The sequence below is a fragment of the Perognathus longimembris genome, chromosome 3 (assembly GCF_023159225.1).
Source record: "Perognathus longimembris pacificus isolate PPM17 chromosome 3, ASM2315922v1, whole genome shotgun sequence".
Taxonomy (NCBI): Eukaryota; Metazoa; Chordata; class Mammalia; order Rodentia; family Heteromyidae; genus Perognathus; species Perognathus longimembris.
The window spans coordinates 67,578,372-67,715,084 of NC_063163.1; the positions used below are offsets into that span (position 1 = coordinate 67,578,372).

At 55.6% G+C, this 136,713-nt stretch overlaps 7 protein-coding genes, 2 long non-coding RNA genes and 1 other non-coding gene across 10 annotated transcripts in view; 7 read left to right on the top strand and 3 right to left on the bottom strand.

Annotated features, from left to right (window-relative positions):
- Window positions 1-359: 359 nt before the first annotated feature.
- Window positions 360-18,328, top strand: Map2k2 (mitogen-activated protein kinase kinase 2). Its single transcript, XM_048341973.1, has 11 exons — window positions 360-695; window positions 3,962-4,172; window positions 9,189-9,335; window positions 12,285-12,362; window positions 13,023-13,074; window positions 13,175-13,299; window positions 13,430-13,643; window positions 14,832-14,896; window positions 16,492-16,553; window positions 17,353-17,398; window positions 18,083-18,328. Exons 1-11 carry the CDS (start codon window positions 604-606, stop codon window positions 18,191-18,193), a joined length of 1,203 nt encoding a protein of 400 aa, XP_048197930.1. The 5' UTR covers window positions 360-603; the 3' UTR covers window positions 18,194-18,328.
- Window positions 18,329-30,504: 12,176 nt separating this feature from the next.
- On the top strand, window positions 30,505-57,132 carry LOC125348621. The gene is made up of 3 exons (XR_007210393.1): window positions 30,505-30,543; window positions 40,957-40,962; window positions 57,014-57,132. It is a non-coding gene; the product is annotated as an uncharacterized LOC125348621 (long non-coding RNA).
- Window positions 35,934-50,364, top strand: Zbtb7a (zinc finger and BTB domain containing 7A). The gene is made up of 3 exons (XM_048341953.1): window positions 35,934-36,081; window positions 43,077-44,350; window positions 47,006-50,364. The coding sequence occupies exons 2-3, from the start codon at window positions 43,092-43,094 to the stop codon at window positions 47,478-47,480; spliced, it is 1,734 nt and encodes a 577-aa protein (XP_048197910.1). The 5' UTR covers window positions 35,934-36,081; window positions 43,077-43,091; the 3' UTR covers window positions 47,481-50,364.
- Pias4 (protein inhibitor of activated STAT 4) lies at window positions 52,960-74,275 on the bottom strand. Its single transcript, XM_048341959.1, has 11 exons — window positions 74,170-74,275; window positions 70,404-70,830; window positions 61,386-61,470; window positions 60,510-60,551; window positions 60,279-60,369; window positions 60,050-60,178; window positions 59,854-59,959; window positions 56,797-56,870; window positions 56,503-56,663; window positions 54,526-54,656; window positions 52,960-54,430 (listed from the first exon to the last, which is right to left on the bottom strand). Exons 1-11 carry the CDS (start codon window positions 74,194-74,196, stop codon window positions 54,168-54,170), a joined length of 1,536 nt encoding a protein of 511 aa, XP_048197916.1. The 5' UTR covers window positions 74,197-74,275; the 3' UTR covers window positions 52,960-54,167.
- A 21,108-nt stretch (window positions 74,276-95,383) lies between these two features.
- Eef2 (eukaryotic translation elongation factor 2) lies at window positions 95,384-102,419 on the top strand. Its single transcript, XM_048341943.1, has 15 exons — window positions 95,384-95,489; window positions 96,334-96,548; window positions 97,350-97,531; window positions 97,608-97,819; window positions 98,047-98,225; window positions 98,340-98,445; window positions 98,631-98,744; window positions 98,917-99,055; window positions 99,150-99,345; window positions 99,607-99,865; window positions 100,090-100,197; window positions 100,448-100,801; window positions 100,910-101,092; window positions 101,174-101,306; window positions 101,736-102,419. Exons 1-15 carry the CDS (start codon window positions 95,487-95,489, stop codon window positions 101,927-101,929), a joined length of 2,577 nt encoding a protein of 858 aa, XP_048197900.1. The 5' UTR covers window positions 95,384-95,486; the 3' UTR covers window positions 101,930-102,419.
- On the top strand, window positions 97,906-97,971 carry LOC125349792. Its single transcript, XR_007210598.1, has one exon. It is a non-coding gene; the product is annotated as a small nucleolar RNA SNORD37 (small nucleolar RNA).
- Window positions 102,420-103,675: 1,256 nt separating the features above from the next.
- On the top strand, window positions 103,676-111,899 carry Dapk3 (death associated protein kinase 3). The gene is made up of 9 exons (XM_048341955.1): window positions 103,676-103,827; window positions 104,059-104,228; window positions 108,197-108,557; window positions 108,652-108,781; window positions 109,011-109,059; window positions 109,411-109,437; window positions 110,093-110,245; window positions 110,966-111,011; window positions 111,293-111,899. Exons 2-9 carry the CDS (start codon window positions 104,167-104,169, stop codon window positions 111,827-111,829), a joined length of 1,365 nt encoding a protein of 454 aa, XP_048197912.1. The 5' UTR covers window positions 103,676-103,827; window positions 104,059-104,166; the 3' UTR covers window positions 111,830-111,899.
- A 9,284-nt stretch (window positions 111,900-121,183) lies between these two features.
- On the bottom strand, window positions 121,184-125,720 carry Nmrk2 (nicotinamide riboside kinase 2). The gene is made up of 7 exons (XM_048341986.1): window positions 125,606-125,720; window positions 123,485-123,575; window positions 122,811-122,859; window positions 122,567-122,723; window positions 122,272-122,343; window positions 121,703-121,809; window positions 121,184-121,466 (listed from the first exon to the last, which is right to left on the bottom strand). Exons 1-7 carry the CDS (start codon window positions 125,632-125,634, stop codon window positions 121,381-121,383), a joined length of 591 nt encoding a protein of 196 aa, XP_048197943.1. The 5' UTR covers window positions 125,635-125,720; the 3' UTR covers window positions 121,184-121,380.
- On the top strand, window positions 124,785-127,269 carry LOC125348620. Its single transcript, XR_007210392.1, has 3 exons — window positions 124,785-125,308; window positions 126,315-126,427; window positions 127,152-127,269. It is a non-coding gene; the product is annotated as an uncharacterized LOC125348620 (long non-coding RNA).
- A 4,329-nt stretch (window positions 127,270-131,598) lies between these two features.
- The window catches only part of Atcay (ATCAY kinesin light chain interacting caytaxin), a 20,436-nt gene continuing 15,321 nt past the window's right edge, over window positions 131,599-136,713 (bottom strand). Inside the window, exons 8-12 of the mRNA XM_048341977.1 lie at window positions 135,620-135,718; window positions 135,477-135,512; window positions 134,507-134,578; window positions 133,992-134,024; window positions 131,599-132,079 (exon numbers count right to left, since the gene is read on the bottom strand). Of these exons, the coding sequence (XP_048197934.1) occupies window positions 132,070-132,079; window positions 133,992-134,024; window positions 134,507-134,578; window positions 135,477-135,512; window positions 135,620-135,718 (250 nt within the window). The 3' untranslated portion in view covers window positions 131,599-132,069. The remainder of the gene's footprint in view (window positions 132,080-133,991; window positions 134,025-134,506; window positions 134,579-135,476; window positions 135,513-135,619; window positions 135,719-136,713) is intronic.

Consider the following 136,713-nt stretch of genomic DNA (forward strand, 5'->3'; position numbering starts at 1 on the left):
CGACTGAGTTTTCGAGGTGGTAGTCTCAGTAGGCAAAACGAATAAATGGAACCCACGGTGTCTCCCACGCGCCCAAGCCTCTTCCGGGCTCCCTCGGTCCGGGTCCGGGTTCTCCCCGCCCACTTTTTCCGCGCTTGGCCAATCCCCTGCTTGCTCAGGCCTTAGGCGCATGCGCAGCCGCTCGGGCAGCCGGAGACGAGTGAATGCGCATGCTCTGGACACCGCCTGGCCTCGGTCTCCGCCACTTCCCAGCTCGAGAAGCCGGCAGGAACTACTGCGCCGACGTCTGAGGGGTCGAGAGGCGTGGTCTCGTGCTGTACGCTTTCTCTCGCGAGACGCCGGCGCGTGATTTCGTAGCCGCTCCCTCCCTTCTGTCGGTCTCCCCGGTGCGGCTGCAGCGTCAGCCCCGATCCGTCCGGGCCTCGGTGGTGGCGGCGGCTGTGGCTCTTTCGCTTCAGCCCCTGCGCCCCTCGGCGCCCCTGACCGCCCGGTCCCAGGCCGCGGCCACAGCCCCGGGCTCGCGTCGGCGCCGCCCGCCCGCGGCCCGCCCCCTATGGGCCCCGGCTAGAGGCGCCGCCGCCGCCTCCGGCCCGCGGAGCCCCGATGCTAGCCCGGAGGAAGCCGGTGCTGCCGGCGCTCACCATCAACCCCACCATCGCCGAGGGCCCGTCCCCCACCAGCGAGGGCGCCTCCGAGTGAGTGCGCGGGGGCCCGGGGGGCACGACGCTGAGGTTCCAGACCTGCGTCCAGGCGTCGGGGGTGGGGGGGAACTCTGAGTGACGAGGGGGGACCGGGAGGATCCTTGAGAGCACTCGAGGGGTGGACTCGTCCCCAGTAGTGAACTAGGCCGCGAGGTTCTCCAGTTGCAAAGTCAGGGTGCCAGGAACGCCAACTACCCCCCGCCCCCCAAGCATGAGATGGGGGTGAAGGGAGAGCCCTGCAGGCGAAAGATGGAGTGAGGGTCGGTCCCCAGTCATGAAGTCAGCAAAGGAGTGGTCAGGATGGGGGTCCGAAGGGAGGTGCCTGAGAGACTATGGACATAAGAGGAGATGATGCTACTTGGGAGCGGGGTGCAGAGTCCAGAAGTTGGGGTGAGCGGCGAGCATCCCCCACAGAGAGGTTGGGAAACTGAGGAGTGGTAGGGTAAGGTCCTGAAGTGGGAACTTCTGAAGCATATTCTCAAGCATATTCTAAAGTAAATGGATTGGAATAGCCTGGAGGGAGGGGCGAGTGGGGAAAAAATAGGTCATTGAGGATGGCAGGAGGTCTTTGAGGGGGTTCTAGGAAGCTGAGGGACAGGGACAGACCTGGTAGCATCCCAGCGAAGTCTGAGGTGGTTCGCTGAGTGGTAGAATTTCCAGGGGATCGTTGTTGGGGCACACCACCGTGAGATCATGCTATGACCTCTCCACCTACGTGAGGAGGCTGAGGGCATCCTCCTGAATGGAGGGGGCAGGCTGCAGGTTTATTCATTGATAAAATCTACTCCCATCCTTCCTGTAAGAGAGCTCTTCCCAGAGTCTCTTCTTTTCCTGGTTTATGATGTGCATCCTTCATGAATGCCTAGGGCCCGCGTCTGTCTGCACACGTCTGCACACATAGCTTATTGAGTTTCTATTATATTTAAGGCAGGTTGACAGGGTGCACTGGAGATGTCACAGGGAAGTTCCCAGAGATGCCTCTGCAGCCCCACAGTGCCCTCCTTTCATTCACTCGTGCCTTTGTGCATGCTCACTTGTGCTTTCTCTCCTTCCTGTGATTGTCTTGCCATCATTTCATCTTGCTTTTTCTTCATCAGGTACACAGTAAGCACCTGCTTAGGGCTCTGGACCTGGCTGGGGGTGGGGGGGGGCTTCCTGTGTCTTGTTACCTGCAGTAAGTTACCGCCTCCCCCCGCCCCCAAGTGCCTGCTTTTCCTGCTTAGGCTGAGACTTTCTGAGTCCTCAGGTGATAATGCAGCCTAGAAAAGGGTGCCCAGCACGCCTCCAGCCCAGGTGATGTCAGTTTTGACCTGTGTGCCCTTTGGCTAGAGGGGTTTTGGGGGGGGGCGGGGCGGGGCAGGTCTGGGGCTTGGGACTCAGGGCCTGAGCACTGTCCCTGGTATCTTTTTACTCAAGGCTAGCACTACCTCCTGAGCCACAGCGGCGCTTCTGCCTTTTTCTGTTTATGTGGTGCTGAGGAATCAAACCCAGGGCTTCATGCATGCTAGGCAACCACTCTACCACTAAGCCACCTTCCCAGCCCTGGCTACAGTATTTTTTTTTTTTGGCCAGTCCTGGGGCTTGGACTCAGGACCTGAGCACTGTCCCTGGCTTCTTCCCGCTCAAGGCTAGCACCCTGCCACTTGAGCCACAGCGCCGCTTCTGGCCGTTTTCTGTATATGTGGTGCTGGGGAATCGAACCTAGGGCCTCGTGTATCCGAGGCAGGCACTCTTGCCACTAGGCTATATCCCCAGCCCTGGCTACAGTATTTTTAAGGCAAGTAATGATCATCTCAGGATTGGACTGTTCCTGATGAGACATGAAGTTACCCCCTTCGTCCCCAGGTGAATTCATCTGGAGAACCATCAACTTCGGCGTAGACCCTCAGGAACTGGGGACCCAAGGTTGCCTGAGGACTGCTGGAGGGCTTCCACTGATTGCTGTCTGTCCAGGGCAATTGTCCCTGGCTGCAGCCAGGCCCTAAAATGTGACATGTCCAGTGTCCCAGGGTCAACACCCTAATAGGAGAAAACACATATTTATTATATACTTTAAAAGTGATCATCTAGCTGGGAGCCAGTAGTTCACACCTGTCATCCTACTCAAGAGGCTGAGATCTTATGATCTATATTGGGGTTATTTGGTTTTTGAGAAAGGGTTTTGATTTGTAGCCTAGGCTGGCCTTGAACTTCCTACCTCAACCTTCCCCATGCTGGGATTTCAGGTGGCCACTACACCTGGCTAAAATACAGTATTAAAATTAATGTCTCTGTCCTCCCTGTTTTTTTCCCCTAAACATAATCCTACATATTTTTTTTTTTGCCAGTCCTGCTTGAACTCAGGTCCTGAGCACTGTCCCTGGCTTCTTTTTGCTCAAGGCTAGCACTCTACCCCTTGAGCCACAGTGCCACTCCTGGCCTTTTCTATATATGTGGTGCTGAGGAATCAAACCCAGGCCTTCATGGATGGATACGAGGCAAGCACTTTACCACTAGGCCATATTCACAGCGCCACATTTTAAAATTTTATGTCTGTGGTCCTGGAGGTAGGAAGGAGATGGAATCCAGGGCCTCATCTCTTCCATTTATCTTGGGCAGCATTGTGGTGAAACTGATCTTCCTGCTAGTAGGGGTAGCTCTTTTTCCTCACAGTGGGCTTCAAAGTCAAGGCATTGATAAAAGCAGCTCATTGTTAAGTTTTCCTTTGCAGAGTCCTTGGATCACTCAGTAAACTGATGTAGACATCTTTGGTCCTGAAGTACCCAAGTTTAGGGCCCATGTAAACCTGAAGTTTGACAGAAGCTGGCGGGGACCCAATAGCAGGTGTGCGGTGCATGGAGTGCCCTGCAGCTGTCTACGGCTTAGGTTCTGTACTCCTCCACTGCCAATCTTTAATTGACATCAGTCAAGTGCTCGTAAGATGTAACCTCTGCTCTGAAATTTAGATCTGCTGCCCTTGGCAGAGATGGGCATCCTGGCCCCAGGCCTCCGCTCACCTGGCCCCTAGCTCCTTCATCACTATCTGATGTGTTCCTAGCATCTCCTGGGTCCTTTGAGCTGGTGCTTGTCCTCATGTTCTCCTAATTACTGTGAGCAATGATCCAGGCCAGACCCTCTAGCGGGGTTCTTTCCTCTTAGACAGGACACCTGGAAAGGCAGGCAGGCATTATCTCTGTCTCCTCTGTGTGTCCTTGCAACCATTGTAGCTGATGGCCACTCCTGTCTTCCCTTGCTGACCCTTGCCCCTGGGGTCTCCACAGGGCAAACCTAGTAGACCTGCAGAAGAAGCTAGAGGAACTGGAACTGGATGAGCAGCAGAAGAAGCGTCTGGAAGCTTTCCTTACCCAGAAGGCCAAGGTTGGCGAGCTTAAGGATGATGACTTCGAAAGAATCTCAGAACTGGGAGCTGGCAATGGTGGGGTGGTCACCAAGGTCCAACACAGACCATCAGGTCTCATCATGGCCAGGAAGGTGAGTCAAAGTCCCGGGTGGGGTGGGTGAGGACAGACTGCTGTGTTCTTATTGGCTGCCTCTGTGCTAACACAGGCCATCTTCAGGGCCTCTGTGCTCCCATTGGCTGGACTGTAGGTCCCAGGAAGTTACTTCTAGTTAGTGTATCAGTCTTGTTTTTGTATACTTTTCCCCCTTCATGCCCAACCTCTGCCTTGAGGGTTGTTTTGTGTTTTTGTTCTTTACCAGTCCTGGAGCTTGAACTCAGAGCCTGAGCTGCTTTTGCTCAAGGGTGGTGCTCTACCACTTTGAGCCACAGCTTCTATCTGTTTTTCTGGTGGTTACTTGGAGATTCAAGTCTTACAGACTTTCTAGCATGGGCAGGCTTTGAACCACAATCTTCATATCTCAGCTTCCTGAGTAGCTAGGATTATAGACATGAGCCACCAGCACCCAAGGAGGCCCTGGATCTGTCCCCAGCACCATGAAAAGGAAAAAATGAAAAGAAAGATTCCCAGGATGCCCATCCAGCTGGCTGAGTGCTCTACTCCTGAGCTGCATCCCAGTCCTAGGGAGTTCTTGTTTTTTTTGAGACAAGGTTTCATTACAGAGTCCAGACTGACCTCAAGCACACTGTGTAATTCAGGCTTGTCTAGAACTCAGGGTCCTCTTGCCTCAGCCTTCCTAGTGCTATGGCCTTTCCTGGTCACAGACATGGCCACCACACCCAACTTGGAGTGAGCTTTATTTGAAGGACTTGGCTCACATGACTATGGAGCCTGGTGACTGATTCTGAGGTTTTCTGGGCAAGCTGGAGCCTCAGGAAACAGTGGTATTTCTACTCAAGTCCAAAGGCCATCTCAAGACTGAATGCTCACTTCCTAGGCAAACACAGATTGCCTTCAACTGATTGAATGTGGCCCACCCACACTACAAGGTGGCCTGCTCTACTAAGAATCTGGTGTAAATGCTCAGCACAGCTAAAAGCTACCTTCCCTGCTGCACTTAACCTGGAGTGTGAGCAAATCTGGGAGACACGTGAAGTTCTCTGTCACCTCTCAGTGGGACTACCCACTGCGTGCCAGTCCTGGAACCCTGTGGCACAACGTAGCCCCCACTGGGTGTTGGAGAAGTGGCCTTGGGAGGTGTAAGGAGTTGAGACCGGCAGAGAGAGGAGTTGAGACATCTTGGGATAATGATCCTAAACCTGAACACAGAATCCAGCGGTTTTGTAGATGACCCCTGAGCTTGCATGTTGGGGTGAGGCGGACAGTGACTTCATCCGAAGCCCACCATCCTGAGCCCTGCACATGGGTCTCCCCATCCTGTGGTCCCTGCCTTCCCATTTCTGAGTTTCTGTTCTGTCTTCACTCTGAGCTATTTCATCTCACATTTGGAGCATTTCCCCTCCAAATCTGCAGTCCAGAGCCTTCTGTCTCTGCCCCTTCCTGTAGGCATTGTTTTCTAAGTCAGGACCTCCCGTGGGAATCTCCAGCCTTCCTCACCCAAGGTACTGGCCAGGTAGAGGACAGGGTGCCGGTCAAGAGTGCAGATATCCCAGGAGCAGGCCCCTGAGCCCAGGCACCTGTGCAGAGCACCAGCAGGTGTGGGCAGCTGTTGGGCTCCTGCTGCAGGCCTGTGCACAGAGCCACCCAGGTCTTTTGGGTCTTCCTGGCATGGGTCATGCCAGCAAAGCTGTGCCCAGAAAACCACTCCCTCCATTTATGTGGCTTTGCTTGTTTGTAGATGTTTTCTTTTCTTGCCACCACCCTTGCAACCCCTGAGCTAGTCGGGATCAGCAGGCACCAGAGTGTCTGTAATGCACAGCAGTCGCCTCGGGGAGAGCTGCTTTTCTGGCCTTGAGCTGGGATTCCTCCACTCCAGGCTCAACCTGTGGCAGATATGCCCCTGGCACCTCACAAGAAGGTTAGGCAGGTACTCACTCTGCCACTTGAGCCAAGACCCCAGCCCTTCTTTGCATTTGTTATTTTTTGGATAGGGTCTTGTGCTTTTGCCGCAAAGCATGCTATCCCCACCTAAGTTTCCTTCCTAGCTGGGGTAACAGGTATGAGCCACTGGTGCACTCTTTTCTTTTCTTTTCTCTTTCTTTCTTTGTTTTTTGTTTGTTTGTTTGTTTTGCTAGTCGCGGGGCTTGAACTCAGGGCCTGGGCGCTCTACCACTTGAACCATATTGCCACTTCAGCTTTTTCTGTTTATTTAATGCTGAGGAATCGAGCCTAGGACTTCATGCATATAGGCAATCATGCTACCTTGGAGCCAGCTAAAGTCCTCTCGTTTCAACCAAGCAATAGCTCTATGGTGGATGTGGAGAAGTCAGAGCTGGACAGGTGTGAGCCCTTTTGGCTGCCCCTTCACTGGGAGCCCTGACCTGTAGCCCCATCCATCTGCCTGGATTCTTGCTTTGGGCCAGAGAGGGTTTGGGGAGGCTCAGTCCCATCACTGTGCCCCCTCAGGCTTGCAGCACTCTGGGTAAGGAGCACTGAGCTCTATCCATAGGTGGCTGGTTAGCTGGGCACATAGGCAAGTTATAGCCTCCTAAGAGGACCTGTGGGAAGAACAGAGGGCATGGCAGAGGCGTTTCTAGACCTGGCCAGTGAGTCTGCTCCCTCTGTGTGTCAGCACGGCTTCGAAGTCCTTTCCCCCGTCTTCTAGCTTGCACCCCCTATACTGTTGGCTCAGCTGTCTCATTCTGCAAACTGCCCTCTGCTCACCCCAGGGCCTGGTGTCTCTGTGTTGCCTCCCTTGTCAGCCTTACAGCCTGGATGCTCCGTAGGTTGCACCCCTGGTGCTCTACAGGCTCTGGCACCCTGAGAGGCCAGCCTGATCCTGACTGTTTCCCCATGGATCACTTTATGTTGGATACAGAGTTAAGTAAAATCCAAAATGGAAAGTTCCAGGCCACCTTGGGCTTCCTACCTTATTTCAAAAACAGATAGGGGGCTAGGAATGTGGCTTAGCAATAGAGTGCTTGTCTAGCATGCATGAGGCCCTGGGTTCGATTCCTCAGTACTACATACACAGAAAAAGCCAGAAGTGGTGCTGTGGCTCAAAGATACAGGTGGAAAAATCCCTATAGGTAACGTGAGGGTCAGAAATGTTTCCCATTATGGATTTTTTTTCCAGATTTGGAATATTTGCATTCCTTACTCTAAAAAGCCAGAATCTGAAATGCTCCAAAAGCTTGACAAGTCTGGATGTCTTATTGGGGCTCAGAAAACACCTGCTGGGGCGAGGGGCATGGCTCGGCCTGCAGGCTACAGCCCCAGTGGCAAAGATGACACTGCTGGTCTTGGGAGGATTGGGGGTTTTGTATGGTTGGATTGGGGATGCTTGGTCCGCACGTGAGAAAGTGGGTTTGCTGCTTCTGTTAACAGCTTTGTGCAGCAGGGCTGGGATGGCAGACAGTTAAGCTGGAGCTCGTCTTATATTCCCTTGCATGGAGCCACCTGGATCTTTACTTTCTCTCTTCTCCCAGGCAGGTGTCCAGGCCTTGTGGACTGTGAATGAGTGCTGTCCCCCTAGGAATGAAGCAGCCTCTTAGGGTTCTGGGGTTCTATGTGCAGACCCCAGGGCCAGCACAGGCCAGGTGGATTGCAGAATGGAGGGGCTGAAGGGCAGGCCTGGCTGAGGCCAGGCCGGGAGGTTCTCAAAGTCCCAGGCTCCCTGAGGTCTGCCTTGCTACCCCTGCACGCTCCCGGCAGGCCCCAGTGCCTTTCTTTGTTCCAGCTGGAGCACCCTGCCCCTGTGCCTCCCTCCAGGCCCAGCCCAGTGTCACCTTTGGTCCCCTTATCACCTTGCTTCCATTTCCTGAGCCCCTGGGAGCCAAGCCTCCACATGAGATTTACCTCTCCTCTGCCCCGGCCAAGAGGCGACCTTCTTAGTTCCCCTCCTCTCCCCTCCTCCTACCCTCCCCTGTCCCACCCTGGGCTTTACCTGGCCCACTGGCTGTGGGTGCGTGTGGGGCTCTGCTGAATAGGTCCTGAGCTCAGTGGGGTTTGTGGTTATGGGCTGGCCAAGGCATCTCACCACATCTTTTCTGCATGTCTCAGAAGTATCATTTGGAAAGGGGTCCACGGGTGTCCAGCTGCCCCCCCTTAAGTGTGACTCCACAACGTGATCCAGGCTGGACTTGGTGGGCCAGGACTTACTTTGAACACAGCTCCTGCCACCCCCACATGAGAAATATTTGATCAGTTAGGTCTGTCATTTATTCCATTTTGTTAAGACAGAGTCAATTGTGGCCCCAGCTGGCTTTTGAACTTACACTCCTATCTCTGTCTCCCAGGTGATACAATTATAGGTGTGTCCTGCTATATGGTGATTTAGTTGGCCTTTTTGTGTGTTTTGGGTACTGGGATTTGAACTCAGCTTTGCGCTTTTTTGCCTGGTATAAAACTACTGAGCCTTGCCTCCAGCTCTGTTTTTTACTGGTTATTTTTGAAATTTGAGTCATGTACCTGAGCTGTGGTTTGCCTGTTTTCAGTAAACTTCCCATTGTTGCTGGGGTGACAGGTGCTTGCCCCCACATCCAGCTTCCTTCTGGAGATTCTCTGGGACTTTGCTGCTGAGGTTGTCCCCAAACCCTGGTCCTCTCATCTTTTAAACAGTGAAGGTCTTAATGCATCTGTTATGGCTGTCAATTTTAGACCATTTCATCACCTAAAGTAGACATCCATCCCCATTACCAGTCACCCAGCCCTTACCCCAGCCCCTTCTACCCCCCCCCCCCCCATATACTTCCTATCCCTGGGTCCACATGTTCTAGACTTTTCCTATCAATGGAGCTGCCCATGGTGGTGCCTTGTGTCTGTTTCTCTCACTGAGCACAGTGGCCACAAGGTCCCTCCATGCCGGGCGTGGGTCAGAGCCTTGTCCTGTCCCTGGCTGTGTGTGCTCAGATGTTGGCACCCCCTTTGGGCTGTGGAGGACAATGTCATGGAGGAGGTGGGTGGATGGCTTCTCTTGTGGGCACACCCAGCCTGGGATGGTCCTGACAGTTTTCTGGCCCCATTGTAGCTGATCCACCTGGAGATCAAGCCGGCTATCCGGAACCAGATCATCCGAGAGCTGCAGGTGCTGCATGAATGCAACTCCCCATACATCGTGGGCTTTTATGGCGCCTTCTACAGTGATGGGGAGATCAGCATCTGCATGGAGCACATGGTGAGGGCCAAGGGGGGCGGGGCCTGCTGGGACCTTGGGGTACACAGATGGGGTGTGGAAGTACCTTTACTCTTGAGTTCCACTGTTGGTGTGACAAGCACTGTCTCCCATCTACCCCCGCGGTAGCCCACATGCACAAGTCACGGGGTGTGATCCAGTGGCGGTGCTTGGAGCAGCAGTGCACCAGAAGCAGCTCATGCCCCTTTCCAGACAGCAGTTGGTGGCGCAGCTCTCTGCACATAGCTGCCAATAGAGAGCTGCACAGGCTCACACCCCACCCCACCTGGGCCCAGTCTCAGGTAGAGCCAGGTGCTTGCTCTCTTTACACACGCCATGGTTGTGGCCTGCCCAGCGTGAGCTGCCCATGGACCAGATGCTCTGGTTTCCAAGCTCAGAGGTGGGTGGGAAGGGGCTCACAAAAGGAGAAGTGGTCTGAGCTGTAGATCGTGGGAGGAAGTGACCCTCAGCCACTGCTTCAGGTACCAGCTGCCCACAGCAGGCCCCTTGCAAAACCAGGCTGCATGGCACGAGGACTCGCTGATGCCCTGTGCACACATTTTGACTATCAGCATTGTGCAACAGGACAGGAAGTGAAATAGAGCAAGAGCCCTGGTGGTGTCCAAGCAAGCCTGAGCTGCCAGGAGCCCCTTCCCCACCTTCCCTACTTCATGTAGTACAGGCAGGGGTCAAAGGTGGGAGACAGAGCACCCACCCAGGAGCACTGAGCACCAAGGTGCTGCTTCCAGAGCCTCTGGCTTCCCCTGCAAGAAGGGCCCTAATCCTGCCCCCACTCTGGGCGTTGGTGGATGGAACCCGGGGGTTCCCAGAGCAGCCCTGAGCCTGTGGGCACATCAGGACAGATCAGGTGTAGGAATGTACTTCTGGGGTGTGGCTGCACCACATGCCATGCCCCACTATCAAACAACAGTGTGGAGGCCACTGAATGTGAAGTGTGGGATTCCTTGACAAGAGCCGAGGGCCCAGGGACCAGCAGAACAGGGAGCAGCGGTCACCCTGGTGCACAGAACATTCTCCATCCACTGCCTCCCTGGGAAGATGTCTCAGCTGAGGTGGGGCTCCAATCAGGAGCCAGGCCTGGGGTCAGGTCTTAGCCCACTGAGCTAGGGTGTCAAAAGACAGGAGCCAGCTGGGGATATAGCCTAGTGGCAAGAGTGCCTGCCTCGGATACACGAGGCCCTAGGTTCAATTCCCCAGCACCACATATACAGAAAACGGCCAGAAGCTGCGCTGTGGCTCAAGTGGCAGAGTGCTAGCCTTGAGTGGGAAGAAGCCAGGGACAGTGCTCAGGCCCTGAGTCCAAGGCCCAGGACTGGCCAAAAAAAAAAAAAAAAAAAAAAAAAGACAGGATCCAAGCCTTGGGTTGGGGTTTGGCCCACCACATGCTTGAGCTGGGCCCTGTGTGGAACAGAGGGATGTAGGCTGCTGGGTGAGGACCAGAGCTGAATCTGGGGTACCTTGCACCTGCCAGGTGTTGACGGTGGCTGTAGCCTGACCTCTCTAGCCTTTCTGTGGGGACCTGCCAGGTCAGTCCTGGTTTTAGAGGCAGAGGCTTGTCATGCAAGAGTGCATGACGGTGGTGCTGCTGGCTGGGGCAGGGCAGGGGAGGGGCTGGTGAGCAGGCACAGAGCATGGGGCCACTTGCTTTGGATCCAGCCCTTGCAGGAGCCACATCACTCTATCACAGAGGCCACCAGGTCTTAACACTTCACCCCTCGTACTCCCTGCTGCCTGGAGACTCAGCCCACTCCCAGGCCCTAGCCACGCCCTGGGTTGAGGATACTGTATGGTCATGTGCCATGGATATGCTAGCGTAATTGGTCACAGGCTGTCCATATAACTTGGGGTCGGCATTACACGTATATGCATTTCTGTTGTATGCCGGGCTGCTCTGTGAAGAGGGCAGGTTGACTGTGGTTCTGTGTTGGGGTTCCCAGTCATGAGCTGATGGCCTCATTGCTTTAAAGCCTAGGGCCACCAGAGCAGGGCTGGGGCTCCTGGGAAGCAACACCACTCACCAGCGGCCAAGAGGTAAAAGCAAGAAAGAAGACTGCACTCACCACGGTCCCCTTTGAGAACTTGCCCCCCAGTGACATAAAGACCTCCCTTGAGGACCTGCCTCTTAAAGGCTCCACTACCACACCTAGCATCAAGTTGGGAAACAGGCCTCCAACAGACCCCTGGGCCTTTGGGGCCCCTGCATGTGTGACTGGCATAATGAGCAGCACAGGTTTGCCGCCCAGAGGGCTGAAGCTGGAGCAGTCCGGAAGTTCCTCAGTCCCAGGACCCCTGCCTGTTAGTGTGCAGCCCTTGAAGTGTAGGATTCTAGTGACAGAGACACCGAAGAGGTGTTTTGGTCCTGCACCCCATCCAGCTGCCCAGGCAAGGTCCCTACCTGATTCAAGCTGGCCTGGCTGCTCCCCAGGGATCTCACTGGAGCCCTGTGACCTTTAGGAAATGAATGGCAGGTGTTCCTGGTGACTCCAGGACTCTGTGCCCGCATCCTTCACAGGAGTCCTTGTTACAGGGCACAATCCCAGCCTCCTACCGCTTGGAAGAATGCTGGGGCTGGCAGGGGACAGGTGCCCAGAGATGAGGCAGCCCAGTTCTTTCCTCCTCCCCTGAGCACCCCTTTGTTCCTATCCCTGCCTCAGCGTCTGCTCAGGTTCCAGGCCTGGTGGCCTCCCTCACTACCCAGGTAGGGCCATGTGGGGCACTTGGTGCAAGAACCTGGATGGGGATACCCTGCATTCCGGGCCTTCACATCTGCTGCTGGGGTGCACCGCCTGGAGCCCTAAAGGCCAACGGGGACAGAGGAGTCCCTACCCTTTGCCAGGGTTGGAGTGGGGATCTGTCAGGGAGATAAGACCATGGGTTCCCGGGGGCCACTGCCCACCCTTCCCAACCACGCGCTTCCCTCTTGGCCTACAGGATGGCGGCTCCCTGGACCAGGTGCTGAAAGAAGCCAAGCGGATTCCTGAGGAGATCCTAGGGAAGGTCAGCATCGCGGTGAGTGTCGCCTTTCCTCCTGCCAGCCCCATGGGCCAGAACTCCTTCCCAAGGTGCCTGTCCCCTAGGCCCACTTCAGGCTTTTAGGATCCCCTCCCCTCCCCTGCTGGCTGGGACACCCACCATCTTGTAGTGGGCACCGCTGGCCCCAGGCACTCAGATTCTGGGGATCTGAAGCCAAGGTGCAGGGGAGCACTGGGTAGGAGTGCTAGCGCAGACCTTCACTTTGCTGAGTGGGACACGGTGCACCTGCCCCAGAGGTGTGGTAACTGAGCAACACTGGCAGCTTCGAACACCATTATTACTCTACCACCTTGTGCCCTTCCATTTCCTGGCCTCTGCTGTCCTGGGTAGCTTGGCCAGACAGTGTCAACCTGGTCACATGCTCTGTGGACAGTGCCCCTCTAGGGCTGGCACAACCCAGGGTGGCTGCCACCAGGGGCACACACCTTCCCTGCAGGGCCTGCCTGTCTCTACGCCATGGTCCTCGGCTGCTTGCGCTTCTTAACAAGGCACCTCACTCTGTTGTCACGCTTGCTGTAGCCCTGGCCAGCTGGGTGCGGCCTAGAATGGCGTTCCCGCAGACTCAGTGGCCAGCTGGGTGTCCCTGGGGCTGGGGCCCTCCTGTTTCCATCCTTCTCACTGCCCCGTGGTCTGTAGGTGCTCCGAGGCCTGGCCTACCTGCGGGAGAAGCACCAGATCATGCACCGAGGTGAGGGCCAGGGCCTTCCAGATGGGCAGGCGGGCAGCCGCGCTGGGTGCCAGCGGGCCTCACCTCCGTCCCTCACCCCTGTCCACCTCCTACTCCCCAGATGTGAAACCTTCCAACATCCTTGTCAACTCCCGAGGGGAAATCAAGCTGTGTGACTTTGGGGTGAGCGGGCAGCTCATCGACTCCATGGCCAACTCGTTTGTTGGCACCCGGTCCTACATGTCCGTAAGTTCCCTCCCACCACCCTGGCTGCTCAGTACCCAAGCCAGCCAGCTGGACGGAGGGTGGGCAGGAGCAGAGTAGGGCAGTCCTCTGCCCACCGCCCCCCCAGCCGTGCCCTCCCATCTCCCGACAGCCAGAGCGGCTGCAGGGCACCCACTACTCGGTGCAGTCGGACATCTGGAGCATGGGCCTGTCCCTGGTGGAGCTGTCCATCGGGAGGTACCCCATCCCCCCGCCGGACGCCAAGGAGCTGGAGGCCATCTTTGGCCGGCCCGTGATGGACGGGGAAGAAGGAGAGCCTCACAGCATCTCACCTCGGCCCAGACCCCCCGGACGCCCTGTCAGCGGTATGCCCCACAGCTGCGGCTTGGGATGGGGCGGGGGAGACCCCGCGGGCCTGCTGTGCTGGCAGCTGCCTCCCCGCTGGCCCTCGCCATGCCAGCTGTCCTCAGACGGAGCGAGCTGCGGTCAGCCGTCCTCAGATGGTCCTGGGGTTTCTGGGGACAGAGCTGCGAGCAGTGTGCACCGCAGACCTCTTCTGCCCAGGGCAGCTGCACCTGTCGCCATCAGCAGACGGGATCCAGACGCTGCCCTCCGCCAGGCCCCACTGGCTGCCTGGGCTTCACAGCATTGTGCAGTGGATGCCTGAGTGGGGGCTGGGCCGTGGCCCAGTGGCATAGGCTCGATGCACAAAAGGCCCTGGGCTCCGTCCCCAGCACCACAGGGAAAGAAGGAAAGCATGCCAGGGGCTAGGCGAGCAGCAGTGGGTGCCCTCTGCTTCCACACAAGGCTGACACAAAGCTGTGCAACCTCCACCATCCACTTCCAGAACATTCCATCACACCAAAGGGAAGCCGGGTTCCCATGAGCACCACCCCAGCCCCTGGCCTCACAAGTCCTCTTCCTGTCTTAGGATCTGCCTCTTCAGGATGTTTCCTATCAGTGAAACCAAGCTGGGACCTTCTGTGTGTCTTCTCACTATAGTGCGGGTCACAGCCTCACCCTGTCCCTGCCATGTACTCCAGTGTGGGGGTGGGCCTCCCTCTCCAGGTGTCCTGGGGGCTCTTCCCAGGCCTCTGTCCTCAGGATGGTCCTCCCTCCCAGATGGGATCTAGGCTGCACCCTGGGGGGAAGAACATGGGGGTGTGCCAGCACCTTGCCATGTGCCAGCTCAGCCTGGCCAACTGGGCCTTGGACAGGGGTCAGCCACCCCTCCAGTTTCCTGCTCCAGGTGGCATCTGCACAAGGTCATGCTGCCCCTCAGTGGTGGCCAGCCCCCTTCCCTGCCTGGCCCGATTGTCTTTGGCACTACAGGGAAGCAGCGTGGCGCCAAGTGTGTGACTCCTGAGAGGATGCCCACGTCCGTTCTGGCACTTGCTCTGGTGTCTGACTCACTGGTGGCCCCGGACAGAAGCTGCCTCCCCCAGGGAGGGCAGTGCTGCCCGCATCCCCCTCGCACCTGCTGACGGGGGAGGACATGCAAGGCCTTGGCCTCAGACCTGCGGAGACTCACTCGCACTCTCACTGCCGTGTAGGTCACGGGATGGACAGCCGGCCCACCATGGCCATCTTCGAGCTGCTGGACTACATCGTGAATGAGGTGGGTGCCTAGGCCCTCCCTGTGCTTTTCAGTAGCTGGAGTCAGGCCACAGCCGTTCCTCCCTCTCTCTCAGAGCCCTCTGCCTTGCTCAGCATTAACATGGTCTAAACTCAGAGTCTGGCCTTTTCTAGGTAGGCGCTCTACCACTTGAGTCACACACACCTTTTTTGGTTGTGGTTATTTTTTGAGTAGCATCTGGAGTTTTGCCTGGGCCAGCCTCACATTGTGATCCTCCTACTTAGGCCTCACATGTAGCCCGGTGGACAGGCATGAACCGCCACCCCCAGTTCACTTGTTGACATGGAGTTCTGTGGACTTTTTGCTCAAATTCAGTTCCTATCCATGTCCTTCTCACATGCAGCTAGAATTACTAGCATGAGCCATTGTACCCAGCCATGAGGTTTTTTGGGTTTGGTTTTGGCTTTTGTCAGTTGTGGGGCTTGAACTTTGGGCCTGGGCACTGTCCCTGGGTTCCTCAGCTCAAGGCTAGTGCTTTACCACTTGACAGTGCCACTTCCAGTTTTTTGGTGGTTCATTGGAGATAAGAGTCTCATGGACTTCCTGCCTCGGCTGGCTTTGAACCATGATCCTCATATCTCAGCAAAAATTCTGGAAGTGCCACTGTGGTTCTAGTGGTAGAACATTCGCCTTGAGCAAGAGACACTCAAGGACAGTGCCCAGGCCCAGAGTTTAAGCACCAGGACCAGGAAAAAAAAAATTGCTCAGGGACAGTTCCCAAGCCCTGAGTTCATGCCACCACCCCCACACACATATACCCCAAGCCCTTATTTCAAGCCCAAAAACCTAAACACACACACACACACACATACACACACACACACATACACACACACACACACACACACACACACACACACACACACCCCACACACATACCCCCATCTCCCAGGAAGCAGGTCCCTGGGCTCCAGCAGATGCCAGGCCCTACTCTGCCTTAGGCTCCCAGGTCACTGACAAGGGTCGGATCCCATGAGCAGTGGCTTTTTTGTGGTCCCTTCTGGTGACACTTAGTGACTGTCCATGATTGGGGGCGGGGGGGGGGGTTGCCAAAATACACAGGTGCAGAAACCATGGATAAGAAGCCTTGGCCTGTGCAGAGACCGATGCTACCCTTGGTGGCATCCTTGGTCCTTGGAGCCAGGCCGAGCCGGGTGGCAAGCTGCCTGCCTCCCTGGGCTCGGCCTGGGGTGGGGCAGCAGGGTAGGGTGGCCTGGTGACACAGCCGTTCTCTGCCCTGGCGGCGCTACCCAGCCTCAGCAAGCATGTTCTCCCTGGAATGCTACTGGCCTCTTCCCTGACCTGCCACCTGCAGGGCAGCCATGCTGCCCCTCGGTCCACCTGATGCCCACCAGGGAAGGTGGCAGCCCAAGGCCCAGAGACTGTCCCCTCGTGTCTTCTGTCTGCTCATCCACACCTAGAATAAGCATGGCCCATGGGGGTCTGGCAAGTGGGGAGCCAGGTCTCTGCCTCCAACAGGACAGTGCCTCCCTGGAGGAAGAGAGCAGCAGGAACCCAGAGGACAGGTAAGGCCTCCCAGCCCCACAGGCTGACCTTCCCCTTTGCTTCCTCCACAGCCACCTCCGAAGCTGCCCAGCGGGGTGTTCAGCCCAGACTTCCAGGAGTTTGTAAATAAATGGTAAGGGGAGTGGGGTGCGGGGTGGTGGGCACACCTGAGCCATTCCAGGTGTGCTCCCTGGCCCTGAGCCCGGCTGCTGCTGAGCTGACCATTGAGCTTCCCCGTGGTCAGGTGGCCTGGAGGGACAGAGTTCACCCAGGAAGTGGAAGCTGAAGCTGTTTCCTGGCCCAGCCTCGCCCCCAAGCCCAGGGCAGTTGTCACACAGGTTCCATCTTCACTATCTGCCAGCAGAAAAGGGGAGCTCAGTGCAGTCCTGGCCACTCCTTACTTGCTTAATGCCCTGCAAGTTTCTGGGTGGTGTCATCCTGGCTTGATTCCCTGGCCCCTGGAAGCCATCATACCTTTGATGGTCCTGCTGGCACTCAGAGTGCCCAGCTTCCCAGGGGGCCCCTTGTGTCTCAGTGGATGCCACTCACCAGATGTGCTGGGCAGCAAAAGGCACCACAGGCCCCTTGCACCACCTCTGCAGGCCATGTGAACGTCCTGGTGTGTGCGGTCCTGGTGTGTGCGTGTGCCCTTGGAGAGCCATTTCAGTTTGAGCTGCACTGAGCAGCTGCCCTCGGGTGCTTGTGTTTTTTGGAGGATAAAGGCCCATTTTGACACCAAGACCCCCGAGTTTTGGGTTTGGGTATAAAGTGAGCCAACTGTCCTCTCTTCCTTGGAGACATCTTGCCTGAGGTTAGCAGTGGAGCCCCTTGTCCATTCTGGCAGGGCCCTGCCCAGCCTGGCACAAGTGGCCCAGCCATGTCTCTCCTGGTGCCCCAAGCCAGGGACTAACAGTCCTCTTGTCCCTGTCCAGCCTCATTAAGAACCCAGCAGAGCGAGCGGATCTGAAGATGCTCATGGTGAGTGACAGTAAGGACTGGGGGTGTGGCAGGGGCGTGGCTGAGAAGTAAAGGGCGTGGCCTGATGCTACATACTGAGGCCTTTGCAGGGATCCCTGCAGAGCCTTCAGCCCCAGCTTAGCCAGGGCCCAGGGGCATGGCCGGACCCCCTGGTTCTCCAGAACTCTGCACTTATCCACGTGTGCACACACTCACGTGTGTGTGACGCACACTGACACTGTCAATGTGCAGACCACCTGTCACCCCAGCACTGAGGCTGAGGCAGAAGGATGGCCAGCCTGGGGTACAGTGACACCCTGTCTCAAAGGACAGAGAAGGGAACACAGTGTTCCCCTCTGTCCTACCTTTCCTCTCCAGAGTCCCAGTCCGCACTTGCTTTTCCGCCTCAGCCTGGGGCCATGGCAGGGCCTGGGGTCTCCTCCCTCCCCACACAGCCCCTCAAGCAGGGTTTGAGGGCTCTGTGGGACAGAGGCCCTCACAGGCTATCTGATCCCAGGACACCCTGCTGATGATGGTGTGTGGCTGGCACAACTAGGGTGTGCCTAGAGTGTGGAGGCCAGGGGCTCCTCAGGGCATGCTCAGCCCTCCCTGCCATGAGCACCTGGGTGGGGCTCCCCCCCACCCCCACCCCTGCCTCTCCCTCCCTTCCCACCCTCAGCTCCCTCTGGCTGCCTTCCCTTCCAGAACCACGCGTTCATCAAGCGAGCCGAGGTGGAAGAAGTGGACTTCGCCGGCTGGCTGTGCCGAACCCTGCGGCTGAAGCAGCCCAGCACGCCCACACGCACGGCTGTGTGACGCTGTGTGGTGTGTGTGCCCTTGTCCCCATGTCACGCGCTGGCCTCTGGGGAAGGTGCCGCTGCCCACCCCTGTTGTCATTGGGAGCCTGCTTCTTTAGGTTTAAACAACAACACGAAATGGAGACAAAAAGCAGCCGTGGCCGTGGTCCTTGTCACGCTTGGCTGTGGGCAGTGGCCTTTTCTCCCTGGGAAACTGCACAACATCTGCTGGGGGAAAGCCTAGCTTGGGCCCTGGGGCCCTGGCCTCCAGCTCCCTCCTGTCCACATCCACACAGCCTGGATGGGGCCCTGCCGTCCCCTCGGGCTCCCAAGCTGACGCAGCCCTGCACACAGGAAGTCTTGGGTTTCCACGCTTGCTGGTAGATCTGCAGATAAAGCCACCACCCTGCCTTCAGCAAGTCCCACAGAGATGGTGACGCTGTGGCCCCCCCCCCCCCCGAGCACCTCACTCTTGGGGTTCCTTGAACTAGTTACTGGCACCTATGGGTCTCAGCAGCCCCTCAGTCCCATGCTGATTTGATGCAGTCTTTGCTTTGGAGGCCACGTGGCCGCCGGGCCTGGCCCCTCCGCCCAGCAGGTCCTGAGGGTGGAAACGTGGAGTCAGGTGCCCTGCCCCTCAGGAGGCAGGGGCTGGGGTCCTGGAACCTTCCACCCTGCAGCCTTTTCTCTGTACACACTAGAGAGAAGCTGGCCCCACCTCCAGCCCTGAAGGTTTCTGTCTTCAGAAGCTGAAGGTGCTGCCCTGTGGGTGCACCCTCTGCAGACCTCAGGAGTGAGCTAGGTGCTGCTGGAGAGCATGTACCTCACCTTGCTCGCCCCACCTGGGTCCACAGTAGCTGGGGGCGGGGCGGGGGGGGGGCTCCCTGTGCCAGGAGCTGGAGCGCAGAGTCATAATGGGCAGTGGGAGAACTGGGCCTTCACTACCATCCCAAGATATTGGAAAAGGTGAGCAAAAGGCTCTCCTCTCTTCCCACCCACCACTCTTAAGGTCCCCCAGGTCTCCCCAGCCTCCCTAGTGACCTCTAGACTGCAGTCTGCCCCCCCTACCCCCGCTGTTGCCCTTTTTATCCTCCCTGATTGCTTGCATACTCTTTAGTATTCAGCATTTCCTTTCTAAGTCAACAGCACTCAGCCTGGGCACTGGGGACCGGCCCTGGGCAACAGCCAGAGCACACATCCACCATCTCCTTGTCAGTGGCCACCCACATCACCAGCACCCCAGCCCAGCTGGCTACCAGTGCAGGGCTTGCATGAACATTCCACTTAGTAATGTTTTTCTTTGTACTGGTCCTGCAGCTTGAACTCAGGGCCTGGGCGCTATCCCTGAGCTTTTTCACTCAAGGCTAGTGCTCTGCTACTTGAGCCACAGCTCCACTTCTGGCTTTTTGCTGATTAATTGGAAGTAAGAGTCTCACAGACTGTGCCTGAGCTTTGAACCTGATCTCCACCTTCTGAGTAGCTAGGGTTACAGGCAGAAGCCACTAGCAGAAGGCTTGATTATTTTTTTGTACCATCGGGGATGAACCTGGGGCCTTCGCACATGTCTAGGAAAGCACTCGCCACTTTGAACCCCAGGCTCTCTACCTGATTGCTCAGCCCTCCATGCCCGGTGCAAGTCTCCCTATGTGGGCCCAGCCTACCCCTCGTCCAAAACGTGCCCCAGACTGGAGCACATGAGAAACAAATAGGACTGGGTTGCAGCTCGGTGGTGAGAGCTTGCCTAGATTCCTGAGGTCCTGGACTCAATCGTGTGCAAGCCACCAGATTCCACAGGAGACACCATGCCAGCCAGGCCCGTGCAGGCTCACATGCCCCCTTCAGAGCCCCCAGCACCCTATGTGAACAGGGGAAGGGACTGGCCTTGATGGGGTACCACATTCTAGGTAACCTGTAAAGGCAAGCCGCAGTGACCAGGAGCACTCAAGTGTGACGTTCTCATTTTTATGCAAGTCAGGAATGAGGGCAGCTGACACTGATGGCTCACACCTGTCATCCTGCTACTCAGGAGGTTGAGATCTGAGGATCCCAGTTCAAAAGCAGCCTGGGCAGGAAAATCCATGAAAATCTTCTCCAATTAACCACCAGAAAACCAGAGTAGGTCTGTGACTCGTGGTAGAGCACCAACCTCGAACAAAACAGCCCAGGAACAGTGCCGAAGCCCTGAGTTCAAGCCCCAAGACTGGCGTAGAAATAAAGGTGAAAAGCTGCTGGGTGAACCACACAGGCAAGGTGTGAGTCCTTCCGGTGTCAGCCCTCAGTGTGGTCTCCAGGCAATTCTAGCCCCACCCTGCTGGAGACCCAGGCCAGGTCTGTGTGAGGAGTCAAAACCAGGGAACTCCATCATTAAGCGGTGCAGGCATAGGATACCCCAAAGAAAGACCAGGCCATGGAGGGTGGATTGCCCAAGGCTGGAGGTAGGCCCTGGCTGGAGCTCCCTAATTAGCCAGGAAGCAGCAGAGCTCCCCAGAAAGCAGGGTCGATGCGGGGGCCGGGGAGCAGGGCCTTCCTTCTCCCTGGCCCCTTCCTGTGCCTCCCAGCAGATCAGGTGTGCTGGCCTGGCCCCACCTAAAGCAGTGGGCCAGGTGGGGAATGCCCATAGGCCCTCCCTGTGGCATTGGAAGGGGGAAGGGCAGGAGAGGCCTGCTTCTGGGGCCCAGGCCCCAGCCTCCAGTACCAGGAGCCAAGGGCAGAGCTGCCCCTGGGGAATGGCCTCTCCCATCGGCCCAGGTGATCATGGGAGGTCTGAGCTGATCCCCCCAGACACACATCTTCAGCCTAAACCCCTCCTCCATGACTCAGCCACCCACAAGGCCCAGGGGCCTCCCGGTGGAGCAGCAGGTCACAGACCCCACAGTCTGGAAATTGGGGACCTGGGGAAGGCCCACCCCCTCCTGCCAGCCTCAGTTTCCCTGTCTGCTCCAACTAAAGGACATGCCTCTGAGGATGTGGTAGGCAGCTTTCCACCTGTGCCTCAGCATTCCCCAGCCCCCCATGTGGGGCCCCCGTGTGTCACAGCAGAGCAGAGGACTTGCCCAAAGTGCCCTCTGCCCTGCAGGGTGGGCCTTAGTCATCACACAGCAGTCTGTGGTGCAACACAAATATTTGGGGCTCCCATGCAGAGGCCTGTGGAGCCTAACAGTTAAAGCCAGGCGCTGGTGGCTCACACCTGTCATCTATCTACTGAGGCTGAGAGCTGAGGATCATGGTTCAAAGCCATCCCACAAGGTGAAGTTTGTGAGATTCATCTCCATTGAGCCACCAAAAAACTAGAAATAGGGCTGTGACTCCAGTGGTAGAGCACCAGCCTTGAGCAGCAAAGCTCAGGGACAGTGCCCGGGCCTGAGTTCAAGCCCCTGGAGTGGCAGAATAAAATTAAAAATCAATCATAAAACCTCCCTCCGTGAGAGGCACCCTGTGAAAAACGGCCATCCCATGTCCCCCATTTCTCCCAGAACACCAGCTCCCAGGGTGGCCTCCATGTCTGCCCTCTGCCCTTTTAGGCCCACTTGTGCCCAGAGCCCATGGGACTCCGTCTCTGGTTAGCTCTGAGCTTGACAGCCCTTCTCCCTCCACCTCCTCTGAGCCCCCACTGCACCTCCAGGGCTTAGGCAGAATCCGACCATTGGAGGGCCTCCTTCCATGAGGGTCTGCAGAGGGCTGGAGTCTCCACACACACTCGGAGGGGTCGGGTCGGGAGGAGGGAGGCTGGGGGCAGGGGCAGCCTCCCATGGGCTGGAACAAAGGGGTAACTGTGAACCCCGAGTAGGTGTGCTATCTCTGGGTTCTTCCCCACATGAAAGAGCTGGAAGTACAAGAGGAAGCCCCAGAACACCACGCACACCCAGTCCTCCCCCTCCTCCCCTCTCCTTCCCCTCGCCACCTCTTCCCTATCTCCCTCTGTCCCTGTTCCCCACCTGCCTGGCCTGTGGGGCCCCACCCACAAAGCCCAAAGTCACCCCAAGGCTCAGGGGGCTCCCTGCAGAGAGGTTTGGGGAAGAGGAAGGAAGGCCTGGGGCTCACCACAGGGCCAGCCTGAGCTGGATGGAGGCCTAAACTTTCCAGTGTAACTCCCAGGAGTGTCCACGCAGCAGAGGCTGGATGGTAAGGGACCAAGGGATGGGCTGGGAATGTGGCTTAGTGGTAGAGTGCTTGCCTTGAATGCATGAAGCCTTGGGTTGGATTCCGTAGTAGCACATGAACAGAAAAGGCCGGAAGTGACACTATGGCTCAAATAAGTGGTGGAGTGTTAACCTTGAGCAAAAGAAGCGCAGGGACAGTGCTCAGGCCCTGAACTCAAGGCCCAGGACTGGCAAAAAATAAAAAAGGAGGGCCAGGAGTAACCTTGGGGGTGGGGGGGGGGGTCCTTCTGTCCACACACTGGAGGAACAGGACAAGGCTCTGACCCATGCCACAACATGGAGGGACCGCAAGGCCACCATGCTCAATGAGAGAAGCAGACCAAAATGGGCAGATCCGGAGAAAGGAAGTAACCTTCTGGAGGCCCTGGTCTGGGAAGGGAAAGAGACAGAGTGAACAGGAGGGTGCATTGTGGGGTAATGGAATGTTCTGGAACTAAACAGAGGAGATGGTTGCACATTGTGATAAATACACACTGAAGCCCAGTGAACGATATGTAAATGAGTGGTCCTGGCTGCAGTGCTCATGCCCGGGTGTTGAGGAAGCAAGAGGGTCAGGAGTTCTAGGTCAGCCTGAGCTCCCTGGAGACCCTGAGTCAACAAGCCAAATGGCTGCCTTGTAAACTTGGTGAATTATATCTTAAAGCCCCACCCCTCCATTTTCACACACCTGGGTGAGCTCTTCCCCCTCCCCCCACGCCCCCTCACCCCAGGGTGTTACCCACACCCAAGGGAGGGTCCCCTGTCCTGTCCAACGGGTCCCTATGCACCTGGGCAGGCTTTTTGTGGGGGTGCTGGGGACTCCAGGTGAGCCTACACAGCCCCTGCCTTGGCCAGGACCTGTGTATCCCCAGGCAGGCTGGGCCTGACCCCACCTGCAGGAAGGGCCTTGGGGTGGGGGCGGGGCGGGTGGGGCAGGCCACGCCCACTGGACGCAGGACAACTCCAGGTTCTGGAAGCCTGGGGCAGGTGCTCTGGAGGCAGAGCTTCCGGCCTCAGCAGTGAGCCGGGAATCAGCCGGGTGTCCCCCGGGAAAGAGCGGGGTCACCTCTGCTCTCACACTAGGGCAGTGTGGAGCCTCTATCTGGTGGATTCTGGGCCAAGGGTCCTTCTCTGGAGGTGGCTCCTGCAGGCCGGCCAGATATCCGGTTCTGCCAGGGACCTTGCCCCGGCCCCTCCCCTGCGGACCTTGGGGAACAGGCCCGGCTGCCACTCCACCCTGGGGGGGTGGTCTTTTAATCTTCTGATCTCCCGGGGAAGGGGGGTACTTGATGGGAATACCAAGCTTGGCCCAGTTTGGGGGAGGAGAGAGGAAAGGAAACTGAATGGCAAGATTGCTGCTTTCCCAACCAAGGTCACCCAAGGAGAGGGTCACCCTCACCTTCTGCCCTTGACCTCCCCTCTCCCCTCCCAGGGAGATCAGGGAGGGGAAATGGAGTCAGCAGACAGTTCAGAGCATCTGGCTGGGATGGGGAACTGTGCCATCACCCTCAGCCCTGCACCTGCCCAAGTTCTGTCCCCTCTGTGTCCCTGGCGGTGTCCCTCTCTGTCTCCCCCCTCCTCTCTGTCTCGCTCTCCTCAGCCTGAAACTGAAACCTCATTACCAAAGTGAAACTGGAGCCAGGGCCCAGCAGCCGGGGCAGCCGGGCGGGGAGGCTGCACTGACGCTGGGGGGGGGGGGGGCCGGGGGAGGGAGGGAAGCCCACGTGGCAGGCCACTCACTCGGAGGAGGAGGGGGGAGGAGCAGCTCTAAATTGCGGTGATTTTCAAAAAAAAAAAAAAAACCAGGATGGCAAGTGAGGCCAGAAACCCTGCCACGTTCCCCATTCCACCCCGACTGACTATCCCCAAGGCTGGGTCCCACCCAGCCCTGGTTGGGTCGGTGGGGGCCGCCCATGACATCAGCACAGTGGGAAGGGTGGCAGCAGCCTCACTGACGTCCCCCGCCCGCGGGACTTGGATGAATGGTAGAGAGAAGGAAGACAGGCAGGAGGGCCCAGGGCCAAGGCTGTGAGAGATCCCTGGGCAAAGCAGAGAGGAGGAAGGTGCAAGGTGCGGGCCACAGGCGCGCTACAGCATGCGGGACAGAAAGTAGGACCCAGGCTCACTCACACCAAGCCAGGATCTTGCCCATGGTGACAGCCATGCAAGTCCCCAGATTTGGGGGGGGGTGGTGGCTGAGGGAGGGCAGAGGGGCCCTACAGATGACCTCTACTGCAACCAGGTGACTGTGGCCAGGGGAAAGCAGAGCTCTGCGCCCAAAGGCAGATTCTCTGTCTCTGTCTCTCACTCTCTCTCTCACATACACCTAGCACATGTGACAGTTCTGACTGTTGGCAGGAGCCCATAGCACACAGACAATGACTGATCTCCCTCTTTCTTCTCACACTGGGGCCACCTACAACTACCCAACACTTCCCTCTTTCTTTCTTTGTGCCACTCGGGGTTGGAACTCAGGGCCTGGGCACTGTCCCTGAGCTCTTCAGCTCAAGGCTAACGCTCTACCACCTGAGCAACATTGCACTTCCGGTGTGTGTGTGTGTGCTTCACTGGAGATAAGACTCTCACAGACTTATGCCCAGGCTGCCTTTGAACTGCAATTCATGGATCTCAGCCTGCTGGATAGCTTGGATTACAGGTGTGAGCCACTGGCAACCCAGGCTCCAACAGTTGTCTTTATCCCATGATGCACAGGGGTGCCAAGGGCACCTGCCAATCATCCTGGAAGGACTGCACTGCTGGTGCCCTGGGTGTGGCCATTCCGAGTGAGCTGGCTCAGTGTTAGCCACACCCATAAGACGACGTGTTTGACAGAGACCCTGGGATGTGGGATGGACAGGAAGGAACCCTCACCACTGGGGATTCTACCCACAACATGGGATGGGACTCCCAGCAGCCTACCTGGCCGCCTCCTAACTCTTGGTGAGTAGTGGATGTATTAGGCACCTTTGATTTGCAAAGCTCTGACACTAAGAATTTGCCTCGAAGCCAAGCACCAGTGGCTCACTCCTGTCATCCTAGCTGCTCAGGAGGCTGAGACCTGAAGATCAATGTTTGAAGCCAGCCTGGGCAGGAAAGCCCATAAGACTCTTATCTCCAATTAACCAATGAAAAGCCAGAGTAGAGCTGTGGAGCAAGTGGTAGCATGAAAGAAGCTCAGAGACAGTGCCCAAGCTTTGAGTTCAAGCCTTCCACAGCAAAAAGAAAAAAGAATGCTCCTAGAAACAATAGCAAGAGTCAGTCCAGTGTTCAAGTCAAATACCAGGAGACCCTTTGGGCAGGGTAATTATAACGATGTTTTGTTTTATGACAAATTTTACTATATTATCCAGGCTGGCCTTGAATTCTCAGTCCTCCTTCCTCAGTGTCTCCAATGAGAATTCTAGAATTACAGGCATGTGCCTCCTTGCCTGACCTTTTTTTTAAAAATCAATTGGAGGGCTTGAGCTCGGGCACTGAACACTGTTCCTAAGCCTCTTTGTGCTCAAGGCTGGTGCTTTACCACTTGAGCCACACCACTACTCCAATTTGGGGGTGCTTTATCAGGGAGATAAAAGTCTCACGAGGAGGACCTGCTAGGATTACAGTCATGAGCCACTGGCGGCACCTGGGTTAGAAAACAAAGTAAAACAATAATAATAATAATAATATTTGTTGTATAGGGGATGGAACCCAGGGCCTTACATGTTCTAGATAAGTCCTCTCATTAAGCCAGGCACTGGTGGCTCACGCCTGTAATCCTAGCTACTCAGAAGGCTGAGATCTGAGAATCACAGTTCACAGCCAGCCAGGGCAGGAAAGTCCATGAGACGCTTGTCTCCAGTGAACCACCAGAAAACAGAAAATGGAGCTGTGACTCAAAGGGGTAGAGCGCTCACCTTAAGCGCAAAAGCTCAGGGAGAGTCCCAGGCCCTGAGTTCAAGCTCCACGACCAACAACAACAACAAAAAGTCCTCTCACTAGGTTGCACCCTAACTCCTAAAGAGTATGAGGGCAAGTGTAGAGCAGACACAAATAGTGTATCATTTTGTATGAGGAAGGTGAGAACCTGTGGGTTTTGTCAGAGGCAGGGGTCCTAGGATTAAATCCTCCTTCTTGGATATCAAGACAACCCACTGTTTCTCTAAGACGTTATATAAGTTTTGGGTTTTTGTTTTTGCCAGTCCTGGGGCTTGGACTGAGGGCCTGAGCACTGTCCCTGGCTTCTTTTTTGCTCAAGGCTAGCACTCTACCATTTGAGCCACAGCGTCTCTTCTGGCTTTTCCTGTTTTTGTGGTGCAGAGGAATCAAACCCAGGGCTTCATGCATGCAAGTCGAGCACTCTACCACTAAGCCATATTCGCAGCCCTATAAGTATTTTTTAATAGTGAGGACTTTTAAATGTGCTGGTCTTTAACACACTTCTCCACTTTTTCCACTGTAAACATGTCATTACGATACATAGAAGTTTTTTTGTTTGGAGGGGAGGGGTTCATACCAGTGTTGAAACTCAGGACCTTGAGCTTGCTCAGCTTTTTTGCTCTAGGCTGGCACACCGCCACTTGAGCCACAACTCCAGCTTGGCTTTTGCTGGCTAATTGGAGATGGAGTCTCAAAGACTTTTCTGCTCTTTGGTTGGCTTTAGAACCTTGATCCACTGGATTTCAGCTTCCTGAGTAGCATGGATTACAGGCATGAGCTACCACACTTGGTTTACTTCTGAGCTGAATTACCAGTCTATACTGTCAGCTTTGGATGTGGCTGGTTCCACAGGAATCTTTAATTCACTTTTCATTCCAAATTCTTGGTGCCCAGGTAGCTAAATATGTTGGAGATTAACCCTGGATATTTGTTTATGTAAACTCCTATGAGAACATTTAGATCATTTTTCAGTGTTTTGTGTTTATAAATAATACCATGTCAAACATCTTCACTGCTAAATCCGTGTGTGTGTGTGTGTGTGTGTGTGTGTGTGTGTGTGTGTGTAGGGTCCCAGTCTGAGGCTTGAACTCTGGGCCTGGGTACTGTCTCGGAGCCTCTTTGTACTCGAGGTTGGTGCTCTACCACTTGAGCCACAGCACCACATCTGGCCTTTTCTGATTAGCTTATTAGAGGTAAGAGTGTCATGGACTTTCCTGCCTCCGCTGGCTTTGAGCCGTGGTCCTCAGATTTCAGCATCCTCAATAGCTAGGATGACAGGTGTGAGTTACTAGTGCCTGGCACATCTACCATCTTCACCACAGCTAAGTGCACAACTCAGCATCATGGAGCATAGTCACATGGCTGGGTACCCGTCCCCATCATTCACTTCTAGAGCCTTCCATCTCCCACACTAACTTCCCCGCCCTGCCAAGTGCCTAGTACTTCCACCATCCTACTTCCTGTGTCCATGGATTTAAGGCCTCTGAGGACCTCCTGTAAGTGGGTCCTGCAGTGTGGGTCCTTCTGTGTCTGTCCTCAAGTCCCTCCATATTGGAGCAGGTGACATGATTCCTTTCCTTTACATGGCTGCGTAGTATTCCAGGTTGTGGATGGCCTGTATCATGTGTTGTACGTCCATCAGTCCTGAAACACTGGGTTGTTGTCACCTTTTGGCTACCTGCTTTATAAAACAAATGATAGCTCAGCACTGGTGGCTCATGCCCATAATCCTAGCTACTTAGGAGGCTGAGATCTAAGGATCACAGTTCAAAGCCAGCTTAGACAAGAAAGTCTGTGAGACTCTGATCTCCATTTAACTCTCAGAAAAGCCAAACGTGGAGCTGTGGCTCAAGTGGTAGAGTGCTAGCCTTGAGCAAAAAAGCTCAGGGACAGTGTGACCAGATATTGAGTTCAAGCCCCAGGACTGGCGTATGTGCACACACACATACACATACACACACACACACACACAAATAAAACAACAACAATGAATGATAGCTTGCTGTTGTGCTGCATGCCTGGAACCCCTGTGCTAAGGTGGGACAACCACAAGGTCAAGGCCACCCTGAGGTGAATAGAGCTTGATTCAAAAAGCCATTGGTAGCCAGGCACTCAGGGCCCAGTCTGTAATCCTAGCTACTCAAGAGGCTAAAATTGGAGTGAGGATTGTGTGGTTCAAAGCCAGCCTGAGCAGGAAAATCTGTGAAACTCTTATCTCCAATGAACCACCAGAAAACTGGAAGTGGAGCCGTGAAGTGGTAGAGCGCTAGCCTTGAGCAAAAGAGCTCAGGAACAGCACCCAGGCTCAGAGTTCAAGCCCCACACTGGCAAACACACAAACAAAAAGAAAGAAACTAGGGCTGGGAAGGTGGCTTAGTGGTAGAGTGCTTGCTTAGCATGCATGAAGCCCTGGGTTCGATTCCTCAGCACCACATACACAGAAAAAGCTGGAAGTGGCGCAGTGACTCAGAGTGCTAGCCTTGAGCAAAAGACAGGGACAGTGCTCAGGCCCTGAGTTCAAGCCCCAGGACTGGCAAAAAAACAAACAAACAAAAAAAGATATTGAGGAGTTGAGGGTGCAGGTCAATGGTAGAGCACTTGGCCTAACATGTGCATGGCAGAAGGAAGGGAGAGAGGGAGGGAGGGGGGAAGGAGCTGGTCACCAATGGTGGATGCCTGTAATCCTAACTACTCAGGAGGCTGAGATCATGGTTCAAAGCCAGCATGGGCAGGAAAGTATATATATATTGCCAGTAGTAGGGCTTGAATTCAGGGCTTAAAGGCTGTTCCTGATCAATTTTGCTCAAGGCTAATGCTCTACAACTGTAACCCACAGTTCTACTTCCAATTTTCCAGTGGTTCACCTGAGATAAGGGTCTTAGGAACTTTCCTGTCCAGGCTGACTTTGAACTACAAGCCTCCTGAGTAGTTAGAATAACAGGCCAGAGCCACTCAGTGCCAGGCCTACCATGAGACTCTTATCTCCAATTAACCATCAAAAAGCCAGAAGTGGAGCCATGGCTCAAGTTAGTAGGGCTAGTCTGGAGCAAAAGAGCCCAAGAACAGCACCCAGGCCCTGTGTCCAAGCCCCAGGATGGCCAATTAAAAAGGAAGGAAGGGAAAAAGAAGAAAAAGGGGGACACAGAGCAAGAGTGAGAGAGCGTCTAAGGTGAGAGAGCATCTAAGACACTTCCCATGGATTCCCAGCTGGCGCTGGGCACTGTCTCTCCAGCTGAGACCTTGCTGTTCTTGCAGCTTGGGCTCCAGTAGGAAGTGGAGACCTCCCCTCGGGTCAGGAAGCCGAGACCCCCCTCAGGGCCCCCCGCCGGTTGGTCTGGGTCATCTTCTGACCTGGATAGGTATCCCCAGCCTTCACCTGGCCATGTTCTCATTCAGGTCCGGGCTTCACCTCCCTCCTGGAAACCACCTCCCTGGTAACCATTGAAAAACAAAAGCCACCCCAAGGGCAGCCAGACTGTATGATATCGACATCGCCACTGCCTGTTTCCTAACTCCTTACGTTGGAGCAAACTGGTAACAATGGTCAGGATTTTTGTGCAAGAATAGAAAAACTTATGTTCACACTTTGTCGTCCCCCCACCCCCATGGGTCTTGAACTTGGGCCCTGGGCCCTGTCTCTGAGCTATTTTGCTCAAGGCTAGTATTCTACCACTTTGAGCTTCATTTCTGGTTTTCTGGTGGGTCATTGGAGATAAGAGTCTCTTGGACTTTCCTGCCCAGGCTGGCATTGAACCATGATACTCAGATCTCAGCTTCCTGAGTAGCTGGGGTGACAGGTGTGAGCTTCCAGTGCCCCCTCCTCTTTCCTTTTTATTCACAGATTCATTCCAGCCCTACCTACTTGCCTGTCTGTGTATGGTTCTTCAATGTTCCCTTTTATCTTCATGGTGCTGGGATTTGAACTGAATTCCTTGCATTTATTAGGAAAGTGCCAATTGAGCCAGAACACCAGCCCTCTTTTTGCTGTCTTTATTTTTTTTTAAAAAAAGGTCTTATTTATTTGTTTATTTTGTTAGTCCTAGGGTTTGAACTCTGGGTCTGGGAAATGTTTCAGAGCCTCTTTGTGTTCAAGGCTTAGTGCTCTACCACTTGAACCACAGCACCACTTCCAGCTTTTTTTTTTTTTTTTTTGGCCATTCCTGGGGCTTGGACTCAAGGCCTGAGCACTGTCCCTGGCTTCCTTTTGCTCAAGGCTAGCACTCTACCACTTGAGCCACAGCGCCACTTCTGGCCATTTTCTTTATATGTGCTGCTGGGGAATTGAACCCAGGGCTTCATGTATAAGAGGCAAGTGCTCTTGCCACTAGGCCATATCCCCAGCCCCACTTCCAGCTTTTTCTAAGTAGTTTATTGGAGATAAGAATATCACAGACTTTGCTGCCTGGGTTAGCTTCAAACCGAGATCCTCAGATCTCAGCCTACTGAGTAGCTGGGATTAGAGGCAGGAGCCATTGGCGCCCAGCAAAAACTGTCATCTTTAGGCCCATTGTGCACTATGATGCTATTTATGTTCCCCTAGTACTTGTAATGAGAGGCACACACCATCATGCCCAGTTCATGATTGAGATGACTTTTTGCTCTGGCTGGCCTCAAACCACAATCCTTCAGCTCTCTGCCTTCTGAATAGCTGGGTTTACAGGCCACTGCTCATTTCTTTTCCTTCAGTTTATTATCCTACCATTTCCCTCATCACTTAATGACTTGAATAAAGACCTCAACACATCTTTAATGAATATTTATTTGGAAGAACTGTACATTCAAATTGTTTACTCAGGGCTGCAAGCATGTCTCAAGTGGCAGAGTGGCTTGCACTAGGCCCTGAGTTCAAATCACAATACTGCCCCCCTGAAAACCTTTTACCCACATTTATACTTTTACTGTTACTTTTTTTTTTTTTTTTACTGTTGAACTCAAGTGTTCTTTGTATAGTTTAGATGCTAAACCCTTGTCAGGTATGGAGATTGCAAATATGTTCTCCTATTCTATGGGCTCTCCTCTCCCATGTTCTGTTTTTTGTTTCCTTTAAGGTAATTTTTTAAATTTAATTTTATTGTCAAGGTGATGTACAGAGGGGTTATAGTTACATATCTAAAGTTCTTTTCAAACTTGTTACCCCTGGCCTCATTTTCCTCCCACCTTCTCCCCTCCATTTCCTTGAGGGTCTCATTGGAGACACAGAAGCAATGCTACTTTAAGCATATTTTATTTGTAGTGATACATGTGTGATACAAAATTTAAAAGAACCAAAGAAGCTGGGTACTGATAGTTCATGCCTGTAATCCTAGCTACTCAGGAGGCTGAGATCTGAAGACCGGGTTTGAGTCCAGCCCAGGCAGGGAAAGTCCATGAGATTCTTAAATTAGCCACCGAAATGTCAGAAATAGGGCTATGGCTCATTTGGTAGAATACCAGCCTTGAACCACAAGGCATAGCAAGAGCATAAGGCCCTAGGCTCAAGCTCCAGTATTGGCACAGTAATGCCCAAAGCCAATATTGGGGGTAGCATCCTGATAATAGCAATAATTTTAATAATCACAATGTATCATTTAGTGGGTATTTTCCTGTGTAGTTTCAGAGTATGTCATGAAAGGTCTTGGTTTCATCTTTGTCACTAACCCTAAAAAATCACTTCAACTTATATTCACGTCAATGGATTCTAGGACTAGAATGGTTAAGTTACCTGCCCAGTGTCACACAGTAAGAAATAAATAAATCTTTCCAACTGTGTGTGTGTGTGGGGGGGTGTGCCTCTCAGTACCTTGAACTCAGGGCCTGGGCACTGTGGCTGAACTTTTTCAAGGCTGGCACTCTACCACTTAAGCCAATGTTCCACCTGCAGCTTTTTTGGTGGTTAATGGATAGTAAGAGTCTCAAGGAATTTCCTGCCCAGGCTGGCTTTGAACCTCTGCCTCCTAAGTAGCTAGGATTACAAGCATAAGCCACTCAAGAGGCTCTTACTTTATTTTAAATTACCATCCACCTAGATTTAAAAAACAAACAAACATCATTATTGTTGTTCATTTGTCTGCTTGTTGGAGAAAAGTTCTCTGTGAATTGAGCCTCCAACCCTACTCTCTCCCAGGATTTCTTTGTGGTGAGAGGAGGATGTTGGCAGTAAGTAGGGAGAGAATCAAGCCGGTCTGTGTCCAGTACACTGATGCAGGCAGCCAGGCAGCGTGCTCGGGTGCACCATCCCAAAGGGGGGACCCTTAGCCAGTGCGGGAGCTCTGTTTCCCCTGACATTCAATAGAAGTCATGTTCCTTTGATCTTCTCTGAAATGAGGATTGGATGGCCCACCCCCACCCCCACCACTTTTCTCTAGAATTTACCTGGACCTTCTAGATTGAGGTTATTGAGTGGAGAAGTTGCTCTAAGGGAAACTGAGTCCCAGAGCTCTGGTGGGACGGGCAGGGCCCCACTGGAGGAAGCAAGGGACCGGCACCACGCACAGCCCGGGACCCAGCAGCCCAAGCCCGCGTGCTCTAGGCCTGCTGGTTGGCTGAAGGAGAGAGGGGCTTCCAACCTGGGTGCTGGATGCTTAGAGCCAAGTTCCCGAGGGGGGGAGCCCTCACCTGGGACCCATGTGGCCCCTCCCTGACCCCTTCCCAACTACTTGGTTCGTTTCTCTGGGCAAGTCCGGGGTTGTCTCTCCCCCTCTGGGGGCTTCCCGGGTTTCCCCCGATCAATCCGTTTGGGGTTTGGGTGCCGAGAGGCACGGGGGAGAAAAAAGGGCAAGGAAGTGTGTGCTTGAGGTTGGGTGGGGAGGGGGACGCTTTGAAGTCAGGGAAAAGACCAAGTGCTTGGCTTGCGCGCACCGGAGAGTTTTTCTGCCTGTCAGGAGGGGATGTCGGCCGGTCTCCAACGATCACGACAAACAATTCTGTGAGAAGGCGATCGCACCTTAGCTTGGAGCCAGACAGACCCCGGGGAAACGCGGGGCACCGGGTCAAAGCAAAGACACTGGGGAGCCTGACTTGTCCATCCGATCGGATACGAAAGGGGAAACCGAGGCCCAGAGCACCGTCTCTCCCCCAACCCCTCCACACTCGCCCCCCTCCATTCTCCGGGCCAGCCAGCCAGTCGATCCTACCCAAGCCTGGCCTTTCCCCGGAGCCTACTAAGTGCAGGCCTGGCTTGGGTCACGTCGTTCTCTCCCGCTTGTCCCTTCCTCCCCCTCCCTCTCCCCCGCCAGACCTCTCCCACGACCAGGGAGGAAGTAGGAGAGAAGTGGACAGGGGAGAGAGAGGGGGGAAAAAGGAATAAAAAAAAAAAAAGTTAGGCTTAACCAACGCCTTCCCACTCCTCACTCCCAGCGTCTCGCCGGAGCCACGCAGATTTGTGCGGAGGGGAAGAGTGGCAGCTTGTTAAGACCCCAGGACATCTGGGTGCCGGGTCCCTCCGGCCTCGCCTGCAAGCCCCCACCCACACCACACCATCCCCCCCCCCCAGCAGCTGGATGGGTGTGGGGGGGGAACTTGGGAAGCCTGGGAAAACAACTGCCCTCCCCACCCGTCCGCCCTCCCGTCGCCAACCCCTTCCCCGCGCTACGCCCCTGGCAGCGGCGGGTGGAGGCGACTCCTTTATATAATCGCGGGAGGGCAGGTTGGCTCTCCGCGGAGGGGACCGGGCGCCCGGCGCACCCGCGCCGGCCCTGCGAAGCCGGGGGCCCCCCACACCCTTCCTCCCCGGGGTCTGTCCTCGCACCGTGCGGCGGGGCAGCGCGGAGGCCCCCACGGAGCCCAGGCGCCCGGACTCCCCCACTCCGCCCCCGGGTGCGTGTGTGTGAAGGGAAGAGGGAGGGGGGGTTCCCATGCGATCACCCCCGCCCCGTCCCAGCCCACCCCCGGCCGCCCGGGCGGCACGACCCAAGCCCGCGTCGGTTCTCGCAGTGCGCACGGCGCGCTCCCCACCCCCGCTGCCATCCTGCCACGCCCCGGGCGTCGGGGGCACGGCCCGCGAACCCCCCCGCACCCCGCCCTGCGCAGAGGCTTGGGGGCCTGTTTATCTGGAGGCCCCCACCCCCCTGCGCCCGGGGGGCCCGCTCCCCCCCGCGCCCCGGAGAGCTCTGGGGCCAGATAAGCTGGCAAGCTGGCACGGCGCCGCGCGGCGGGGCGGAGAGGTCAGAGGCGGGGGGCCGGGGTGGAGGGGGCGCCGGGGCGGGCTGGACCCCCCCCTCCGCTCGCCCCCAAACCTAATAACAGCCCGGTCTCCCCGGCGCAGCGGGCGCAGCCCCACGGGAGGGCAGGGACGTGGCAAGAGCGGACCTGCCGAGCCTGTTCTGGCCGCGGAGGCCGGGTGGGGGGGCGGGCCGGCGGGGGGGCCGGGGCTGCGGCACCTTTAAGACAAGGGAGGACCCCTCTTGCCCTCGGAGAAACCAGGAAGGGAGTCGCGAGCATCATACGGGGCCTTGGCGGTACTGTACGGTGACTGTAGGGGCCGTGACGCCGCCGCCGCCCGAGCCAGGCGCGACGCGGGCACCGCCAGCCCGGGCAGCGCGAGCGCCGCCGACCCCGCGGGCGGACGAGCGGCCGACGGCGCCCAGCCCCGACTCCGGGCCCCGGCCCCGCGCGCCCCGGCCCGGCCCGGCCCCGGCCCCAGCCCCGCGAGGTAAGTCAAGCGCCTGGTGCGGTTCTCCCCCTCCTCCCCTCGGGGGTACCGGGGTTGCAGGGTGGGGACGGGGCCCCCCGGGGACGCTGCGCCCACCCTGCGCAAGTTTCCGAGGACGGGGTGCTTGGCAGCTCAACCCGGAGGCTGGAAGCGACCTCTCCCCGGCCCCGAGCGCACGAAGGAGGGGGGCACCGCCCGGGAAGAGGGGATTGGGGGCGAAGTGCACGGGCCCGCGCGCCAGCACCCCCGCCACCCCCACCACCCCACCACCCGGGCTCTTGGGCTTTTCGGGGCTCCCGGGCGCGCGAGGAGCGGGGGAGGGGAAGCGGGGCTGCTTCGAGGGTGGGGGAGACCCGGCGTGGGGACTTAGGGGGGCGCGTCGCGTGCTAAGTTTGCAGCCGGGTGCGGGGGGCGCCCTCGACCCCCGGGGGGCCTATTCGGTGCTGCGTGCATACGTTGGAGTTGGCCAGTATGGAGCTCCATGGGGGAAGGGGGGGAGGGGGCTGAAAAAACAGGGAGGGGGGCTTTGCAAAGGAGGGGGAAGGGGTGGGGTGTCCGGGTGGGCGGTCGTGGCCGCGCGGCACTCTGGGCGCTGTAGTTTTTTTGTCGCCTCGGCCGGCGGGTGGCCTCGGAAGCGCACTACAAGCCCCATGATGCTCCGCGCCCGCCGCCCGCCGCGGCACGAGAGGAGGGGCGGGCAGGCTCGCCAATGGGCGCTCGCGACGGCGCGGCGCGGTGCGGCGCGGGGGCGGGGCCTGCACGGCTCCCTCGTCGGGGGCCGGTGTCGGTCCCGGCTTCCGGCTGCGCGGCCGCGGGCCTCCCCCTCCCCGCCCGGGCCCCTCCCGCCTGTTGTGTAACTGTCCCCGACCCCCCGCCCCCGGCCCCCCGCCCCGGGGGAGGGGGTCCCCCCTCCGAGAGGGCGCTCCCCGGGGAGGGCGGCGACCCCGCGGCCGCGCGGCGCAGGCGAGCCCGAGGATGCGCGGCCTGGCGCGGGTCGGGCCGGGCGCGGGGGAGGCGGCGGCGGCGGGCGGGCGGGCGGACCCAGATCCGGGGTAATTTGCATCGCCCTCCCCCCAGCCCGGGTGGGGATTGGCCGCCGGCGGCGGGGGGTGGCGCGGGGCCGGGCTCACTGCCGCCTCCCGGCCTCGGAGCCGCCAGCCAGCCGCAGCCGCCGCCGCCGCCGCCGCCGGGGCCGAGCCCCTCGCGCTGCCCGGGAAGGAGGTAGGACCCGCGCGGCGGCCGGGGCTCGGGGAGGGGCGCGGGCCGTGCGGACGGCCGCTTCCTGTCCCCGGTCTGGCCCCGTCGTCTAGTCTGCGCGGCCCCGGCCCGAGGGAGGCCCGCGGGGCGGCTCGCGCCCCCGAGCGCGTGACCCCGTCTCCTCGGGCCGGACCCCCCTTCCCCTGACGCGGCCACCACGTGCGAGCCGGACGGCCGGGTCGCAGGGGCGCGCGGGTGGGGGGCGCCCGCCCTCCCCTTCCCCGCCCCGGGGTGGGACCTGGCCGGGGGCTGAGCCGCGCGCCCGGCCAGTGTCCGTCCCCCCTCCCCCAAGCCCCAGGCCTCTGCGGGGCTGGGAGGCGCAGCCCGGCCGTCGGCGAGCGGTGGAGTCGCTGCCGGACCGCAACACCCAGGGGCTCCCACTTAGCGCCGGCTGAAGGCAGCCTGGAGTTGCTGGAGTGGCACCCGCAGGCGGGCAGGCGGGCGGGCGGCACCTTGGTCCCCCGGCCCGCGGGCGGAAGTGAGAGAGGCGTGGATGCCCCTTCCCCACCCAGCCGGTCCACCTGGCTCACCTATGGGTGGCTGGCCCGCACCCCTCACTACCCCCGCCTCGCTCCCTGCCAACTGCCTCACAGAGAGGGCGTCCGGGACTCCATGTCGGTCCCTCCACCAGGGCCAGGGCGTAACCCGGAGTGGCCGCTCCCACCCTGGGGGGGCCTCCCTGCCACCAGCCCCTTACTTCCTATTGGCAGGCCGAGGCCCAGACCAGACCTTGTCGCTGCTGCCTGGGCTCAGGGCTCCAGGCTGGGGACGTTTTCCCCCAGAGCTGCCCCCCCATGGGGCCTTGCAGCACACGGGGCCTGGCCGGGCCTGGCACCTCTCTGCTGGGCTCGGGGCTCTGTTTACCGCCAGGCATCGCTGTGGCGACGCGGCGCCTGGGGGAGGGGGGAAACAGCCGCCGCTGGAAAAGCCAGGCCTCATGCAGGAAAGAGGAGCCAACGAGGACACTGAAATTTTAATTCGTGGGTCACTTTGGGGGGGTATTCATTATTCAGTTCTGATTGGCTGCAGGGTGACCAGTCAGCACCTGGCCCAGCCCGCTGGGCGCCCCCCCCCCCCTCACCTCTTAGCCTAGCTAGCATCTGGCAATACAGGAGCTCGTTGCTCCATGGGGGAGACTGAGGCCAGGGCAGTCCAGAGGAGGGGAGGGTGGTAGTTAGTATCTTGAGACAGTCCTGCGTCCTTGGTGGCTTTGGGGCTCGTTCTGTTCTTTTCCTGAGGCTGTCTGACCCATAGCTGGGTCCGCCTGGTGGCAGGCCTTGTCAACTGGAGGATGAGGCCTGAGGGGAGTTCCCACGTGAGCCCAGTAAACCTCCAAGCTGGGTCTGGGTTGGGCCATGGAGGCAGGGGGAGCAGAGAGCAGTCCAAGGTCACCTAGCTGCAGCCTGGGGGTCCTGCCTCCCTGGTGTAGGGCCACTCCAAAGTCCCCTGGTGTCTTGGCCCCCCCGGGTGTCTGCCCACCTGTGTATTCCAGGAAGGAGAGTCAGAAGTGTGTGGTAGAGACTTCTCTTTTGTTGTAGGCACCTAAACGGTGCCTCCTTGTGACTGTCCAAAGATGACATTGAGCTCAGAGAGGGCCAGCAAGGCTCCAAGGTCACACAGCATGGGCTCCAGTTCTCCTGCCTCCCAGCTTGACTTGGTGGGTACTTGGTGTGCATATGAAGCCCTGTCCTACCCGTGCCAAACCATACCCTACCACCCTGCCCTGCTCCTCCCTCCTCCGGGCAGGCAGGGACAGAGGTCACCTCCCCAGAGCCAAGACTCAGGGTTACTCTCTGGAGCAGCATTGGCCTGAGGGAGGGGATGGGTCCTGTTTGGAATGTAGTTCTCTCCCTGTGGCCTTGGATAAGCCCCAGGCCCTGGTCTTTTCTTGACCATTGAAGTCCTCCTGCGAGCTGCCCTTGCCTCCCTTGTGGAGGACACCCCAGGATCTGCTGGGTGTTGGTGTGATTCTCCAGCCACCTGAGACCACCCCATGGCCTTAACTCCTGATAGAACTCAGACACCAGGGTCCTTTTGTCTGCCTCAGCTCCCCATGAAGATTGCCTTCAACCTCAGTGGCATTCAAGGCCCTGGAACCTGAGTTGGGTGGCTACTAGGCTGGGTCAGAGCCTGGCATGAGGCCCTTTTGCACACCCGACCTAGGGATCCAAGGGCCAGGGCCTGCACCGTGGACTCCAGCCCTGCCCCAGGCCCCCGGGTGACCTCCCTGTCCCTTCTCTAGGGCAGCTCTGAGGATCCATGAGAAGTCCTGCTCAGCCCCATGGCCTCGGGTGGGGGACTCCATCTACTGCTGCTCCCTGGGGCTGCATTGGGGGAAGGGGGAAGACATTCTGGGAAGACTAGTTAGGCTGGACTAGTCAGTCAGATGGCCTGTGTTCAAATTCCAGTTTGGCTTTGTGGCTCTGGGCAGGTTGCTTCCCCTCTCTGAGCCTGTTTTCTGTCTGCAGAATGGGTCATGATTCCAGGCCCTGTTTTAATGAGCTGGGGTGTGTGTGTGTGGGGGGCGGGGGGGCCCTGTGTGAAGGAGACCAGGCTTGGGGAGCAGCCCCATCTCTGAAGGTCCAGGCTCAGAGTTTTGCAGTGCAGGTTCCCTGTTCAGAACCTGGCATGGGTGAGGAGTGTGGCCAGAAGACTGGCCCTTCCATCTGTCCCCCCAGCAGGCTGGGGATGGCCATTCCGTGGAGGCGTCCCCACCTACGCCTTTCTGGTTTGACTGGAAAGCAGGCTGAGTCCCTGCCGCCAGGGTTTCTGCAAGGGATCTGGCTCGATCCTACAGGCTCAGGCTGCCCTGCTGCTGTCCAGGGGTACTTCATCGAGGGGGCTTTCAGGTTGAGCCCTCCACCTGCTAAGGCCAGGATGGGGGCATAGCAGATGGCTCCAGGTGACTAGCAGACCCCCTGAGGTCACGTGGTGGCACCGTGGATGGCAGGTGCAGCAGGGCTGGATGGTGCGGAGTTAGGTCTTGCTTTCCCCCAAGAACAGGAAGCTCACTCCTTGCCCTCCTGGAGGGCTCCAGCTTCCTCTTGGAGCCCAGCCTGGGTCTCCAGTCTGGGCTTCCTGGCCCTGACTATGCAGAGCGTGGGAACAGGGTGGGCCTTGGCCCCACCCTGGACTTGAGGGTAAGATGGAATCCCCAGGCCGCCTTCTCCCCACCCCCACACATGCACACTTCCCATTGGGCCAGCTGCCTTCCTGCCTCTGGCCCTTTAAGGCCTGGGCAGGAAGCCCCTCCCCATTTAGAGCAATAAATGGACATGTAAAATGGCCGAGGGCTTGTGTGCTTCTGCCTGGCCTGAGGGAGGCCTGCCACCTAGGAGGGAGGTGGGCAGGGGGCAGACTGGCAGGGCCACTGGTGGCCTTGGAGTGGGACACTGCATTCCTGTCCCATTAAACCCGGGCCGGGGACTGGGCCAGGCAGGATTGGCACCAGGTCAGGGCGGGGTAACCAGTCAGGACCAATCTTGCAACACAGGCAGCCAGGCTGGGAGGGGGCAGGTCCAGCTAGGCAGGGGCCTGGGAGCTGCACCTGTGAACCAGGCTTTGCTGTGTGACCTTGGCGAGCCACCCACCCTCTCTGGGGCGGCCTTTACCACCTTGTTGCTTCTGATAGCTGTGTCACCTAGTACTTGGCATGTAGGTGCCAAGGGTAGTGGGTCTGGTTCCTTGATGAACATTCCAAAGCAGGGTTCAAAAGCTTCTCCATTTGCGACCGGGCCGGGTACACAGTAGCAGTAGGTGCTCAGGGAAGCCTGCTAGGGAGCAGGACTCCCCTGGACCTGGAGCAGGCCCTCTTTCCAGGTAACTAAGACCCCAGAGGTATGACTCCTGCTCAGGTTGACTCAGGAAGCACAGCTCTGGGACTGTGCCAGCCGGTCCTCAAGGCAGCCAGTGGCCAAGGCCCCTTCTCTGCAGAGGGTGGGAGGTAGGCCAGTGGGGATGGTGGGGCAAGTGACTGTGAGGAGGCCGGTCACCCACCCCCAGCTGGGGAGCACACCTGTTGGGTGGGAGTCACCAGCCACCTTCCTGCATGACATGCCTCTCCTGACCTTACAGCAGGTCCCTAGCCGCTGGGAAAGGTGGGGGGTGGGGAGCAGCCCAAGTGGGAGGGCCTGAGTCCGCCGCACCTGGCTGCCTGTGTTCAGTGTGACCTTGGCTGGGTGTTGCTACCTCTCTGAGTCAGTGCAGTGAGGAGGGTAAAAGCAACTAGCAATTTCTGAAAGTTGTGGAGTGCAAGGGAGAGCTGAAGTGCAGACCAGGTCCTCTCGCCTTTGAAAGAATCTATAGCAAGTGACCTTAGGTTACGTGAAGGTTCAGAGCACACAGCCCTCTGAGTTCTGTGTGTGCCTACCAGCCAGGTGCCTAGATCTGATGGGTGTGAGCTGGGGACCTGGTTCATCTGGCTGGTTCTTGCAGCCCTACTGAATATAGCTGGGGCTGAGGGAGCAGGTCTCCATCTGTAGCCCCGGGTGGGCTCCCAGAGTTTGCTTCTCACCCAAACTCGTCAGCAACCATGGAAATGGAGAGCACACTGGAATAGGAAAGCTGGGACTGGGGCCTGCTCCAAGGGGCCTTCCAAGAGCAAGAAGACAAGGCCACCACTTAGGTCCATTTATGGGGACTTCATAGGCCATGTGCTAGCCAGGGCCCTTAGGAGCCAGAGGCTCCCTAGTGAGAAGCAGCCTGATGCACAGTGGGTCTGCAGCATGTAGGTACTTTTTCTTCCTGGCACTCCGGCACCCCAGGGGGCTCTGACCAGCCTGGCTTCCTTGCCCCACTGGGAGCACATTATTGGTTATTGGGCATTTCTCCTGGGGAGAGGCCCAGGTGCGGCCTGCAGTGCAGGGCGGGCCAGGCAGGTGGCTTTCTTGTTCCTGGAGAGAGGGCGGGTCAAGCGTCTGCAGCCCAGTTCAGTCTCCAGGGCCAGGGAGGGCAGGGACTCTGGGCAGGTGGGGGCCTCCCTTGTGTTCCACCCAGCCTTGCTGGGTGTCCTTGGCAGAGGTGCTGGCCCTCTCTGGGTCTTGGTTTGCTCATCTGTGGGGGCTGTGATCCTCATGGGACTTTCCTGGCCAGTGTCTCCCCAGGCCTGGCTGTTCGGCAAGAGGCTCTTGTGATGTTTGGGGGAGTCAGTGTCCTGGAAAAGGAGAGGGGAGTCGTGGCCTCCAGGCTCAGGCAGGCCCCAGCAGCCCCAGGCCGGGGCAGGGCTGGTGCCTGGTGGGGATCCAGGGCTGCCCTGGTGGAGGAGGCGGAGCTGCCACAGTGAGGGCTGAGTCACTTGGACAATTTTGGGTCTCAATCTCTAGGTCCCTGGAGACCAAAGGACCCTGGGTCACCTGAAAGAGGACAGCCCAGAAAGGGGGGGGGGGGGACGGGGGCATAGGGGCTAGGGCCTGTCTGATCCCAAGCCCCATCTGCCCACACGCTCCCTGGGGCTGGGGCCAGACGGCAGATGGTGGTAGGGGGTGGGAGCTCCCACTGGGGCAAAGAACCCCCCCCCCTCCTCTCAGCCACATCTGAGCCTCCCTTTCCCACTGAGGCGGAGCCGCAAGAGGCAAGCAGCTGGCGAGAGGGTGGGCGGCCACAAGAGGAGAGAGGCCTGGGCTACACAAAGGCCTCTGTGTCAGCCATGGGACCCCACTCCAAGGGCCACTGGCTGGGGAGATGGGCTGTGGCTTTGGGTCCAGCTGGGCCAGCCCCAGGCTCCCTGGCTGGCTTGAGTGAGGCTCAGGAATGGGAGAGCCAGGCAGCCGGGCTTTGTGTCTGTGTGTTGGTCATGGGACTTGAACTCTGCACCTGGTCGCCGTTCCTGAGATGTTTTGCTCAAGGCTAGTGCTCTACCACTTGAGCTACATACAGCGGCACTTCTGGCTTTCTGGTGGTTCATTGGAGATAAGAGTCTCAGATTTTCCTGCCTGGGCTGGCTTTGAACTGTGATCCTCAGATCTCAGCCTCCTGAGTAGCTAGGATTACAGGCGTGAGCCATCGGTGCCTGGCCAGTCAAGCTTCCTAGTGGGGACAGGAGGGTCCCATGGTGTTCTAGGAGGCCAAGGGATCGCCAGCCCAGGCCCTGTCCTGAGGGATGATTGTGCCCCGTCAGAGGAACGGAGCGAGGGGAATTGGGGTTGTGTTGGGTGGTAAGGGGCGGTTGGCTCCCTGAAGAGGGTGGAGGGTGGGGACCACAGCCAGAGGGTTGCACAAGCTGGAGTGGGCGGGTGAGTCAGCCCCGGAGACTGCGGAAAGGACGGATGGGGGGAGAGCAGGTTCCCACTTTTGTAGGTAGAGACCCCTGCCCTTCTAACAGATGGAGAGGTAGATGCAGGGTGCCAGGCTTTGACCTGGGTGAGTGGCCCCTCGAGCAGCTGAGGTGCCGGATGCCAAGCAGGTTGTGGACTTGGGGGACTCTGCCTGGGCCATGGCCTGCTTTTCCCTATTACTCACTGTGAGGGCAAGGCCTGGCCTGGGGGCTCACAGGCAGGACATGGCCTCCAGCCTGCTCCAGTGGGCCACACCCACACGCCCTTGACCCCAGCAGGTCACAACCCCAGTCTCTGTGGCTCAGCCTCACCCCTTCCTGCCAAGACTCAGACCTCCCTCTCCAAAGGCTGCTTCCAGGTCAGAGGGCCCTGGGTGTGTCCCCAGGCTCTCAGTCCTCAGTGGGGAGCAGTGGCAGGTGGCCTTCCTTCCCCAGCCTGTCTCCCCAGGTCTGAGGGGCCACCAGCAACCACATGGGCATGTCCCCTGTGTTCCTACTGTGTGCTGGCACTCCACGCGCACCTGTGCTGCTCCTTGGCCGCTCCCCAGGAGGGGAATAGGCAGGGCTTCAGCATTGTCTCCTGTGGGTCACGTGGACTCTGTCGCGGGATGGCTCTGGCCCAGCCGGGGAAGCAGTGGGGTGATGTGCACAGCCCTCCCTCACGAGAGCCCCTTTCTCTCGGCTACAGGTCTCGGCGCGGAAGATGGCCGGCGGCGTGGACGGCCCCATCGGGATCCCGTTTCCCGACCACAGCAGCGACATCCTGAGTGGGCTGAATGAGCAGCGGACGCAGGGCCTGCTGTGCGACGTGGTGATCCTGGTGGAGGGCCGTGAGTTCCCCACACACCGCTCCGTGCTGGCGGCCTGCAGCCAGTACTTCAAGAAGCTATTCACATCGGGCGCCGTGGTGGACCAGCAGAACGTGTACGAGATAGACTTTGTCAGCGCGGACGCGCTCACGGCCCTCATGGACTTCGCCTACACCGCCACGCTCACTGTCAGCACAGCCAACGTGGGTGACATCCTCAGTGCGGCACGCCTGCTGGAGATCCCCGCCGTGAGCCATGTGTGCGCAGACCTGCTGGACCGCCAGATCCTGGCCGCCGATGGGGGCAGCGACACCGGGCAGCTGGATCTGGTGGAGCAGATCGACCAGCGCAACCTCCTGCGCGCCAAGGAATACCTGGAGTTCTTCCAGAGCAACCCCATGAACAGCCTGCCCCCCGCTGCCGCCGGCACCTTCCCGTGGTCCGCCTTCAGCGCCCCTGACGATGACCTGGACGCCACCAAGGAGGCCGTGGCGGCTGCTGTGGCTGCTGTGGCTGCTGGTGATTGCAACGGCCTGGACTTCTATGGGCCAGGGCCCCCAGCCGAGCGGCCCCCGCCGGGGGACGGGGACGAGGGGGACAGCAACCCAGGCCTGTGGCCGGAGCGGGACGAGGATGCCCCCGCTGCTGGAGGCCTCTTTCCACCCCCAGTGGCCCCACCAGCTGCCACGCAGAATGGCCACTATGGCCGGGCTGGGGAGGAGGAGGTGACCTCACTGTCAGAGGCGGCTCCTGAGCCGGGAGACTCGCCGGGCTTCCTGTCGGGCACTGCCGAGGGCGAGGATGGGGATGCGGCGGACGTGGACGGGCTGGCAGCCAGCACCCTGCTGCAGCAGATGATGTCTTCCGTGGGCCGGGCAGGGGCTCTGGCAGCTGGGGACAGTGACGAGGAGTCACGGGCCGATGACAAGGGCGTCATGGACTACTACCTGAAGTACTTCAGTGGGGCCCACGAAGGTGACGTGTACCCGGCGTGGTCACAGAAGGGGGAGAAGAAGATCCGCGCCAAGGCCTTCCAGAAGTGCCCCATCTGTGAGAAGGTGATCCAGGGTGCCGGCAAGCTCCCGCGGCACATCCGCACACACACGGGCGAGAAGCCCTATGAGTGCAACATCTGCAAGGTCCGCTTCACCAGGTGAGCTGGGAGCTGGGCTGGGGGGCATGCCCCGACACTCCTGAGTGTCTGTCAGGGCCAATATGGCTTCCTGCCCTTGAGGGCAGACAGCCTAGCAAGGGACAGTTGAGGCCTGAGGCCAGGTGGCCCCAGCAGACAGCGTGAACCCCCAGAGGCAAGAGTCGCTCTTCCTTTTGCTTGGGGCTCTGTGTAGAAGGTTCTCTGTCTTGCTGTGGGAGAACTGACAGGCTTGCAGAGTGAGAACTGTGGCGTTGGAAACTGGTAGTCATTATTATGCACCTGCATTGTGCCCAGCCCTGGTGGACGCCCCAGGAATGGGTCAGAAGCAGGCCAGGACTTGGGGCTGTGGCTGAGGCCTCTGCCACTACAGTGGAGACCAGGAGATATCTGGAGGAGCCAGGAAAGGTGCAGTAGGCTGACCAGAAGCTGAGCAAAGGCCCTGAGGGAGGATAACTTTGGGGGGGGGGGAGGGGTTGTAGGGCCAATGGGAATGAAGAGGCCTGGGTGGGAGCCTGAAGTGAGAAGGGTTCGAGGCCAGGTTGTGAGTGATAGTTTATGATGGAGTCTTAGGAGTCCAGAGGTGGCTGGCTTGGCTGTGTAGACCCAGGGCGGGACAGGCCAATGTGTGTGGGGGTGGGCACTGGCAGACAAGGACCCTGCCAGGCTGGGTGACTCAGCGTCACCCCCTACCCCCCTGCCTGCCTGCCCTCCCTGGGGTTCCCCTGGCCACGCCTACCAAGGCTGAAGAAAGAAGTCATTGTCCCAGCTTCCCGGTCCCCACCCTGCAGAGCAGGAACCTGAGGCTGACCCCTCCCCAGCATGCCAGACCCCTCCCCAGCAGGCAGGCGCGGAAGGCGCGGCCTGAACTCCAGTGCCTGGGAGTGCCAGGCCAGGGCAAAGGGCACTGGCTGGGGGCGGAGTCTGCTGTGAGATGAGGGGCTGAAAGGCCCAACTCTCTAGGCCAGGGCCCAGGTGCTGCCATCTGCAGGGGGGGGTGGGGGGGCAGCCTGGTGGTGGTCCCGAGCCAGGTGGCCCACCTGACCTGGGGCCACAACTGTGGGCCCAGCTTGGTTTCACTATGAGTTGGTGTGTGCTTTACCACCCCCACTGGTCCTTGTCCAGTCTGTGTCCCAGTCAGGGAAACTGAGGCATAGGGAAATTTCATTCAGAGAAGCCCTTGCTCTCCACCCACTCACTTCCTGTTTGCGCCCCCAGCCCAGGGCCCCAGTCCCTCCTCCCCCGCCCCTCTAGGCCTCCAGCCCAGGGGCCCCTCTGAGTCATGGCGGTGTGTTGAGTAAGTGGGGCCTGAGCAGCCCGGGCTATAATTACCCAGGCCTGGGCTCGGGGTGATGAAACTAGGGCTGCCTCCCACCCCCATCCCGCCTGTGTGCCCAGCCCCTGGTCTGCTGTGTAACACTAGGCAAGTCACTTCCCCTCTCTGAGCCTCCAGTCCCAGCCAGGGAAATGTGTACAGCATGAGAATGCGTTAGTGCAAGCTGTGCCCTCTAGGCTGGGGATCTGCGACACTAAGCCGGTTTGACTTGGAGGCAAGCAGGAGCAGCTGTGTGCCCAAGGGTGGGTCTCAGACCTGGTCAGCCTGGGGTGGAACAGTCATTGAAGCCCAGTGGGACAACAGAACTGGGCAGAGTGGAGATCCGGCCATCCAAGTGCCAGGCATGGAAGGAGTTAAGGAAGTAGGGCCATCGGCTCTGGACAGTGCCTTGCGGAAAGGCCTGGGGCTATAGGTGCCAGGCCTTCAGGGACTGGGAAAGGCAGTCAAGGTGGGCTCTTGATGCATAAGTAGGAGTTTGTAAGCAAGTCAGAGACACAGGATCTGCTCCAGCCCTGTAGATTTCTGAAAGGACTTGCCCCCATCTTTAGTGATGGGCTAGTGAGGATGTCAGGGACCTCATGGGTGCCAGTCAGCCTGTGGCATTGCACATTAGGTGTTCTGGTACCAAATTTATGAAGTACAGCCTCTTGTGCCTTCCCTAGCGCATGTCTCAGTGGGCTTAGGAGCTGCCATAGGGGTTCAAGTAACACCTGGCCCTAAGGTGGCAGGCTGAGCTGGTTGCACGCTGTTCCCCACTGGTACCCTGGGCAGGGAGAGGCCTTGGGGCTCGTAGGAGAGATTGTGAGAAATGACAGCACGGGGGTTGCGTGGCTCACATGGTAAAGAAATGAAAAGTGTCAAATACTAAGGAATTCTGGCTTAAACACAAAAAGCAATGAGCAGCACAGTGACAGGTGGGGGCACCGAGGCCTACTAGAGGTAGGGGCCTTCACTGGAGGTGTGGGGCATTCGAGCCTCTGTTGGGCGATGGGGCTCTGGGAGGAAGTGTGTGCATCTGTCAGCCAGCGTAGCACATGCAGAGGTCTTGGGGCGACCTGTGCCAGCAGGCAGGGGCGATGGATGGCATGCTGTGACCAGAGGGGAGGAGGGACATGGTGGGGCCATGCCCCGAGGGGCTGTAGTGAGCAGGGCCCCCCCATGACTGGCATGGGGGCAGGCTCTCTGCCTGCCCTAGGCCTGGCATCTGGCACCCGAGCCCCTGGCCCTGCGGCAGGGAGGTCCTGCGGCAGAGGAGCCTCGTGTGGTGGAGGGGTGTCGGGTGGGCAGGCCCCTGCTGACCAGCCCCACGTGCCCACCTGCAGGCAGGACAAGCTGAAGGTGCACATGAGGAAGCACACGGGCGAGAAGCCGTACCTGTGCCAGCAGTGCGGGGCGGCCTTCGCCCACAACTACGACCTGAAGAACCATATGCGTGTGCACACGGGCCTGCGGCCCTACCAGTGCGATAGCTGCTGCAAGACCTTCGTGCGCTCCGACCACCTGCACAGACACCTCAAGAAGGACGGCTGCAACGGGGTGCCCTCACGCCGGGGCCGCAAGCCCCGTGTCCGTGCCCCACCCGACGCCACTGCAGGGGCTGCTGCGCCCCCTGGGGCCCCCGATGCCCCACGCAACGGCCAGGAGAAGCACTTTAAGGACGACGATGAGGAGGACGATGAGGCCACCAGCCCCGATGGCTCGGGCCGCCTGAATGTAGCGGGAGCTGGCGGAGACGATAATGCAGGGGGTCCTGGGGTGGCCGCCGCCCAGGGCCCCTTCACAGCCGGACTCGCCTGAAACCAAAAAGAACAGAAACCCGAGACAGAGAGGAACCACCCCCACCCCAGACACAAAGAAAATCTATCTACGTACAGATATCTATCTATCTTATCTATCTATCTATCTATCTATATATATATATACAGATATATATATATGACGTCACAGAACTAGGATACTGCTTCTCAGATTTGTCGCCTTCATGAAGCCCCCCTCCACAGGGCCCCCTTCCCGCTCCCATGTCCCCTGCCCGTCCGCTGGGGGGTCCGGGCTTGGCATGGGGTCTTGTGGGATGCCCACTGTGGGCAGCAGGCCTGGTCTGAGCCTGGTTCCAGCCCTGGACCCCAGGCTGGATTGGGGTGACTTGAGGGGCCGGGGACAGGGCCAGCTGTCATGTCTCTCCCCTCTGGGTTTCTGTGAGTCTTCAGACAAGACCTTAAATGATCTCTGTCTGCTCTGAGCGGACGCTAAATGGTCCCTGGCCCCCCACCCTCCTTCCTCAGGGCACTTACTAAGGGGGGGGTCTTCCCCTCAGTCCTCCCCACTGGCCTCCCGCCCCCCACCCCTGCCTGTGACCTCGCACCTCTGCACCCCTCGGCCGCCGAGACACAAACCTATTTATTCCCAGGCCTGGGGACGGGGGCAGGCTCAGGGTCTGCAGGGGTTCCGGGGTGGTCCAGGCTCCCGCCGCCTTCCTCCACGGCACTTAAACCTGGCGGGACCCTGGGACCACCACTCAGGGCTCCCCCAAACCTAGCCACCCTAGACCCCACATTTGGAGATTGCAAATGTTTGTTTTGACCCTCTCCCCCCAAACCCCTCCCAACTTTTTAAAGCACTTTTTAGATTATTTTTTCCTCCTGAAAAACAAAATTTATATATAAATATAATATATATGTACACACATCTATATGGGTATCTATATATCCACATACATGTGTATATATATATACATATATATATATAAAATATACTTAGAGAAGTGGGTGGCAGGATGGGGTGAAGACAGCCAAGATTGGGGGGACCAGGGTCTCAGAGGCAGGGATGGGAGCCAGCGAGTAAGCGAGCGAGCGAGCGGGTGAGTGAGTGAGCAAGCGAGCGAGCTAGAGGGTCCGAAGTTCAATGTCACAAAAGCAATAAAAACCAAGATTTTACAAAATGGAAAGGAAGAATGAGAAAACAAACAACAGGCAAGCAACCACGTTAGAAGTCTTGGCACTTTGTAACAGAACGGGTACTTTATCTTAATTCTTAATTTAAAAACATGTTTACAAGTTGTATCCAACTTCTATGAAAAATTGAAAAGACAAAAAAAAAAGCGAGAGAAAGAGAGAGAAAGCAAAAGAAAATTCCTAAAAGTCAATTTATTTTTGTACAAAACAATAAAAAAAAAAACCCCACCGCAAACATAGAATCCAGTTTTGTTCCCCAAGGCTGATGGGGGTGGCGAGGTGGCCAGGTAGCCATTGAGGGGCCTGAGGGCCATCCCAGGGGTCTGCACCGAGGGCAGCCGTGGGGTTCCCCAGTCTGTGCCAGCCTTCCCTCCGCCCTGTCCTGCATTTGGTCTTGGCTTGGTGGTGGCCACCCACGGGGCTCCCTCCCCTTGCCCCCCAGCTCAGGGATGGGCCAGAGAGAAGGCTGGCTTTCCAACCAGCCGGACCACCCAGCCTTGCCCCCAAGTCCCCACCTTGCTGTCCCCCGCCCCACAACCTGCCCTCCAACATGGCTGTCCTGCTTGGTCACCAAGGAGCTGCCATCTTGGATGTGCTCCCCTATCCCTGTTCAGGGTCCCCACCTCCAGGGCCTTATACCTTCCCAGCCCCTGTTTTTACTCAAAGGCACTGACTGTAACCGGCTGGCACCTGGCTCCCCAGCCTCTGGCTCCCACAAGGCCCGGTGTTGACCGAGCCGCAGGCCACGGATAGGGGCCAGAGGTAGAGGACCGTGCCACTGGCCTCCAGGCCGCTCCCTCCTGGCTGCGGATGCAGAGCCTCCTGCGGGACCCTTCCTGCTGGTGCCTGGCTGGGGGGGTTCCCTTGCAGCCCCCACTTTTGTCTTTTGTTTTAAAGGGAAACTTTTGAAGAAGGTGATTTTTTTTTCTTTCAGTTTCTACTGGATCTTGTCCTTTCCCCAGCCTTTCAGCACCCCCAAATGTCTCAGGTTTCCCCCTGCGGGCCAGCAGAAGGGGCAGGCCCCAGGACCCCCAGTGTCACTGTCACCGGACTAGCTGTTTTGGAGAACAAGCTATTGAGGCTGAGCTGGGAACTGGAGCACCCAGGCCAGGGGTCACCCCGTACTCCCCAAGAGGTCCCCCAGGGGAGCGAGAGCTCTTCCCCACTCCCCGCAATAAAACCAACTCTCAAGTCACATGTCCTACTAGTGGGGGCCTCTAGACTTGGGGGACTTGGCCTGCAGGGACCCTGGTAGGAATGGGTCCACAGCCCGCCAGTGGCAGTTTTGAACACAGACCTCCTCCGGAATTGCACTAGACCCTTTCCCCCAGCTCCGCGCTCAGCTTCTGCCAGCCCTGCCCCCAACTCTGCCTTAACCGCTAGCCCGTCCTGGGGGCCGCAGCGTCTGCATGGGCCCAGAGCCGGGACCCCCACCCCCACCCCAAACCCAGCCCGGCCCTGCCCCAATGCGCAATCACATACTGTATATAGATGTGGATCGATTTATTTTTATTCTTTAAATTAAGGTCGTGATAAAGGTATTGCCAAAGATACTGCTGAATTTACATGTTTCAGGAAACAGATATGAGGAGGGGCTATGTGTCTGGGAGGATGCTGCAGAGAGGTTTTTGTTTGGTTGTTTGGGTTTTTTTTTTGTGTTTTCTTTTTTTGTGTTTTTTTTTTTTAACTGCCTGGTACAAACAAAAAAAAAGGAAAAAAAAAAAGAAAAACAAGTGAAATTGTTCTTTCCATCATCACATGGTGAAGAGTGGGTGCTGTGTGCGGGGTGTGTGCAGCAGAGAGTGAGGGCCAGGTCTGGGGGTGCTCCCAGAAGGAGCACCGCCTGCCGCTGTCCCCACATCTGCGGGGCCCGAGAGAGGAATGGGCCTGTCTAGCAACTGCTCCTCGCCTTGCCTCCCCTTCCGCCTTTTGAGATTAAGGGGGAAATAAAAAAGACAAAAAAACAAAAACTACAAACCAGTGAATGTAAAGTGCAGGGCCTGGTCCATTCTGGCACAGGCGAGAGCCTGGCTCAGCAGGTAATACCAAAGTCCACCCAGCCAGAGACACCCCACAATGTAGCCACTACCCCAGTGTACACAGCTTTCCCTTGGCTTCTTTTCTGAGGGATCTCCAGGCCATTCTCCCTGGGATGGTATCCTCCGGGCATGTCAGACACAGTCAAGCTGGCATGTGGGAAACTGAGGCAGGGATCAGCTCCGTTCCCCAGGATGGAGAACAGTCCAGGTAGCCCAGACTTGTAGGTGACACAGGCTGAAAGGAAAACCAGAAGGAAAAAAAGAAAAGCCAACAACAAAAAAAGAACAAAAATCCTATTTTTTGAGAAAGAAAGATATTTATATTTGCAATTTTATTTTAAAAAGTTATTTAAGCTGAGGAAGCAGCCTTCCCAGAGGAAGGGGCCTGGCTGGCACAGGACGGGTCAGGGCCTTGGGGGTTCAGCCCCCAGGGGTTGGAATCTCAGAGGTCAGATGAGCTCGCACTAAATGTATAGATTTACATGGGGTGGGGGTGGGGGGCCAGGAAATGGAGACGCCAGGGGAACCCAGCCTGTGGCTAGGGCTGTGTAGAGCTATGTATGGATGGGTGGTCACCTGCCACCCTAGGCCTGGATATGAGGTGCCTTGGATTTGGGGGGCCAGGCCTGGCAAGTGGGGGGCAAGAGGTGGTGCCCAGGGGTTACAGAGCACAGACAAGACATTCCATGGACTGTATTCGAGAGTCTTTATAAAGTGGGGAGATTTAACAAAAAAAAAAAAAATCAATTGATAAAAATGCACTTTTTGGGGGTGGGAGGGAGATGCTTTAAAAATAAAAAAAAAAACAAAAGATGATGAAAAAACAAAAAAATTCATTTTTCTTGTACATAAAAGAAAAAAACCACTAAATGCAGCCTGTTACGACCGCGGCCGCCTCCTTGCCTGATTTCTATGTTGTGTGTCTTGCTGTGGGGGGTGTGGGCAGGGAGGGCAGGATGTGGGGCCCCCAGACCCTCCTTCCCAGCTTGGGTGGTGTTCCATGTGGGTGCTGGGTGTCAGGATGTAATGCAACCTGGGAATACAGTGACCACTGCTCTGGGTGGCTGGCCGGGTGGGGGGGGCGCTGCTCATTGGTGCTGGGAAGGGGCCTAGGGCAGCAAGGTCGCTGGCGGTGGAGTGGGTGCTGATCACGATTCAGCCCTGGCAGCCTCTGGCACCTTCAGCTCCAGGGTCTTTGAGATCCTGGGTGTGGCCTAAGGTCATCGAGGACCTGTCCACAGCCATCCCCAATGAAAGCATCATGGATCTTCAGTCTGAAACCCCAGCCAGCCCCAGACAACTTCCTGTCCCCAAGAAGTGGTTTGTGGGGCCTCCTCACCGGCAGAGTGGCAGAGACCCTGAGAGGAGCCATGGTTCTGCCAGCAGAGCTGGTAGGGTGGGGGGCAGCACCTGGTTACGCAGACCTTCTGGGGATTGGGCACAGGGGACTGGCAAGGCCTGGCCTTGCTCCTGTCAGGTCACCTGGTGAGCTGGCTGCCAACTGGCTGATGTACAACATGGGCTGGGGTCCCTGGGCTAGTCAGGGAGTCGTGAGCCGCCATGGCCGACTGAAGCCCAGGCTGTAGCCATGTGTCAGAAGATGGGAAGGAGACTGATCCTGACCAGTTTCATCGATGTATAATCACACCAAACAGCTGACCTCACTAGTTTTTAATACACTTGGTCTAGTTCCAGAACATTCCATCACATCAAGCATGAGCAGTTACTGTCCCCTCCCCAGTCCCCCAAAATAAACTTCACATCCCAGAACTCGCCTGTTGTGGACATTTCCTACCATTGGGGTCGTGTGTGTGTGTGTGTGTGTGCATGCGAGTGCGCACGCGCCAGTCCCAGAGATTGAACTCAGAGCCTAAGCAATGTCCCTGAGCTTTTTTTGCTCCAGGCTGGTACTGTAGCACTTGAGCCACAGCTCTTCTTTCTGGTGGTTGCTTGGAGACAAATGTTTCAGACTCCTGCCTGGGCTGGCTTTGAACTTCAATGCTCAGATCTCAGCCTCTGAAGTCACTGGGATTATAGGTGTGAGCCACCAGTGACCAGCGGTGTGGGGCCCCTTCGTGTGTCAGCCTTGTCCTGTTCCTGGCAGTGTGACATTCTGGCATACAGGTAGGAGCGCATCCCACAGCTGCCTATGACTCCACCTTTTGGACCCAGTGTTGTAACTTCTAAAGCAACTGTCTCCATCCACACTTGGTGGGGGGACGTTTGAAGCCAGCACTGGCCTTTTCCCACTGCCCAGTGACGTGGGCCGGGAGTGGGGCCTCCCTGCAGGGACCCAGGCACACATCACATCAGGACTCCTCCGTGGCTTCACCATGACCTTTTTATTTGCATTTTTTAAAAACAATTAAATTAGAATACAAATATTAGAAAACAGCGCCCTGGGCTGCCAGTGGGCGTGGCCGCAGAGTTCCTCGTGGCCCGGGCCGGTGTCCTCTAGACCTGAAGGTATTGCTTCCTGACTCGGAGAGTTCTGTGGAGAATCGGTGGCTGCCCGGCTGCAGGGCACGGAGGTCTGGAGGCTCCCCTCCCCTCCTCCTCCCTGAGACCCCCACCAGGGGGTCCCAGACTGGTGTGGCGCTGGCCGGGCCCTGTTGGAAGAGAGGCTCCCAGGGAGGGGCCGGGAAACCCAAGAGCAAGACGAAAACAAGGAGCCAGCGGGTGCCCCCCCCCCCCGCCCACCCGCCGGGCGGTGGCATCTGTGCTGCTCCATAGGGAAGTTAACCTGAATTGGAGTTACCGAGGTAGCTGGCTAGAAAACTGAGACCCCCCCCACCCCACGCCACACGGTGCCGTGCCTGGGGCCCGCCTCCCCGGGGAGGCCTGGCCCGGAGCCCAGCCTTCTGAACACCAAGTTATTGCACTTTCAAAAAATACAACACATCTGTGGCGCCCCCTCCCTGCCCCACCCACCCCACCCCCCTCCCGCCCCCCCTCCATGGCTTCTTAGCTAAGATGCTCAGCACAGCAAGGCTGCCAGGGGCTCCAGCCTGTGCATTTGCGGAGAAAGCAAAGGGACAGACACAGCCAAGGTCGAGGGTCGCCAGCCGGGCCTGGCCCATGCCCCTCCCATGGGTCCCCTGCACCAGCTGGGAGGGGCCGGGACATTGCAGGCAATGGCAGGGGGAGTGGAAGTTCGCAGGGCGTCCTGGGTCCCAGCTGCCCAGCACTCCTGGGTCCAGCTAGGGCTTGGGCCTGGACTCCAGCTGGGGAGGTGGCTGTGTGGTGACTTGCCTTATTCTTCAAAGTCGGGTTTTTTTTTTTCTTTTTTTGTTTTTGTACTTTTTTTTTTTTTGTCATTTTACTTTTTTTAATCCCCCCAGAGGAGAGTCCAGAGGTACAGGTGCTGGGAGCCAGGGGCGGAGTGGAGAAAACAAAGTGAAACATGAAAGGAAAGCAAAGGCCTCCTCCCTGTGCACCCCGCGCCCACCTGCCCCTCCGATGGCGAGCACCAGTGAGTGTCCAGCGGCCCGTGGTCAGCAGGCTGGCACCAGGCCCTTCTGGAAGGGGCATCGGCGCTTGGGCCGAGGGCCCTCCTCATCCTCCTCCTCCTCCTCGTCCTCCTCCTCTTCATCCTCCGAGGAAGATGAGCTGTCCAGCGTAAGGTCCACCACATCGGCTCCTGGCTTCCCGTTCTCCACACTGGGGGCGCCCAGCCCACCGCCCGTGCCCAGTGGGCCACCGCCACCGCCACTGTTCACACTTGGGGGCGGCAGGAGACCATTGGTATCGGAGGCACCTGTGGGTGACAGGGATGGGGTACAGGCACTCGGGTTACTGCGTCCCACAGACTGCAGAGTGCAGCATCCAAGAGTCAGGGCGGCAAGGACTCACCAAGCACCAGGATGGGGCCCTGGGGGCTGCAGCTCCGCTCCTTCTCTGCACGGATTGGGCACCATGAACCATCCACCAGGTACTCGATCTCATCTGCATCCTCACACTCGCTTAGGATCTTGGATAAGAGCCTGGGGCGGGCAGGCAGGTGAGGGTGGTGGCCAGGCAGCCCTTGGCCCGCTCCCTGCCAGTGGCTGCCCACTGCCAGCACTGGCAAGAGGCACCAGGGTCTGATGCCCCATCTCCTGCCCCAGTGCTGTGAAGCCCCAGGCTAGGGGCCAGAGCTACGGAGGCCACAGAGTCCAGGAGCCCCAGAGAGGGGGGTTCTGGAGGCAGCTCCCTCCCAGCTCCAGCCCAATACCCCATATTTACAGAAGGCAATGGAGACCTAAAAGGTGGTGCTCAATGCCATAGGCAGGGAAACCCCATATAGCCAGTGGGGGACAGGCCCAAAGCAGGGGTGCTGGCGGGTGCACAGAACCATGGGGAGTCACCACGGGCTGCTAAGTGGCATCCGGGCCAATCACGGGGACAGAGGCCTGATGGGGAGGGAGGCTGCCTGTGTTCAGGGGGCTGGTGGCCCGGGGCCCAGGTCCCCACGGCCAGCCCAGCTGTAATGCTCACTGGCCCAGGTCTGTAGTACAGGCTCCCACCAAAGCTGTACCTACTTCCAGGTGGCCTGGACCACGCAGCTCAGAGCTACTTTTGTCTCCCCATAGGCAGACACACCTGATTCGGCTGGTACAGATGGCACCCTGCCTGGCACATGGTCCTGCCTATAAGCTCCCACTGTCCTGACAAGATGGGGATGGACAGGCAGTGGTATGTGGCCCCTCACAAGGCCTCCCTGCACATGGCCCAGCCACCTGCCAACCCCAGAGGCCCTGGAGTGGTCAGTGCCGCTGGGGGAAGGTGCCAGGCCACAGCTGCCAGCCTGGAACAGGGCAGCCATTCAAGCCTAGCCCTCTGAGGTCCCAGGGGCCAGCTCACTGCACCCAGGCAGGAACAGCACCCTGGCCCTTCCAGGGAGGATCCCACCTGGAGCTGGTGGACCCTAGTGCAAGTCACTGGCCTGGCCATCTGCGAGCTGGGGGAGCCTCCTCTGCGTCTACCTCCTTATTTGAAAACTGGGATGTCTGGACAGTCACCCAGAGGAGGGACAGACACTGAATAAGGGGTCTGCTGGGGAAGACGGCAGAGGCCGCTCCCTCCACAGGGTCAGGCTCCACACAGGCCGAGGACCTGGGCCCTGCCCCCCCAGTGACTTGGAGACCAGAGAGTGTAGCTGGAGGCGGCCTGAGCATCGAGCCAGACAACGGGCTCAGGTTCTAGAAACTCAAGACCTGAGCTGAAGGGTGCATGCCTGGTTGCCTTGTGTTGCAAGGCCAGTGTGGGTCAATGCCAGCCAGGCTGGTGCCACTTAGGAGTGGGTGTGGCCCGCACTTGGGGGAGGAGCCAATGGAGGTCACCGTATGGGGGAACCCCTCAGCAGTCCAGAGCTCGGCTTGTGTGAGGAAGACCAGAGTCCACCAAATAAAAGTCACAATAAGCTGGGACCAGTGGCTCATACCTGTCATCCTAGCTCCTCAGGCAGCTGAGATATGAAGAACTCAGTTCAAAGCCAGCCCGGACAGGAAAGTCTGTGAGACTCTTATCTCCAGTGAACCATCAGAAAACCAGAAGTGGTGCTATGGTTCCAAGTGGTAGAGCGCTAGCCTCCAGCAAAAAAGCTCAGGAGCAGTGCCCAGGCCCTGAGTTCAAGCCTCATGAAGGACAAAAAAAGCCACAGTGGCACAATGGCCAAGAGGTGGCATGATGGCGAGACCACTGTGATGCCTATGCTGCCCTGCAGCTTCCCACTTCATGAGGGATCTGCCTTTTGCTGACCCAGGGTCTACCAAGTCCCGGGGTTCTGTTCCACTCTTTCAGGCACACAAGGGCCCCAGCGGAGGACTCTCTGTGAGCTCCAAAGCTTACCCGTCAATGATGAGCTGGTCATAGGGGGCGGGCTTGTCGCACACTGGGCACATCCACGTGGGCTTCTTTTCATTCATTTGCAGGTAGAAGACAGCGTCGAAGCACTGCAGGTGGGCGCAGGTCTCTGCCCGGCAGGGCACCGATAGCCGCATCTTTACCAGCTGTGGGGGAGGGGGGACAGGGTGAGTGGGCTGTGCCACCCTGAGCCTCTCGTGGGCCCATGTGACTGGGGGCAGCACTGGCCAGGGGAGAGGGTGTGGGGGACCCCAATACCCATACCAGCAACAGACTCACCGGGCAGATGAGGGAGACCCGCACGCCCGTGGTGGCGATCTCGCTGTCGGGGTCCAGGCGCAGCTTCTCCTTCACTGTGTTGGTCAGAGGGCAGTGTCAGGAGGGCAGGAGGCTGCCCAGGGCCCCCAGGAGATGCCACAGCAGCCACAGTCATTTGTCTCCAACCACAACTAGATGAAGGTGCATATGCCCAGGTGCTCTGGCAGCCCTCCTGCAGACTGCGAGACTTTTCTAGAAAGATCTGGATGGCACAGATCTACCCACAGACATGTGCTGTGACCCCAACTCCACCACAGAAGCCTCCCAAGGCTGCTCAGGGAGGGTGGCAGAGCCGCCCCAATGGCCTCATCCCCGAGGCCAGGGAGCCTGGAAGGCACAGCCATGATGGATGAGCTTCAGGACAGATGGACAGCTGGTTCCTACCACAGGTCACCGCAAGAGGCACACAATGGGGGTGGCCTCGCCCCACTGGGGGTGATGCTCCACAAGGTCAGCCCTGGGAGCATCCCATCTGGCCCTGGCCCTGCTGGGTGCCCAGTCCTCCAGACAAAGGGAAGATGCCCCCCCCCCCCCCCCCACTGCCAGGCTGCTGCGCCTCTGCCTGGCTCCTGTCCTCAGGAATCAGGACAGCCACCTCCTGCTTCCCATCCGTCACCTGCTTGCCCTCCACCTGCCTGCCCTCCACCTGCCTGGGACCCGTGTCCTCCCCCTGGCAGGGAGCCAGGTGGGGACCTGGCTGCAGCTAGGGTGGAGCCTGGCCTTGACCCTTGTTACGCATTGCCACAGCCATCACTCCCACTCCAGTATGACTTTCTACCCTACACTCCCACTCTAGCACAGCCCCAGGCCAGTCAGGGCCAGGCACACAACTGCCCCCCTCATGTCAGACAGTGGGTGTAACAGGCGGGGCCTGAGGCACCAGAGAGGCTCCTAGCCCATGGCCAGGCCTGCTCAGCACACACCAGCCACATACTCGGGTAATAAGCAATATGGCCACTTCCCCTCCGTGCAAGTCCTGAGGAATGTGGGAGGGAAAGGAGCAGGCTTCACCAGCCTGGGGTACCCCTTTGCCTCAGTGCCTCCCTAGTCATGGGGCTACCCACATCACTCCTGCAGGTGGCAAGAGGGGTCCTGGCTGCCACCTCATCCCCCTGATGCCCTGGAGGGCCCGGGCAGCAGGAGGCTTCAACACCATGGGCCTGGAGCAGCCACAGGCTGGGAGGCCCACTTGGCAGCCCCAACTCAGGCCTTTGTCTCAGGTCAAATGAGATCCTCCCCACTGCTGAGTCCTGCTGGAGATCAGAGCGCCTGAAGCCCACCCTGCAGGCCCCTCACACAAGGCAGCCAGCACTCAGCTCTGAGGACACAGCTGGGCACAACTGCACTGCGCCTATGTTGGATATGAGCCAACTGGCCAAACCCCAGCTCGGTGGAGGCCAAGCAGTCAGCAATGCCCCCCAAACAGCACAGATTGGTTTTTGTTGGGAAAGTGACCACCGATAGCTTGCCATGGCCACACAGCTGCCTGGTGTGCTTGGCAATGACCTTGCCACCTTCTCTGCCAGTCTAGGTGGAGCTGTCTTTCTCAAACACTCTAGGTATTAGGCATGTGTGTGTGCGCACACGCATGTGTACTGGTCCTGGGGCTTGAACTCAGGGTCTGGATGCTGTCCCTGATCTTCTAGTGCTTGAGCCACAGCTCATGAGCTGACTTTCACCTGTAATCCTAGCTATTCAGGAGGCTGAGATCTGAGAATCACAGTTCAAAGCCAGCCTGGGTAGGAAAGGCAATGAGACTCTTGTCTCCAATTAACCACCTAAAAACCAGGAGAGGCGCCGTGACTCAAGTGGTAGAGTGCTAGCCTTGAGCAAAAAAGGTCAGGGACAGTGCCAAAGCCCTAAGTTTAAGCCCAGACCAATTTTAAAAAGTCCCACAGACCTTCCTGACCAGGTTGGCTTCAAATCACGATCCTCAGATCTCAGCCTTGTGACTAGTTACAATTATGAGCATAAGTACAAGTGCCTGGCTCTAGGCATTATTTGTTAAAGCTTCTTGGGGAATCTGGTAACACTGGCTCAGGCTTGTAATGCTAGTCAGGAAGCTGAGATCTGAGGATCAAAGTTTGAAGCCAACTTGGGCAAGAAAGTACATGGTACTATTATCTATTAATCACCAAAATGCTAGATGTGGAGCTGTGGCTCAAGTGGTAGAGTGCTAAGTCTTAAGCAAAACAAGTTCAGCGACAGGATTCAGGACCTGAGTTCAAGCTCAAGAACTGGCACATGCATGTGTGCAAACATATACACACAAAGCAGAGATTAGAGGATTATAGTTTGAGGCTACCCCAAGCAAGTCAGCAAAACACCATTTCAACCAAACAAGCCATTTGTGATGCTACAAGTGTTTCATTTCAGCTATGGGAGAGGTTCTAAAGTATGAGGATGGTAGTCTGAGGCTGGAATTCAGGCAAACACTCTGAGACTATGAAAGAAAATAATTAGGGGCTGGATATATGGCCTACTGGTAGAATGCTTGCCTACCATGCATGAAGCCCTGGGTTCCATTCCTCAGCACCACAGATATAGAAAAAGCCCGAAGTAGCGCTGTGGCTCAAGTGGTAGATAGCTAGCTTTGAGCAAAAAGAAGCCAGGGACAGAGACAGGGACAGTGCCTAGGCCCCGAGTCCAAGCCCCAGGACCGGCAAAAAAAAAAAAAAAAAAAATCCCAAAGGGCTGGTGCAGTGGCTCAGCAATAGAGGACCTGCTGAGCAAGGGTAAGGCACTGAGGTCAAACTAAGTTCAAACTCCAGTACTACCAAAAATAAAAACAAAATAACCCTTTTGTTACAAGCTCAGCTCACCTGCTGCTCTTCAGGAGCCTGGGCAGCAGAATACTGGGAGAGGCTTGGGTGCCCTCCAGCTGCAGGCCCCCCTTCCTGTTCCCACCCCACCCCCAGACCTGCACGGCCTCCCTGGCCACACTGGCGCTTCACAGCAGGGAGGGTGGGCAGGCAGGGAGACTCAGGACCCAGTCGCTGGTTCTGCCGGTGTGCTCACCCAGTGCCTTGCACAGCTCAGGGTGCTTCACCCCGATCGTCTTCAACCTCTGTAGCAGCTCCGATGACGTCAGCTGCCGCACCAGGTAGAGTGCCACAGAATAACTCTGCAAGGGGCACAGGTTTGGGGGGCATCAGGGCCACGAGATGGTGGCAGGGGAGGGATGGCGGAGTGGGGGGAGGGGGGGAGGACTCACCTTGCCATAGTTGCCCCAGGTGACAGTGATACGGTTGGTGGCAGAGGACAGGTACATGAGGTGGGTAAGGTTGATGGGCCGGCAGGGCCGCTTGGGCTCCACTCCAGGTTTGTTGGAAGGGTAGTAGCCCTGGGAGGACATGGCTGCTCAGGCCACTGCAGGGGCCCCCCCTCTCCCACCTAATCCCAGGCTCCCCAGGTCACCCTGCTGCCCCGGTGGGGGCACTCACTGGAACGGAGCAGTAGCTGTGGTTGACCTTGACGGCAATGTTGGGGGGGTACTGGTCCTCCTGAGGGCAGCTGGTGTCTGAGTAGCAAATCCTGTAACATGGGTTGGGGGGAACCCAGAGGCTGTAGGGGCTGTGCTGGGTCCAGCGAGGGTGATGGGGGTTGCGAGTTTTGGGGCTTCAAAGGGAGCCCTGACAGAGCACTGGAGAAGGGGGACGGGGCACGGCATGTACCTGAGGACCACTTGCACGGCTTTCACTCCAGGCTGCAGCTCTCTGTGGATGCGAGGTAGAATAGGGGGTCAGGGAGGCCGCATCTGCATGCCACACAATGCCACGCCATGCTCACTAGCACCCCAGGCAGCCAGAGGCTAGCAGGTGGCACCAGCAACAGCCTGCCTCATGCTGCACACATCCCATCCTGGCTCCCCTGGGGGAAAGGAATAGCCTCTGGCCCCCCTGGGGGAGTGGGCACCGTGCAGGGCCCCAGGGACTAAGCTGGGTCATGCAGGGACACCCAAGGACATGGTGTGTCTGCCAAATGGCCAGCATGGGTTTCCATTGCAGCTGGAGGGAGGAGTGCCTCGGCCAGCTCCCGGCCTCACCTGGGCTGCCTCTGCCTCCGGGGGAGCCAGGGCCCTGCCTGGGGACACTCGGCTGTCATGACTGGGGAGCTCCTAGCATGGAGCCCAGGGCCCAGGACATCACCCCAGAGAATTAACAGCAGTGTCCGTGGTACCAAGAGGAAGGCTTGTTAAAACGGGAGTATGGGCTGGGAATGCGGCTTAGTGGTAGAGTGCTTGCCTCCCATACATGAAACCCTGGCTTTGATTCCTTAGCACCACATAAACAGAAAGAGCCTGAAGTGGCGCTGTGAATCAAGAGATAAGAGTGCTAGCTTTGAGCAAAAGAAGCTCAGGGGTAGTGCCTAGGCCCCGAGTTCAAGCCCCAGGACTGGCATAAAAAGGGCCAGGGGGGCCCAAGGGTCAAAGTACATACCACCCTAAGCAGGGGAGGTATGTCATAGCCATTCCTAGCACTGGCTCTGGCCAGGTGTGGGGCCTAGGACAGTCTAGGGTGACTATTGAGGCAGAGGGCAGGGCCACACACCTGGAGCTCCGGATGAGGTCCACCTGTCTGGGAGTCAGGGCGAAGATGCATGGACTTTCCTGAAGTTTCTCAGCGTTCTGTGGGACTGAAGGCAGACAGGGTCAGGGGCATGGCTATGGCCAACCCTCTTCAGACCAGGAACAGGAAACAGGAAGCTGCTGACAGCTGGGGAGTAAGGCAAAGCCACCCAGAGCAGAGTTCAAGGGGACGCTGGGAGGGAAATAGCGCTACCTGGCCCTGATTTAGGGGCCCCTGTGGAGCTCAGGCCATCCAGGTGAAAGGTGGCGCCCCTTTGTGAGCCCCAGTCTGTAAGCCCTGATTGGAAATATGCCCTTCAGCTGTAGCCATGGGTGCACCCAGGGCCGACTGAGTCACTTGGCCTGGAGGGTCGAGGCTTGGAGCCTCCTGGAGCATGGGAGCAGAAGTCACAGAACTGGCTGCCGGTGGATTCTGGAGGGGCCTTGCTCACAATCACACCACTGCTGGAGCAGAGGGCCAGGAAGGTTCTGTGAGGGAGGAGAGTTGCTGTGTAGTGGGGCTTTTCCCTCTCATAACTGACAGAGCCATGGGAGCTCGAAGAGAATGCTTTCCAGCAAGCAGTACTCCAACGTCAGAGGGACACAGGGAGGAGTGGGGGCTTTCACAGCTGTGCTCAAAAGGAACTGTTGGAGCTGGGAATGTGGCTTTGAGGTAGAGTGCTTGTCCAGCATGCATAAAGCCCTGGGTTCGATTCCTCAGCACCACATACACAGAAAAAGCACTATGGCTCAAGTGGTAGAGTGCTAGCTAGCCTTGAACAAAAAGCAGCTTAGGGGGCTGGGGATATGGCCTAGTGGTAGAGTGCTTGCCTAGCATGCATGAAGCCCTGGGTTCGATTCCTTAGCACCACATATATAGAAAAGGCCAGAAGTGGCGGTAGAGCTCAAGAGTAGAGTGCTAGCCTTGAGCAAAAAGAAGCCAGGGACAGTGCTCAGCTCTGAGTCCAAGCCCCAGGACTGGCAGGGGAAAAAAGTAGTTACTAATTTAAAACAAAAAAACATGGGATAGGGGCTGGAATATGGCTTAGTAGTAGAGTGCTTGCCTTGCATACATGAAGCCCTGGGTTTGATTCCTCAGCACCACATATATAGAAAAGGCCAGAAGTAGAGCTGTAGCTCAAGTGGTAGAGTGCTAGCCTTGAACAGAAAGAAGCCAGGGGCAGTGCTCAGGCCCCCAGTTAAGCCCCAGGACTGGCAAAAAAGACAAAAAAAAAAAAAAAAAACCCACAGGATAAGCCGGTACCAGTAGCTCATGCCTATTGTCCTAAGCTACACAAGTCTGAGATCCAGAGGCTCACGATTCAGTCAACCCAGGCAGAAAAGACCGCAAGACTCCATTTCTAAAATAATGAGCAGCAGTGCAGCACTGGTGGCTCACACCTATATATCCTAGCTACTTAGGAAGCTGAGGTCTGAGGATTGCAGTTCAAAGCCTGTGAGACTCTTATCTCCAATTAATCACAGGAAAAGCCAGATGTGGAGCTGTGGCTCAAGTGGCAGAGTGCTAGCTTTGAGCAAAAAAAGAAGCCAGGGACAGTGCTCAGGGCCTGAGTTCAAGCCCCAGGGCTGGCAATAAATAAACAAAAATCCGCTGGAAGCTCTGGCCAAGGGCTTGCATCCTTGAAGGGTGGGTACAAAGCCTGGGCCCTGCGCCTCAGACACTCGAGGGACATGGCTAGTTTCACCCTGCAAACTGCTTATAGCAGGGACAGCCAATGCTCCCAGAAAGGTCCCCCAAGCCCTGCCAGTGGCATGCACAGGCCAGTGGTCTCGGTTGTGACCTCTCCCAATGAGGGGCTGGGACAATCATGGGGCCACTTAGCAATCATAAGGTCCTGAGTTCAAATCAGTACCACCAAATGTCTTTTTTTTTTTTTTGCTAGTCCTGGGGCTTGAACTCAGGGCCTGAGCACTGTCCCTGGCTTCTATTTGCTCAAGGCTCGCACTCTACCACTTGAGCCACAGTGCAACTTCTGGCCTTTTCTGTGTATGTGGTGCTGAGGAACAGAACCCAGGGCTTCATGGATACGAGTCGAGCACTTTACCACTAGGCCATATTCCCAGCCCCCACCAAAAGTCTTTTTCCTTTTTTTTTTTCTTAAGAGGAAACTGGCCAGGCACTGGTGGCTCATGCAGGTAATCCTTGCTACTCAGGAGGCTGAAATTTGAGGATCACAGTTCGAGGCCAGAGTAGGAAAGTCCATGAGCCTCTTCAATATACTACTGAGAAAAAGCCAGAAGTAGAGCTGTGGCTTAAGTGGTAGAGCACTAGCCTTGAGCACAGAGAAACTCAGGGACAGTGCCCAGGCCCTGAGTTAAAGCCCCTGAACCAGCACTAAAAAAAGGGCCGTGGGACTGGGAATATGGCCTAGTGGTAAATTGCTCGCCTCGTATACATGAAGCCCTGGGTTCGATTCTTCAGCACCACATATATAGAAAAAGCTGGAAGTGGTGCTGTGGCTCAAGTGGTAGAGTGCTAGCCTTGAGCAGAAAGAAGCCAGGGACGGTGCTCAGGCCCTGAGTTCAAGCCCCAGGACTGGCAAAACAAAACAAAACAAAAGGCCCTGTAGACAAGGCCAGGTGCCTATGACAATCATCACTGGGACTGCCCCCTGCCCTGAGCCGGCCAAGTGCTAGAACCTTCTGAATCCCAGCCTGGAGATCAGGTGACACAGACTCTGTACCTAGGACTCTGATTAAAGCTAGCCTGGACTTAGAAGCCAGCGGGGGTTCAGACCCAGCCGTGGCAGGGCTTCCCACCACAGGCTGCTTTCTCTGGGTGCCCAGGCAGAGGCGGTTTCAGGCATGGCCACACTTGCAGCAGCTTGAGTTTGTTTGTTAAGCACTCGGATGGTCCCTGGACGATGGGAGGCTGTGGAGCAGGGCTAGGACCCAGGAGGAAGGCATCTAATTGGGGAGCAGACACGCCCAGATCTGCCCAGGTGCACGGGGAGCAATTACTTCAGGGCAGGGCGCAGGGGAGGCCTCATAGGCTGACACCTGAGCAGGCTGGGGGAGGCTGGCTAGGGAGGTCAAAATGCTAGATCTGCCCCTGGCCTGCAGGGTCAGGGGGTGGGAGCAGGGTTAGTCCCTGGCAGGAAGGCCACACCAGTTTCTCTTTGACCAAGAACCCAGAATCTCTTCCCAAAGGGCTCCTGTGTGTAGGTGAAGCTGGGCTGTGCCTTGGTTGTGCCACTGGCCCCAAACCCATGCTTCTACAAGGCTAGCCAGGGGCAAGCACAGCCCCGCCCTCACGTCCCAGGTCAATCCAATCATCCACTCCAGGGAGCCTACTGGATTCCCTCCCCCAGCGCCCACAGCCCCTGCAGGTTGTGCTTCTACTCCTCTTTGGAGGGGAGTTCAAACCCCAGACCATCACAGCCCCTCTCCTTCATCTCATCTCCCGGCTCAGGGATGATGGCTCCAGCAGGACCATTCTGTGTGGGACCGGCCCCCGCACCCCACGCCTGGACTCCACAGGGGCTGCAGCGACCTCCTCCATCCCCTACCAGCTAGACGCCCCCTCCCCAGGATGCCCAGGGCCTTGGCCCTCTCACTGAGCCACCTTCTTTTGGTGTCCCTGCAGTGCTGGAGATGGAACCAGTGTCTTTTTTCTTCTTCTTCCTCTTTGTGCCAGTGCAGAGCCTAGGTATGGCCTCTGAGATTTTTTGCTGAAGCCTGGCACTCTACCACTTGAGCCACAGCTCAGCTTCCAGTTTTTGCTGGTTAACTGGAGACCAAAAAATTTCCCATTTTCCTAGCTGAGCTGGTGTCCAATCATGACCCTCAGATCTCAGCTTCCTGAGTAGCTAGGATTACAGGCTTGAGCTACCAGCACAGGTCTTGTGCCTGCCAAGAAAATGGTTGCTACTGAAGTCACACCCCAACCCTGTCTTGCTATGTGGACCAGCTGGCCTGGAACTCACCATCCTCCTGCCTCATCCTGCCATACAGCTGGAATGACAGGCGTGACACCTATATTCCCTCTTCTGGAACACTCTTACCCATCCCTGTGGCTGAACCTGCTTAATAAACTGCAGCCTGACCTCCTTTCCTGACTTCCTGCAATACCTGCCTCCCACCCCTTTGCTCTTCTTTGGGCCAACACAGCATTAGGTCCAGGAGATGGGGTGGTTCTATGCTAAGATCACATCTGTGATCTTGTGATCCTAGCTATGGAAAGCCACAGGCAGGAGAGTTAGAGTCTGAATACAGCCCTTGGCAAAAATAAGAGATTAGCTGGAAAATAACTAAAAGGGCTAGAGGTTAACAAGGCACTGGTGGCTCATGCCTATAATCTTTAGCTACTCAGGAGGCTGAAATATGAGGATCATGGTCTAAAGCCAGCCTAGGCATGAAAGTCTGAGACTCATCCACGAAACAAACACACAAACCAGATTTGGAGCTGTGGCAGAATGCTAGCAAAGAAGCTCAGGGACAAGCCCCCAAGTTCCAGGACTGGCATCAAAAAAGAAAAGAAGAAAAAAAAGCTGGAATGGTAGATAGGCAGAGATGGGGGGTCGCAGTGTTTAAGGACAGCCTGGGCAACATTATCTAGATCCTGTCCGACAAAGCAAAAGAGAAAAGTTCACTCCAGCTGCTGTGAGCAAGCAGACCACCAGCCCATAGGGGTGGAGCTAGGAGGAGGCTGCCAGGACTGGAAGACTAGAGATAGAGTTGGCAGATGGGGAGCGGTGGCGGGGGGGTGGTGTGGGGGGGTGGAACGGGTCAAGCCCACCCCAACAGCCTGTGGGGGGATCCAGACTCCCTGACCATGGGATGAATGTGACTGCCTAGGTCCCAAGGCACAAGATGGGACCCAGACAGCTCCAAAGGTCACCACACCCCTCCCTCAGCCTCTTTGCTGACTCTAACAGTCCAGTTTTAAATATAAGACATGCCAGCAGTGCCAGGCACTAGTGGCTCACACCTGTAATCCTAACTACTCAGGAGGCTGAGATCTGAGGACTGAGGCTTGACACCAGCCTGGGCAGGAAAGTCTCTGAGATTCTTATCCCCAATTAACCACCAAAAGGCTGGAAATGGAGTTGTGGCTCAAATGGCAGAGCACCAGCTTTGAGTGAAAATGCTAAGATAGCATTCAGGCCCTGGGTTCAAGCCCCAATATTGACACACATACAAAAAAGACACACCAGCAAGCTGGAGAGAGGAGAAGCCACAATGATCCCCACAGCCCTCCGCAGGCTGCATCCCTGCCCCAGCACCCCACACTCACCCACACAATGGGCCATTCAGTGACATGAGTGAGCCCCCTCTGCCTGGCACTTTCCATCCCATGCCCCCATGCCAGGAGCACATGCCCCACCCTCCTCAGCCCTCAGCGTGGCCCTTGGCCACCTCTCTCGGGAGTCCTTCCCAGTCCACCATCCTCACAAATGTACAGCCTTGGCTTAGGAGACAGCATAAGGAGCGAGTGTATGCTGCACTCAGTGCCTCAGCCAGCATCAGTGCCACCCAACTCTGGGCACGGGAGCAGCTTCAGGCCAGATCAATGCATTTCCTCCCTTCGACTCCCAACTCCCATTCCCACTCCCATGACTGCCTCTCTTCTCACCTGCACCCCCTGGTCAGATTCCAGCCACTGACCCCCAAGCAACACAGGAGCAATGTCCTCCTGGGCCCTTGGTTCTACCGAGATCAGCAACAGCATTCCACCTTGGCCTGCCTGGCTACTGGATGGGAAGCCACCCAGAAACCCCCAACCTCCACTGTGCTAAATCGTGCAGTTTGGTCTGTGGGGAAAGGAGTCGTGTTGGGAGGACAGATCAGCTTGCTGTGGGAGCCTGGGTAAGGCTCCTGACCTCTCTGAGCATGGGCCCTCCCTTGGGAGTGGCTCCTGTGTCTCTTATGGCCAGCCATGCTCTCCTGGGCTCAGGGTCCAGCTCCTGATCTGCGGCTGCTCTGCCTCCCCTCCCCCACCCAGTGCACCACCAGGGTGATTTATGGTTCCTGTCTGCCTGGCGCAGGCTCCAGGCCAGAGCCAGAGCTAGCATGGTTCTTCCGGGAAATCGGATCAGAGCCTGTGGGCCTCCCTCTGGTCAGTGGGTCGTGGCCAGAGCAAGGAGGAAAGGGCATCCGACAGAGCTAGCCTCTGGTCAGGCCTCAGGCAATGCCAGTGCTTCATGGTGGGGAGGGCCATGCCCAGGGTGAGGTGTGCTGGATTCCGGAACACGGGGCCAACTGCCTCCAGCCTAGGGTCTGTGCTCTTTCTAAGTCCCAGGTAGCCCCTTAGAACCCCCAGAGCACGAGGGCCCACAGTAGGGGGGTGCCCTGATGGGATGGGGGGCTCTCAGGCCTCCCCCTACAGAAGGAAGGTAGGGCAGGCGGCCTCTTTGTTCTAAGTGCAGCAGAGGCTGCTGGTGCAAACAGGGGAGCAGGCTCTCCCGGAGATCAGGTGACCGGGGTCCCTGGGGGGCTCAGGGCAGTGATGCATTGTGGGGCGGAGCAGTGGAGAGCAAGCAGGAGGCCAGCCTGCCCTGCAAGAAGGAGGCCCGCCATGCCCTACAGGGAGTTCAAGTCACCTCCCACACAGGCCCACCAGCACCCAGTCTGGCCCACACTACCCTGTTACTTCATTCTCCAGACCTCTATAGAGTCCAAATCTATCTTCAGAACCAGCCCATCTTCCCCAAGGCCCACCCTCCACTTCCAGGGAGCCCAGGGGACAGAAGAACTGGAAGAGGCCTCAGGGAGGGGATGAAGCCAGGAAAAACTGGGGATGAGCCCTGATCCCGTCAACCCCAGACTATTAGGCCAACCTGCTCAAAGAGGTTCCTGTGCCAGCCTCCGCCACCATGCAAGGTCTCAGCAGAGCACAGCTCTGTCCAGTGGGTGCAGCTTTAGATCAAAGCATAGCAGCTCACACCAGAGGAAAGCCAGCATCAGGCACAAGGTGGAGGCTCTGGGGGCTGCAGGATGGAACCCATGCCAGTTCCTCTGCCCTCCACCTCCTGCAGCCCTGCCAGAAACCACAGCCTTTTTCCCAACCTCCTGCAGTCCAGAGGCAGCAGCAGGAAGGCAGATCAGCCATCAACCACTCTTCATTCTCCCCCTCCACTAGGGGAGGGGAGGGGGCTAGCTGGCTAGCCTGTGCTGAATGGTGGCGCATGCCCGAGAGGCCCCAGGGCCAAGACAGGACGCTGGGTCAGCAGTGGGGGAGGTGAAGAGGTTCTGAACCACTGGGCTCAGTGGGGGTAGAGGGGATCGGGGAGTAAAGACCCAATTTGCCACAGCAGTGAAGACCCTGTGCCAAGGGAGGCAGTGTGCCACTGCCGTTCCAAGTGGGTTGCTGCAGGCAGCCACTCGCAGGAGGGCAGAGGACTCCATTGGTCTGTCTCTGCTGCAAGCCCAGCTCCTGGCACTGCCAGGCACCTGCAGAGGCCCATAAATACTGGCTGTGAGAGCACAAGGACAGGAGGGGGAACCAAGGAGCAGGACACCATGGCCAGGTCTCCAGGTAACCATGACAGTTGAGACCTAGTAAAACCTGAGTGCTAGATATGGGACCCCAACAGTCCAGAACAGCTGGCTGGCTGAGGGCCTGGAGACCCCTGCCACCTCGAGTCTGGGCTGGTGAGGCCTTCTCCATCCTAAAGTAGGGGCAGCATCTGAGGCCAAGACCAGGCTCCCAGCCTCCCTGCAGGCTAAGTGACTGACAATGCCAGGGAGGGCCCAGCCTGTCCTACAGCCAAGTTTTAGCTTCCAGCTCCATCATCAGCACTGTGACAAAGAAACAAGAGACAGGAAGGACTGTGGAGTTCCCATCTGTCTCTTCTACCCCATGGCCCCCAACCTAGGTAGCTGCACCCTGACCTGAGCTGGCTGCCAGGTTACCTGAGGCCCCCACTGGGAATGGTCTTCCTCCAAATAGGTCAGAGGGTCACAGACCATTTTTGAGCCCCTTTCTACAGGGACTAAGTATAGGTCATGGTGTGACCTGTGGGTGGTCACAGTGAGTGGAAGGCTTCCATGTGAGTGACGGGAAAAGAAACAGAACAAGGAAAAAGGGAAGGGGCAGCCAGGTCACATGTGGTGGCCACCCCTGTGAGCCCAGCACCAGGGAGGCTGGAATTCCAGCCCCACTTGGGCTGCGTGGATAGAATGCCTCACAACACAGGACTGTGGCTTCCAGCTGGGCTGTGTGTACACCCGGGAGCTGCTCCACATCCCTCTCAGGACACTCACTCTGGGACACCAGAGCCACCAGGCTGAGGACATAAGAGACGACTTATGCATACAGCCTTCACGCTTGAGCAAGGGCTCTTCCAGCCTAGGCCGAGTCTTCAGATGAGTGGCCAGCAGACTGCCCACATCTCTACAACCTCAGAGGCATGAGCCAGATGCTCCCATTCTACTGGAAATCTGTCTACCAATCCACAGCTTCTTCTTCTTGTGTGTGTGTGTGCGCGCGCACGTGGTTATATGCGTGTGTGTGTGTGTTGGTCCTGGGGCTTGGACTCAGGGCCTGAGCACTGTCCCTGAGCTTCTTTTCACTCAAGGCTAGCACTCTACCACTTGAGACACAGCACCACTTCTGGCATTTTCTGTTTATATGGTGCCGAAGAATCGAACCCAGGGCTTCATGCATGCAAGGCAAGCACTCTACTGCTAAGCCACATTCCTGGCCCTATCCCTGAACTTTTGTGCTCAAGGCTGGGGCTCTACTATTTGAGCCACAGCTCTACTTCTGGCATTTTCAGTATTTCATTACAGATAAGAATCTCATGAATTTTCCCAAATGGCTTCGAACCACGATCCTCAGACCTCAGTCTCTTGAGTAGCTAGGATTACAGGCGTGAGTCATTGATGCCTGGCTTCCACAGCTGCTGTTATAAATGGTTGGGTTGGGAACAACTTGCTTCACAGGTACTGTAACTCACAGTAGACCCAGTGGCTTTGCTACTGGGAAGGATGAACCCTAGGCCCCCAGGAAAGGCAGCACAAGGCAGTGGCCACTCACCTAACTCAGTGGGCTTCAGCAGCTCATCCAGCATGTTGAAGAAGGGCAGCTTCACCAGGCGGACTTCTGGCTTGAGGGTCTTGGTAGGCAATCGTCCAAGTCCATTTAGGTACTTCCCGTAGAGCACAGGGTAGTCAATATTGGGGCCCGACAGCGGAGTCCTGGGTACTGTGCCAGCCCGGTCATAGGTGGAATGCACGGTGAGAGGGTCCAGGGGCCGGTGGGGCTGTGGGCCAGACTCCACATTCTTCTTGGCATAGCGTGTCTCGTAGAGTTCCTTGATCTTCTTGAACAGCTCCGGGCTGCAGTCGAACTGCACCAGCTGCAGGGCCCTGGTGACCAGCTCATGCTTCAGGCCACTCTTGCTGCGGCCCACGAATCCCAGCAACATCTGGAGGTCGGACACGCGGAAGCTCATCACCATGTTCTGAGGGAAGCAAATATACACAGCATTCAGCACTTGGGCCAGGACGCAGGAAAATGGCCAGGTGAGGGCTGTCCAGCTGACCCGGGGTGTCAGAGAGCCCCCCCTTTCTATTTTAGGTTCGTTTTGTTTCTCATCTTTGCATCTGTAAGCATCACCACGGCAGGAACTAGCAATCTTTCTCCATAAACTGGCTCTTCTGATAAATACCATTGTTGCTGCCAGCCTCCCTGACTCTCCGCCTTCTCCTCAAGTGGGAAACTGGGAGGACCCTGGCAGAGCCAGTGCTCATCTAGCTCTAGCCATATACATAGGTGATCACAGCCACACCAGACCTAACACTACTCACCTGCTGGAAAGCAAGTCTGGACCTTAAAACAATCTCCAGACTGCTAATATGCCTCATTCCCACAGGCCTCCGCTCAGATGGGCACCATCTGGCTCAGGCAGGGCCTTGCCCCTGGCCACCCTGGACATGGCTGGCTTGCCCCTGGGGGCATTCTGAGCACTTAAGGGTTCCTGGCAGGGGCCCTGGCCTCCACCTTACTCCATCCTGAGAACTTCCCCAGTGGTGACAGACATGTCCTCAGATACAGCCCAGTGTCCCCAGGGACAGCAAGGGTCATGGTTGAGAAGGGCTGATCACGCAGGCAAGTGACACTCAGCAGACACTGGTGTGTGCCCTGGACTCTCAGGTGGGAACTGCCCATTGGTGTAAGGGTAGACCCATGCCCCATCAAACAGGCAAGCAGGTGAGAACACTGAAGATGAGAGGGAGAAGAGGCAGGGCTGGGGTCTGGGCCTGTGGCCATCCACTGCATGCCTAAGAAATTTTCTTATACACACACACACACACACACACACACACACACAGCTGCATGGAGAAAAGCAGATGGGGAAAGCACTGGGTCATCACACCTGCTCCTGAGGACCTTAGCAATGTTCAGGCTTCCAGAGAGCCAGCCATGCTTTCAACACAAAGATGCTCTGCCTCCCTTGGCCTGACTTCCTACCTGTGCAGAAAGAAACAGCTTGTGGACAAGATGTTCCTTCTCGAAGTGGCTCAAGCCCCTTACAAGGGAGTGGGAATGTGGTCAGCTGGAAGCTGACCAGGATGGACCAGCCAGAGCAGAGGATTCATGGCCCTTCCATCCCCAGCCCCAGATTGCCTGCTTAGCTCAGGACCTGAGAGCCAGCCACTCCGACATCAGGCTGGGCACCGCAGAGCACAGCCCTCTTGCCCAGCCATATGTTCCCGACTCACATTTCCCCACAGCTGCCATCCCTGAGCAGCCCGTCCTGGACAATGGGATGTGAGGGGTCACAGACAGACATCCAAGAAGCCTCAAATGCAGGGAAGAGCGCTTCCTGTCCTGTCCATCCAGACCTGCCTGCCTTTGGGCTGTCTGTAAACAACGGGGACTTGCTCCTAAGTGTGGGGCAGCAGGGGCCTGACACAGTTCCTTAATCATCCGGGATGACTGCACCCTCAAACTTGCTAAAGAAGCCTTAGCATCAGTTTTGTATGCCAGTGTGCCAATCCTACATGTTCTCCCCTCCTGTGCACACCAAAAGGCAAACTCCTTAGCCAGTAGGAAGATTTACTGAAGAAAGGGGCATTTCAACTACAGTTAAAGCAGAGACCAAAGCAAGAGACTCTAGGGAACAGAAGGTCCCTATCCTTCTGGACCAACAGTCTCACAGTTCAGTAAACTTGAAAGGTCAACGTGACCTAATAGGGTGGGGGCGGCACCACAGGTCATACAGAGGACATCAGATCATATTTCAAGGCAGCCCCTACCCTCTGCAGGGAGAGGGTAGGGTCCAAAGGTGTAGCCCCACACCCTATAGGAAGTTACTTTTCAGGGCTCCAGGGGACTCAGAGCAGAGGCTGAGCCTCTGGCATGCAGAGCGCAAATGTCTGCCTCTCCATAACCCTGGGGAAGGGAAGATGTGTGTTCAGTGCAGGTTTGGGGGAGTGTTCTGGGGAAACGTGGATATACCCTATAATCGCAACCTAGAAGCTGTTTTCTAGATTGGAGGAGGAAGAAGGGCAACATAAGGAGAGAGAAAGGAGTGAGGAGAGCAGGAGGTCGAGGTCCCCCAGCTCCTAGGAACTATGGGGGGGGAGGTGCTTCTGAAGAGAGAAGAGGTCAGAGGTAAGAACACTGGACCCTCACCTGGGAGACTGACAAGCTTTCAGCAAAGCCTCAAGAGGGTTAAATGGGGCTAACTCCTGGAGAGGGAAACAGTCTTAGAACCATGGCCCAGGAACAGAATAGGGGTGCACCAGTGAAGACTTACATAGGTCCACCTTAAATGGAGCCAATTAGGGGCCCTCCAAGGATCAACATGGAAGACAAGACAGAAAAAGAAGGGACCAGAAGCTAGAAGTGGGTGCATAGGGTTCTGGGGACTGAGTGGAAAAGAAGCAGACCCAAGAGGTAGCACTCATCAGGAAGCAGTTTGGAGATTAAGAATAAGATAGAATCTTTTAAGAGTGGTATGGAGAGCCCTGGAGAGTAGAGATGGTACCCAGAAAAAGGGAGGAGGGAGAGAGATGAAAGGTAGAGGACCAACATCCAAAACTGAAGGGGGTGGGGTGGGGGTCTTTCGACCTCTGACCAACAAGGGCTGGTCAGATTTCCATACCACCGAGAATGCCAGGATGGCTACTCTGTCACTTTGAACCGTCAGGAGGGGGCGGGGCGCTGGGCCCCAGAGAACCGAAGAGTCCCAAATGATCCTGGGGCACAGACACCCTCCCCCCCCCCCGCATCTGCTGTGGGACGCTGGGCCGGGCCCCGGGCTGTCCCCCTGGGGGGTGGCAGGGGTAAAGGAACACTCCCCCCAACACCCGCCGGGCTCGGGGAACTCTCCGGAGCCGAGAGTCGTAGACCCTAGGTTGGCCTGCAGGGCAGGAAGGTAGGGCTCTAGATCTCCACCTCCCACAGCCAAAGAGCACGAGCAGCGGCTCCGGACGAGGTAGGCGGGGGCAACCGGTCCGTCCCGCCGTCGCGGAGGGCTGTGCCTGCACCAAGGAAGCCCCCGACCTGAGGAGCATCGAACCCGGTAACTACTCTGGTGGCTTGAGGGGTCCCTGCCCAAAGGCCAGGAGACAGAACCCCAGCACAAACACCGGGATGAGGTTTGGGACCCCGCCCCCGGCCTCCCCGCCCCCCCGCCAGCACCCGGAGCCCCGGGGCCTGGAGCCACCGTCCAGGAAGCAGCCATGAGCGGGACGCACTCCCCCGCCCCGGACCGAAGGTGCAGATCCCATCTGGGAGACCCGACCCCGCCCGTCGCCCGCCTGGCCCGGCAGGAGCCGCCGCGCTCACTCACTTTGGCCTCCACCAGTTCCGCCGCCATCTTGGCCACCAGCGTCCCCCGCGCCGGGAGCCCCCAGCCGTCGCGTCACGTGACCGTCCGCCACTCGTAGGCGGGGCCACCGCGCGGGCCTATTAACACCTCCTCAGACTCCTCCCCCCCCTGCGCTAGGCGGATGGTTGCCTACTGCGCAGGCGTGCACGGCCACCGCCCGACCTTCCAGCCAGTCAGAATCGTCGGGTATCTTACACCCGCCCCCTCCCTTCTAGGTTTTTGCTCGCGACGGCCACGCCCACTCGCGGCGGTGTCTGGCTTCTTAAAGGGACAGGAGCACCGCACAGGTGGGGGGCGGGTGTCGGACGTCGGCTGAGGAGGGGGTTGAGGAAGGGTGGGCTCCAGCGCGACAACAATGCCGCCAGGTGTCACTGCTCTGGGCGCGCGGCGGTCGCCAGGTGCGTTCGCGAATTGCCGTCGGCGTTGGAGGTGTAGGAGACGGTTGCTCAACCGCTGCTACTGCCGATGCTTGCGGAGTGGCGCCCGATGGGGCGCGGGGCGGCGCGGCGCACATTGGCGGGCCTGAGGCGCTCTGCGCGCCACACATCCGGGTCCTGGGGCGCACGTGGCGGCGCAGGCTGTGCACTGGCTGGGCCAGAAGAAGTGGGGGAAGGCTGACCCCGCACCACCGCCGCCACAGCCCGCCAACTCCCGGATCTGGAGAGCCTGGACGACTTTCCAGAGGAACGCACCCCGGGCAGGTCCTGAGTTCGCACCCACGGGGAACCCCGGGCGGCTTCTCGCACCTGCCCGGCTCACAAGCTTTCTGTGGCGCGGGCGCCGGTGGCTCACGCCTGCCATCCCAACTCCTCAGGAGGTTGAGTTGTGGAGGATCTCGGTTTGAAGCCAGCCCCGGACAGCAGAGTCCCTGAGACTCTTATCCCCAGTGAACGGCCAGAAAAGCGGAAGTGGAGTTGTGGCCCAAGGTGGTAGAGCGCTAGCCTGGAGCTGAGGAGCTCGGGGACAGCGCCCACGCCCTGAGTTCAAGGCCCAAGACCGGCCAAAAAGCCTTTCTTTGGTTCCCAAGCAAAGGAGCAATCAGGGGCTGGGGATTGAGCTCAACGGAAGAACACTTGCCTGGCAAGTGCAAGGCCCTGACTTCAGACCTAAGCTCTGGAAAAAAAAGAAAAGAAAAGGAGCAATCAGGCGCCAGTGGCTTACCTCTGTAATCCCAGGGTGAGGACCACCATTTGAAGCCAGCCCGAGCCGGAAAGTCTGGGAGACCCTTTTCTCCAGTTAACCACCAAAAAAGCCTGACATGGGACCCAATCAAGTGGTAGAGCACCAGCCTTGAGCACAAAAGCTCTGGGACTGCATGCAGGCAAATTTCAAACCCCAGGATGAAGAACACTCATAAGCACACAAAATTGGCTGGACACTGCGGTGTCCTTAAATTCTAGCATTTGAAAGGCAGAGAGATTAGGAAAACCTTGAGTTCAAGGACATATTGTGCGGGGCTGGGGATATGGCCTAGTGGCAAGAGTGCTTGCCTCATGTACATGAATCCCTGGGTTAGATTCCCCAGCACCACATATATAGAAAATGGCCAGAAGTGGCACTGTGGCTCAAGTGGCAGAGTGCTAGCCTTGAGCAAAAAGAAGCCAGGGACAGTGCTCAGGCCCTGAGTCCAAGGCCCAGGACTGGCAAAAAAAAGGACATATTGTGCTTACATATCACAACCCTATGTCAATTTCGTGTGTGCACGCGCACCCGCGTGCACACAGGGCCTAAGCACCTCTGAGATTGTATGTCCAAAGATGGCACTTTACCAGTTGACCCACAGCTCCACTTCTGGCTTTTTGGTGGTTAATTTGAGGTAAGAGTCAGGTTTTACTGTCTGGGTTGGCTTTGAACCAGTCCTTAGATCTCAGCGCAGAACTATATTTTAAAATTGTAAGTAAAGAGAATCATGTTATTTATGTTTTCTCAAAACTCTTATCTTCTGGGGCTGGGGATATGGCCTAGTGGAAAGAGCGCTTGCCTCGTATACATGAAGCCCTGGGTTCGATTCCCCAGCACCACATATACAGAAAACGGCCAGAAGTGGCGCTGTGGCTCAAGTGGCAGAGTGCCAGCCTTGAGCAAAAAGAAGCCAGGGACAGTGCTCAGGCCCTGAGTCCAAGCCCCAGGACTGGCCAAAAAAAAATCTATCTTCTGGTTGAGGATGATTAGGGTTAGATGTGGTCACAAGGGCGTCTTCACCATGTTGGTATTTCCGTAGTGGCTTGATAAGAACTAGAAGAGATGTCACTGGCTCACGCTTGTAATCCTAACTACTCAGGAAGCTGAGATCTGAGGATTGTAGGAAACCTGGGACAGAAAAGTACCTGTGAAACTTTTTTTTTTTTTTTTTTTTTTTTTTTTTTGCCAGTCCTGGGCCTTGGACTCAGGGCCTGAGCACTGCCCCTGGCTTCTTTTTGCTTAAGGCAAGCACTCTACCACTTGAGCTGCAGCACCACTTCTGGCCATTTTCTATATATGTGGTGCTGAGGAATCGAACCCAAGGCTTCATGTATGTGAGGCATGCACTCTTGCCACTAGGCTATATTCCAAGCCTGTTGTAAAACTCTTATCTCCAATTAACCACTCAAAAACCAGAAGTGACACTTTGGCTCAAGTGGTAGAGTGCTAACCTTGAGCACCAAGAGGCTCAGGGACAGCACCCAGGCCCTGAGTTCAAGCCCCACAAATGACAAAAAAAGAAAAGAAAGAACTGGAAGAGAGCTGGGTATAGGTCAACAGACCTGTAATCCTAGCTCTGGAGAGTCTGAGGCAGGAGGATTAAATTCCAGGCCAACCTGAGCATAATAGATCAGTCTTCTAAGCAAAACAAACCTATAGCCTGTAGCTCAAGACTAATTCTAGCTATTCAGGAGGCTGGGATCTGAGTATTGCAGTTCAAAGCTAGCCAGAGCAGGAAAGTCCCTGTGACTGTTATCTTCTATTTATCTTTTTTAGTCCAACACCAGTATTCAAACTTGGTATTTGATGCTTTCCCTCATTAGGTAGCAAACAAGTCACACCTCCACCTCCAACCCCTCTTTATCTCCAATTACCTACCAAAAAAATAAAAATAAAAAAGCTGGAAAGGGAGCTGTGACTGAAGTGGTAGAGTGCTAGTCTTTTTTTTTCTGCCAGTCCTGGGGCTTGAACTCAGGGCCTGAGCACTGTCCCTGGCTTCTTTTTGCTCAAAGCTAGCACTCTGCCACTTGAGCCACAGCGCCACTTCTGGCTTTTTCTATAAATACATGGTGCTGAGGAATCAAACCCAGGGCTTCATGTATACAGGCAAACACTCTACCACTAGGCCACATTCCCAGCCCTAGAGTGCTAGTCTTGAGCAAAAAGAGCTTGGGGCAGTGGCTGCCTGAGTTCAAGCCCTAGGACCAACCAGCATCAAAAAACAACAAAACTCAGCCCTGTAATCCTAGTTACTCAGGAGACTGAGATTTTAGGATTGCATTTCAAAGCAAGGACAAACAGGAAAGTGAGTGAGATTTTTATTGCCAGTAAAAAAGCAAAAATCTAGAAATGGAGCTGTGACTCAAGGAGTAGACCACCAGCCTTGAGCAAAAATGTTAAGGAACAATACCAGCTTCAAGGCCCAGTACTGGCAGTTACACACAAAATGAGTTTTGGGGGGAGGGTAAAGGGAGGCACAGAAATGGAGGGAGGGGTAAAGGGTAAACAAATGCAGCAGTGACTCTCACTAGACACTATATTGAAAGTCAACTATACAACTTGTGGTGGGAATGGGAGACAGTGAAGGAAGGAGTGACACTGTCCAAAAAGAAATGTAGACTTTTTTGTTGGTAATGGTTTTGGTCCATGGGGCTTGAACTTTGGGCCTGGGCGTTGTGCCTGAGCTCTTTAGCTCAAGGCTAGCACTCTACCACTTGAGCCACAACAGCACCACTTCCGGTTTTCTGGTGGTTAATTGGAGATAAGTGTCATGAACTTTCCTGCCCAGGCTGTCTTTGAACCCTGATCCTCAGATTTTAGCCTCCTGAAGTAGCTAAGATTACAGGTGTGAGTCACTGGCACTGGAATTTTATTTATTTATTTATTTTTGCCAGTCCTGGGCCTTGGACTCAGGGCCTGAGCAGTGTCCCTGGCTTCTTTTTGCTCAAGGCTAGCACTCTGCCACTTGAGCCACAGCACCACTTCTGGCCATTTTCTGTGTATGCGGTGCTGGGGAATTGAACCCAGGGCTTCATGTATTCAAGGGAAGCACTCTTGCCACTACGCCATATTCCCAGCCCTGGAATTTTTTTTAGAAAATGAAAATGAGTCTTTTGGATTTGTCTGGGCTTACTTCAAATCTTCATCCGTATATCTCAGCCTCCAGAGAAGTTAGGACATTACAAGTGTGACCCACTAGCACCCAGCAAATTTTATTTTCAATTTTCAGGAAGATTCACAATGAGGTACAAAAGTAACAGGGATTGCATGCCTTTCATGTAGCTTCCCTCAGTAATGAGACAGAAAGGGACCTAGCTCTCTGCAGGGCACTGGGGTAGGGCATCAGTGGTATTGAGGACTGCTAAATGATGATGCTAGTCTCCTTTCCTTAGTGAATGAGCAAAATCAATTGTCGCCATCACTGAAGCTTTTGAACAGCAGCACAGAGACCCCTCCATTATTGCAACTGGGGCTGGAATATGTCAGCCCAGAAGTTGCTTCTCTATGAAACAGCGGACCACCCTCATGGCAGCCTGGCTGAGCACATACACATACACACACACACACACACACACACACCACTATCGTGGGGCTGGGAATATGGCCTAGTGGTAGAGTGCTTGCCTCGTTGTATGCATGAAGCCCTGGATTGGATTCCTCAGCACTACTGTTGTGCCAAGTCGCAAGACCACCACCAAGAAGACCACGGAGACTCAGACATTCCGAAATGCAAAAGCAAGGCAAGGCTTTAAGCGAGCTGCAACTCGGGCCTCGTCCTACCCACCGACACAGCAGAGGTTAGGAGGGAGCCTCGAGCTGCGATTACACAGGGCTTATAAAGGCAAAAACAAAGTTACAACAATCAGGTGTTCAAGCAAGCAAGATTAGGATACAGGTACAAATCCGATTGGCTCAGTGTTCGATTCTAGGGGTGGTTAGAGTTAAGCATTCCCAGCGGTTAGAGTTCTAGACCGACTGGGCCCTAATGGGCTTGTCCTGGGTCTGTTCACAGGGCCTGCTTATCTCAGGTTCACGTGGTAAAGTGGGGTTCACATGGTAAAGTGGGGCCTGACTTCAAAGTCTGGCACTTCATTTCCTCCTTTTTCTTTTTGGTACCTTGGGAGCCAATCATGGCTCCATTCTGTCCATTTCAATGGCTTGCATGTCTAGGGGATGATATAGAGATAAGGCATGGGCCAGTAGGGTCCAATGTAGTAACCAAAGGGCCTGTCACCATTTCTTACAAGTACAGTCTCTGTACCTCTGTTTTGCATGCCTCTAGTTTATCCTGCCTCATCTTCCCAAAAACAACTCTGGTCCCTCGGTTTTAAAGGGGGGCAGATGGGTGAAGATCATCCATCTTCTGTAACTTCTTCAGGCTGACTCAGGGGCGTTGACCTTACCTAGCCAGGAACCTATAACCTTAATCTACTTTACCAAGGGACTGGCAGGATTACTGCAAACTGAAAATTAACTTTCAGCTATACAGACTTACCATTAGCTGTATAGTGTTTAGTATCCAAATGTAAGCAACAAAATACATAAACTTCTCAGCTGTGCTCTAAGGGTCGGGTGGCTATACCCATATTCCTGAGCAGGCCCAAAACTACCTAAAATAAGGGGGTCACCTCACTTTGGAGTGAGCTGCCAAAATAACATCAACACTAGCCAGGGTAGTAAGAAGGCAAAAAGAAAATTATAACAATATTCAGTCTAACTTTCTTTTCTTGAGGCGAAGGCGAAGCGGCTGAGTTGGGTGCTTGGAGACCTCCCATGTTCTACCATAGTAGTCGTTGTCCAGGGCAAAGAGGTCAGCTGGCCTGGCGTGGAAGCAATGAACCCAAGTGGCGATGCCATCTAGGGTTCCTTCCACCGTGGTTCTAAGGATTTCAGTCCTCTGGTCTGAATAAATGGGGGGTAGGGACAGAAGCAGAATCATATAATGCCTTAAGTTGGGGTCACATTCTTGTGCACAAGCTGCAAATAATCGAGTTTACACAAAAATTCAGCATCATCCAAATCAGCAAGCAATTCAGTCTGAAGGCTAGGGATAATGGGTGGGGGGTACCCGTACATTATTTCAAAAGGAGTAAAGCCAAGCGGATAGGGAGAATTTCTTACTCTAAGCAGAGCAAAAGGAAGGAGTGACACCCAGTCTGCGCCAGTCTCTAAGGCCAGTTTAGTTAAGGTCTCTTTTAGAGTCCGATTCATTTTCTCTACCTGCCCTGAACTCTGGGGTCTATAAGCACAATGCAATTTCCAATCCGTCCCCAGTGCAGCGGCTATTCCCTGACTTACTTTTGAGACGAAAGCCTGTCCGTTGTCTGACCCAATGGTGGATGGGAAGCCATACCTGGGTAGGATTTCTTCCAGGATCTTCTTAGCCACTACATTCGCAGTCTCATGCTTTGTTGGATAGGCTTCAACCCATCCTGAAAAGGTGTCTACAAAAACTAGCAAATATTTGTAATTTCTGTGAAATTTACTTCCCAATACATGCCTGGCCTATTCCCACAGAGGCAAGCTCCTTTAGTAATCTGTTGATTGGGAGCATTGGCAAGCTGACAGGCCTAGCAATTTTTAACAATATCTTCAATAAGTTGATCTCCTTGTCTAATTTTCACTTTGGAGTGTTGGAGAAAGTCCTGCATTTTTCGGGTTCCCATGTGAGAAACTCAGTGGATTCTCTTAAGGATCCCCTTACCCAGCCCTTGTGGCAGGATACGTTTCCCTCACAAGTTTTCCACCAGTCATTGTTTCCTTCTCTGTCCAGGGATTTGTGGGCCATGGGAATTTTCTTTATCCACTCCAAGTCTTCTTGGGAATACTGGGGCACAGGAGGCAAAGCTCGTGGCCCTGGGTCTACTAAAGTCTGTTCCCAGGAACTCTGACTTGTCTGGCTGATTTAGGCACAGGGATTTTCAGCACAGTCTACGTGCATCTGACAACCAATGCTTGCTCTCTTTTAATATGAAGCCCAGATGGGTGACTTCAGGTTTACAAATTTGTGCCTTTTAACATTCTAGTTTGTAAAAGCATTTTCCTGACTGGCTGGGGAACTGATCTCTGATGACCTAAAAAGTTACCTTTGCAGGCCTTTAACAGATCTCAATAAGGACACAATCTCAGGTCTACAAGCTTTCTTTCCTAAACAGATGTATCAGCTTAAAATTCTCACTGCCAGTCAGAACTTTGAGTAAATGCGGGGCGTTGAGATTTTAATCTATCCTCTCATTTGACAAACTTACTCTTATTAACCACTATCACAGATGACTGGCAAGTTTCTGCCCAGTAGACAGACATGGGCATTGGAAAGGCATGCTTATGAACTATTCTTCTAGGACTTCCCGGCTTTGATTAACTTTTGAAAGGCCAAACAGGAGTGACTCTAGGATCTGACACCATCTCTGCCATCCAAGCAGTGGCTTACTGCCTCTGGATGCTCCATCACTTTTGTCCCAGGAGGAGTGACTTTCCACTGGACTTGGACTCAGGGCCTGAGCGCTGTCCCCCAGCTCTCCAGGTAAAGACTAGCACCCTACCACTTTGAGCTCCACACAACTCTGTTCCCAGCACTCTGCTGGCTGCTTAGAGACAAGTCTCTCACAGGGACCTTTCTTTGCCCAGGCTGGCTTCGAACCGCAGATTCAGATCAGTGAGTCTTATAAGAGGCCACTTTACTCCAATTATAAGCAACAAGGTGGTCCACACAGAAGTAGTTTTTAAGCATGCTCTCTTACCTGGAACTTATTAAGGGTCAGTATTAGATCTCGACAAACTTGTAGGAATCACCTGTGCTTCTCTGTGGGCCTCCTGGAAACAGTTACAAAAAAACCTACAAAGAAGCTGAAATGGCAATTAAACATTTTGGTAGCCATAATTCTCCTTTTCTCACTTTGCAATAATTATTTAGGACAATTTTACTTCCAAATTTCTTATCTAGAAATGTATTCTTGATTTCCAAAGCCTTTTTAACACTAACACAACATTTTAGCTTTTATCTGCATAGGAAAAACTGAAGCTCACAGGCATTCTGAAACCAGGTGCCGCCCTTTGCCTACGGGCTGCTTGTTTCAAAAGAGCCTCTTTTTTTTTTTTTTTTTTTCTTCAGTCCCAGTTACTGCATGGCATGAAGACCTTTGAATTTTTCCTTAATGCAAGAATTACAATTAGAAATACTTATCCATTCAGCTTTCCAATATATTAGAGAAACATTGGCCCATTTTGCCATTTCTTCCTACATACATAGAATTAATGAGAGTTTACTTCTATCCCCATTAGTTTAGTATATATATATATATATATATATATCCTTTTAAATCCAAATTTCTGACACTTAGCTCTGATTTTTTTAAATTTTAATTAAAGAACCCTGAGAAATCCTTTAAAGCATTTGGTAATGCCCAAACTTGATGACCATTTGAATTTAAACTTAAACTTAGTTTTGCATCATACTGCAGTCTTGAACATGTTCACACTCACACATGCACACACACATACATATTTAAAAGATCTTAAAGCGTGCTGAATAAGCATCGGCCGTACATTTTAAGACAAAAACCTTTAACAAATGATTTTAGCATTCTCCAGCCTCATTTTCCAGGGCTTGATAGTTTTAGTAAAACATTTTTAGTCTTAGTAAAATATTTTAGCGCACCAAACAATTTTCTGCTTAAGAAGGCTGGGTGGGGTGTTCTTTTTTGCGGACACTCACTGATTGATTGTGAGCTGTCACCTGTACATCTTTCCAGTGAGCTAAAGTCAAGTCCAGGGGAGTGGAAGGAACGTTCCCCATCATCCGTTTGTCACTCAGGCACAGTGCAAGAAAGAAACACACAAAAATAATCACAGGCACAAAGACCAGACAACACTTACAGACAGACTTAGGGAGCCGTGGCTTACAGGTTCGACTGTGTCTCTCCTGCCCCTGTGAGGGGGCAGACCACACAGTCTCACTGTGTCTCTCCTGCCCCTGTGAGGGGGCAGACCACACAGTCTTGAAACTCTCTCTCTCCCGTTCCTGTGTAGGAGCGGAGACAACCCCGAATATAGAGTGGACTGGACGGGCGCCCATTAGAAGGGCCTCCCGGTCCAGTCCTTCAGGTTCACGGTGGTAGTGGGAAGCCTGAGCCCCCTGTGGAGGGCTTGAGATGTTTACCAAGTCCTCCAGGACTGCCCATACGAGCGTGTCCACTCCGGCTGGTCCTTTACTACCTACAGGTTCAGATTCAGGCGGCTGGCCAAAACAGAAAACAAAACTACAAATCACACAGACACAGACACACAGAATGAACAGTGCTATTTTCTTACCTTCGGAGTCTGGGGTCTCGGGGATCTCTGGGGCCATCCCGGACGAAACCCCAAATGTTGTGCCAAGTTGCGAAACCACCACCAAGAAGACCACCGAGACTCAAGACATTCCGAAATGCAAAAGCAAGGCAAGGCTTTATTTAAGCGAGCTGCAACTCGGGCCTCGTCCTACCCACCGACACAGCGGAGGTTAGGAGGGAGCCTCGAGCTGCGATTACACAGGGCTTATAAAGGCAAAAACAAAGTTACAACAATCAGGTGTTCAAGCAAACAAGATTAGGATACAGGTACAAATCCGATTGGCTCAGTGTTCGATTCTAGGGGTGGTTAGAGTTAAGCATTCCCAGCGGTTAGAGTTCTAGACCGACTGGGCCCTAATGGGCTTGTCCTGGGTCTGCTCACAGGGCCTGCTTATCTCAGGTTCACGTGGTAAAGTGGGGTTCACGTGGTAAAGTGGGGCCTGACTTCAAAGTCTTGCACTTCACTACATATGTGGAAAAAGCCAGAGGTGCCGCTGTGGCTTAAGTGGTAGAGTGCTAGCCTTGAACAAAAATAATCCAGGGACAGTGCTCAGGCCCTGAGTTCAAGCCCCAGTACTGGCAACCCCCCCCCAAAAAAAAAAACACCCACAACAACCTACTATCATTGATGCCATAAATGCACTTCTCCAGGTCACCTTGTTCCAGTCATGACTGCTCCAGACAATCCGTACAAAGCTGTGGAAAGCTGTATTCCAGGCCATAGAAGCCTTAGAAAACTGTTAGATAACCCTGCAGCTATTCTTACTCAAGATGGGAGGGGAAGCACCTCCTCTGTCACTCAGAAGAAGCTGGTGAGTGGTGCAAAGGCAGCACTTGTGACTGGTCCTTAATGCAAAGCCTATGACTGGTGCCTCTGTGGTACATATGACAGTTGGAACTGGAAACTGTCCTATGATTGGGACAATTACAATCCTTCATATGCATACTGTCACCCTCTCCTGACTTACTCTGTGCTGCCCCCTGGTGGGAAAACACCCCACCAGGTCTCTTCTTGCCTACTTTTGATTTTTATCATAAGTAGAACAGGTTGAACTAGTCATATGAAGAGGGTTGGCAGCAGAGACCAGGAAAAACTGGAATATACAGAAGGGGAGAGAGAAAGTAGAGGACAAAGCATGCAGAGCAGAAGGCCCAGTGGGAAGGAGAATGCATAGCTGGGTCCTGATGGGGTTCCTGGAAGACACTGCTGGTATTGCTTGGAGATGAGGATATCATAGGCTGCTGAAAACTGAGCCAGTGGCAACCAAAGTCTGGTGAGTAGAAAGCTTCAGCAACAAAGTTTGTCTCAATTCTTTTTTTTTTTTTTTTTTTTTGCCTATCCTGGGGCTTGAACTCCAGACACAGAGTGCTATCTCTGAGGTTTTCTGATCAAGGCTAGCATTCTACCACTTTGAGCCACAGCTCCACCTCCTGTTTTCTGGTGGTTCATTGGAGATAAGAGTCTCATGGACTTTCCTTCCTGCCCAAGCTGGCTTTGAACCCCAATCTTCAGATCTCGGCCTCCTGAGTAGCTAGAATTATAGGCATGTGCCAACAGTGCCCAACTTTAAGTGTTTAGATTCTGAAGTCTGGCAACCCAGCCATGTACTTTTGGCAGTCAAGGGCCCAGGACTCCCAATACTAAGCAAAGCAGATCGTAGCATCTCCATCCAAGTACAGCAAATTGACCAAGGCTAGTTCATTGATAATAAAAACATGTAAGAAGAATAGTGTCAGGCTGGGAATATGGCCTAGTGGTAGAGTGCTTGCCTCATATACATGAAACCCTGGATTCGATTCCTCAGCACTACATATATAGAAAAAATCAGAAGGAGCACCGTGTCTCAGATGGTAGAGTGCTAGCTTTGAGGAAAAAAGAATCCAGGGACAGTGCTCAGGCCCTGAGTCCAAGCCCTCCCAGGGCTGGCCAAAAAAAAAAAAAGTATAGTGTCCAAAGCTGTGTGCCTGTGTCTCATGCGTATAATTATCCTAGCTACTCAAGAGGCTGAGATCTGAGGATCATGGTTCAAGGCCAGCCTAGGCAGGAAAGTCTGAGATTCTTATCTCCAATTAACCATCAAAAGGGCTGGGGATATGGTCTAGTGGCAAGAGTGCCTGCCTCATATACATGAGGCCCTGGGTTCGATTCCCCAGCACCACATATACAGAAAATGGCCAGAAGTGGCGCTGTGGCTCAAGTGGCAGAGTGCTAGCCTTGAGCAAAAAGAAGCCAGGGACAGTGCTCAGGCCCTGAGTTCAAGCCCCAAGACTGACCAAAATAAAAGGCCCTGGGAACTACAGCCTCATACCTATCTATAATCTTAGTCAGGAGGCTGAAATCTGAGGACTGTGTTCAAATCCAGCTCAAGTAGAAAAGTCCATGAAACTTATCTTCAGTTATTCACCTATGAACTGGGAAGTAGAGCTGTGACTCAAGTGGTAGAGCACTAACCTTGAGCAAAAATGCTCAGGGACAATACCTAAGCCCTGATTTCAAGGCCCAGGACCAGCCAAAAAAAAAAGAGGAGTAAAATAAAAGACACTTATACTAGGCAAGTACTCTACCATTGAATTCCATCTTTATATCCATACAATAGTACTTTGGAAGAATTCTAGTAAATTTCAGTATAGATTTCAAACCACATACATACACACAGAAAATTTAAGTCCCTCCTCCAAGGAAAATAAAATCTAGCTACTAAATCATGCATGGTTGTAAACACTTCTAGTTTTTAGTACTTAGCACTCAGGAAACTGAAGAAAGTAAACCAAGAGTTTGAAGCTAGCCTAGACTACATAAACAAAATGAAATAATAACCAGACACAGGTGCTCATACCTGTAATCCTAGCTACTTGTAAGACTAAGATCTAAGGATCTTAGTTTGAAGCCAGCCCTAGCAGGAAAGTCCATGAGAGTCTTATCTCCAATTAACTGCCAACTGCCCCCTCCCCCACAAGGATCAGGGAGCCTGGTTCCGTCTTAGAGCACATAAGGCCTTAAGTTCATGATACAAAAATATAAAAAAAAAAGCAACCAGCAAGCAAAATAAAGGAGCTCAATTATATTCCACTGGTAGAGTGTCAACAGACGTACAGACCCCCATGGGATCTGTACAAAGCATTGCAAACACACACACACACACACACACACACACACACACAAAAAGCCCATGAGACGATTCAGGTGACAGGCTGCATTCTGTGTAACTTAATCCATGATGGTAGTGGTGACGCCTGCCATGGGCACATAGTCCACAGCTTAGGAGTCAACCATGGACACCGCCGATTCTCAGGGGAATGGATTATACCAGGGCCTCTTGACAAACTTCATGATAAAATGCCAAGCAACTGGGGCTGGGAATATGGCTTAGTGGTAAAGTGCTTGCCTCGTATATGTGAAGCCCTGGGTTTGATTCCTCAGCACCACATATATAGAAAAAGCCAGAAGTGGCGCTGTGGCTCAAGTGGTAGAGTGCTAGACTTAAGGAAAAAAGAAGCCAGGAACAGTGCTCAGTCCTTGAGTTGAAGCCCCAGGACTGGCAAAAAGCAAAATAAAACAAACAAACAAAAAGAGCCAAGCAAGTTACAAGCAGGAATATATCATCCCTACCACAGCAGGGATTTCCATAGCAGAACTTAGCATTTTAACCTGGCTGTGTGGCCTTTCCTGTGGAAAAAAGACTACATTTCCCAGAATCCTTATGAAAGAAGACTGTATTTCCCAGTTCCCCTTGAATAAAAAACCTCATCTCCCAGAATGCTTTGCCTCTCAAGCACACATTCTGTCCAGGGTGGAAGTGACACATATATGGCCTCCCCTTACACTTTGTTCCTTTTTCTCACGGGCTAGGGTGAAAATCTGATGTGTGTTCTCTCCGCCCAGGAGGATCAGGACAATGTTTTAAGAAAACAAAAGGATAAGCTAGGCACTGGTGGCTCACACCTGTAATCCTAGCTACTCAGGAATCTGAGTTCTCCGGAGCATAGTTTGAAGCCAGCCTTGGCAGGAAAGTCTTTGAGACTTTTTAAAAAAAATTTTTATTGTCAAACTGATGTACAGAGAGGTTACAGTTTCATACATTAGGCATTGGATACATTTCTTGTACTGTTTGTTACCTCCTTCCTCATTCCCCCCTCCCTCTTCCCCCTTACCCTTTCCCCCTCTTTAAGACTCTTATCCCTAATTATTCACAGGAAAAGCCAGAAGTGACACTGTGGTTGAAGTGGCAGGGCACCAATCTTGAAGAAGCTCAGGGACAGTGCCCAGACCAAGTTCAAGCCCTAGGACCAAAAAAAAAAAAAAAAAAAAGAAAAAAAGAAAAGGGGCTGGGAATATGGCTTAGTGAGAGTGCTTGCCTTGCATGCATGAAGCCTTGGGTTTGATTCCTCAGCACCACATAAACAGAGCTGCACCTGGTGCTGTGGCTCAAGAGGTAGAGTGCTAGCCTTGAGCAAAAAGAATCCAGGGACAGTGCTCAGTCCCAAACCCAAGCTGAGTCCAAGCCCCAGGACTAGCAAAAAAAAAAAAAAAAGAAAAGAAAAAAAAAAAAAAGGGTAAAGGGAGCTTGGACACTGTAAGGTCCACCCTGGGAGTGCTCCATGCAGATTCTCCCACCTGTCTAAAGTCTCTGCCCAGTACCTGTGTTACCTATGTAACTGGCATAGCTAGAGGCTGCCACCTCCCCTCACCTGGCCACACTTCCTTGCCCCTGCCCTAGATAAGGCAGGGTGGGGTGGGGCGGGGGGTGGTGGTCACCCCTTCCCTTCGGCCTTGCATCATCTTGGCCACAGGCCAGTAGTTCAGGAATAAACTTTACTCTCTTGCCTGAATACCGTGTGGCATTCTCCATTATTGGCTACTTACTTTAATAAACCTTACAGATACCATACATTTTTGTGGGGCAGGGCAGATCAGTACCTCAGCTAGGACTCATAAACATGAAACTTATAAAAGCTAAAAGCTAGGATTTATAAATTTATTTATTTAATGATTTTGCAACAAGGTCTATCTACATAGCCCAGGGTGGCTTAGAACTCAAAATCCTCCTGCCTCAGCCTCCTTGATGGTTGTGATTACAATCACGTACTACCATGCCTACTTTCATCTGGGACTTTTACCTGAGAGAGCTAGTATTCTGGTTGTTGATTGCTATTATAAGGGAACTCAGCAAGAAACAGAAGCCACATTTGAGAGGTTGAATTTAGAGCCAACATCTGCCAGTGGACTCCTGTTTCAAATACCTGCAGCCCAGAACAGGGCCTGAACCAATATTAGGAAGTAACCCAGGTAAAAGCTCAAGGGTCAGCTAAGCCTTCCATATAAGGAATATGCCCCAAACTTTCCACATTCAGAGGCAAGCAAATCAGACCATTTAGGAGAAATCCAGGGCCTGCCTTCTATCAAAGCCAAGGCTATGATATCTGAAGCTGAGCTCTTATAGCTGACCAGGAGCTAGGCCTCTGCATTTCAATGAATGGCCTCTCACTTCTAGGCTTTTCAGGGCTGGGTGGAGAGCTCCTTATACCCACCAGGTCACCAAGATGTTGGTGAAGTTACTTAGGGGCTGGGAATGTGGTTTAGTGGTAGAGTGCTTGCCTAGCATGCATGAAGCCCTGGGCTTCCTCAGTACCACACAGAAAAAGCTGCAAGTGGCGCTGTGGCTTAAGTGGTAGTGTTCAAGGCTCAGGGACAGATCTCAGGCTCTGAGTTCAAGCCCCAGGAGTAGCAAAAGAAGGAAAGGAAGAAGGGAGGGAGGGAGGAAATAAAGGAAGGGAGAGAGAGAGAGATTATTTGGACCTGGTCTCCCTACTTGCTTGTTTCCCGAGAAACAACTGGTGGAAACATGGAATGGTTTTTCTGCTCCTGGATATATACCCCAGAAAGTGAAAAAATGGATTGACCCACACTCCAATGACCCAAGCACATGTACAAAAGGTGGGCCAACTCACAGGTTTACTGACAGAGGACATAGCTTTGCCCATCCCTAGGCTGGAGTATGATGCAGTCAGGAATGGGACCAGGGCGTGACCACATTATATCTCGGAGTGACTCTGAGGCTGCCATGGTCAACGAGAGTAGACACAAAAGGTCCCATAGTGTGAGGCTACACAGGTGGGAAAATGTGTAGCACGAGGCCAACCTGAGACCAAAAGTGGACTTGTGGTTGTCTGGAGGTAGTGTGAATGGCTGTGGAGTTTCATTTTTGGGGTCCTGAAAATATATTTGGTGTAAATAGAGGCCACAGTTTTATGAGTTGTGGACTTGGGGCCTGAGCACTGTCCCTGGCTTCTTTTTGCTCAAGGCTCACACCACTTGAACCACAGCGCCACTTCCAGCTTTTTCTATTTATGTGGTGCTGGGGCTGGGAATATGGCCTAGTGGCAAGAGTGCTTGCCTCATATACATGAAGCTCTGGGTTCGATTCCTCAGCACCACATATATAGAAAAAAGCTGTAGTGGCGCTGTGGCTCAAGAGGTAGAGTGCTATCCTTGAGCACAAAGAAGCCAGGGACAGTGCTCAGGCCCTGAGTCCATGCCCCAGGACTGGCAACAAAAACAAACAATCTATTTATGTGGTGCTGAGGAATTGAACCCAGGGCTTCATGTATGCAAGGCAAGCATTCGACCACTAAGTCATATTCCCAGCCCTAGGGGTAGAGTCTTATTCGCAATTATCCACCAAAAAACTGGAAGTAGAGCTGTGGCTCACGTGGTAGAACCCCAGCCTAGAGTAAAACATGCTAAGCCCAGCCTCTGGGTTCAAGTACCAGTACCAAGGTTATATGGCACACATACACAAAAGGGAGAAAAGACAATCTGAGAGCACAGCTCACTAGTCTAGGGCCTTAATGTACAAAAGACTCTGGTCTCCATCCCCATTAATGGAGGAAAAACAGATGAAGCACCCACACACTTGATTTATCGTAACCTATACCGAGACTTTGTTTTTGTTATGAAACTGACTTTTTTCTTGCTTAGTGGGCCTTACTTCCAACCCTTTTTGCTCCAGTTTGTGTGTGTGTGTGTGTGTGTGTGTGTGTGTGTGTGTGTGTGCACCAGTATTGGAGGTTGAATTTAGTGCCTGGGCACTGCTTCTTAGCTTTATTGCTCAAGCTTGGCACTCCACCACTTGAGCCACACCTCTATTTCTGGTTTTTTGGTGGTCAGTTGGAGATAAGAGTCTCATTGGCTTTCCAGTCCAGGATGGCTTTAAACTATGATCCTCAGTTCCCAGTCTCCTTGAGTGAAAAAGCTAAGAGTTCCAGGAGTTGAGGCCTCAAGACACTCTCTCTCTCTCTCTCTCTCTCTCTCTCTCTCTCTCGTTCTCTCACTCTCTCACTCTCTCTCTCACACACACACACACTTGTGAGCATATGGATGATGTAGGAGACCCATGTGGTGAAATTTTTTTCTTTCTCTTTTTGCCAGTTCTGGGGCTTGAACTCAGGGCCTGGGCACTGTCCCTGAGCTTCTTTTGCTCAAGGCTAGCACTCTGCCACTTGAGCCACAGCACCACTTCCAGCTTTTCTGTTTATGTGGTACTAAGGAATTGAACCCAGGGCTTTGTGCATGCTAGGCAAGCAGCACACTATCACTAAGCCACATTTGCAGCCTAAGGTGATTTTTTTTTGGATGCAAGGTACTTGTGGTCATGTAAGTTAAGCATAGCATTTAGCATCCAAGACATGGAAATCTTTGGGAAACACAACTCTGTCTACCACAGCTAGAAATGGGAGTAAGACCAATCAAGGGCTGGGAATGTGGCTTATTGGTAGAGAGCTTGCCTAGGATGCATGAAGCCCTGGGTTTGAATCCTTAGTACCACATAAATAGAAAAAGCCAGAAGTGGAGCTATGGTTCAAGTGGTAGAGTGCTAGCCTTGAGCAAATGAAGCTCAGAGATAGTGCTCAGGCTGACAAAAAAAAAAAAAAAAGACAGATCAAATGGATTGGGCAAATGCCCTGGGGCTGGCTTTAGGTTTAAAGAAGAAACTAGGGGCTGGGAATATGGCCTAGTGGCAAGAGTGCTTGCCGCATAGACATGAAGCCCTGGGTTCGATTCCCCAGCACCACATATATACAAAATGGCCAGAAGTGGCACTGTGGCTCAAGTGGTGAAGTGCCAGACTTTGAAGTCAGGCCCCACTTTACCATGCGAACCCCACTTTACCACGTGAACCTGAGATAAGCAGGCACTGTGAGCAAACTCAGGACAAGCCCATTAGGGCCCAGTCGGTCTAGAACTCTACCGCTGGGAATGCTTAACTCTGACTTCCCCCAGAGTGCCTTGAACCCTGAGCCAATCAGATTTGTACCTGTGTCCTAATTTTGCTTGCTTGCACACCTGATTGTTGTAACTTTGTTTTTGCCTTTATAAGCCCTGTGTAATCACAGCTCAGGGCTCCCTCCTAACCTCCGCTGTGTCGATGGGGAAGACGAGGCCCGAGTTGCAGCTTGCTTGAATAAAACCTTGCCTTGCTTTTACATTTCGGAACGTCAGAGTCTCGGTGGCCTTCTTGGTGGTCGTCTTGCGACTTGGCACAACAGTGGCAGAGTGCTAGCCTTGAGCAAAAAGAAGCCAGGGACAGTGCTCAGGCCCTGAGTCTAAGGCCCAGGACTGGCAAAAAAAAAGAAAAAAAAAAAAAAAAAGGAGAAACTACAGGGGCTGGGAATATGGCCTAGTGGCAAAGTACTCACGGCATATACCCGAAGCCCTGGGTTTGATTCCTCAGCACCACATATATAGAAAAGGCCAGAAGTGGCGCTCAAGTGGTAGAGTGCTAGCCTTGAGCAAAAAGAAGCCAGGGACACAGTGCTCAGGCCCTGAGTTCAAGCCCCAGGACTGGCAAAAAATAAAAATAAAAAAGGAGAAACTACAACAAGAGCTAGACTACAAAAGAGAAAGCAGCCAGGCCTTACCACCAGTAAAGTTTGTTTTTCTTTTTTGTGCCAGTTAGCCATAAAGCCAGCTGCCAATATAGGACACATTCTACACTGCCTCATATAGAGGCTCATGGTGTCCTTCATATAACAAGAAGGTGTGTGTGTGTGTGTGTGTGTGTGTGTGTGTGTGTGTGTGTGTATGTGTGTACCCACCTGTGTCCTGGTCCTGGAGTTTGAACTCAGAGCTTGTATGCTGTCTCTGAGCTTTTTCCTTCCGGACTAGCAGTGTACCACTTTTGCCTCAGCCCAACTTCCGGATTTTTGGTGATTAATTGGTGATAAAAGTCTCAGGGGCTTTCCTGAGCTGGCTGGGCTTGGAACTTTGATCCTCAGGTCCCAGCCTCTCTTTTTTTTTTTTTTGCCAGTCCTGGGGCTTGGACTCAGGGCCTGAGCACTGGTCCCTGGCTTCTTTTTGCTCAAGGCTAGCACTCTGCCACTTGAGCCACAGCGCCACTTCTGGCTTTTTCTGTGTATATGGTTCTAAAGAATCCAACCCAGGGCTTTATGCATGCTAGGCAAGCACTCTACCTCTAAGCCACATCCCCAGCCCCTGGTCCCAGCCTCTTGAGTAGATAGAATTACAGGCAGGAGCCTCAGGATACAATTATACACCAAAAGCTACAAGTATACCTGTGCCTTCAGTGGCAAAGTGCTAGCCTTGAGCAAAACAGCGCCCCAGACCCTGAGTTCAAGCCCCAGGAACACGCACAAGAAAGCTTTCAGTATCGAGAGGCGTGCAATGGCGCTGATGGCCAGCAGGGGCCGCTGCTGCGTTCATCGAACCCCCTCCCGGGGGCGCTGCAATGTGCGCTTGCGCAGTCTCGGCCCCCCCCCCCCCCCCCGCCCCGCAGAGGCCTAGGGCAGGGTGGTTTTTTGTTTTTGTTTTTGTTTTTTTTCCCAAGGGTTCTCTGCCCTTCATTCCCTGCTTAAATTTTCATGTTGGTGTTGTCTTTGAGTACAGGCTCTGCTAATCCTGTGTCTGGGGACGAAGGTGGGACGAGTTAAACCTTTCTTAGGATTTACGTCTCCTCCTTTCCCATTATGTGTCTGATGTCAGAATTTTCCCTGCAATGAGGAAGGAATTCGAGTGCCCAGTTTTCATGGGAACCTTTGACACAGCCTCGCTGAAAAGACCCACTTTGGGGAAAAGAGCTGCCCAGAAGGCGAACCCAACACACAGCTAGACCCGAGCATGAGTAGAGTTGAAGCGAAATTGTTCAGACTGAAAATCCCAAAATACCCATCTGCTAAAAACGCGTGACCTCCTTCCCCTTCCACCGCGCTTGCCTTGGTGCAAGGATGTATCCCAGAAATCGGTCACGAACACGGTGTGGGTGTCCAAAGACTCTGGCAGCTGGCAGCTGTCGCCCTCCCTCTTTCTGATGTGCTGAGCGCCTTGGCCATTCCATATGTATGAACGATCTCTCGCCTGCCTCAGTTTCCCCTCTGGGTTAAACAGTGACACCCAGGGGAGTTATTGATGTCTTGCGAAGTAAGGGGCTTTACGAAGTACAGTAAGCCAAGCATTTGCGCAGGAGGGGTGTGATGCCGGTTAATTTTGGAATCCTCACAGAAAACTGCATTACGTTCTCTTTTTCTTTCTTTTTTTATTCTTGCGGATGCAACACCTCCCCCACCTCAGTCCAGGAAAAGCGCTGTGTAGAATATGCTCCCCCCACGTTCTTCCTCCTGCTCCTTCTCCCCCGCTTCTTTTAACCGAAGGAGTTTGGGGCAAGGGTCAGTCTTTGATCATTTTTCCCGCCCCCACCCCTCGATAAAGATCTGACAAGCCCGTGTTTCCTGGGGTCAGGTTAGGACACCGCGGTGTCCCCACAGTCTTCCCGCGCCTCCCCCTGGAGGTCGGGAAATGAAATGGAAATGCAGATTGCGCCTCGGGAGCCTGGGCTGGTTCGCCCCGAGCCTGAGACGTGGCAACCCAGCCAGTCTCTGAAAAGAAGTAACTGTTTCAAGAAAAGCGATGGAGTGAATTAAAATAGGCAACGTGTGGGCCGCGCTGCCCTCCAGGTGCGGCGCGAGTCCCTTTGCAGGTATTGAATTCATGTTTCACTTCTGCCGACAGCCAGGTAGTACCGGTTCCACCTCAGTGTGGGCAGCCGAGGCAGGGAGACCTCTAGAAACAGGGCAAGAACACGCAGAATGGTGAAGCCCAGAATGTTTGCGTTACTGATGCGTCAACAAAATATTTTAGTAGCTGCTCACTGCACGTTTTTTTTTTTAAAAAGAAGTCTTTTTACAAAGCTTTGAATCTTGAACAGTCTAAAGAGTGCCAAAATTAGTGCAGAGACATCCAGAGGGTCCTCCTCCCCCTTTACTCTAATGGTGTCAGGTTACATAACAATGCCCCAAACAGGAAAACTGACAGGGTTGCTAGCCCAGGATCCGAATTCACCTCGTAATACCTGTGCGTTGCATTTTGCATGCTGATTTTTTTTATTAATTTCTTGCAATGATATGATCATTCATCTCAGCTAAGACGGCGCTCTCCGTTTTGAGTTCGAGAACTCTGCAAAAGGGGAGGGCCGGGAGAGACAGACACCACACCTGAAGGGGGAGAAGCCGAGCCAGGGCGCTCGCGCAGGGGACGGGCGCCTAAAGGGTTAAGGCGAAGCGTCCGGGCGCAAGCGCACGAGCTCCGCGTAGCCACGCCTCCCGCAGCGCAGTCATGTGACCACCCCAACCGGCGTCGACGTATAAAAGAGTGAGTGTTGACGTCAGCGTTCTCTTCCGCCGCTGTCGCCGCCATCCTTGGCGCGACTCGCCTCGTTTGGTTCTACCTGGGAGAATCCACCGCCATCCGCCACCATGGTGAGCGACTCGGTGCCGCTAGGGCCTCGGCAGCTCGTTGGGGCCTCTGTGGGGTTTGGGCTGCCCGACCTGGAGCCGCTGGAGCCGGGACGGGCGGGGAGGAGAAATGGCGGTGGGGCCGGCGGGCCGCGGCTGCGGGAGCGGCGGCGCCGCCGCCATGTCTACGCAGCGCGCCGCGCGCCGGGCCGCTTTTCCGCTACGGGAGCTCCGGGCGCCCCGGGGGAGCCCGGGCAGGGCTGGAGCGGGAGCGGGGTGGGGGACAGCGATGGCGGTGGAAGCCGCGACACCGGGATGCGCCTTATGTAACTCGCGGAGTGCCAGTTAGACTTTAGGTTTTGAGCCAGGGACGGGTGGTATTTGCAAGAAGCTGTGTCTCTCCGGCCCCGGATTTTGTCCTTCCTCGATTGCCTCGACTTCTGTATCACGAGAGTAGCTTGTGGACATTAGGTCTGCCCAGACCCCAAACGTTCCACACAGTCGTCTGTAGACTCGGTAGCCAGGGATGGTTCACCGGGCGGAGGAATGGGTGACCTTGGATTTTAAAGAGGCTAAAAAGCGTTCCATCAATTCTTCCTCTCTAGGTTTCTGCCCCTCCCCCTCCTATCCTAGGCTGTCACTTGTGCATACAGTTACAGTGGGGGCTCCTGGGGCTGGCTAGTGGTCTTATCGTGGATATGAAGAGACTGCCTTGGTGGGTGGATATTGGCGAACTCCCCTCCCCACACCCACTGCCAGCCCTCCTCTACAAGGTCCTATTGATCTAGTCTTCCCTGCCAAGCTGGCTTCTGGGAATCCAGCTGGTGTGAGCCCTACTCCAACTGTCCATCCCTCCCCCTTTACCCAGGTGAACTTCACGGTAGACCAGATCCGTGCCATCATGGACAAAAAGGCCAACATCCGTAACATGTCTGTTATCGCCCACGTGGATCACGGCAAGTCCACGCTAACAGACTCCCTAGTGTGCAAAGCTGGCATCATCGCCTCCGCACGGGCTGGGGAGACCCGCTTTACTGACACCCGGAAGGACGAACAGGAGCGCTGCATCACCATCAAGTCGACGTAAGCACCCCACTGCTCTCTGGACCCTGGAGGGGTGGAGCCCTTGTTTCCTGGGAGGGAGACCAGGTACTGGGCTCCTTGGTGTGGCTGCTTTGCCTTGGAAGTGAGTTATATCAACTAGAGAGGACTCTCAGGATCTGAGAGGTTGGCTGGCAGGTGGGAGACTTGGGTTATTGTGGATATTGGGAGCTAGTACTGTCTTGCCAAGGATTAATCCAGTGGTTCCCCCTCTGGTTGCCTATGCCAGCCTAGGAGGACGATTACAGTTGCTCTTGTCACGATTTTGTTGTAAACCTTAGGAGCATGATGTCTTGGATCAAAGGATGCTGACAGGTGTCCTCTGGTGAAAGTGTTGCCTGTGATAGAGATCTGATCCCAAATATCCACAGAGTGAATAGAGAGCATGGTGGCTGCCATCTTGAGTCCACTCAGAAGCCTGTTTGTTGCTAGGTTAACTGCTGTGAGATATATCTCTACTTGGGCAGCAAGGGGCAAAGAGGGTAGGGCTGAGAGCAGTCTTGGTACCTGTCCTGGCACTGAATTGGAGTGATGGCTCTGAGGAGTGGCACAAGGAAGGTCCCCATCCTGGGACCTCCCATCCATGGCAGGGCCTTCCCAGATGGCAGTCTGCTGCCCTCTCCAGGGATGAGTAATTAGTAATGTTAGGGGGAGGGGACAGGGTGGAGTGTCCTGAGTGGCTGCCCTGTTTTCTTGTGGCCTCACCTTGAATACGCTCAGAGGTTTGTTCTTGAGGGCTGCAGTTATCAGTGTGGCCTCATCTTTGACCCTGTCTGTCCTCAGTGCTATCTCCCTCTTCTATGAGCTCTCCGAGAATGACTTAAATTTCATCAAGCAGAGCAAGGATGGCTCTGGCTTCCTCATCAACCTTATTGACTCCCCTGGGCACGTGGACTTCTCCTCTGAGGTGACGGCTGCCCTCCGGGTCACTGATGGTGCCCTGGTGGTGGTGGACTGCGTGTCTGGTAAGCCCTGAGTCCTTGGGGTCTTGGGACCTGACATTGTCTTCCTGAGATGACCCTCCATCCCTGTGGTCCCTAGGTGTGTGTGTGCAGACAGAGACTGTGCTGCGGCAGGCTATTGCGGAGCGGATCAAGCCAGTGCTGATGATGAACAAGATGGACCGTGCTCTGCTGGAGCTGCAGCTGGAGCCCGAGGAGCTCTACCAGACCTTCCAGCGCATTGTGGAAAACGTGAACGTCATCATCTCCACCTATGGCGAGGGCGAGAGCGGCCCCATGGGCAACATCATGGTACGTTAGGTAGACTAGGAAAATGGCCTGGCAGAGTAGGTGCTGGATGGCAAAGAAGGTTCTGTGGCTTCTCTCCAATGGCCACTGCAAATGATGACTTAAAATTTCTTCACTTTGACCTGATGTCTCTTGAAGAAATATATTATCTGAGCCCTTGGTGCCCAAAGACTTGGCTGGGTACTACCCACAGACTCTCCCGCTCAGTGGCTCCTATTTTTGTTTTCCAGATTGACCCAGTCCTTGGTACTGTGGGCTTTGGGTCTGGCCTGCATGGCTGGGCCTTCACCCTGAAGCAGTTTGCAGAGATGTATGTGGCCAAGTTTGCCGCCAAGGGTGAGGGCCAGCTGGGGCCTGCTGAGCGTGCCAAGAAAGTGGAGGACATGATGAAGAAGCTGTGGGGTGATCGGTGAGCCTGGGGCCTGTGTGGACATGGGGCAGGCGGGCAGTGCACCTGAGGGTTCTGCCCAAGTGCAGGCTCCGCATCCTGCTTTAATGGCATACCACTCTCTTCCCCCATCAGGTACTTCGATCCAGCCAATGGCAAGTTCAGTAAGTCAGCCACCAGCCCTGACGGGAAGAAGCTGCCCCGCACCTTCTGTCAGCTCATCCTAGACCCCATCTTCAAGGTGAGGTGTGGGGTCTGGCTAAAGTGGCATGAGCAGGGCATACCTACCTGCAGGAGCAGGGTCTTGGCGAATAGGCAGCATTTGCCTGTCAGCAAGTCCTCTTCTGTGCTTGAGGATCAGTTCACATGGTGGCAGCCAAGGCGTCTCCCCACCTTCCCACATGGCCTGCTTGTCTTGCCTCTTAGGTGTTTGATGCAATCATGAATTTCAAGAAAGAGGAGACAGCCAAGCTGATTGACAAGCTGGACATCAAGTTGGACAGTGAGGACAAAGACAAAGAGGGCAAGCCACTGCTGAAGGTGAGCCAGTGGACATGGCCAATCCTTTTTTTCACCCTGGTGTTGCCAGGCTGCTGCTGGGGGCCTTGAGCTCCGGGTGGCTGGGGCAGTCTGTCTGCCCAGGAGTTGAGACTAGGGTTATGGATACTGCTGCCACCTTTTTGAGGCCCTCATAACCCTGCCCCATGTGCAGGCTGTGATGCGCCGCTGGCTGCCGGCTGGGGATGCACTGCTCCAGATGATCACCATCCACCTGCCCTCACCGGTCACCGCGCAGAAGTACCGCTGCGAGCTTCTCTACGAGGGGCCCCCGGATGATGAGGCCGCCATGGGTACGAGGCCTGCCTCAGGTGATGGGCTCTGGAAGGCTAAGGCTGGGAGACAGTGACATAATCCTGCTCCCCTATGCTTTTCCTCTCCCCTCAGGCATTAAAAGCTGTGACCCCAAAGGCCCCCTTATGATGTACATCTCCAAAATGGTGCCAACCTCCGACAAAGGCCGCTTCTATGCCTTTGGACGCGTTTTCTCAGGGCTGGTGTCCACTGGCTTGAAGGTCAGGATCATGGGGCCCAACTACACCCCTGGGAAAAAGGAGGACCTCTACCTGAAGCCCATCCAGAGGTGAGTATAGGAAGGTGGGCATCCTCTCCCAGGGAGTCCTGTCCTGCTGGACTCCTGGCTGGAGCTCCTTTGCTGCAAGCTGCCTCAATCCCTGAAGGACAAGTAGACTAGGAAGCCAGAGGACCCCAGTAAGCTGAGGGGGGCTACTCAGTGGATGCAGATGTCCCTGGTGTGGCCACCTGCAGAAGTTATGGGGGAGACTTGTGAAGGCCATGGGTCTTGTCCTTGGTTGTATAACAAGAACCTGCTGCTTCTCTCCAGGACCATCTTGATGATGGGCCGCTATGTGGAGCCCATCGAGGATGTGCCTTGCGGTAATATCGTGGGCTTGGTAGGTGTGGATCAGTTCCTGGTGAAGACTGGCACCATCACCACATTTGAGCATGCACACAACATGCGTGTCATGAAGTTCAGTGTCAGCCCTGTTGTCAGGGTGGCTGTGGAGGCCAAGAACCCTGCTGACCTGCCCAAGCTGGTGGAGGGCCTGAAGCGGCTGGCCAAGTCAGACCCCATGGTGCAGGTGTGACTTCCACCTTCCCAGTTCCTGTTCCAGCTACCCATGGGGAGGGCTGGGTTGTGCCTTGAGCTGCAGCTGAGGCTTCTGGAGGCAGTTTTCTCTCCACCTGCCCTGGTGACTGACATCTAACCTGGCTTATATGGGGGAGTCCAGCTTTCTGGCTGGCTGGTGGAGCTGTGGGTGTCAGGGCATGGGCCAAGCCAGGCTGACCACACTTTGGCCCACAGTGCATCATTGAGGAGTCTGGGGAGCACATCATTGCGGGTGCTGGCGAGCTGCACCTGGAGATCTGCCTCAAGGACCTGGAGGAGGACCACGCCTGCATCCCCATCAAGGTGGGCACTCCTCCCCTGCCAGCCAGGGTCCCCCAAATAGAAATGGCCATTCCTTCTCTGCAGTCACAGCCATGTGGAGAGTTTCCACCTTGCCTTGTTGTGGCAACCTGCCTGGGTTAGGCAGAGCAGGCCATGTGCTGCATGGTTTGCATCTGTGCTCCTGCAGGCTGCCCCTACTTCCAGCATTGTCCACGTACTCAGCAGCCTCCCCATGAAGGCCACTCTGACTCATGACCTCATCCTTTTCCAGAAATCTGACCCAGTGGTTTCGTACCGTGAAACGGTCAGCGAGGAGTCAAACGTGCTGTGCCTGTCCAAGTCCCCTAATAAGCACAACCGGCTGTATATGAAGGCGCGTCCCTTCCCAGATGGCCTGGCTGAGGACATCGACAAGGGGGAGGTGTCTGCCCGCCAGGAGCTCAAGCAGCGTGCACGCTACCTGGCTGAGAAGTATGAGTGGGATGTGGCTGAGGCCCGCAAGATCTGGTGCTTTGGGCCTGATGGCACTGGCCCCAACATCCTCACTGATATCACCAAGGGGGTGCAGTACCTCAATGAAATCAAGGACAGCGTGGTGGCCGGCTTCCAGTGGGCCACCAAGGAGGTGAGCCGGGAGTGCAGGCAGGACCAGCGGTGGAATGGCCAAGATCTGGGTTGAGGCTGTTAGGGGTAGCCTGGTTTCTCAAGCTGTCTCCTTTCCCTCCTCCCCCAGGGAGCACTATGTGAGGAGAACATGCGAGGTGTTCGCTTTGATGTCCACGACGTGACACTGCATGCTGATGCCATCCACCGGGGTGGTGGCCAGATCATCCCCACTGCACGCCGCTGCCTCTATGCCAGTGTGCTCACTGCCCAGCCACGCCTCATGGAGCCCATCTACCTTGTAGAGATCCAGGTGAGGCAACGGCATTGTTCAGTCCCCTTGCCCTGCCCTGCCACCTTGTCATAGCCACTGATGGCGTCTTACTCACTGCAGTGTCCTGAGCAAGTAGTGGGCGGCATCTACGGTGTGCTGAACAGGAAGCGAGGCCATGTGTTTGAGGAATCCCAGGTGGCTGGCACCCCCATGTTTGTGGTCAAGGCCTACCTGCCTGTCAACGAGTCCTTTGGTAAGTGACTGGAATAGTGTTTGTGACATAATTTGGTCACCAGTTTGAGGGCTAGAATCCTTGTAAATCATGTATGTGGATTCCTAGGAAATCACTGTGGGGGGACTAGGGGAGGAGTTAAGACTGAGTTCAGGTAGTAGGTCTGACCCCATGCTGATTCCAAGGACTGAGGGTGAACCCTTGGGCTATGCTAGGCAGCTTCCACCACTAAGATTAATGTCCAGGCTGCCTCCTGCCTCCCCTACCTGAGTGCTGGGGTAGACAGGTGTGGCCACCCCATACTTTCTGTTGAGGTACAGGACTCTAGGTTCAGTGAGTTTGGTGATCAGGAAGTGCATTGTTCTCTCCTAACAAGGGGCTGGCCCACTACTGGCAGGACCTTTTGACTGCTGGGTTACCTGGTGAGACCCCCTCATCTCTTTTCTGCAGGCTTTACTGCCGACCTGAGGTCCAACACTGGTGGCCAGGCCTTCCCGCAGTGCGTGTTCGACCACTGGCAGATCCTGCCTGGAGACCCCTTTGACAACAGCAGCCGCCCCAGCCAGGTGGTGGCAGAGACCCGCAAGCGCAAAGGCCTGAAGGAGGGCATCCCAGCCCTGGACAACTTCTTGGACAAGTTGTAGGCAACCCTTCCCCCCTCCCCCAGCCTGGCGGGACTCGGCACAGCACTCACACCTGGTTTGACCACTGCACCATGCCCGCACTCTCAGATGACATCTCAAGACTGTCCCCACAGTGACGCTCTGCCCAAGGTTTCTGGGGCCCACTACGTGCCATCACCTGCGTAACACTTGATGCTGTTTCCCTCTATTTGTTTTGGGGTTCCAGAGGCAGCAGAAACAGCCTTTTCAGCAGGGACGTTCATAGCCCGATGGGGTTGGGAGGTGGGCAGGACACCCAGTGCTTTATCATTTCTTCAGAGGGAAACTCAATTCAAATATCTCAAATTTTAAAATAATTGCATTAAGATGTTTATTTGGGTAAATGGCCCAAAGTGGCCTTTCCCTAGAAGGGGAAGAAACAGGTGGGCAGGCGTTCCCCTGTGCTGTCACCATGGCCACCTCCAGCTGTACTTGTGCCATTGGAATAATAAATACGATGGTGGTGATCTTGGGCATGCTGTGGCTTCTGCATCCTTCTGCCCATACAGGAGAGGAGGGTTGGGATTGTGGGCTGGGGCCTGTCCTAGGCAGCATTGATAAGGAGCTAGAGTCCCCAGACACAGCTCTCATGGACCAACCCTGCAGTGCAGGCAGCTGCCTCCAGGAGCCCAGACCTGCTCTTTGCCACCAAGATTGCCCAGAAAGGGAATGATTGTGTAATACCCAGTTTTCAGTGTGTGTGGGTCTGCCATTGCCTGTCAGAACTTGAAATTAAGCAAGAATCCTACAAACTGAGGGGCAAGAACTGAGTTGAGCTGGGAAGGTGGCTTAGTGGTAGAGTGCTTGCCTAGCATGCATGAAGCCCTGGGTCTGATACCTTAGCACCACATAAAGAGCCGGAAGTGGCGCTGTGGCTCAAGTGGTAGAGCGCTTGGCCTTGAGCAAAAAGCCAGGGACAGTGCCCAGGCCCTGAGTTCAAGCCCCAGAACTGGCACACACACAAAAAAACTGAGCAATATATGTGGTATCCTGTAGCACTGAAATTAGAAAAGCTGCTTTTAAGCATTTTGAGTTGACCTGGTCTCACTGCTACACTTGTTAGAATAGAATGTACTGAGGAGCTGATACTGGTGGCTCAGACTTGTAGTTCTAGGAAGTCTTGGAAGCTGAGATATGAGGATTGTGGTTCAGAGCCAACCTGGGCAGAAAAGTCTTGAGACTTTGCTCCAATTAACCACCAGAAAGTTGGAAGTGGCACTGTGGCTCAAGTGGTAAAACGCTATCTTTGAGCTGAAGACCTCAGGGACAGCGCCCAGGCAGAGTTCAAGCCCTACCACCGACCTCCCCCTTCCCCCTCAAAAAAAAAAAAATGACAGCTGGGCTGTCAGCCTGTGTATGAATGAGAGGTGCCAGAGGGATAGGCATCCCAGGCACCAGGACAGCAGTGTGACTACCTGGGGTCATAAGTGAGGCCTGGAGTGTGACAAGCATCCACCCGTGTCTAGTCCTCTGAGCCTTGTGTGTCTGGATATAGCACTGCCAAGGTGCTTACTGGCAGCGGCCGGAAGTCAATGCTTCAGTCGGTTGGTCCGGGTTTGTGCCAGCCAATCAGATTAGTAAATTGTCAGCCAGTGCTGAGGTTGTATCCGGGTGCGGCTCCCGGAAAGGAGGCTGGGGGCGGGATACTGACGCAATAAAATCGGCAGGCCTACTAGCCAATGGGTGTTAAGATGTGCTTCCTCGGGGCGAGCTCTGGCCCACGTGCTGACGTCAGCGCCGGTGCGCCGCGGAGGCGTCCGGAACGGCGGGGCGGCAGGAGGAGGAGGAGGTGTTGCCTGCGGCCAGCGAGGCAGTCTCGCCTGCCGATTGAGTGGGGCCCGTGGACTGCGCGCACGGTCTCAGGCCGAGCTCGTGGACAGGTGCGGCCGCCGTGCTCCTTGGGGGCCGGGGAAGGCAGGGTCTGAGGGAGGGAGCCCGCGGGGGAGTTGGGGACCCGCGGGTGAACGGGCCGGCTGGGGGCGTGGTGGGCGCAGAGGGATGGGGGCCTTCCACCGGCGTCCACCCGGGACGGGAGCAAGGGCCCGAGTGCCGGTCGTGACCCCATCTAGAGAAGTGTGAACGAGCACCGACAAGAAATTTCCCGTCTTCAGAGCTGCGGCTGGGATACCCCCGAGCTCCCTGGGCGCCCAGTTCCCCTGCCGCCGCGACCGCGCCCCCCGCCCCCGGAGCCCAAGCGCGGCGAAGGCGGGCGCCCGGCAATGGCCACGTTCAGGCAGGAGGATGTGGAGGACCACTATGAGATGGGCGAGGAGCTGGGCAGGTGAGCCGCACTCTGCGAGGGGAAGGTATTGGGGTGACTGACCTATAAGCCCCCCCCCCCACCCTTTGTCCTGCAAAGGAGTGAGTCAGCAGAGCCTGAGCAGATGGGGGGCGGGGGCAGTTTGAGCTTCGAAATCTGACAGCCCTGGCCTTGAATAGCCTTAGCTATCTGTAATCTGCTTTTATTGGGAGGCATGTGAGTCTCCCCAACTCTTGTTCTGTTCCTATGCAGCACCTGAGAAAGCAGTGGCTGCCTTCCCTGTAAGTCTGTCTGGGCCTCCCAGGTTGCTCTCCCCGACCCCCGCCGCCCCAATTCCACTCTTCCACCCACCTCTGCTGGAAAACCAAACTTTTTTCTTTTTGGTGGAGCCTCAAACCATATTTGGTGCGTTTGCTGCTGGCCAGCCTTCCTGGAGCCCCAAGACCCGCCCTGGTGATGTCACCAGGAGGGAATGTAAATAACTAAGCTCTGTGTCAGGCCACAGAGACAGTTCTTTGGCTCTTTGGGGATCCTGAAATGCTTTGTCCGGCATTCCCTAGTTAGCCAGGCAGAGAATTACAGCCCTGGCTCCCTGAAGTGGCTGCTTGACTGTGAGGAATTTAGGATTTCCTGCTAGGGGATGCTTTGGCTGAAGTTAGGAAAATTTAATCCACATACTGAATCATGCTTTTAGTTCCACAACCCACTAAGAATCACAAAATCTTTCTTCCTTTTTATGTTATTTTTTTATTATCATTTTTCTTTTACTGGTGTTAAGGACAAAAACTAGTGCATTTACACAAGTTCTTTTCTTCCTTTTTTTCCCCCCCAGTCCTGGGGCTTGAACTCAGAGCCTGGGCACTGTCCCTAAGCTGCTTTTGCTCAAGGCTAGCAAGTCTACCACTTGAACCACACAGCCACTTCCGACTTTTTCTGTTTATGTAGTACTGAGGAATCAAACCCAGGGCTTCATGCATGGTAGGCAAGCACTCTATCACTCGTCCACATTCCCAGGAATAAAACAATGGTAATATTTGTGTCTAGCCTGGGGCTTGAACTCAGGGCCTGAGCGATGTCCCTTCCCTTCCCTTTCTTCAGTCAAGGCTGGTGCTCTCCCAATTGAGCCACAGCTCCACTTCTGGCTTTTTGGTGGCTAATTAGATACGAGTCTCAGGCTGGTTTCAAACTGAGATCCTCAGATCTCAGCCTTCCCAGTAGCTAGGATTATAGGCATGAGCACCTGAATGTGTATAATCTTTGTTTTTATATTTTTGTTTTATGCTTTTGTTTTTATTTTTTTGGGCTGAAGATGGAACCCAGGACCTTATACATGCTAGACAAGTGCTTACCACCAAGCTGCACCCCACCCCTAGCCTGTGTGTGGAATTTTAAGTGGTTAGCAAAAAAAAAAAAAAAAAGAAAGAAAGAGAATTCTATTTGGTGACCTGGAACAATGATAGGAAATTACCCTTTCAGAGTCTATAATGAAAGCTAGTAATTAAGGCCTTGGAACTTAGCTGGACTCATTCCCTGACCCCACACTGCTTGCCTGAGACAGAATAGGTGACTGTATTAACTGGCAGGGATCAAATGGTATGAAAAGCTGAAACATTCAGTGGCTGGTCTCTAAAGAGTAGGGGACCCAAAGTTGGTGGCTCACACCTGTAATCCTAATTCCTCAGGTGGCTGAGATCTGAGGTCCCCGGCTTCAAAGCCCACCCAGGCAGGAAAGTCCTTGAGACTTGTGTCTCCAGATCACCAGCAAATCACAAGAAATGGGGCTGCAGCTCAAGTGGTAGAGTGCCAGCCTTGAGGAGAAAAAGCTGAGACAGTTCCTAGGCCCTGAGTTTAAGCCCCACTACCAGCACAAGAGAAAAAAAAGCTCAAGGGCTGAGTGTACATCTTAGTAATAGAGCAGGAAACTAGCATGTGAAGAAGTTTGGTGAGCCTCTTGTTTCCTGGCACATTCCTTGGATATGTAATGTCCTCTCTGCCTTTGTCCAGTGGATTCTCTTCTTACGTCCGTTCTGCTGCTCAGATCTGAGAGACTCCTGCCAGTGTCTCTCTTTTTCCCAACCCACTGGCTCTTCTGTCCAGGCTAGTGTCTGCTGGTCTTGCATTTTGGGTAGATGGTTTGTTTTCCTACCTGCTAAATCCTTCTTGGTCCCCTCTTTTCCTACCCCCTTTCCAGGGGCTGGGAGGCTGCCTGAGGCCAGGTGGATTTGTGGGAAGATGTGCATGATGAGCCAGGATCTGGGCAGGGGGAAATAGGTACCCCCCACCTCTGTTCCAAGCCCCATCACGAAGGATGACCGGCCTTTGCCATTGGTGGTCTGTGGCCTGGGGATGGCTGCGCTCCTTTTCATGGGGGCCATGGTGTCAGGGTGGGGACGAGCAGAGGGGCCGTAGTTGTCCTCAGCTCAGGTTCACTCAGATCCCAGGAGAGCTGCCACACTGTGGCTTCAGAGGGAGGAGGGAGTTGGGTCCTGTCCCCACAGAAACTTGTTTCCTGGGGCTTAATTCTTGACAGTCTTTGGGGAGCCCACTGCAGGAGTTGCTGTGGTAATGATGGCCAGATGACTGGTTCTGTGGGGTCACGGCTGGCTGTGGCTGCTGGGTGGATGTTGTCCACTTGCTCCATGCACGAGCACACCAAGTTCTATTCTCCCAGCTCTCGGCACCGTAGCCTTGGGGAGGAAGTTAGCTAACATCTCGCATAACAGGACTTTGCCCTAGCTTCCATATCATGGTACAGACCAGCGGACCTGGCCATCTGTCAGCTCAGGCTGGAAGTGCGTGACTTCATCGGCCCTTCCTGTCTCCCAAAGCGTTCCCCTCCTGGGGTGCCGGGTGACCTTTGTTCCCTGCCACGCAGGAGACCAAGGCTGGAGCATCTCTGAGCCCTGGGATTTGGTGCCAGCCTGGGGAACACAGTGAGATCCCCTCTCAAAACAAGCAAACAAACAAAAAAAACATCTCGCTGGAAGCCGGTGGCTCACGCCTGTCCTAGCTACTCAGGAGGTCAAGATCTGAGGATTCTGAGGTTGGGAACCCTCCCGGGCAGGAACGTCTGTGAGACTCCTATCGCCACTGAACCACCAAAGAGCTGGAAGTGGGGCTGGGGCTCAAATGGTAAGAGTGCCAGCCATGAGCAAAAAGTACCCAGGCCTGAAGTTCAAGCCCCAGTACTGACACATACAAAAAAGTTATCAGTGGGCAAATTTGAACTCATGCCGGCATTTTTTTGCCTGTTGGGCGCGCTCAGCCCCAGGCCTCCTTGTTTCCTAGTTGTGCTTGGAGTGAAGCTGGGGGATGCAGAGCTCCCTCTCCCGTAAAGCTCCTGTGGCTCCTTCCCGCAGCCTGGCAGCTCAGTCCCCAGGCTCCCGTCCTCCTCGTGATGGGACTGGGGGTTGCTGTTGGGAGTAGGCAGAAAGGCAGATGGAGGTGGGAGGCCTTCACAAAAATGGGGGGCAGGAGCCCAGTGTACTCAGGACTTGGTGGGCGGGTGCAGGGGTGGGGTGGGTGGGGCCTGGCAGGCTGTGTAAGTATCACGTTAAGTTAGAGAAAAGATGTATCTAGCCCAGTGTTGGGGGTTCAGGCAGGCGATGAGGTGGCTGCGTGGGCTCGGGTGCCTGGCTGGGCGGCTCATTGCGCGTGCAGCGTGTGTCACATCACTGCCTGGAAGCAGAGAGGCTGACAGAGGGTCCCCAGGCCTCTCTGAGGGCACCCCTTCTGTGCAGGCCTCAGGTGCATGGGAGGTCCAGAGGACAGAAGGTGCCATCTGCACTCACGGGTCCCCCATATGGGTCTCATTTAGCTCCCCCTGGTCTCCTGGGAACTGAGAGATGCGGGGTGCTGGGCATGGCTTTCCTGCAAGATCACAGGGTTCCTGTCAGGCCTCGCTGCAGCACCCCAGGCTGGATAGCAAGTCGGGTGCTGGGGGCTGCCCCACTTACCCCCTCACCCCTCCTCCGGGGTCCCCCCCACAGTGGCCAGTTTGCCATCGTGCGCAAGTGCCGGCAGAAGGGCACAGGCAAGGAGTATGCTGCCAAGTTCATCAAGAAGCGCCGCCTGTCGTCCAGCCGGCGGGGCGTGAGCCGCGAGGAGATCGAGCGCGAGGTGAGCATCCTGCGGGAGATCCGGCACCCCAACATCATCACACTGCACGACGTTTTCGAGAACAAGACGGATGTGGTACTCATCCTGGAGCTTGTGTCTGGTGGGGAGCTCTTCGACTTCCTGGCTGAGAAGGAGTCGCTGACGGAGGATGAGGCCACGCAGTTCCTCAAGCAGATCCTGGATGGCGTCCACTACCTGCACTCCAAGCGCATCGCCCACTTCGACCTCAAGGTGAGCTGGGGGTGGTGAGGGGGTGTGAGGCTGAGGCTGGGAGCCACCCCTGCGCTGGTGTGAGCCTCGGCCGGCCCCTGCTCTCCGCCTGCAGCCAGAGAACATCATGCTGCTGGACAAGCATGCTCCCAGCCCACGCATCAAACTCATCGACTTCGGCATCGCCCACAAGATCGAGGCCGGCAACGAGTTCAAGAACATCTTTGGCACGCCTGAATTTGTGGGTGAGTCCTCTTGGGGCGCTGGCCAGGCTAGGGCAGCAGGGACTGATTGGTGTGGGGGGCCATGGGCATGATGGGGGCTGCAGTCAGTGCTGCCGTGGTCTAGCATTCCTGCCTGCCTGCCAGGCCCCGGTCATGAACCCCCAGGGATGGTGGGGCTGGAGAAAGCCTCCATCGTGGTAGCATTGGCTTCAGCGTCCCTGTACCTGACCCCATCTCCTTGTTCACACAGCTCCTGAGATTGTTAACTACGAGCCCCTGGGGCTGGAAGCAGACATGTGGTGAGTGGGCAGCTGTCCTGGGGCAGACATGACCTGTGCCCCCTTCCCCCCCAGGTGTGGGGGGAGCTGCAGGGCTGCGGGCTGTGACCCACCTGCAGGGAGCCCCAGCTCCCACATCTAATGAACGGTGGTGTCTGACAGTGCTGGTGCTGCAGAGCCTGTGGCACTGTGTATGTGGCCCTTTATGGGTTTCCCAGCCTCCGCCCAGACCACAGCAGGCCTGTGACACACTGTGTGGGGCTCCTTCTGCCCTGTCCCTGGCTTGCCCCGGGACCTGCGGGGCCAGGGCAGGGTGTGGCTCTCGCGGAGGGGGCAGCTCCTGGCTGTGCTGACCCCGGCCTCTCTCCACAGGAGCATCGGCGTCATCACCTACATCCTGTGAGTACCTGGCCGGCTCCACTGGTGGTTGTGGTTGTGCCACATCCTGGCATGTGTTGTGTCCTGGCATGTGGCCCTGTAGGGCGCTTGAGCCCTACAGGGAGCGTGTGGGTCTGTGCATTGTGCTGCACACAGCCAGGCAGTCGGGAGCCCTGGCAGGGGGCCTTGTGCTCGCTCCTCTTCCCTGGGCAGCCGCGGGGGGATGGGCCCCGCTTCCCTCTGCTCACCCCTGCATGTGCCAGTCAGCCCCTCCTGTCATTGTGTCCTGTGAACGCAGGCTGTGGGACCCTGCTCCAGGAGCCACTGGGCCTCTGTTTCCACTGCTGATGCCCTCAGACCACCTATAACCTGACTCCGTGGTCTGTGCCCTCTCCCTCCTGCCACCTGACCCTGTGCAGAATGCTGCACTCAGGGCTCATAATCACCCTCCCCCAGGGTCCCCCAAGATCAGACCATCAGGGCAGGCACCCCAGCAGTGACAGGGCCATGTCCCCTGGCCAATGTCATTGGCACTGGCTGGTGACCGCTGTTTCCTTAGTGAGATGTTCTGCCCAGAAGTTTGTTTGGCGGGATGTGCTCTCTCTCCTTGGTGTGGTTAGTGCGGGCTGGGGGTGGTGGGGCTCCCATGGGGACCCAGGCCTGTCCTTTGCTCCAGCCTCAGTGGCGCATCCCCATTCCTGGGCGAGACCAAGCAGGAGACCCTGACCAACATCTCAGCTGTGAACTACGACTTCGACGAGGAGTACTTTGGCAGCACCAGCGAGTTGGCCAAGGACTTCATCCGCCGGCTGCTTGTCAAAGACCCAAAGTACATAGCAGCTGGGTGGCAGGGGTTGGCGGGGGTGGGGGGTTGCAGGAGGCTGGGGGCTCGAGCTGCCCTAAAACTAGGAAATGTGTAGGCAGCGTTTCACACAAATGTTCAATTTAAGTTCTTCCCAGAAAACTATAATAGAGTTCTGGACCTGCCTGCCTGTCATTTCAGAGTCCAACAGGCTGGGAAAGGAGAATCATGAGTTCTAGGCCAGCCTGAGCTGCTCAGCCAGACTCTGGGTCACAGTACCAATGGCTGGTAGCACAGTGAAAGAGCCCAAGCAAGGCTTTGGGTGGGCTCCCAGCACTCAAAGTGTAAAAAACAGCTGGGTGCTGGTGGTTCACGCCCATAGTCCCAGCCACTCAGGAGGCTGGGATTTGAGGCGCATGGTTCAAAGGCAGCTCAGGCAGGAAAGTTGGTGAGAAGCTCACTTAATTAACCACTAGACAGCCCGAAGTGGCGCTGTGGCTCAAATGGTGGAGTGCTAGCCTTGAGTAAAAGAAGCTCAAGGACATTGCCTAGGCCCTGAGTTCAAGCCCAGAGAATGGCACCAAAAAAGAAAAAAATTTAGAGTTGTATTGGTCGGTGCCAGCCAGCCTGGGGTCCGTGGTCCTCCGTGGCGAGTGGGGGCGAGTGGGGGGGCCGCTGCTTGCCACCTGGGAGACACAGAATACGAGCATTCCTGGGGATGCGGGGGTGGACTGCGGTGTCTTTCAGGAGGAGGATGACCATCGCCCAGAGCCTGGAACATTCCTGGATCAAGGTGAGGCCTTGCCCTGGGGATGTGGAGGACCCTGGGCCATGGGTCCCTGGTGCTGGTCCCCCGCGGTCCCTGGAGGCCATCTGGCGGTGCCTGAGCTCCCGGGACCCGGTGTGGGCAAGAGGGCTCCTTCCGGAGACCCCGTGCATGCTGGCGGGCGGGGACAGGGTGCTGGGGATCCCGGGCGGGCGGGGTCGGGGTGCCCGGCCCGGACTCAGCGCCGGGAACCCCGGGCGGGTGGGCGGGCGGTCCCGGGCTCAGCGCTGCCCCTGGGCTCCCCGCAGGCCATCCGGCGGCGCGCGGTGCGCAGCGAGGAGGGCGGGCGGCGCGCGGAGCGGCGGCGCCTGCGCACCACGCGGCTGAAGGAGTATACCATCAAGTCGCACTCGAGCATGCCGCCCAACAACTCGTACGCCAACTTCGAGCGCTTCTCCAAGGTGCTGGAGGAGGTGGCGGCGGCCGAGGAGGGGCTGCGCGAGCTGGAGCGCGGCCGGCGGCTGTGCCGCGAGGACGTGGAGGCGCTGGCGGCCATCTACGAGGAGAAGGAGGCCTGGTACCGCGAGGAGAGCGCGGGCCTCGGCCAGGACGTGCGGCGGCTGCGGCAGGAGCTGCACCGCGCCGAGGCGCTGCGGCGCCAGGCGCAGGAGGAGGCCCGGGCCGCGCTGCTCGGCGCCGGCGGCCTCAAGCGCCGCTTCAGCCGCCTGGAGAACCGCTACGAGGCGCTGGCCACGCAGGTGGCGGCCGAGGTGCGCTTCGTGCAGGACCTGGTGCGCGCGCTGGAGCTGGAGCGGCTGCAGGGCGGCGAGTGCAGCCTCCGCTAGCGGGGCCTCTGCCCGCCCGGCCTCCAGTAGTCTAGGCTCCGCCAGCCTGGCCTCTACTAGTCCAGCCACCAGCTGCCCGGTCTCCACCAGCTGCCCGGCCTCCGCCAGCCCGGCCTCCGCCGGCAGAGCTGGTGGTGGATCTGCCTCACCCGCTCCGGGAGGCCGGCCCCGGGCACTGCCAGCAAACAGCTCCGTCCCCGCCAGGCCCTGGGCCTCTGGACGATAGCAGCCTCCGCCCTCTCAGCCCTGAGAGCAGCCGGGGACCCTGGCCCCGCCCTCCGCCCGCTCTGTGGCTTGTTCTAGTCCCTGGGGTCCCCAGCAGCACACCGAGGCGGGGCACTGCGCAGACACCCCCACCCCCGGGCCCCGCAGCACTTGGCGAGGCGCTTTGCTCCCCGGAGCCCCAGCCCCCCCCTCCCCACCGGCGCCGCCCCCACTGCGGGTGGGGGGCCCCCCTTCCCACCACCGCAGGCGCCCCGCCCACCGCCTCAGGGTGGGCTCTGCACATGCCCGTGGGAGCCCCTGCCGGGAGGAATAAACGGCCCTCTTGTCCCCGTGCGTCCTGTGTTCCTTCCCCGGTTTCTTTTCCTCTCTGTACTGAACCGGCAGAGGAGCGAATGGTGTGCTCCCGCCTGAGAGGGGCGGACACGAGGACAACCTGGAACATGCCTGCAATCCCGGCTACTCGGGAGGCTGAGGTCGGGGGACAACGGAGGAGCAGGACGCGGGCTCCCTCGGCTCCCTCCTCACCCGCCTCTGGTCCCCAGGAGTCAGTGCCTGCCTGGGGGTGCGGGGACCAGGGCAGAGTGCGGGGCACCCGTTAGGCTTTCCGTCTTCAACAGCACACTGTGGCCTGGGGTCTCTCCAGCTCCTCTGGCAATGAATAGAAAGACCAGCTGGGGGGCAGAGAGTGCTCGCCTAGCATGCGGGAAGCCCTGGGCTGGATTCCTCAGCACCACATACACAGAAAATGCCAGAAAGCACTGTGGCTCAAGAGGTAGAGTGAGAGCGTTGAGCAAAAAGAAGCCAGGGACAGTGCTCAGGCCCTGAGTCCAAGCCCCAGGACTGGTAAAAAAAAAAAGGGAACTGCCCTGGATTGAGCGGATAGAGTGCTGAGCAAGGTCCCTGTCTCTGGGTGGGGAACTTTTCTTGTAGATTCACATGGGCTGTTTGTTTCTGCCCTGTTCTCCCCCATCATAACAGAACTGCAGTAGTGTAATGTGCAAATAAATGTTCATGACTGAGTGCTAATAAAACTTAAGGAAACCAGGTATGGTTGTGTTGGGCCCCAGAGCAAACCCAGATCAGGACACTTGGGCTTCCCACCAAGAGTTGTCATGTAGGCACACAGCCACGAGGTGGCAGGCCCCAACTCCAGTGGAGGCTGGATGAGCCTCCGAGGCCCAGAGTGACAGCTGTGGTGGTCTAACATGGATGTGCCAGTTGTTGGAATGAGTTCTAATGACTCCAGCAGAAACTCAAATACCCACATGCACAGTAGCAAAGATCCCAGTGGGCCAAAGGCAGAGCAACCCCTGTCTATCAGAGAATGAATGGCTACCAGCCAGCCTTACAATGGAATATTACTCAGCCATTACAAGGCAAGAGACTTGCCACAACGTGGCGGGGACCCTGGGGATGGATGCTATCTCCCGTAAATTAGCACACATGGGAAATCACAGGCCAGCTACTGGTGGCGCACACCTGTAATCCTAGCTACTCAGGAGACTCAGAGTTGAGGATCATGGTTCAAAGCCAGCCAGGGCAGGAAAGTCCATGAGATTCATCTCCAATGAACCACCAGAAAGCTGGAAATGGAGCTGTGATGAGAACTGGTAGAGCTCTAGCTCTAGCTCTAGTGGCAGATTGGTATCCTTGAGTGAAAAAGCTCAGGGACAGCATCCAGGCCCTGAGTTCAAGCCTCATGACTAACAAGAAAGAAAATCACTCTCAGATCCTCCCTAGAGTAATCATATCCACAGAGATAGGGAGTAGATGGCCGGCAGGGGGTGGCCAGGGGTTAGTGATGGAGAGGAGAGGAGAGTCAGTATTGAATGGGACAGAGCTTTAGTGTAGGATACAGAAGGTTCTGGAGATGGGTTGCTATGGATTTGATTAGTCAACGGTGAAACTCTAATCCCCTGTGAGGTAATTAGATGCATGGGTGCCATAAAGACGATGTGAGGTAGAAACCGGAGTGATGTGGCCCCAAGCCAAGGGATGCTGAGGCTGGAGGCAGTGGGAAGAACCACTCTGGGGTGTGTGTGTGTGTGTGCACGCGCGTGCGTGCGTGTGCACACACGTGTGCATGTGCCAGTACTGGAGCTCAAACTCAGGGCCTGGATACTGTTCCTTAGCTTTTTCACTCAAGGATGGTGCTCTACCACTTGAGCCACAGCTCCACGTCTCCACTTGAAGCTTTTTGCTAGTTCATTGGAAATAAGAGTCTCATGGACTTTCTTGCTGGGCTGGCTTCAAACCTTGGTCCTCAGATCTCAGCCTCAGGAGACGCTGAGCTGACAGGCGTGTGTTGCTGGCTGCCTGGGCATGCGAGGCTCTGGGTGCTGCACAGAGCTCGCCTTTGGACTGGTTACCGGTAGAGCTGAGTGCGACTCGTGATATTCAAAGGCACGGGGTGGTCTGTGTCTTGGGAGCCCCGGGGCCCCAGAGCTGTGGCAACGGTGGTGCCATCTCCATGCCCCGCGAGCAACCCGGTCGGTGTGTGCCGCATGGCTCCCTGTCTTCTGTTTCCTCCGACTGGCATGATGCCGGGGAATGCCCACTGCTGGCTCCACGTTGAACCCCATAGTGCTGTCTGTGGGCCCCCTGAATCCATGGCACAACTCTGAGACATTCAGAAAGTACCTCTCCTTCTGAGCCTCAGTTCCCCCTTGGTGTGTTGCACAATATCCTGTAGATCAGGTAGCCGAACAGAAAAGAGCTCCAGGAAATCTTGCTGTGGGCCAAGAAGGAAGGAGCAAGCTTCGGGTGCGTATGGATAGATCTAGAACCAAGAGCCCCATTGTGGGAGGTGGGGGTGGGGGGAGGGCAAGGAGGGCCAGGCCTGGGTGGCAGATCAGCTCAGCGGCCCAGGATCCAGTTACTCCCAGCTGCCAGGCCAAAGGCCTGTCTAAGATGCGCGGACAGCCAGATGCATGACGGCTGACACGCACAGATGGTGGGGACGGAGATTTATTCCCTTACAAGCCCATGGCCCAGAAAAGAGGACACTGCGTGACGCACAGGCGCCCAACCCCAGGCAGCTGGGGAGAGGGGGCGGGGAGGGCCGGCGGCTCAGAGGTGACAGCCAGGGAAGGTGGCCTCTGGTATTCATGGAATAACTCCAGCCTGCCAGAGAGCAGCTTCCTGCCTGGTGACATGGTGGGGGACCCTGCATCTGCGGCTGCTCAGTTAGGGTGCCTCCCCCCAGGAGATGGAGAGAGAGAAGAGGCCCAGGCCCAGTGGCTCCCGCATATAATCTCAGCTACTCAGGAGGCTGAGATGGGAGGATCACAGTTCAGAGCCACTCTGGGCAGGAAAGTCTGGGAGACGCTTCTCTCCAGTGAACTCCTCAGAAAAAGCTGGAAGTGGCGCTGTGACTCAAAGTGGTAGAGCGCTAGCCTTGAGCACAAAGAGGCTCAGGGACAGAACGTAGGCCCCGAGTTCAATTCCTGAGAACAACTGGAAAAAATAAAGGGAGAGTAGAGGTGGACCATAATACCCGACCTTAATACCTTCTGCGTAGACCTTAAGCCACAATGGATCCACAGATGAAGTCCCACTCAAGTGCCAACAACTCCGCCTGCCTTCCAGAGTGGAGGTCAGGTGTTGGGGTTCAGTATACACCCACATATCTATAATCAGTTTTCCCACATACCTATAATCTTGTTAGATTTTTTTGGGGGGACGGGGTATCGATGTAGCAAGGGCCCAAAGTCCCAGGAGGTCAAATCAGTGACACACCATCTTGTAGGTCAGAGGCCCCCCTCCCTCCTGGAACAGGTGCAGGGGCCAGGGCCAGGGCCAACCATACCCACAGCTGCCCGGCTTTTGCCCATACTCAGGCAAGAACAAGGCTGCTGCTATTAATAACCCAGGTGTGTGCCAGGGCGCGGGGTGGCCCTGCTATAAAGCCAGGCCCGCCGGCCCCGAGCGGTTCCTTCAGCCCCTGAGAACTTTAATCCCCCTCTTGTGAGACAAAGAAAAGTAAGTACCCAAACCATTCCCCGCGCCCCCTGCCCACGCCAGGCGCCATACCGGCCCGGCCCAGCTGAAGTCAGACACAGAACAGTGCTGAAGTGACCTGTCCCCAGCCTCCGGGACCAGTGAAACACAGATTTTTGGTGGCACTTGATTGTCCCCAGACTCTCTGGTGGCCTCCCAGATGGCCCAGGCCTGCCCCAGCCTGCGGGAGGGCGGGAAGATGGCGGAGGGGAGGAGGAAGAGGAGGAAAGGGTGGCCAAAATGTCTGGAGTCCAGGCTCTCCTTTCAATCCTCGGGGAAAGAGCTGGGGACCCTGTCTCAGGACAGGAAACCCCAAGATTGCATGAGTGCATTGTTGGGGGACCAAGGTAAAGACTCTCCCTCCGGTCCCAGATCTCCTGGGGTCTCCTGACCCTTCCCCTGTCTTTATATTCCCGAGAGGGTCCTTCTGGGAGCTCTGCGTCACCTTCTGTCTACCCCTGGACCCCCCGATCTCAGAGGCACCCTCGACCTCTGTCATTCTAGTTTGTTCCAGACCTCAGCACAGGAGAAGCTACTTGGAGACACGGGGAATGAGGTTGCTCTGGAGAGCCCTCAGTCCCCCAAAGAGCATTGGGTGGAATTGAGGAGCCCTCAGCCCCCCAATGAGTACTGGGTGAGATTGAGGAGCCCTCAGCCCTTCCCCAAGGCATGCTGGAGAGCTTGGAGGGGCCCTGGTGGGCTGTGTGGGGGTGCCTGAGGGTGTTCATGCCTGGTTCTTTCGTCCAGCTCCTCCTCCTGGCCTGGGATGACCCTCGTGTCCTCCCCGAGGACCCCCTCCTTCGGGGGCCTGGTGTCTGGAAGGGTGACGAGGTGACCTGGGCAGTGGGGGTGCAGTAACTGCTGATTAAGAGGCAGCTGAGTGCTACTGACATGGGTGACAGATGCCGGGTTGGGGGGGCTCGCCCTTCACCGCCGGGAACTCCTGGAGTTTTGTCTTTTGTCTGTCCCTGGCTCTTAGGATTTATTTTTATTTTTTATTTTTTAAATTTGTTTTGCTTTTGTTGCCAGTCCTGGAGCTTGGACTCAGAGCCTGAGCACTGTCCCTGGCTTCTTTTTGCTCAAGGCTAGCACTCTGCCACTTGAGCCACAGTACCTCTTCTGGGTATTTTCTATATATGTGGTGCTGAGGAATCGAACCCAGGGCTTCATGTATACGAGGCGAGCACTTTACCACTAGTCCATATTCCCAGCCCTCTTAGGATTTCTTGGGAAGGGCAGAGAGGAGGGAGAGAGAGAGGAAGAGAGAGAGAGAGAGAGAGAGAGAGAGAGAGAGAGAGAGAGAGAGAGAGAGAGAAGAGAAAGCATGTGCATACATGCTGGGGCTTGAACTCCGTGCTTGGGCACCATCCCTGGGCTTCTTTGTGCTCAAGGCTGGCATCCTACCACTTGAGCCACAGCGCCATTTCTGGCTTTTTGCTGATATATTAGAGATAAGAGTCTTGAGTACTTTCCCGCCCAGTCTGGCTTTGAACCGCAATCCTCGGATCTCAGCCTCCTGAATAGCGGGGATTCCAGGAGTCAGCCACTGGCTAGCCAGCAAGCATGTCTGGTCCTCAGGGTATTTGGGGGAGGGAGGGTTACTGTAATGTGCATCAGGTAATTCAAGTTTCCTTGGTGAATGAACACTTTGAACTTTTCTCTCCAAGGTAATTTTGCTGAAGTCACTCAGATCAGTGTGGTGGTAAAAGAAGTCCAGTACAGGGGGTTTTGTTGGGTCTGGGGCCCCAGCTTTGTCCTGGGGGTCGGGGGGTGAGGGGCAGGAGGAAGTGAGAGCCCTGGAAAAGTCAAGCCTCAGGGCAGTGTGCATGCAGGAGAGGAAACTGAGGCAGCCCCACCCCACAGCCACCCTCTTGTGTCCCAAACTGCCTGGTAGGAGAGGCTCAGGGCACTGTAACCAGGCCATGCCAGGGTCTGGAGTCCCCCAGCTGCACTGGGGTGATGTTGGGGGCAGGGGGGTGCAGCTGGGGACTGAGGGTAGCATTTCAAGGCCCTTCTGGTTCATCCGGAATGGCTACAGGGGACAGTGGGGCTTCTGGATGTCAAGATGGAAGGCCGCCAGGCACTGCTTCCTCGGTCGGGGTAGGCCTGAGTTCAAATTTCGGCTGTGCCAGGTGATGTGGGGCAGGCAGATCCCACCAGCCTGCTCAGTAGCCCAGGATGAGGGGTCCCGGGGACCCGGGAAAAAGTTCCCAGAAGACTTTGCGGGGGTGGGGTCGGGGTTGCTCATCACCCCATTTCTACCTTCTGTTGTTCTCACTCACTTAAAAAAAAAGATGACATAAACTACACAGTGGCGCATGGAGCTGACCTGTGAGGCTGGACGCAGCTCGTGGCGAAGCCCTGGCACGTGGGCAGCGTCCTGGGTTCAATCCCCAGAGCCAAAAGAAAGAAGGAAATACAATTAAAAAGCCCATGGCTACCATACCACAGCTGGAGGTCAGCGCCCAGTGGAAGCTCTGACCTCTCCCCCTACCCTGGCCCCCCTCACCTACTCTGTCTCTGGGGCCCTGTGTAGGCGTCCTTGTGTCCTTGTCCTGTCCTCAGTGTCTGTCCTTCCACTAGTCCTCCTTGCTGGAGCAAGTGACATGGTTCCTTCCCTCCCCTTCCTTCCCCCTCCCTCCCTCCCTCCCTCCCTCCCATCTTTCCTTCCTTCCCTTCCTTCTCTTCCTTCCTTCTCTTATTAATTAGTTGACCTTTTCCGTGGCTCTGGGCTTTGAACTCAGGGCCTTGCCCTGTTTCAGCAGGCACTCTGCTGCTGGCCCACAACCTCAGCCCTTTCTTGCATTGGTTACTTATTTATTTTTGTCAGTCATGGGGCTTGAACTCAGGGCCTGCGTGCTGTCCCTGAGCTCTTCTGTGCAAGGCTAGAGCCTCTACCACTTGGAGCCACACAGCTCCACTTCTGGTATTCTGATGGGTACTTGGAGCTAAGAATCTATGGACTTCCCTTCCGGGGCCGGCTTCGAACCTTGATCCTCAGATCTCAGCCTCCCAAGTTAGCTGGGAGGGCAGGCGTGAGCCGTGCTCACCTAGCTGCCACCTTATGCTGCTGGCCTCCTCCTCTTCCTCTTCCTTCCTTTTGACCCCAATGTCTGCAGCCCCCCGGCGGCCAGGCAGTGCCTGGCTGTCCTGACGCCACCTCTCCCGTCCCCGAGCCCTATCCTGGACTATTTCGGGCCCAGTGACGAGCAGCTCACCCTGCGTGCCTGCTGCAAAGGACAAGGCTTGGCAGGCCAGCCTGTGCTCCTCGGGGCCAGCTCCTCGGTGCCCTCCAGGCCCCGGCCGGTCCCCGCGGTGTCCCCCGCAGTCCTCTGCTCTCCCCGCACCGCACCTGCACCTCCTGGCCTGGACCTCTGATGGGAAGCACTGGGCTCGGCAGCCCCCACACCTCCGCTGTGAATGCCGCACACGGCAGGGGGGGCCACATGCCAATAAAACTTCATTTATAGATGCTGCGATGAGAGCACCACGGATGGCATGTGCTGGAAATGTAGAATTGACCTTTTTGGTTTTGTTTTTTTTTCTCCTCTCTGATTATTTAAAGATGTACAGTGAGTTAGCTCATGTGTTCTGAGCAGGCAAAGGACTTGGTTTCCAGCACTAGGAAAGAAGCCATTAAATAAAAACTAAGAAGGTAAAAGCCATTCCCAAGCCAGGCACTGGGGGGCTCACACCCGTAATTCCAGCTACTCAGGAGGCTGAGACCTGAGGAGCACAGTTCAAAGTCAGCCTGGCTGGGCAGGAACGTCTGTGAGACTCTTATCTCCAATGAACCAGCGAAAAACTCTTAAGTGGCTCTGTGGCTGAAGTGGTAGAGCGCTAGCCTTGAGCTGAAGAGCTCAGGGACAGAGCCCTGGCCCTGAGTTCAAGCCCCGTGATACACACACACAGAGCAAAGAAGCCTGGCCCGGCCCCAGCCTGTCCCCTTTCAAGTCCTCTTCTTGTGTCCAGACCCCCCTATTCTGTTTCCTGTCATGGAACCACACACTGTGAGACTGTTGTTGGGGTTTTTTTTGAGGGGGGGGGTCAGTTGTGGGGCTTGAATTCAGGTCTGGGCGCTGTCCTCAAGGCAAGCACTCTACCACTTGAGCCACAGCGCCACTTCTGGTTTTCTGGTGGTTCACTGGAGATAAGAGATGGACTTTCCTGCCCTGGCTGCCTTTGAACTGGGATCCTCAGACCTCAAGTCTCCTGAGGAGCTGGAATTATAGATGTGACCCACCAGTGCCTGACGGCTTTATTTTCCCTTATTTTGGGTCTATTTGAAGGAGCATATTGCTAGGTCTTGTGGTAATTCAGCCTTCCAGCCATTTCTCTACCCATCATTTCCAAGTTCTGGCCTTGTGGCGTACGGGGAGGTGGGGCAGCAGAGGCGGTGGTGAGATTGGACTGTCTGCAATTCCATGGTTGTCCATGAGATGTCGCTGTTGGCCCAGTCCCATGTTAGTGCAAGCCTGGGGTCTCCACCTGGCCTTTTAGCCAGTGTCGGCCAAAAGGAGGGTCCAGGGTTCAAGGCTTAGCTCCACCCAACTGGGCTGGCCTCAGTTTCCCCTCCATGAATCAAGCATGACACTGAGGCTGCTGGGAGGGCTCCGGGAGGCCAGAGAGGGTCAGGTGTCAACAGCTTTCACCCCAATAGGACAAGGACAGGATGGAAGAAAGCTCAGTGCTGATGCCCTGGCTGTGGGGTGAAAGCCCACGGGAAGTTTGCCATCTGGGGAAACTGAGGCTCCAGGTCATTTCCTGTGTGTTCAGGGATCTTGATGGTGTCTCCAGAGCCTTTTCTTTCTTTCTTCCTTTCTTTTTTTTAGTGCCGGTTCTGGAGCTTGAACTTGGGGCCTGGGAGCTATCCCTGAGTTCGTTTGCTCAGGCTGGTGCTCTACCACTTGAAACACAGCGCCATGTCTGGCTTTTTTGTTAGTTAATTGGAGATTAGAGTCTCATAGGTGTTTCTGCCCAGTCTGGCTTTAAGCCACAACCCTGGGATCTCAGCTTTGCAAGTAGCTGGGATTATGGGCATGAGCACTGGCACCCAGCTTCCAGAGCCATTTTAGGGAGCTGGGAGAGGCAACAGAGGCCCCTTGAACAAAACAGGCCGGGCCACGAGGGTTATAAAAACAGGACCGAGTTTAATTAATACTGAGGTGTGGGGAGGTGTAGACGCACGCTGGGGCTGGGCTCCAGGGCCCTGCACCCCCCATTTCTATGTACAGACTTCCCCAAGGGGAAAATGGTCAGTGTGTGGCCAGGCCACCACAGGCCTGGCCATTGCATCGCTGGAATCGTGTGTGGCAGGTCAGCCACAGCTAGCAGCCATTGAGGAGCGAGTTCTGAATATCTTCCAGGACTTGGAGGAGGAGCTCTCCTTGGGATTTCATGCCATCCAAGTGGACTGGAATTAGAAAAGCCAGAGTCAGGGCTTTTCGAAGGAGGCCGACTGCTGGGTCAGGAGACCAAGGATGGAATAGTCTCTGTGACCAACAGCCAGGAGGACTGGGGGCAAGACTCAAGGAGGGACTTCCATGTTTCTCACATGGAAACAGAGAGGAGCAAGGGCAGCCACTGAGCTCAGAGCTCCGCCTTTCCCCCCTCTGGGGCGTGGCCTCAACTGGGTAGAGGACTCCATACCCACTTCCACGCCGTCCGCCTCCATCTCCTGCTTATATTTCTGGTACATGGGCCACACGTGTCCATCAAAGAGGCCGGGGGGATCGGGGACTGTATACTTGCGGGTACTGCAGAGAGAGCCGGGCAATGGGGAACAAGGTTTGGTGTTTTGTTTGCTCGGTCATGGGTCTTGACCTAGCCTGGGTGCTGTCCCTGGTATCTCTTGCTCAAGGCTAGCACTCTACCACTTGGGCCACAGTGCCACTTCTGGTTTTCTGGTGGTTAAACTGGAGATAAGAGTCTCACAGACTTTTCCTGCCCTGGCTGGCTTTGAACCGCCATCCTCTGATCTCAGCCTCCTGAGCAGCTGGGATGGCAGGTGTGAGCCGCTGGAGCCCGGCTTGGGAACGAATTTTCTTATCTGAAGATTGTGCCAGGTCCTGGGCCTCCCACTTGCCCCTGAAGAAGGAGGGGTGTCTAGGGCCCCAGGGGCCTAAGAGATACCTAGGAATTGGGGGGCCCTGGGGTGTCCAGTGCTCACATCTCCCTTTCCCACTTGGGGTCCCAGCACCCCCCCCCAGGCTCCCCACCTTCTTCTCCGCTTGGATTCCTCATAGGGGACAGTCAGGAAGTACCGGCGGGTATAAACGTCCAACAGAGGCCTGGGCCAGGAACAGGAGTGGGGGACACGGGGTGAGACAGGGCAGCTCCCCCAATTCAGATGGGCCCAGAGAGCTGTGTTGTGCCATCCCAGGTTGCACAGCAAAGTGGACCCACCCAACCAGCTGACTGCTGTGCCTAAGCAGGCTGAGGTTCTAGAAGGTTCTCTGGGCTCCCACCCTACACGCACACAGGGAGAAGGTCAGGGAGGTGTCAGGCACTCACTTGTAGCTGTAGATCAAGAATCCTTCCAGAAGCAAAATGTGGGTGTCAGAGGCGCCGGGCTGGATGGTGACCCCGTGAGCGCGGGCAAATTTCTGGGGGTTCTGCAGCCAGGCCTTCACGGTGCTCAGCATGGCCGCCATGTCCAGCGACTCCAGCACTGCGTGGGGGAAGGTGGGCATGGGGGGAGGGCATGGGGGGCCGTGGGGGGCGGGTGGGGGTGGGGTGGGGTGGCTGGCGTCCTTACCGTCCCATTGTTTGAAGCCGTCCTCCCCAACTGCTATTTGGTCCTGGGGCTGAAATAGAGCAGCCCGAGCCTGGGGCTCAGTGCTCACCCCTGTGAGGCCCTCCCGCCTCACCGCCTGGGGGGCTGCTAGGCACCAGGGGAGCCCCACGGGGAGAGGTCCCACCATCACCCACCGAGGCAGGGACCCAGAATCTATCATGCACTGGGAAGGAGTGTGAGCCACCAGCGCCCTACTGTAGTCACTGTATCTCGAGTGCTATTCAACCCAGTTCCGTGGCTCACGCCTGTCATCCCAGCTGCTCAGGAGGCTGAGAGCTGAGGAGCGTGGTTCAAAGCCAGCCTGGGGCAGGAAAGTCCATGAAACTCTTTATCTTATTACCCATGAACCAGCAAGAAGCCAGAAGTGGAGTTTGTGGCTCAAGTGGTCAAGGGCCAGTCGTGAGCAAAAAAATAAATAAATAAATAAAGCTCAGGGACAGTGTGCAGGCTCCGAGTTCAAGCCCCAGGTCCTGCGCCAGGAAAACAATAAGCAACAAAAACTAACACTGTCCCCAGTTCTCTTGGTCTCAACTCTCCCAGGGCTGGGCAGAGCCCTCTCAGGTGGGAAGTGTGTGTGTTGGGGGGGTGATCCCAGTGACCCCTGGGCCCCGCGCACCCCGGCCTTGGGCATCCACCTTGAAGAAGTCATCCTGGTGGATCACGCAGCAGTTGGGCAGCGCCGTGCTCAGCCGGTTGGTCAGGGTCGTCTTGCCGCCATTCGTTACTCTGCAGAGAGATCCCGAGTTAGGCTACGGCCAGGGAGCAGCCAGGCTCAGCGCCATGGCTCCTGCCTGTAATCTCAGCTACTCGGGAAGAGCGAGATTCCGAAGCACTCTGTTAGGGAAAAGCATTTGTGGAGACCCTCACCTTCAGTCGTAAGCCAGGCCTGGTAGTGTGCACCTATAATCCCAGCTGAGGTCTGAGGCTAGTCCCTGGCCAAACAACATAGAGACACTTCTGAAAAACAACTGAAGTGAAAAGGGTTCAGGCATGGCTCCGATGGTACAGCATGGGGCGGTGAGTTCTACCTTGGGCTTTTGCTTCATTGAAGCTAAGAAGCTGCGGGCCTTTCCTGCCCAGGGTGGCTTCCAACTGTGATCCTCAGGGCTCAGCCTCTGAGCAGCTGGGATGACAGGCGGGAGTCATGGGCACGTGTTTTTTGATTTTTGGTTTTTTTTTGGGGGGGGGGGGTGTGCCAGTCCTGAGGCTTGAACTCAGGGCCTGAGCACTGTCCCTGGCTTCTTTTTGCTCAAGGCTAGCACTCGGCCACAGCACCACTTCTGGCCTTTTCTATATATGTGGTGCTGAGGAATCGAACCCAGGGCTTCATGTATACGAGGCGAGCACTCTACCACTAGGCCACATTCCCAGCCCACAGGTGGGTTTTTCTGTCTTTCTTTCCTTTCTCTAGGCAGAGCACATGAGCGGTGTGTGGTTCACACCTTTAGTCCTGGTAGTAGTCGGAGGTAGAAAGATGGAGAAGTGCAGTTTTGAGTTTGGGTTTCCTAGTGAGAGACCCTATCTCAAAAAGACAAAAACCACGGTTCCAGCAGCTCAAGCCCGTAACCGCAGCGAGGCGGGAGGCAGCGCCCCAGCGAGCCACCTCAAGCTCGGAACCCGTTCAGGCTGAAAAGCCCTGGAGACACGATTGTCCAGCGAACTGAGTGGCAGCGCCAGCCTTGAGCAAAGAGCAAAAGCAAAAGAGAAGCTCAGGGACACGCCTGGAGTCTGCGTTCAAGCCCCAGAAACCTTAGCCTCCAAACCCCAGGTTTTTGTGTCTTTGTGCCGGTTGTGGGGCTTGAACTCATGGCGCTGTCCCTGAGCTCTTCAGCTCAAAGCTGGCGCTCTGCCACTTGAGCCACAGAGCCACTTCCGGTTTCGGGTAGTTCAATGGAGATGAGAGTCTCAGGGACTTTACTGCCCCGGCTGGCTTTGAACCTCGCACCTCAGATCTCAGCCTCCCGAGTAATTGGGATGCTGGGCAGGAGCCCTGGCTCCCGGCAAGCTCCTGGCTTTCACACCAAGTGTCCCCCCGGCCCCCAGGGAGGTTGTGGGAGAGCAGGACAGTGGGTCCTCTTGGCGCCCAGGTCTGACTGGACACCCACAGGGAATTTCTAGAAGCCAGTGAGTGACCTCTGCCCCAGTGGCAGCAGAGACTGAGGAAAGGGAACCTGCTAGAAGCTCCCCCTCCCACTGCGGAAAGGGGGTCCCCTTGTATGCTCATCCCGTGTCAGGTGAGATGCCATTTTAGGGACCCCACCCCCGCCTCACGGACTAACATTTGTATCTCCTCACTTGCCTTCCGGTTTTAGCAGGGTTTGCCTGCCGTTCTAGAGTCTTCCCTTGCTGATTTTTTAAAAATCTTATTTATTTTTGAGACAAGAGTCTAGCTGCAGAGCCCAGGCTGGCCTTGAGCTCGTGATCCTCCGACCTTTTCCCCTCCAGTGCTGGACCTACAGGTATGCACTACCACACCAGCTGTGGTTCTCTTTCCCTCTGGTTTTTGTTGTTCTTGACCCTGAGTAAAATCAGGGAATAAAATGCCTTCCATTTCGAAAAACAAAGCCTTGGATCTCACTCTCCTTTCCCCTCTGGGGACCCAAACCTCTCTCATCCTTCAGACAAAAAGTGCTATAGACAGACAGACAGACTGACTGACTATGGGCAGCAGGCAAGCAACCTCAGTTCTGGTCTTCTTAGCGTACCCTTCTCGTACCTCTCCTTTCCACCCCCACCTCCTGGCCCCCGGTGCTCACCCTCCGATGCCCACGATGACAGTCTTCATCTCCACGGAAGGCTGGGGGGACAGGGATGTGGTGGGGACGCAGTGAGGACACTGCCGCTGGTCTGCAGCCCGGCCCGGCTGGGGTGTCCTGGCTCCATTGACAAAACCCAGGGCCTTTATAGTCCTGGAGGCCATCTCGGGGGAGGAGGCTCAGGGCCAGAGCCATGGTGGAGGGGGTGAGGGGGGAGCACCTGTTCCTGGGGTGGAAATAACTCTGCACTGCCCTTCACCTAAATTAGTCACAAGTCAGGAGGCAAAGGGATGAGCTCCAGCCTCCCCCCCCACCTCACGTCCATTAAAGTCCCCCCTCCCTCCCCCTCTCTCCCTTCTCACCCACCTCCCCCCTCCCCCTTCCCCATCCGGGCCAGAGAACACCCAGGTCACCTGCCATGTGGTTTCCTTCCCTAAAAATATCACCCTGGCCTGGCCTGCCTCTTTCTCCGGCCTCCACCCTGACATTAAAAAGAAAAAAGGAAGTAAAGCCAGTCAAGCGCCTGAAGATTGTGGTTCGAAGCCCCTCCACCCCTCCAGCTTGCTATCTGCCCCCTCTCCCCCACGCACTGGGCAACTCCCTCCATCCGGCGGTGGAAGCTCACGTGGACTTAGGATCCGGGTTTCAGGAAATCCCAAGATGGCTTTGGATAGATGATCATCCCAACCTGGCCACTCATTCTCCGCAGCATGACACCAGAGCCGGGCTTGGCGTAACCCTAACCTGAGTCATGTGCGCTGTCCCTGAGGTGGCCTGGGGGGACATCATGTCTTACTCATCACCAGCAAAGGAAAAAAAATGGTAAGGCAGGAGATGGGTGTGGTGATGCATGCCTGAAATCCCAGCCAGAGGCAGGAAGATGATGAGTTCGAGGCCAGCCTGGGCTACACAGTGAGATGCTGTCTCCAAAAAAGTAATAACAAAAAAAAACCCCAGATGGTTTGCCCGGTTCTGACAGATCGTGACTGCAATCCTATTCAGGAAGCTGAGATAGAAGGATCATGGTTCAATGCCAGCCAGGGCAGAAAAGTCCATGAGTGCTGAGGGCCTGGGTGCTGTCCCTGCGCTTCTTTGTGCTCAAGGCTGGCGCTCTACCATTTGCATCACAGCACCACTTCCGGTTTTCTGGTGCTTTATTGCAGATAAGAGTCTCATGGACTTTCTGTCTGGGCTGGCTTTGAACCTCGATCCTCAGATGTCAGTGTCCTGAGTGGCTAGGATGACAGGCATGGGGTCCCCAGTGCCTGGCTTAGTATGGCTTCTTGTGTTCTAGGCCCCACTTCCACCCCTGCCCCTCTCCTGGACTTCAGCCCTCGCCAAAAGCTCTATGAGATCTGCGGGGCACCAGGCTGATCTGCCCAGGCCTGACCTGTCCCACTCCACCTGGGGTTCAGGCTTGTGGGGGTGCTGGCCCTCAGCTGCCACCCTCTCCTTGCTGTGGGGAGTCCGGGAGAGCTGGGGCTGGTTTATCCTCTGGCTTTCTGGTTCTCAGTGCTCTCTTTCTCTTTTGCTCCCCTGAATACAGATGCTTCCTGACCCCGACTCTTCTCATTCTTTTGGGGTTCCAGGGAGAAAGCATCTACTCTGCCATCTTGCTGCCCCCCCCCCACCTCTGGTCAGTTCTCCAAATAAAGGTGGTTAGAAAAGAACAAGATTGGCTCTTGCCTGTTCTCTGGCTTACTGTCCCACCAGGCCATCCAAATGGATGCCGAAAAATGGTTCATTTTAGGGCTGGATGCTTGCTGCTCATCAGGTGGCAGGGGCGGGGCTTGAACAGGTGGGGCACCAATGATGGGTGTGGTCTGACCATCTGGAGATTCAAGCTGTGGGGGTGTGGCTTGGGAGTGGGCGCAGCTTGAGCCGCGTGGGCGTGGCTCGGGGGCGGGGCTGGAGTGAGATGGCCTGCCTAGCAAGCAAGAGACCATGAGTTCAAACCCTGGTACCAGAGCTGGCAATATGGCCTAGTGGTAGAGTGCTTGCCTCCTATACATGAAGCCCTGGGTTCGATTCTTCAGCACCACATAGATAGAAAATGGCCAGAAGTGGCGCTGTGGCTCAAGTGGCAGAGTGCTAGCCTTGAGCAAAAAGAAGCCAGGGACAGTGCTCAGGCCCTGAGTCCAAGCCCCAGGACTGGCAAAAAGAAAAAAACAAAAAACAAACCCTGGTATCACCAAAGCAAAACAAAACCCAAAGGCGAATTTTACATGAAGTAATTCACCTTGTTAAAAAAAAATACCAGGAGTGCAATTTATTTCTGGATTTTGCCTCAACACCCACAAACAGGTCCTCTCCAGTTCCTCTTGTTTCCCCCATTCCTTTTTTGTGCCAGTCCTGAGGCTTGAACTCAGAGCCTGGGCACTTTCTCAGAGCTAGTGCTCTACCACTTGAGATGTGGAGCAGCTTCTGGCTTGTTGATGCTTAATTGGAGATAAGATTCTCATGCAGACTTTCTGTCCAGGCTGGCTTTCAACTTTGATCCTCAGATCTCATCCTCCTGAGTAGCTAGAATGACAGGCATGAGCTAACAGCACCTGACCTCATCCCCCTTTGTGTCCTGCATGGGGTCCCCCAGCTTGGCAGTCTCCCCCAGACCTCGCCCAGGGCCCACTCCTCTGCTGCCCACACCTTTCCTTCAGTAGGCTGACCTGGCTACCTGCTGCTACTCTATGGTCTCAGATCAGGGTGGACGAATCCTGTCTGTCCTTCTAGGTCCCGTAAAGACCCTGCTTTTGGGTTGAGTTCTCCAGCTGGGGTGGGTGACATGTGAGGGGTTGCTCCCCAAGATGCTTATGTGAATGACTAAGTGAATGAATGAATAAATGTATAACTGATTTAATGAATAAACAGGCGAGTGGTTGAATGAAGGGAAATATTTATGAGACCTCTTAGGATAACTGCACCCTTAGTTCAGAGTGTTGATTGGGTGAGGAAAGGATTTGATCCATTATCCTCAAACTAGGGACCCCAGGATCTCAGCCCAGCTCTGCCCTTCAGGCACCACCCCCCCTCGCCCCCCGTTCCTTCTTTCATGTCTGCCTGCTGGCCTGGCACCAGCTCCTGACTCCATGACAGCACTCGTGTGGGAAGTCCCTCTTCAGATGTCCTTGGAAGAGTACAGCAAAAGCATGTGAGCTCACACGTGCCGGCACCCGGCATGCACTTGGTGATGATACTGTTTTGGCACATGGCACCTGTTTTGGTGGTTCTGTCACCCCAGTGGTCCCAAAGGTCCTGGCACAGATGGGACCCCCCACTGCCCCTGAGGTGGGAAATCCAACTGACCATCCGAGAGGCACAGAACCCCCCGATTCTGTGGCAGGCCACACATGGCTGTGGCAGGGGGCAGCCACGGGATTTCAAGCTGGGCTGGTCTCTGTCATTCAGGCTGAGGCTCCTCCCTCAGCACTGCCCAAGCCCCACCCAATGGCAACAGAGACAGGGCGGGACTTCCTTCTCAGCTACACTTTATTTATGTCACAGCAAGTCCCTCTCCCAATGGCTTCACCGCGACCATTCCGAACCTCTCTGCATTTTGAACCCTCCCCCCCAAGTCTCATGGTGGGAAAGGTGGCTGTTGGGATGCATTCCAAGCGCCTCCAAGAGAGAAAAATCCAGTGTCCTTTGGACATCACCTTTATAATAACAATTTAAAATAAAACCACAAGAAAAAAAATACCCAGTATCCCTTTACAGACAGAGTTGGGGGGGAGGGGGTAGAGAGGTATCCTTTGCCTTTTGGTCCAAACTATTCCCCCAAATACAAATCTGTGGCAACACCAATTTTACCAGGTGCACGTAGCAGCTGTGGCTGGCTGGAGTCACCTCACACCTGCCAACAGGGGAGTGATTGCTGGAGGAGCATTACTGGGCCCCCCCCTTCTCTCTGGAGCAACGGCTGTGGCTGAGTTGGGGGTCAGTCTTTCATTCGCATTGTCCTTCACCCATGGGTGCTGGTGATGTGGAAGTGGTGGCAGGTGCACTCCCGTGGCTGAGCAGGCTGTCACCATGTTTTCGGAGGATCTTCCTTGCACTGGTGAAGTGTGGTCACACTGTCCCTGCCACTGGGTAATAAATCACCAGTGTGGGTGGAATGAGGCCCGTTGTATTCCTGGCTGCTATTTTCTGTCTGGAGAGGTCGCAGTCTTTGATAAAGATTGGGGTGCCACAGCTTCTTGTTACTGACAAGGAAGGAAGGTTTTCGGTGAAGCAAGCCGTCTTTGGTCACCAGGAACCTGGCATCTCCCAGAAGTGCCATTCTCATGGTGCCTTCATGATTTGTCACATCATTATTATTTTTTCTGATCATGGGGCTTGAACTTAGGGCCTGGGCGCTGTCTCTGAGCTCTTTTGCTCGAGCCTAGCATTCTACCACTTTGAGCCACAGCGCCACTTCCAGTTTCCTGGTGGTTCATTGGAGATAAGTCTCACAGAGTTTCCTGCCTGGGCTGGCTTCGAACCTCGATCCTCAGATCTCAGCTTCCCAAGTAGCTGGGCTTGCAGATGTGAGCCACTGGTGCCTGGCTGTCATCTTTTCCCCTTTCTTCTTCTTCTTTTTTTGTGTCAGTCCTGGGATTCAAACTCAGGGACTAGATGCTGTCTCTGAGCTTTTTCACTCAAGGCTGGTGCTTTACCTCTTGAGCCACAGCTCCACTTCTGATGTTTTGGTCATTATAATGAGAGATAAAAATCTCACAGACTTCCTTGCCAGGGCTGGCTTTGAACTGCAGTCCTTAGATCTCAGCCTCCTGCATGGCTGGGATTACAGGTGTGAGCCACTGGTGCTGGGCCTGCATTCTGCCATCTCAAGTGAGCGTGGGAGGCGAGGTCCCTCACTGGAGTGACAGCCTGGGCCTCTGGACCACATGTGGGTTTCCCACGGCCAGCCCCCCCCCCGCCCTCCCCCGCATCAGTACGAAGAGGCAGAGGCACCTGCGTGGGGGAGGGCGGGGCCAGGCCAACAGGGCACCCACGTCTGGCCCGTCCACCAGTCACTGCTGCCTCGGGCCCCAGGTGACACGAACACCTGGGCCACCATCCCACCTCCTTCTTCATTTGCCATTTGGGAAATGTAAAAACAAGACAAAACACCAGATTTCCAAAGGCTTCAGACTCACCTGGGCAATGCGGGGGCCCCAAGATATTAAAAGGACAGCTCTGAGCCCCCACCCCCCAGTGGGGTCGCCAGGCCCCAGCAGATTGAAAACCCTGGAACTTCTCAGGGCCAGAGCACAAGGCCTAAGACCTCAGCTACCTGCACTCCTGTCTTGAACCATTCTGCATCTCTCTCTCCCTCTCAGCACAAAATGCCAGCAGTCACCCCAAAACACACTCCTCTGGCATCCGAGGTCGGTGGATACTGGACATTTTGTTGGGGTCAAGAACATTCTTGGACGGCTGGTTGTGGCAGGCCACCATGCCCCTCCCCCCAGTGTCCGCTCAGATTCGGGCTGCTTAAGTCTCTAGCCTTGAGTGCAGGGTACCACTTCCAAGCTCCCCTCAGATCTCCAGAGACGGGGGGCTCTCTGCTCCTCGAGGTCTCCGATAACGCTCGGGGGGCCATGGATGTCACCCAGAGCAACACGCTCTCAGATGGGGACAGGGTTCTTGCAATCCACAGAGACTTCTTTCTTCTTTTTTCTCCCAAGTGGATTTGCAGACACCCCAGCATCCAGGGACCCCATTTTTTTCAGTTTACTTCTTTCCGAGGTGGGAACCTGTGTGATGGATTCCAGCCTGGTAGCAGTCTGGGAGACAGAGGAGATTTCTTGCACTCCCCCACCCCCCACCCTGCAGCTTGTCCCTGTGCTGTCATCACCCGCATTCAAGGGGACTCTAGAATGTTCTCCATGCAGTCAGACAAGGCTGGGCCTTTGTAGTTCTCGTTTGTGCTATGGGTTTCAAGGCTCCCTAGGAAAAAGGTGGGGGGCTCTTCGAGGAGATGGGGGCTGTCAGATGACAAACCAGAGGTGTGGACTTGGGGTATGAGGTCAGAGGCGGGGTGGGGGTCCCCCAGAGGTGTGGCACAGTGGGTGTGTCCAGGACAGCAGGCTACACCGTGGGGGTTGAGTTGTGGAATGGAAGGCACGGGAAAAAACCCCAGGGCCAGCCAGTGCCAGTGGGCATCAGTGGCTCCACTTCGGGTTACGTCAGTAGCAGGTGAGAGAAGAATCTGGAACCTTTCTCGGCTTGTGAGTGTGGAAGGATGGAGGGCTGAGAACCTAGTCCTTTCTCGAACATGCTAATACTGCACTTTTTTTTTTTTTAAGTAAAATGTTCTCAAGCAAGTAAAAGAACACTGGGCTTTGGAGGCGGGTGGTGGAGGCTGGCGCCCCAGAAGGATGCGCTCAGGAGGAGGCAGGAGGGGACCTGGGACCAGAGGGCATCTGACAGGTTCCTCCACGTCTGGAATCTTCTTTCCTGTCCTTCTCCAGAGGCCTGTCGTCTCAGGACATGCTGGAGGGGGGAATGCAGGCCAGGAGGGTTGGTACTGTTGAGCATGTGGAAGAGACCCCTCCACACAGTCACCCACTCTAGTCGGTAGCAGAGCTGGCCGCCAGTCCCCACATGGGGCCTCGACACTTCTGGGGCCCAGCAGAAAACCAGACTCTGGGGGTGGGTTGCCTGGTGAGTCACAATAGAGGTAACCTCCAAACCACCTGTCCATCCACCTGTCTACCCATCCACCCACCTACACATCTAGCCACCCACCCATCCAACCTCCCAGCTATACATCTACCCACCCACTCAACCATCCACCCATCTACCTATCCACCCATCCATCCACCTGTCTACCCATCCACCCATCTACACATCTATCCATCCATCCATCCATCCTCATCCATTTACACATCTACCCACCCACCCATACATATATTCATCCACCTGTTTACCCACCCACCCATCCATCCACCCATCTACTCATCCATCCATCTATCCATTATTCACATATCCACCCACTCATCCATTCATCCATGATCTATCCATCCATTCGTCCATCAACCCATCCATCTATCCATGATCCACCCACTCCTCCACCCATCTACCCATCATTCATTCATCAACCCATCCTCCTACAATTTCTTACTTTGCATTTCTAGTCTTGTGAGCATGCCTGTTTTTATGATTGCCCCCTAAGTATCCCCAGGGGAGGGTTGAGTTCTGCCAGTGGTGGCTTGCTCCCGGTGGATCATTTCTTGTGTGAGCTCAAGCCCACAGAGCTTGGGTCAAGGTTTTTCACAAGCACACAGGGAGGCGTTGTGGGGGAGGCTGTGTTGGTCTCAGACCATTGTTATGTTCATTTCCTAATTTGGTGCTTTCTGAATCACCAAGACAGCCCTTGAAGTTGGGTCAGACTTGCAGAATTGTGTTCTGGCAAGCATTAACCCTAAAATCCTGGGGCTTGAACTCAGGGGGCCTGGGCACCTTTTGTTGTTGTTGTTGTTGTTCTTAAGGCTGGGGCTCTGGGGTTCCACTTCTGGCTTTTTGGTGGTTAATTGGAAATAAGAGTGTCAGGGACTTTCCTGCCGGGTCTGGCTTTAAACCATGATCCTCTGATCTCAGTCTCCAGAGTAGCTGGCATTACAGGCCATTGGAGTCTGGCAGCCCTGTGCATGCTAAGGAAGCTTTGGGCCCTTGCCCACCTTGGAAATCTAGTCTTGAACCCCTGGCATATCCTGAGTGGCAGGAGTCCACCTGGGGCTGGCAGCTGGCCATATACCACATGCCCAGGAGGTGACCTGGGTGGAGCTGTATCACGTGGGGTCAGCTGGACCCCCCCCAATGAATCCCCAGACACAGGGCCCAAGTGACCCCGGAGTCTGGGTCTAGGTCTTTCGGAGGATTTTTGTTTTCTCCGAGGTCAAGGGCTGTTTGTGGGTTGTCACATACCCCTGTGAAAAATGACGTGCTGTCCCTGAACTCCACTCACAGGACTCTAGAACCTTCATCCTGTTCTCTCCTGAGCACTGCCATATACCAGCTGCCCCACAGCTGTGAATATAATAGCTCTGCTGACTCCTGGGCAAGTCCTGCCTGGGAACCACTGCATCTGGGGGTGGTCCTGGGGCTCCCCGGATATATTTCTTTTGAAATCTAGAACCAGGTGGATCTTGCGGGCTTGGGGGCGGGGGGCTGACTCTACTGGACATTGCTGTTGGGACTGCCATGTTGCACAGCACGGGGTCAGACTGGCATTCTGGTCTGTATAACAGTGCCCCCTGGAGTTGTTCAGGGGTGGCTCACTGGTTAACTATAACCACTGCCTCCCTGCCTGCTTGTTTCTGTATCCCTCTGTCCAATGCATCACGGTGCAGTTCTCCAAGACTCGAGACCACCAGAGCAGCTAGACTGCCAGTGCCTTACCTACCTTGTTTCCTGGTCTTCTGTTGCCTCAGTGGACCTGTGCGAGAGGAAACGAGGCTTGGAATGGAATTATTTTCCTTTTTTCTTTTTTTTTAATGGTGCTGGTCCTGAGGCTTGAACTCAGGGCCTAGGCACTGTCCCTGGGTTTCTTTTTGCTCAAGGCTGGCACTCTACCACTTGAGCCACAGCACTACTTCCAGCTTTTTTCTGTGGTTCTGAGGCATTGAACCCATGGCTTCATGCATGCCAGGCAAGCTCTCAACCACTAAGCCACATTCCCAGCCCCACTTTCTGTTTCTTGGTGGTTAATTGAAGATAAGATTTTCCTGCCCCAGGCTGTCTTTGAACCATGATCCTTAGATCTCAGCCTCCTGAGCAGCTGGGATTACAGGTGGGAGTCTCCGGTGCTGGACTAGTCTGGTTTTGTTTTCTGCCTCTCAGCCAGCTCCAGTCCCTGTCCCTGGCAGCCCCGGTGGTGCCTCCTCTTGCCCTCACTGTGGGCCCCATACACACACGCACCCATCTTCCTCCAGCGCTGCCTCCGGCTTCTCCTCAGACCTGGGCAGCATGAATTCAGGTTGGGGCCTCATGCTGTGGACAGAGAGAGCCAGGTGAGGGGGTCAGCCAGCTGTGCAACCTCTACAGAGGTCTCAGCTCCCACTGGCCTCTCTGGCCAGCGGTGACCATGATCTGTGGCCTGCTGGGAGACAGTTTACATGCTGCAGGGTAGCACGGGGCCCCAGGGTGGGGAGAGGTAATAATCATGAGAAATCATTCAGGGTTAATGAAGATGGGGTGCTGTGAGGGGCAGAAGAAGGGAAGTCGGGGAAGGAAGAGCCTGAGCCATTGGGGTTTCTCCTAGCTGCCTGTCAGGCACACCTTTGTGCATTTCTTCTTCTTTCTTTCTTTTGGTGGTTGGTACAGAAATTTGGACTCAGGTCTTTCTCATTTATTAGGCTCTACTGCTGAACATGCCAGCAGCCCTTTTTTGCACTGGTTATTTATTTATTCATTCATTCATTTGTAGGTCCTAGGGCTTGAACTCAGGGCCTAGGTGCTATCCCTGAGCCTTTTTCACTCAGGGTTAGCACTGTATCAACTTGAACCACAGCTCTATTTGGGCTTTCTGCTGGTTTATTGGACATGAGAGTCTCACAGACTTTCCTGCCCAGGCTGGCTTTGAACCATGATCCTCAGATCTCAGCCTCCTGGGTAGCTAGAGTTACAGGTGTGAGCCCCTCACACCTGGTTCAATCAATGTTCTCATGTGCCGAGTATCCCCTTCTGACTACTTGGGGAGGTAGGATTTGATCCCAGGGCTGACCCCAAAGTCCTCCCCAGGCAGGGTCTATCCACCAAGTGCAGACACCTTTATTCTTCACAAAGCTCAGGCTTTGTGAATAGGAACCCGGCTCTGGGATGAGAACCCTGCTCCCACATTACCCCCCCCCACCCCATACCCCTGTGGCCCTCACAGGTTAGCACTGACCTTTCCCTCCTGGCTCGCAGGCGCTCCTCTTCATACCTGAAAGAAAGGAAAGGACCCGGGGTAGACACTGGGGGGGGGGGGGACTTCCGTCCCTTTGGGAGTGAGGCCTGACTGCCCAGTGGGGAGGCGGGGGAGGGGCTCACTGCAGCACGCAGTCCGGGATCTGCACGTGCTCCATGGGGATGAGGTGCTCCAGCTCCTCCAGACTCTGCACATACTGGATCTTACTGATGAACTTGACGCTGCAGGAGGGTGAGGAGAGAGGGTCAGAACCACCCCCCTGCGGGCACCACAGGCCCCAAAGTGATCACACACACACACACACACACACACACACACACGTACGCACACGGCCCACGGCCCACTCCAGGTCCGCAGCTCCGTGGCTCACACCTCCCACCCTGCCCCAGTGCCCCTCTGGATGCCCGCCTCCTCCTTTAGTGTGCCCCCCCCCCCACAAAGAGTCCTGGCAAAGAAGGGTAAGTGGGACATGGCCAACTGCTGAGCGGAGGGGTCTGGTTTAAAAGAAGAAGGACCCTGAGCTTTGGAGTGGCTCCTCCCTGTCTGGCTTGGCTGAGGTGGTAGAGCACCAGCTGTGAATGAATAAAACTGAGCACGAGCAAGAGACCCTGAGGTCAAGCTCCAATACCAACATAGAAATACAGGCCCAAGTCACAAAGGCCAGCTGTCCTGCTGGTGGATGGGGATTGGTTGCTCTGGACGGGGCTACCTGCCAAGGGTAAGTACATTCTAGTTGCAGGCACAGGCCCCAGGTGGCACAGCCACCTGCCCTCTCCTTCCCACTTCAGATGGAGAAGCTTGCTCCCTACTCCGTTACCCAGAGCCCCAACTGCCATCCACTCCCAGTTATCTCCAGAGCAACCAAGGCAATGTTATGCCACCCAGTTAGGAAGTGAGGACAAAACACAGTTCCCTTAGTCCAAAGCGTATGTCTGTCACTTTACCCGGGAAAATCCATCATTAATTAAACATGCACATAAGTGCTCTGTGCAAATAAATTGACACACTTTGTACATTATACAATTGGCATGTTATGTGCACGATAATCATATAAGACTTTCTAGAAGCCTGGAGCTGGTGGCCCTCACCTGCAATCCTGGCTACTCAAAAAACTAAGCTCTTAGGATCGTAGTTCCAAGCCAGCCCAGACAGGAAAGTCCACCAGACAATGATGGCCAAGAAACTTTCAAAAGTAGTGCTCAAGGAGCCAAGCCCC

Excerpts from the sequence above, each read along its gene's own strand:
- Dapk3 (XM_048341955.1), top strand. The coding sequence starts at position 104,167 with ATGGCCACGTTCAGGCAGGAGGATGTGGAGGACCACTATGAGATGGGC. Across the intron at positions 108,558-108,651 it reads TCGCCCACTTCGACCTCAAG|CCAGAGAACATCATGCTGCT; the intron begins GTGAGCTGGGGG and ends CTCCGCCTGCAG. Across the intron at positions 109,438-110,092 it reads GGCGTCATCACCTACATCCT|CCTCAGTGGCGCATCCCCAT; the intron begins GTGAGTACCTGG and ends CCTTTGCTCCAG.
- Map2k2 (XM_048341973.1), top strand. The coding sequence starts at position 604 with ATGCTAGCCCGGAGGAAGCCGGTGCTGCCGGCGCTCACCATCAACCCC. Across the intron at positions 4,173-9,188 it reads GTCTCATCATGGCCAGGAAG|CTGATCCACCTGGAGATCAA; the intron begins GTGAGTCAAAGT and ends GCCCCATTGTAG. Across the intron at positions 13,644-14,831 it reads CCCCGGACGCCCTGTCAGCG|GTCACGGGATGGACAGCCGG; the intron begins GTATGCCCCACA and ends ACTGCCGTGTAG.
- Zbtb7a (XM_048341953.1), top strand. The coding sequence starts at position 43,092 with ATGGCCGGCGGCGTGGACGGCCCCATCGGGATCCCGTTTCCCGACCAC. Across the intron at positions 44,351-47,005 it reads TGCAAGGTCCGCTTCACCAG|GCAGGACAAGCTGAAGGTGC; the intron begins GTGAGCTGGGAG and ends GCCCACCTGCAG.
- Eef2 (XM_048341943.1), top strand. Across the intron at positions 98,226-98,339 it reads AAGAAGCTGTGGGGTGATCG|GTACTTCGATCCAGCCAATG; the intron begins GTGAGCCTGGGG and ends TTCCCCCATCAG. Across the intron at positions 101,307-101,735 it reads GCCTGTCAACGAGTCCTTTG|GCTTTACTGCCGACCTGAGG; the intron begins GTAAGTGACTGG and ends TCTTTTCTGCAG.
- Nmrk2 (XM_048341986.1), bottom strand. The coding sequence starts at position 125,634 with ATGAAGACTGTCATCGTGGGCATCGGAGG. Across the intron at positions 123,576-125,605 it reads GTCATCGTGGGCATCGGAGG|AGTAACGAATGGCGGCAAGA; the intron begins GTGAGCACCGGG and ends ATCTCTCTGCAG. Across the intron at positions 122,860-123,484 it reads ACCAGGATGACTTCTTCAAG|CCCCAGGACCAAATAGCAGT; the intron begins GTGGATGCCCAA and ends GCTCTATTTCAG.
- Pias4 (XM_048341959.1), bottom strand. The coding sequence starts at position 74,196 with ATGGCGGCGGAACTGGTGGAGGCCAAA. Across the intron at positions 60,552-61,385 it reads GACCTCATCCGGAGCTCCAG|AGAGCTGCAGCCTGGAGTGA; the intron begins GTGTGTGGCCCT and ends TCGCATCCACAG. Across the intron at positions 54,431-54,525 it reads GGGCCCCATCCTGGTGCTTG|GTGCCTCCGATACCAATGGT; the intron begins GTGAGTCCTTGC and ends TGTCACCCACAG.